The sequence below is a fragment of the Rhinichthys klamathensis genome, unplaced genomic scaffold (genome assembly GCF_029890125.1).
Source record: "Rhinichthys klamathensis goyatoka isolate OS25496 unplaced genomic scaffold, OSU_Roscu_1.1 h1tg000191l_1, whole genome shotgun sequence".
NCBI lineage: Eukaryota > Metazoa > Chordata > Actinopteri > Cypriniformes > Leuciscidae > Rhinichthys > Rhinichthys klamathensis.
This window is the reverse complement of record NW_026606717.1, coordinates 6,473,236-6,617,414: the sequence shown is the minus strand read 5'-3', so window position 1 is coordinate 6,617,414 and position 144,179 is coordinate 6,473,236. Positions and strand designations below refer to the sequence as shown.

The following is a 144,179-nucleotide window of genomic DNA, read 5'->3' as shown; positions in this document are numbered from 1 at the left end:
ATAGTTGAAAACCACAATATTTTCCCCTGTGATTTTACTGTTGAATTCTTTTGGGAATTTAATCTCTGTCCTGGTTTGTGTTTCAGAGATACCGTGATTTTCTCAGTCCTCACCTCTCATCTATAAATCTGTTTTGTGTCCTTTCTCTCCAATGGGTCAAAGACTATGGTTGCCCAACGCTGACCATCCGCCAGTATAAAGAGTGCCAACATACCTCTCCTAGAGGCAAAATACCACACTTTCTCAACATTTGGAAACTCTCAGTGAGCACAAGCCAACAGTAACATGAGCTGGGGTTTTGGCCTGTAAATGTTGGTAAGTTGAGTAAGCTGATGGTTGTGCAAGATATAATGCTGATTCAGGGCATGATTCTGAATGCATAAAAGCCTTTCACTCCAATCCTCACTTTCTAACATCAATTTTCTCATACAGACAATACATGCAGTTGACCAACACAATTCACTGAGGATTGTGACTTTTGACCCTTGATAGTTGTGCAGAGGTTTGCGGTCCAGGAGCTCCTGCGATAATATTAGTAATACATTTGACTCTGTTTCAAAAATGTCTGAGGTCAAAGTCATAATGTCTTCAATATGAGATTCTGGCACTAACCAAGTGTTGAGTGGTGCTGTGCTTATTGACTTTTTTAAATAGCGTTTTCAGTGAACTTACAACTATATTTGCAAGATTAATCATTACAGACACAACCCTTTAACTAAATGCAATTCTGTTGGATATAAAGAGGATAAACAATGGGCCGGGGTAATATTTTTAAGAGTATTAACTGCTCAGTTTTGTTGTTCCAAACTCATTTAATTTTCTTTCTTAGCACAAGGGAGGACATTTAGCAGAATGTCAAAGCAGTTTTTTTTTAATACCATGAATCAAATCTCCAAGTCAATCTCCAAAAAGGACAAAAAGCACCCTATCCACAATATTCCAAGTTTTCAAAAGCCATATGAAAGATTTGTACGAAAAAAAGGTTTATCCCATAAAGTGAAAATTGTCGAAATGGTGTCTTTATTTATTCGTCCTATATGCCATTCCAAATCCTTTTAATTTTCCCAAAATAGCTCTGAATTCTCATTTACACATGTGCATATTCCAACTTGGTAAACTTGCGGTTACATCATTATGACCTCCTTAATGTCACGGTTAAGAAAGCAAGGTGGTTCTTGTGATCCATCATGTATCACTCTCACTCTCTCACTCTCTCTCTCTCTTTCTCTCTCTCTCTCTCTCTGAGAGGGTTCTGGGATCAGCATTGAGATTTCATGAGCCATTCATCATAATGAAAACACTTAAAACACATGCGAGGCCCTCTCCCATAATCATTCAACATTCTTTTGGCAGCCCCCCAGCTCCAGCCCAGTAACATCTGGCTCAATGAGGGGTGCACAGGGCTAACAGTGAGACCGAGACCCATCTTCACCCAGTGCATGTCAGATAGAGTCAACATAAGACCGTTTCTGTGGACAATTTTAATAGTTTCTTTCTTTCAAACTCTCACTAGTTTTTTTTTGTCCACTAACAATGTCCAACAATGGATAGACATGCATGACAGGACATTATTTGGGGGGGCAATCATCTTAAGATGTAATTTCATAGCTAGACGTTTATGTATCCTAAATACACAAAATGAAATAATATTCTCACAGATTTTGGATAATTTGATTAAATTGCTTTTGATTGGAAACGACGACGACACACAATAAAAAAAATATTTTGTTCACAAGTGATATTTACCTTGCTTTCTCCTCGTTTTCTTACATCATATTTCACATCATATTTCATTTCAAGCTGTTTACTGAATAACCTTTATACGAGGATCAAATTCTGGGTCAAGGTGGAAATGACATCAAAAACAGTTGTAATTTGTTTAAAACAATTATTTAAGATAATTTCACTCTTCGTTTAGAATTGCATTATTGTAGTTTTACAATTATTAATTCATGTTTATTATAGATAAAATATAAGATCAAATTTAATAACATTTTAAGACTGAACAATCTAAAGGCATTTTAAAGCAGAAAAAAATATAATGAAGGCATAATCCACATTTCCCAATGCAGTTTATTTTTAACTTTATGTAACAAAAACAAAAGATTTTAATAAATATCAACCCATGTGACATACAAGTGACAATCTCTATTGAAAAATGCCTGAAAAGTGTTTTCAGTAATTTTTTCAAAAATAGCTACAAAGTACAACACCGCCTCTGAATGATTAGAAGTGACTGTAAATGGTTGCTGGCTGGAGTCCTGGATGCAATTGCTTTATCTATAATCAGGTCTGTCTATCTGACCAAAACCATAAACAGACTCGACTGGGAAAATTTGTCTTGGTTTCACTGTTACAAAGCTGTGCTGGTCATCTGAGAACTCTCACATGACAAATGCTGGTGAAGGTTAGAAATTTACCAGATGTTTTTGGTCACGTATTTGTGTAAGGTATGTTTTTGTCATTAGATGCTTTGAATAGCTTGTTGAAAACGTATTTGTTTGTTCAGCATATGCACAGTTAGAGAAGGGGTACAGAAATGTAGACCAAGTGAATATGATTAATGATATTGTAGGTTATAGGAAAAAGTGTTATCCTCTATTTGAACCCAGACCCACAGCTATGTGTGCAGTAGCATCCCCGCTAGGTATTAGCTTAGCAACTGAATTTCATCGGAGAACTTTGCATCTAAAGTTATTAGGAGCTTGATTTTGGCGATTAAGCCTTGCAAGCATTGTGTATTCCTAACCATTTGCACATATACTTTATGTGGCAACATAGACTCAAAAAATGTACATAAACATTTACTGAGGTTTCCGGCTGAAATGAACACTAGTGGGAGTAAAACACTAACAGATTTTTCCTTTTCACACAAATTATGATAACAGGGGCAGATTAGCAATTAATAAAGACTTATTCCCCCCCGATGGCGCTGAACGGGGAACCTATCTGACCAGGGCCCTTAGAATCATCCTGATCTTCCCAACATTACACCACCCCTGCAAACCCCAGCTTGAGAGCAGTAAAGTTCCAACCAAATATAGGGTTTCGGGAAATGCTGAATCGTTCAACTATGTTGGTATCAATGAAACTGAGACTGGGGTAGCTGCAGGTCAGAGTAATGGGCATGCCGAAAGGTAGGGGCGTGCTGAAAGGTGAAATGCTACAACAAAAACTAACCCCTAACCCTACCCCAAACGCTAACAGACAGCTTTCGCGACCAATTGAAAAAGCCCTTACCTTTCGTCATGCCCATTACTCCAACCTGCAGATACCCACAGTTGACAAAACTTGTGACCATAGTTGGTTAACGATACTTTTGGGAAATGGACCCCTGCATGATTTGTAAACAAAGACACTTCCATGTTTGCATCACATAACCAGCTCCACTAATACTTTAGAATAATGGTCCATCATTAATAGTAGCTAATATAAAAAAAAATATAAAAAAAAAATTGACAGTACACTTTTTGGGTAGCTCACCTGCTACAGCGTTGTTGTTGCGATGCAGAGCGCTCAGGTGGGAGTCCTGGGAAAACACGAGTCACGACACAAAAAAAAGAGCTTAGAATCAGGCTAAAAGTGTATGGTTGCTTCCAGCAAATGTGTTTTTACCTCACATTTGCTTTTGTTAACACTATCGATTAGGTGTAAGCCATGGTGGAGTTTAGTGTTGATGGGACGTTTTATTCAAACGTGATAGAGCATTACGCTTTTTGTAAACATTTCATTTCTGAACTGCCAAGAAAGGCCTAAGTACAACAACCAACGTCATAAAATGTTGCCACGATTTACATTCATCGCTTTTAGCGCCACTCTCTTTTCCCTTTGAAAGTGCTGTGAATCGTGTAAGAAGCAACTCTGGAAATGTTTTTGAGGAATTTGTCCAATAAGCCTGGGTTGTTGCAGTGAATTTCTTTTTTTATTATTTTGTTCAAAATGTTACTAAATTTCTACTCTTGAATTTGATCATTCAAAATATGAATTGGTTTTGCTATACAGCAAATTCCACTTAAACCCTTCACAGATAAGATGTCATTTGATGCCTTTTTACCATGGTGAAACAAACCACATCCTAAAATCTGATCTCCATATAAACCAGCACTCTTAAAACTGACCTCAGGCCAGATGCTGAGGGTACCAAGTAGCCATGCAAGCTGGAGAAGATACATAATTCTTCTTAATAGTTGGTTGAACTCAAGCTTTTGGCTCTCACCATTGCAGACCGAACCATTCATTAGCACTCATTTGACATGTTTAACACCCAGAATCCACATCAGATAATAAACAAGATTGATTGAGCTCAAGTGGAGACAGTTTCAGCATTATGTCTGGTTTAGAACCTATACTCATTCTGAAGGATCGAGTTATTCATGCGTCAAGATGGTGTGTGAGTTTGTATGCACTCTCTTTCCATATGCTATAGTATGAGACAAAATTATAAATGCGATTTTAAGACAGTTTTAAATCAAAACTGACCATACTTTCCTACATGTTCTTGGTTTTATTATGAATGATTTGTTAGTGCATATTATTATTAGGAAAAAAATGTTCAATCATCTCTGAAATTACTGTCCTTTTTAGCTGTCATCATAACTAGGATAAAGGTTCAATGTATAGCTACATAGTTAGTATATAGACCCATTAGCCCTAGCTGGTAACTACACAATGGACACAAAGCATTCTTAGCATTCTTGTAACACCTGCTTTTCACAATCCACAATCACAATCAAATACCATAGTTCTTTTTTTCTCATTTAATGGTTTGAGAATGACTTCATTCGAATCAATGGAAGTAAATAGGAAGTTGTGGCAATTACTACTGACTTCAAGCCATATCCAACCATATCCAGTCATTTAAGGATATCATTACCATGATTAATGATGATTTTAGATATACAGTAAACTATGCAAAAGTTTGATTGGTCTTTGTTTTGCTGAGATGAATGCATGGCTTCAAGAATGACAACTGAATAAAACTGAAATATGACATGATACTTGGGGGGATCTTTAACATCTGAAGATATTTAACTCATTCCCCTCCCCTCCGCCCTTGTACAGCTGGTCTTGATGTAGCCAAAACCAGGAGATTGGGAGTAACATGTTCCAGGATCAACTCAAGCTCTGGGAATTATGGAATTACCTCCTCAAACCCCCAGCTAAAAACTAAAAAATTCCTACCCAATGACTCCCCAAGAGTGTCAACACCTCAAAAATGTGAATTTCCACGACAGTGCTTCCTAATTTCAAGGTCTACTTTCTTTTTTCCCTGTTGCCCTCTATTGCTTACACATTTGCTGGCTGTTATACCATTGTTTCTGAAGTATTATGCAAGTTCCTCCACATATTTCTGTGACTTGCAGCCTTGTGAGATGATTTTCACATTATATATTTATTAAAGAAACTTTTAGTTGAGGAAAATGCAGTCCAAAAAAGAAAAGAAAAATATCGCAAGCCATATTATTCTCAAATTTGTTTGCTATGATTCAAAACATCATAAAATGTGCAAAGCATGCAAGCTGTAAAATTCCATTGAAAGCTCATATTTAATAGGAATTTTATGTTTCCTGTAATACCTATTGGTTTTACCTGGATTTGTTTGTTTTTGTCATTTACGTCTTTTTGCAGAAAGCATGAAAGACTAAAAAGTAGGAAGACCTGAGAAATTTCAGCATGTTTTAAAATGAAACTTGGAAAGTCTTCACATTCCAAAATGATTAGTCTAAGTGAAAATTAAAGAAGAAGAAAAAATACCATGAGAAATTCTCATCTGGTTGTTATTATAGTCACTTTTCTTCTGGGTGTGTGTGCGTAAAACGTGACATCCTGCAAGTGTTAGTGCTGTTTTTCAAAATGATGGTTTATGAACATCTGGTGAACCTCTCACATTCATTTGAAAGACTGTCTCTTCACCTCTGATAAAACACTCTAATAAACTGAGCAAGCTATGGTAAACTGACTGCAAAATGACTGTGAAAGATGTAAACATAATCACAAAACTGGGCTCATAATCGACATCTTTTGCCATGTCTCACACCCCTATTTGTGCATTATCATTCAAGCTGAAGGACGTTACTGTAAATAAAAACACTATGGAAATACCAAACTTTACTATACATCCTACACAGAGACATACTGTACCAAGGAAGTGTAACGGGTATAAAAAACGATACTCTTAAATATATGTATTGTTAAGTAGAATTCACACAAAATTGTTCATTCATTTGACTGATGTAGCTAATTGAAATGTGAGTGCTTTCCCCTTTAATTGGTGTGATGTCATGGGTTTTGTCTCCTCCTCTTCCCTTTTGCCTTGTAACCACAAGGTAAAGGTAGGTTTATTTTGACATTTTGATAATCTTAATTCATCTATGTAGTAATTATTGCTTTTATATCTATATTTTCACCCCAATTCATGTGTATTAGTGTGATTATTTTTTGTCATTTTCCCCTTTTTTGAGTTACGTTTTTATCTTTTGTCTGAATGTTTTTCAATTCACTCAAAGAGGCTGCTAGTTATTTTCTTGTTTAATGTGATTTTACTCAAATTTATGTTTCACGCTCCTGTTTGTCCCTTTTGCCTTGTAATCGCATGAGAGAGTGAACATACAGTAAGAGCAGTTATTCAAAGAGGCTGCTTGTTTGTGTGTTGTATCAGGAGCGAGGAAAAAATATCCAGGTGAACTGCTTCACACGCGTATGAGTATTGTATGTGGTCTCTTAAAGGGATACTCCACTTTTTTTGGAAATAGGCTCATTTTACAACTCCCCCAGAGTTAAACTGATGTTGAGTTTTACCGTTTTTGAATCCATTCAGCCGATCTCCGGTTCTGGCGGTACCACTTTTAGCATAGCTTAGCATACATCATTGAAGTGGACAAGACCATTAGCATTTCTAAAAAAAAAAATGACCAAAGAGTTTCGATATTTTTCCTATTTAAAACTTGACTCTTCTGTAGTTACATCGTGCAAGACCGACGGAAAATGTAAAGTTGCGATTTTCTAGGCTGATATGGCTAGGAACTATACTCTCATTCCTGCGTAATAATCAAGAAACGTTACTGCCGTACCATGAGTGCAGCAGGCGTAATGATATGACGCAGCGCCTGAAAATAGGCCACCTTCCTTCAACACAACGGAACTATTTTCAGGCGCTGCGTCATATCATTACGCCTGCTGCTCTCATGGTATGGCAGTAAAGTTTCTTGATTATTACGCAGGAATGAGAGTATAGTTCCTAGCCATATCAGCCTAGAAAATCGAAAAATATCGAAAGTCTTTGGTCATTTTTTTTAGAAATGCTAATGGTCTTGTCCTCTTCAATGATGTATGCTAAGCTATGCTAAAAGTGGTACCGCCAGAACCGGAGATCGGCTGAATGGGTTAAAAAACGGTAAAACTCAGTTTAACTCTGGGGGAGTTGTAAAATGAGCCTATTTCCAAAAAAAGTGGAGTATCCCTTTAAATGGTACAAGGTGATAAAAGCTGCATTCATAGTAACTATATGAAAGAACTAGAAAAATGCTAATAGTTTTAGAGTTACTGCACAGGATGTCATCTTTCCAAAAGAAAATACAGTTATCTCATATATCCATAATTGATAAAGCTAGTTTAAAAGAAAGAAAAAGCATATACAAAAATATTGATAAAAATAAACAAACATCCTCAGTAAGACTTATTGTGCTTAAAATATAATCTAATTTTCTGAGACAGCATATAGTTGGTCAGATATGGCTGTTATAAGTGATCTCTCCCTTCACAGGAGGCACAGAGATCATATTTGAGCTCAGGATGTGAAAGGAAATCTCAAAGCGCCTTAGGGCCAAAAGTATGTTGTGTTTTTCTTGGCCTCCACTCCATTTTTTTTTCTCCACATAATTTCACAGATTCGAAACACTGAACTGGAGTGATTTGTTGCTTTCTGCTGTACGGTACGAAAATTACACAACATGTCAAAGCAATGAGAGTATGGTAGTTAATTCTGGGGGTTGGGGAACAGAACCTTCCAAGAACATCTTAATAATTTACCTATCAGAAACATGTGATATTTACAATAATGTAAGGCGATTATTACAATAAAAGTTATTGGGAATGTTTTGTGTTTGGATGACTCTTCCATGATCCTTTGAACTATGAACTGGATGGATCTTGTCACAGTTGAACCTTTTTCTGATCTAGTCAACCCTAAAGAATGTCATCATTTTCATATGTATTTAAAGAGGAAAACTTTTTTTCTGCATTTCCCCATGAAGTTAGAAAAGGGACAAAAGCCAAGAAACATAAAGACAAGAGTAAATACTGGTAAATCATAAGTGGTTCACCTTAGTTTTCATTTACTTAGTATTTAAGTCCAAAATACACAGACATAGGTCTGAAAATAAATAAATGCACTGAAAGTTTATGCAACTTGAATTGCTGCTATATTGCATATTTGACCATCATCCAGACCGCTAGAAATATGTAACTGCAACCAGTTACTTCAACTGAAAAGTGTAAAATTGACATTCTGTGAAATGTCAAAGTCATGAACCCCAAACAGACATGAAAAACTAATGAAGGAGTAAGATGTAACCCAGATAGCAAAATTGTTGTGGCCCAGATCCGGCCCACACTTGACACTTTCATCTGGCCCACATACCGCGTGGAATGATGGCACTTGGGCGGTCCGCTCTTGTTTGCCAGATTTGGGCCACAATTAAGCCAAAGCAATGCCGCATGTCAGCCATAAACAAAACAAATGAAGCAGAACTGGCCCACATCTGGCCCAGACACCAAAATTGCTGTGGCCCAGATCCGGCCCACACTTGACACTTTCATCTGGCCCACATACCGCGTGGAATGATGGCACTTGGGCGGTCCGCTCCTGTTTGCCCGATTTGGGCCACAATTAAGCCATAGCAATGCCGCATGTCAGCCGTAAACAAAACAAATGAAGCAGAACTGGCCCACATCTGGCCCACAGTTTAAAGTTCAAAGGGTATGTGGGCCAGATGAAAGTGTCAACTGTGGGCCGGATCTGGGCCACAGCAATTTTGGTGTCTGGGCCAGTTCTGCTTCATTTGTTTTGTTTACGGCTGACATGCGGCATTGCTATGGCTTAATTGTGGCCCAAATCTGGCAAACAGGAGCGGACCGCCCAAGTGCCATCATTCCACGCGGTATGTGGGCCAGATGAAAGTGTCAGCTGTGGGCCGGATCTGGGCCACAGCAATTTTGGTGTCTGGGCCAGATGTGGGCCAGTTCTGCTTCATTTGTTTTGTTTACGGCTGACATGCGGCATTGCTATGGATTAATTGTGGCCCAAATCGGGCAAACAGGAGCGGACCGCCCAAGTGCCATCATTCCACGCGGTATGTGGGCCAGATGAAAGTGTCAGCTGTGGGCCGGATCTGGGCCACAGCAATTTTGGTGTCTGGGCCAGATGTGGGCCAGTTCTGCTTCATATGTTTTGTTTATGGCTGACATGCGGCATTGCTATGGATTAATTGTGGCCCAAATCTGGCAAACAGGAGCGGGCCGCCCAAGTGCCATCATTCCACGCGGTATGTGGGCCAGATGAATGTGTCAAGTGTGGGCCAGATCTGGGCCACAGCAATTTTGGTGTCTGGGCCAGATGTGGGCCAGTTCTGCTTCATATGTTTTGTTTATGGCTGACATGCGGCATTGCTATGTCTTAATTGTGGCCCAAATCTGGCAAACAGGAACGGACCGTTCAAGTGCCATCATTTCACGTGGTATGTGGGCCAGATGAAAATTATGGCACTTAAGGCATCCCCTCCTGTTTGCCAGATTTGGGCCACAATTAAGCCATAGCAATGCCACATGTAACCCAAACACAAACCAAATAAACCACACCTGGCCACAGTTGATTTTTATACAAACACTGGTCTTTCCCAACATTCCTCATGCAGCATGGAATGGTGGCACTTTTGCAATTCACTCCTGTTTGCCAGATCTGGTCCACAAGCAGGCCATTTGTTCAGCCACATGTTTGCCAAGAATTACATAAATAAACCATAACTGTGTGTTTTTGTGTGTGCATGCTGTGCCATATGACTGACACTAAGAGAAATATACACTAAAGAGAAATTTTAAAATGCCCCCTTCTTATGTTAAGAGAAGTTTAAACACATTTCTGAAAACATTTGCATTATTTATTAGTATTGTCAAAGAACAACCAAGTGCAAGTTTCCATTTTCAAAACTACAATTTAAGCAATCTAAAAAAAAATAGTACTAATAAACAAACACAAAATATGTGCATATAAAGCATCTTAGAACTAAACAAAAAACAAAACATGTTTCCAGTTGGTCATCCAAAAAAAAAAAAAAAAAAAAGACAACGCAGAAGTAAACACACTAGAAAACATTGACAAATGGAGCCATCCAAAATTAAAGAATTTGACCTCCTTGACTGGGCCCATCTGCGTCATCATGGCAATCTTGCAAGCCTTTATTGGATACACAAAAAAACAACTGTTGACTCAGTAACAAAATGCTGATTTTACAATAGTGTTTTAACAGCAATAGCACATTAATATTGAATCGGGAAAAAATGGACTGGACCTACCAGTGCATTAAACAGTTTGGTAACTCTAAAGGGCTATTTATACTTCTGCATCGAACTCACGCCGTAGCTGCGTCGTAGGCTGTGTGTAGCGCGCGTACCCTTTGGCGTACCCTGACGTGCACCTCTCCAAAAATGTAACAACGCGTCAACTCTACGTGGACGCAAGCGCTGTGATTTGTCTGCCAGGACCGCTCCTTAGGGTTTCACATGCTCCCTCTACAAGTGTAATTGCGCGTCAACGCGGACAACGACGCAGAAGTATAAATGAAAACCAACGCGTAGTCTATAGCGTAGAGGCTCTGGCGTAGGTCCGACGCAGAAGTATAATGAGGCCTAAAGGCCTTAATTGTTAACATTAATTAATGTATTAACTAGTATTAACTAACATGAACTGCATTATTTGTTAAGCTTTTTTAATGTTACAGTCATTCACTGTTTGTTCATGTTAGTTCACAGTGCATTAACTAATGTTAACAATTACAACTTTTGATTTGAATAATGCATTAGGGAGCATCACAATGAACATTAACTAAGATTAATAAATGCTGTAAAAGAATTGTTCATGCCTCATGTCAACTAAAGTAGTTAAAGGGATAGTTCACCCAAAAATGAAAATTCTGTCAGTAATTACTCGCCCTCATGTTGTTCCAACCCCGTAAGACTTTCGTTCATCTTCGGAACACAAATTAAGATATTTATGATTAAATCTGAGAGCTGGATCACTCCTCCATAGGCTTCTAAGGGATTGAAACTTGCCAGCCCAGAAAACGTATTAAAAACATCGTTAAAACAGTCTAAGCGACTACAGTGGCTCAACCATAAGTTTATCAAGCGACGAGAATACTTTTCGTGCGCAAAAAACAAACAAAAATAATGACTTTATTCCACTATTCATTGTCGGCTGCTTCTAATTCTAATTCATTTTTTAACGCTATTTAAAACACGCAGCGTATTCCTTCAGTTGCATTTCCTTTCCCTGCTCTCCCTCCGTCTCACTCACTCACGCACCATCGCCTCCGTGCACACCGCGCCTGTCTATGAGGCGCCGGACTGGACAAAAGCGAAGCGACACTGCGCGAGAGTGTGAGAGAGACAGAGTGTGACTTTTTAACTTATATAAACTAATATAATTTATTTTACTGGACAGTTTAAAGCTCATTACTATATTTTATTGTTACTTGAAGAACTTAGAGTGCAGTGTTATGTTGCATCATATTTGTGCTGAAAAGTTACCTCAATAAATGTAAGGTCATTCCTATTTTATGTGTGTACATTTTAATCATTAACATTAAAAGCACACTCTTTTTACGACTAAAATAACAGTAAAGGGTAAAAAAAACTGAATTCCCAAACATGAAAACGGAAAAAACGGAATTAGCAAAAATGAAAACTGATAAAACAGAATTTGGGAAAAAATAAAACGGATTTTCTAGGGCCCTAATCAAGTATTCAGACAGACCATGGTATTATACACATATAGCAAAAACACAATGTAACTGACTTACAGGTATCTTGGGACCTCCTCCGTTTCTCCCTTTCTCTTCTCCCCCCACCTCGGTCACTTGACAGATGAAGCCATTTTTTAATAAATGTTTCAATTTCTTGATCGGTGGCCGCAGCTGTCAGTCTATTGTTTCTGACAGTTCCTAAAAATATATAACATTGTAAATGCAAGGATGGATAAGACAACTTTTAAAATCTTAGGACACAATTAGCAGGAAGACAAGCATTAGCCAAGTGCATACTTTGCCAGTGCCACTGTAAAGAACATTTTGGCCACGGACAAGGACACTCTTTGTTTCCGGATGCCCAAAAGTTACAAGTTTAACCTTTTTTTTTAGCAAACCAGGGTGACTAGGAACATGTAATTGTATAGCTATGATTTCTTGTTTCAGAGGAGTTTAAATATGAGGAAACACAAAGGCCAAATTCCCTTAATCATCCATCACAATGAGTAAAACCAAAGAATATAGTTCTGATGTGCAGCAAAAGATTGTTGAGCATCACAAAATAGAAACTGTCTGTAAGAAAATAGCTAAATTATTTGAAAATAATTCAGAAGTTTCAATCAATTAAAGATGTTACAAAAATTCTGCCAGGAAGAGGACGTGTCTATATTGTCTTAAATTAAGGAGGAGGAGGAGGAAAGTTTGATCGGCCAAACAACATGACATCATGACTTTGCGTAAACATACACGCCACTTTCAATTCAAGTGGCGTGCTATCTATACGCATTTTGAGCTACCCGCGTGTATGTCCACGCCGAAATCTTTTGCGTGTATGTCTACGCCATTAAATGTCCGAGTGTTTCCGCGTGTATGTGTACGCCGTTAAATGTCCAAGCGAAACGAAGCAAAATCTATATCTACATCTGTGGAGCGATATTTCTTTTCCTAGGATGGTAGGAGAAGGCTCATAAATGGTATTAACCCCAGTGACGGGTAGGTTTAGGGACGGGGTTGGGGTAGGTCATATATTTATATATACATAATACAGTAATATAACGTTAAGTCAAAGGCGTTGATAAACACGCTGAAAAGCGATTATGCGTGTTGATAGCACGCCAAAAATGGAAATACGAATTGGCGTGTCATACATACGCCATTTCATGAGATCAGTCTGGGCCAAAAGACTCTCCAAGGATTAGTTGAGTCTTGGGGGTCAGAATGAAAGCATCAAGTATATCAAACAACCCCTACATTAAATTGAAACTGCTGCGTCTGTGTAGATGAGAGAAGGAAAGTGCACGCACGTTGTGGTAGGGATGGGTATTGTTAAAGGGATACTCCACTTTTTTTGGAAATAGGCTCATTTTACAACTCCCCCAGAGTTAAACTGTTGAGTTTGACTGTTTTTGAATCCATTCAGCCGATCTCCCGTTCTGGCGGTACCACTTTTAGCATAGCTTAGCATACATCATTGAAGTGGACAAGACCATTAGCATTTCTAAAGAAAAATGACCAAAGTGTTTCGATATTTTTCCTATTTAAAACTTGACTCTTCTGTAGTTACATCGTGCACTAAGACCAACGGAAAATGTACAGTTGCGATTTTCTAGGCTGATATGGCTAGGAACTATACTCTCATTCCTGCGTAATAATCAAGAAACTTCACTGCCGTACCATGAGAGCAGCAGGCGTAATGATATGACGCAGCGCCTGAAAATAGTTCCGTTGTGTTGAAGGAAGGTGGCCTATTTTCAGGCGCTGCGTCATATCATTACGCCTGCTGCTCTCATGGTACGGCAGTAAAGTTTCCTGATTATTACGCAGGAATGAGAGAATAGTTCCTAGCCATATCAGCCTAGAAAATCGCAACTTTACATTTTCCGTCGGTCTTAGTGCACGATGTAACTACAAAAGAGTCAAATTTTAAATAGGAAAAATATCGAAACTCTTTGGTCATTTTTCTTTAGAAATGCTAATGGTCTTGTCCACTTCAATGATGTATGCTAAGCTATGCTAAAAGTGGTACCGCCAGAACCGGAGATCGGCTGAATGGATTCAAAAACGATAAAACAGAGCAGTTTAACTCTGGGGGAGTTGTAAAATGAGCCTATTTCCAAAAAAAGTGGAGTATCCCTTTAAGGTTTTAACGGTATTACCACTCTTACCGATACTGCTTATCGATTCGGTACTTTAACAGTATTTTAATCTGTTCTTTTTGTTATCTATCTATAAATTACAGAAACGTCTGTCTGTCTGTTAACCGCATATCTCTCGAACCGTTAGTCCGATGGATTTCAAACTTGACAGGTGTCTTGATCACACAACCACTAAACAGCGCTGTGAGATCTAGTGAGAAGCGCTTGAATTCAGCGAAGAACACAAATGTTTCAGTGATTTAAACCAGTTTAAAGGCAGATGAAACAGCGCTGACAAACAGGAGAAACACTGTGCGCAACGATACAGTCAGAAGGCTTTTCCGTCTACAAATTCTCATCATTTACCACGGATTTACTGTAACGTTAGCCTACTAAAATTAAAGGGACAGTTCACTTTGAAATAAATTTTTTATATGTTTTAGCTTACCTCAAGGGCATCCGAGATGTAGGTGTCTTTGTTTCCGCAGTAGTTTCAATTTTGATATTTTTAGGTCAAACCGTTCTTGTCTGTTAGTCATATAATGCAGGTCTATGGTCACCACCTCAAAGAGCATGCACAGAGAAGTCCAAATTAAACATGATTTAATGACTCGTAAATGTAAGTACACATTGATGGCCTAAGACAGTTTGTGTGAGAAAACTAACAGTATTTATATCGTTTTTACCTCTTGTAACCACAGCCACGTCCAAGTGAACTCCGGTCTGCGCAAGCGCCGGAAGTGATCTCTCGCGCGTGTACGTCACTCATTGTTTACACAGAGATTTCGGAAGTGTTACCTTTCACTGTGAAGATCTAAACATATTTAGATATACAGGAAATACAGCAATGGAAGACGATTTCGATATATATCAACAGACAACGTTGAATTTTTTCCGCAACCACGTGAGAGATCACTTCCGGCGCTTTCCGGCGCTTGCGCAGACCGAAGCGCCTGTGCCCTCAGATCACTTGAGGTGGCTGTGGTTACAAGAGGTTTACATGGTTAACTATGGTTGTTAACCTCATCATTCAAAGATTTCATAAACTGGGTGACTCTTTTAACAGCCCTTTTCCTTAAATTGCTGCAAATGATATTCCACTTTTCTCTCTCCATGACACAGTAATTACACCTACAATTTCACGAAGTGCAGTCAAGAACAAAGAAAAATATATATAATTTTTTTACATTGATACTTTTTTATTTTGTACCACACGCAATGTATCAGCAGCTTACCTTAATGGTGACAGTGAATTCTAAACTGTAGGCGATTTTATTCCCACCAGCAGTTTTCTGTAGCAAATCACATTGACATATGTTATTAAGGTGAAAAACATCCTGACTCAAAACAGTAAATGAAAAAAAAAAAAACAACAACAACAAAGCAGGCAAACTAATTTTAAAATGACTATACTAAAAATGTGAAATACATAGAGTAATAATACCTGAACCAACTTGCTCAATAATATCTATTAGGCTATTGTTACTTTGTAATCATCTCATAAAAGCTTTTATTGTAAGATAAAGCATGTAATTTGTGCATTATTGCTAGTTAACGAAAAATGCTGTCACAGAGTAATAAAACTAGTGCAGTTACTGCAGTATCACTGTATGCCCAATGTAAACATGCATGAAATATTACACCATAGGCAATTATACATTTTTCATTGTTGTGCCAAAATAAGACAAGTGTTAAATACTTTCACCGTGCAGAACTGACTGAAGGTTGGCAAGATCGAGCAACATGAGCAAATCTAAATGTATTGGCGCGCCCGTTCAATCGATAAGTTACTTTCATTTCGCATTTGACAAATAGATCTAGCTTAGAGGTAAAACAGCCAAAATAATGTTACTTCGAAATTAGAAGTTATTCCATTAACTCACACAACATGGATATAACGAAGCAATCGCTAAGAAAATATAAATGTATCGATATCTTACCTTGATTGTTTGCAGTATTCGTCTTCCCTCCAACTGACAATCCTCTGACCTTTTCGCGCTTTACGGCTACGTTTAAATTTAAAGGGCCGAATCGTCAGTTAGATTTTTTTTTTCAAAGACAACTTCAAATGCAGTAAATATTTTGTTATAAACAAAATAGAGATATTATCTCTATAAAGAAGTAAGCTGAAGCAAAAAAAAAAATCGTATTTCATTAATTATAATGTCAATTATTTTTTATCTTTAAGAAAGATCATTTATAGCCTAAAAATGACAGTTGTATAAATGTAAATTATATTAAGCCAGAAATGTAATAAAATTAAATCTTTATTTATTTATTTAAAATATGTTTATTTCATTTTAAAATATTACAATATTTTTTTATATATTTTCAATATTGAAAATATTAGAATTTTTCCATTTGATTATATTTTAAATACTTGAATATTTTAAAGGGGGTTTCAAATCTTTCCCTTTGTGGGGTCACAGGAACAATGAATCACAACCTTTTTGACCTAGTCAATTCTCCACAACAAATCCAGAACATTTGTTATAAAAATAGCCAAATAATAAGAAATATCTTGATTGACTAATTTGTCATAAATTTAACTCATCTTGAGGCCACATATGAAGTTTGTCCGGGTCTGCTTTAGAAGTTAGGCCTAGATGACACTGCTAGCAAGATGGTTTCACCAAACATGTTCCTGGCTCAACATCTTTATTGATCCTGGAACAGCATTCATATCGACAAATTAGAATTGAAGTTTGAAGTTATGCCAAGTTTAGGCTTTCAACCATGCTTCTGGATCAGTGTTATTATAGTGTCCCTCTGATTGTAGGGTTAGGGTTAGGGTTAGGACTATTTTTATGGACAGGAATGATGTTCCAAGATCAACAAAAATATATTGATACAGGGACATGTACTTGGCAAAATCATTGTGCCCCAAGCTTTGTACAAATAGCAACTAAGTATCTTCTTGTACATCCCAAAACCATAACAAAACTCTTCATAAGTTTGAACTTAAACACTTGAACTTTTCTAGACACTCTACCTACAAAACATATGTGAGCAATAGCATATTATGTCAGATGTAAGTACATGTAGCCTCACATCCAGCCTAAGGCCATGTGTCCATCAAAGCGTTTTTAGCCAGCTGAAAATTCTATGGCAATCTGAAAAGGCCTAGCTGTGAGCGATTGAAAGTGTTTTGGCAGTGCAGCGTTTTTGTTGTTGTTGTTGTTTTTTTGTTGAGACGCTTTGAGAATATCCGTGGCACAGTTTACTTGTAACTGATTTCGCTGATAATTTGTATAATACTAATAATGTTTGTATAGACACGTATGTTCGGAGACCAGAAATATAATTTTTCCATCTACTCTGCTATTTGATGTTGTACAGAAAGAATGCTGTGACAGTTGGTCGGTGTGGTATTTTTCCCGCCCCTCCTCTATTGTGATTGGACGGTCTGGTAGAAAGTGACAGTGATGAGCATTTTAACCAAAGTTAAACATTCTTTAACTCAATAGCCGATCTGTAAAAAATGCTGAGTGTTCAGCGCTTTATAGCCAGATTAAAAAAATAAAAATAAAAAAGCTCAGCACCTCGTTACACTCATGGCGTTTTAAAAATGCGGCCCTCTCATTGAAAACAATTGAAGAAACACACCAGTCGCTTGAAAAAAAACAACGTATTGGTGTACACGAGACACAGCCTAAAAGTGTCTGCTGCATCTATACCAAAAATATTGTTAAATGTTGTTAAAAAAAATTCAAGGCAGTTTCAAAGTCTGTCCTTTTTAAGCTAAATTAGCCATTGTCAGAAGTGTTGCATCTAAGCCAGAAATGGACTTGTCACGTAGGTTTAAATTTTTTGGGGGCATATTTCGAATGTGGCCAAGTTAGACTTACACCCTGATTAGCCAATGCTGACTGTGCTGTATATTTTCTAAATGTGGTCCAAATTGTTATGAATTATATGGGCCATATTTGCCATGTCATATGGGTGGCATTTTCGGCTCACACCCAGATGAGGCAGTGCCACTGTACCATATCTTTGCCAAAACTGGCCCAAATACATTTTAAGATAACTGGGCCTCATTTGCAGCATTATATGTGGGCCACTTTTTGCTCACATCCAGATGAGCCAGTGCCACTGTGCCATATATTTGCCAAAACTGGCCCAGATATGTTTTAAGATAACTGGGCCACAAATGCAACATTATATGTGGGCCACTCTTGGCTCACATTCAGATGAGCCAGTGCTCGATGAGCCATATCTTTACCAAACGTGGCCCAGATGTGCTATAAGATAACTGGGCCACATTTTCAACATTATATGTGGGCCACTTTTGGCTCACATCCAGATGAGCCAGTGGTCACTGAGCCATATATTTGGCAAACCTGGCCCAGATGTGTTATAAGATAACTGGGCCACATTTGCAACATTATATGTGGGCCACTTTTGGCTCATTTTGAGGTGAGCCAGTGCCACTGTGCCATATCTTTGCCAAAACTGGCCCAGATTTGTTTTAGGATAACTGGGCCACATTTTCAGGATTATATGTGGGCCAATTTTGGCTCACATCCAGATGAGCCAGTGGTCACTGAGCCATATCTTTGCCAAACCTGGCCCAGATGTGTTATAAGATAACTGGGCCACATTTGCAACATTATATGTGGGCCACTTTTGGCTCACATCCAGATGAGCCAGTGGTCACTGAGTCATATCTTTGCCAAACCTGGCCCAGATGTGTTATAAGATAACTGGGCCACATTTGCAACATTATATGTGGGCCACTTTTGGCTCATTTTGAGGTGAGCCAGTGCCACTGTGCCATATCTTTGCCAAAACTGGCCCAGATTTGTTTTAGGATAACTGGGCCACATTTTCAGGATTATATGTGGGCCAATTTTGGCTCACATCCAGATGAGCCAGTGGTCACTGAGCCATATCTTTGCCAAACCTGGCCCAGATGTGTTATAAGATAATTGGGCCACATTTGCCACATTATATGTGGGCCACTTTTGGCTTACATCCAGATGAGCCAGTGGTCACTCAACAATATATTTGCCAAACCTGGCCCAGATGTGTTATAAGATAACTGGGCCACATTTGCAACATTATTTGTGGGCCACTTTTGGCTCACATCCAGATGAGCCAGCCCTCAATGAGCCATATCTTTGCCAAACGTGGCTCAGATGTGTTATAAGATAACTGGGCCACATTTGCAACATTATATGTGGGACACTTTTGGCTCACATCCAGATGAGCCAGTGGTCACTGAGTCATATATTTGCCAAACCTGGCCAAGATGTGTTATAAGATAACTGGGCCACATTTGCAACATTATATGTGGGCCGCTTTTGGCTCACTTCGAGGTGAGCCAGTGCCACTGTGCCATATCTTTGCCAAAACTGGCCCAGATTTGTTTTAGGATAACTGGGCCACATTTTCAGGATTATATGTGGGCCACTTTTGGCTCACATCCAGATGAGCCAGTGCCACTGAGCCATATCTTTGCCAAACCTGGCCCAGATGTGTTATAAGATATTTGGGCCACATTTGCCACAATATATGTGGGCCACATTTGGCTTACATCCAGATGAGCCAGTGGTCACTCAGCCATATCTTTGCCAAACCTGGCCCAGATGTGTTATAAGATAATTGGGCCACATTTGCCACATTATATGTGGGCCACTGTTGGCTTACATCCAGATGAGCCAGTGGTCACTCAGCCATATATTTGCCAAACCTGGCCCAGATTTGTTTTAAGATAACTGGGCCACATTTGCAACATTATATGTGGGCCACTTTTGGCTCACATCCAGATGAGCCAGTGCTCGATGAGCCATATCTTTACCAAACGTGGCCCAGATGTGTTATAAGATAACTGGGCCACATTTTCAACATTATATGTGGGCCACTTTTGGCTCACATCCAGATGAGCCAGTGCTCGATGAGCCATATATTTGCCAAACCTGGCCCAGATGTGTTATAAGATAACTGGGCCACATTTGCAACATTATATGTGGGCCACTTTTGGCTCACTTCCAGATTAGCCAGTGGTCACTGAGCCATATATTTGCCAAACCTGGCCCAGATTTGTTTTAAGATAATTGGGCCACATTTGCAACATTATATGTGGGCCACTTTTGGCTCACATCCAGATGAGCCAGTGCTCGATGAGCCATATATTTGCCAAACCTGGCCCAGATGTGTTATAAGATAACTGGGCCACATTTGCAACATTATATGTGGGCCACTTTTGGCTCACATCCAGATGAGCCAGTGGTCACTGAGCCATATATTTGCCAAACCTGGCCCAGATTTGTTTTAAGATAATTGGGCCACATTTGCAACATTATATGTGGGCCACTTTTGGCTCACATCCAGATGAGCCAGTGCTCGATGAGCCATATATTTGCCAAACCTGGCCCAGATGTGTTATAAGATAACTGGGCCACATTTGCAACATTATATGTGGGCCACTTTTGGCTCACTTCCAGATTAGCCAGTGGTCACTGAGCCATATATTTGCCAAACCTGGCTCAGATTTGTTTTAAGATAACTGGGCCACATTTTCAGGATTATTTGTGGGCCACTTTTTGCTCACATCCAGATGAGCCAGTGGTCACTGAGTCATATCTTTGCCAAACCTGGCCCAGATGTGTTATAAGATAATTGGGCCACATTTGCAACATTATATGTGGGCCACTTTTGGCTTACATCCAGATGAGCCAGTGCTCGATGAGCCATATCTTTACCAAACGTGGCCCAGATGTGTTATAAGATAACTGGGCCACATTAGCAACATTATATGTGGGCCACTTTTGGCTCACATCGAGGTGAGCCAGTGGTCACTGAGCCATATATTTGCCAAACCTGGCCTAGATGTGTTATAAGATAACTGGGCCACATTTTCAGGATTATATGTGGGCCACTTTTGGCTCACATCCAGATGAGCCAGTGCAACTGTGCCATATCTTTGCCAAAACTGGCCCAGATATGTTTTAAAATAACTGGGCCACATTTGCAACATTATATGTGGGCCTCTTTTGGCTCACATCTAGATGAGCCAGTGCCACTGTGCCATATCTTTGCCAAACCTGGCCCAGATATGTTTTAAGATAACTGGGCCACATTTGCTGAAACATATGTGGGCCATATTTGGTTTACATCCAGATTAGTCATTGTCAATTGTGCCACGTTTTTGCCATAGGTGGCCCACATTTGGTTTGTCATATTTGGGCCATATTTATTATCTATCAAATGGGCCACTTTAGGCTAAGATTCAGATTACACATGGCCATGAGTGCCGCATCTTTGCCTAAAATGGCCCACATGTGATTTACATTTTTTGGGCCATATTTGCCATTTTACATGTGGGCCACTTCAGGCTCAGACACATTTGGTCCGGGCCATAAGAAGGCCACCAGTGCCGCATCAATGCCTGAAGTGGCCCACATCCGTCTGCTATCTGGGAATGCACTTGACCTTGAGAGTTAAGCTCACAAGAGGGTCAATTCGTTCTGTCTGATTTCAAGATGGCTCACTGCTCTACTGCTTTAGAACCGAAGTATGGATCACTATTTTTTTCATTCCATGAGAGCCCTCAAAACTTAACTAGCTTTCTTCCTCTTATGTTCTTATCCTTTTTGAGTTTTTGCTTGGTGCTTGACACGGTGACTCATCTTTACCTCTTCATTTGTAGGGTTTGTGGTCTCTTGGTTTGTGATACGAGTTATCTTTAAGATTAGTAAGCAGAATCAGGTTGCCAAGTGCAAATCAATTGAACCATCCAGCAAACTAATGCCTGAAGTGCCACAGGGATCTGTGTTGGGCAATCTTTTAATTTTACAATGCAGCAAGCTGACACTGATTAGCTTTTGTAACATTATACTCTACCATTAAAGTTTGGGGTCAGTAAGAATTTTCTTTTGTTTAAAGAAATTTATTTAGCCTGGATGCATTAAATTGATCAAAAGTGACAGTAAAGACATTTGTTACAAAAGCTTGTTTATATATATTAAGTCACAAGTTAATTGATTGTCCAGGCAACACTAATTTTTATGGGTTGACCTATAGCTGCTGAACAATGACCAAACTTAATGTAACTCAACACACAACGCAGCAGGACATTCTAAAGATGCACACCAAGTTTAGTAAAATTCTGCCAATAGGGGGCAACACAACTAAAAACATTTTTTATAACGTCTCGGTTACGGATGTAACCCTAGTTCCCTGAGTAGGGAACGGAGACGTTACATCTCCCTGCCACTTCTGCTGTACCGCTGGAACATCCGAGTTCAGTTTTGGCTCCTCAGCGAGAAACATATCTGCATATTGCGGCGTCCTTCCTTTTATACCCACGCGGTGGGGCGGAGTTACGCCATGCAAATTCCGCAGACCCATGGCATTTCCTTGCCATTGGCTCGTTTTATTTTTTTCGAAGATGAGAGGCTTCTAAGTGAACCCCATTCGTCGTCACGACGTAACTCGTAGTGACTACGAAAGGGAACTGTGCAACCGTAGAATCCATGTTGAAAATTGGTATGCATCTTCTTTGGTGGACATCCTAACATATCCTCTACTATGACTTGGATATTTAAAAAACATGGCCACCAGCTGCCAATCAAATTTCAGTGGCTAATAACATCAAATCTGAATGACCTACAGTTGACCTACAATGACCTAGGCTGTTTGTCAGATCGTCACCAAACTTTGCACACATCAGCTATAGACCATGGTGGCAAAAGTTATCAACAGAATTTTTATCCATTAAACAGTTTGGGAGATCTTTTTTTAATGTGTCTGGTATGACCCATCTTGTGTGACAGTGGAGACCACGGAGAACAAGTAATTCTGAGTTAACGCTTAGTTTCATAAATTTATGATGCTCGGAAGGCTAACTGCAAATTCTAAACTATCAGCCATTTCAACTGAAAGATGGAGGCTAGGATATTAATGTTGTCCACTAGAGGAAGCCACAGGATAAGGAATCTTGTAAGCCTAATTGTTTTCTATCTGTTTCCATCCCTTTTAATGGAATAAATGCATTGATCTAGTTCATTTGAATAACTATGGTTGTCACGATTCCTGTCTTGTGTTTTCCTTGTCTTGTGTGGACTTTAGTTATTTCCTGTTCTGTGCCATGTTTTGTAGTCCTTTGTAGTTTTTCTTGTTTATGAGTCTCTCCAGGTGTTTATAATTAGCCCCGCCCCCTTGTTATCTTGTTTAGCTTGCTTGTCTGTGTATTTAAACCTCTGTGCTTCAGTTGTTGGTTGTCGGTCGTTGTTGCTTGTAGCTGTCTCCATGTTCCTGTCTTGAGTTCCATGTTCCTTTGTTTGCCCTGGATGACCTGTTTACTTCATTAAATTAGCTACATTTGGATTCTCTCTCTGCTTCGTCCTTGCCGCATCATTACAGAACGACCGACCTACAAATGAATCCAGTAGCACAAATGATGCGCCTCCGTCAGGGAGACCGGCCCATTGAGGATTACGTGAGGGACTTTATTGAACTTTCAAACGTAAATCCAATGGATTCGTTGTGCCTCATGATTTTCTTTAGAGGGGGACTATCTGAGCCACTCGGGTCAGCCATGCCACTGCACAATCCTCAATGGACTTTAGAATTTTATATTGATTTGGCCCTGTTACTGTGCGGCTCAACCTTTACTGTGGGTTTAGCGGACAGGGAGCCCTACAACCCCACAGTACCTGCCGAGCCAGAGACTGTTCACATCCCGTCCGCCGATCCAGAGACCGTTCACGTCCCTTCTGCCCAGCCAGAGACTGTTCACGTCACGTCTGCCCAGCCAGAGACTCTTCACGTCACGTCTGCCCAGCCAGAGACTGTTCACATCCCATCCGCCGATCCAGAGACCGTTCACGTCCCTTCTGCCCAGCCAGAGACTGTTCACGTCAGCCACGCCGAGCCTGCGCTTCACGTCAGCCACGTCCAGCCAGGGTAATAATTAGGTACTAACCCTGAACCTACCCCTAACCCATGTACTTACCTTATATTAGCCAGTACTTTCTAGGTAAGCACACTGTAAGTACACATAAGTACTGTACTGTAAAAGGAAGCGTTACCGAAAAATGCTAGTAGGCAACACATATAGAAAAATTATAAAAATTAAAAGGACCTTAACATAAATAAATAAACAATGAATGTTTTAAGCTACAAATTATAGCATTACATTCATTTGAAATTGTCCTGTGACATAATATGGCATACATTTCATCTAAATTTAAATGTTGAATGCACTACACATACTATGATCAATCCCTAGGTGCTGGAAACATTCCTGAGAGATTTATTTCTAGATACTATCATGATAGCATCACACAGTTTTTCTGCTTCACATCCATGATGCAAATCTCCCATTCCACCACACCCCAAAGATTCTCTATTGGATTGAGATCTGGAGACTGTGGAGGCCGTTTGAGATTAGTAAACTCATTGCCATGTTCAAGAAACTAGTTTGAGATGATTTGAGCTTTGTGACATGGCATGTTATCCTGCTGGAAGTAGCCATCAGAAGATGTGTACACTAGTCATAATGGGATGGACATGGTCAGCAACAATACTCAGGAAGGCTGTGGTGTTTAAACAAGGCACACTTTGGGTCCCTTAGTACCAATTGAGCAAAGAAAATATCCCCCTCACCATTGTATCACCATTAGTAGCCTGAAATGTTCATACAAGGTAGGATGGATCCATGCTTTCATGTTGTTTACACCAAATTCTGACCCTATAGCAGCAGAAACCGAGACACATCTGACCAGGCAACTTTTTTTCAGTCTTCTGTCTTCAACTAGCCTTTCTGGCCTAGACTCTCTGCTGAAAACTGACTCTGGTCCTCAAACACTGGCAGAGGGGCCAAGGATTTCTCCTTTCTGGAATGTGATTATCAAAGATGACTATCTAATGTTTTTCTGTTCTGGGTACAGTCGCTTTAAGATGTAGTCATTGGGTTGACAACTAAATTAATGGGACCGCAAGCTTGCCTTGACTATGGTGAGTTGTGTAATTGTTTTACAACTATCTTGTAAATGTGTTGTTTGGTGCACTGTTGAAAGTTTGTTCAATCTAAACTGCATACTTTTTTGTTGCAACAACAGTTTCTCATACACTAGTTGAACAATACTGTTGCTCTATGGCGCTATCAGCGCTTTGTTTGCTTTAAATTCATCCTTCATGTTCCTCTCATATACACATTTTACAATTATAAAGTCAGCATGAAAAGAAAATTCACCCAACAGTATCTATTAACTGAATGCATCTTATTGTAAGGTTTATCCATGCAAATGTTTAATTTATTTATTTTTTGCAATATTGTTTTTATTTGTAATTTTTTTATTCAAAATATCAACACTTCTGGTCAAACAACAGCTTTCTCTCTGGTGATGCATGCCAGACTTCTCCAATGGTTTAGGCTACTTAAACCCAGCACTTTCTTGCACTCTCGCATTCATATTTGCATCCACCCAATCAACAACCGATAATTAGAACTAAGTCCCCGCCCTGTATTCTTTTCCCACAATGTTTCACTTAGAAGTACATTGCAATATGGAATAAGATCTGTTGCTATTTCTGTTTCACCACAATAGTCTATTTCAATCTTTTGCAGCAAGAAAACTCCTGTTTTAATCAATAAATCTGTCAAAACTGCACAATGAATCATTTATTTACATCATGTCTCCACTTTGTTTGTTTTAATGAGAGGATTTGTGCACGTGCTAAATTTACACTTGCTAAATATAAATGTATTCAGTGTTTTGAGAGCTACTGTACAGTATTCACACTGCCGTTAACTTTAACACCTCTGATTGGTCAACAGAAAATCCCTGTGATTGGCTACCAATATGAGGTATATAACAACCAGATCGCTTTAATATACTTTTATGTTTTAACAATGTAAATTATATGTAACAGTAATATATCTCCAATAATCCTGCATGCAATGAATAAAAATATATTAGTTGCATTGACTTGACCAGGCAGCCAAGGTATGGCAATCACCATGCCCTGCCATACCCAATTGACGCCCCTACCCTGAAGCGGGGGAGCATCTTGCGATGCCAATCTCATTCGCCAATGTGCATTGGCTTGTACTGTTACCACTCAAAGGCGAGATCCCAATTCATCAGTCGTTCTGACGTAACGCCGAACGTGACTGACTGATAGGGAACTGTTTTTAAACACAATAATCATTATTTCAATAGTCTTCTATATCATTTCAGATTTTCCGTGTGATAATTCTGGAAACAGGAGGAATAGAACAGAACTAATATATTTGACAGTAATATTTAAAATGCAACCTTATTTCATAATGTCACAACAAAATATGACATCAGAGTGGACTGGCAAGAAAAAGTCAAATCTGTACTGCCAACTGGTTATGCAAGACAGAGTGTGATTGGACATTGAAGAGAAGGGTGCGGCGTCTTCTGCTTCACTGGGGCGTCAACTGATCGCACCCAGAATGCTGTAATGAAACAATCATCCAGGGTTGGATGGGTGGGGGAAAAGGGGGTCTTTCTGTTGATGCGTGATCCTCACTAAACAAACTGAGGAAAATAAAAAATATGTTAAACCTTGCATTACAGCAAAGGGGGCGAGTGGGGTAAGCTGTTCCACTTTTCGACTAATGTCGTCCTTTAGGCACATAGAAATCAGAATCAAAACTAAGTTGCCTAATCATTTTTCAGGATGTCTGCTATCAACTAAAATGTGGGGGGGGGGGGGGGGGGATGCCTATAACATAAGGTCATATAAATGTATTTATCCACCAAAAAAAGTTATTTATTACAACTTGTAATAAAATTAAATGTAACAAAATGTGTTAGTATGTGTAGAAATACACATTAAACAAGATTAATCAGTGCTGAAAAGTGTTGTAACACACTTTATCAGGTTTTAAATTGAATTGTCCTATATAGCCTAATTGTTTGTTAGATTAAAGGTGACAACATTCACCCAGTGACAGTTTACTCTCTACAAGCGAATCTCCTCTACACACATTTTTTGCTTTGAAAACTGATCTAGTTCAGTCTGTGTTCTTGATGTGTGCTGTGTATGTTTTGTTTATTATGGCTGAAGGGTGGGTTTATCTTGTTTTTAGGACAGAGTTTGATAGCTGGCCTCAAAGCTTTCAAAATGGCATGGCATAAAATGACAGAGAATGCTACCTTATCTGTGGTACATTTACTTAAAAAATAATGGAAATTGTTTAAATTATAAAGCTTCTGACTTTTGGTTATTTGTGAGAAAAAAAAATCTTGCAGTAAACATCTATAGAATAGGGCATGATTTTTTTAATCGGTTTACAGAAAACATAAACATTTTGCATGGTATTGCATCTGGTTCTCTGATTTCACATGATTTTACACGGTGCAGCAAATCATCAATATCATTTATCAGCTAGACCAAAATTAAAGCACCAGACCTCTACGCTCCACCCACTCATTCACAATCGCCAGAGTTCTGATCAGCAACACCTGAACTTAAAGGGAACTAAGGAACTTTTTTACCTTAACCGAACAGCTTTGGAGTCATTGTAATGTTTATATTACTGATTTCGTGTTGAATGGTGGTCGTCTCGCACCCCCCTGGTGCCTGTGAGCCGCAAAACCACCCTTGCAACTTTTTGCCGGCGAGTCGGTGTTAGGAAGTATCGTGTGATATCAGGTCTCGCGAGGTAACGAATTGCTTTACAGCAAAAAACAGATCTGATAAAATTCGGATAAAATGAGCATCAAACAGAAATAACCCGGCGCCGTATACATGTGGTGTTCGAGGCGCACATACAATACAGACTGCCGACAGTTAAACAGGGCGCGCGCAGCTCTTAAAGGGGCCATACCTTATTTCCACTCGTTACAGCGTCCATCCTACTGAACAGGTACCGGTGTACAGGGGGAGGGGATCCGGCCGTTAGTGCGAGCCATCTCTGCGTGAGTGCTATTCACGACAGTACAAGTACTCCACAGCGACTCTGTTTCTCGACTCTGGGTCGCTGTTTGACAAAAACGGAATTCCTACTTAGTACTGCTTTAAGCCTTAAAATTGTCGGCCGATTTTCCAAACCTGAGAGACCCCACACACGGCGATAAAAAATCACGAGTCTAACAGTTTTGGTCGTACAGTGTGTGGTGCGCAGCCACACGTCAAAATCAACACATCACACACGAACTGATTTGACTCCCGAGCATTCCCAGGTCAGACGGAAAATCTTGCAAAATCCCTCGAGATCAAACATGATTTCAGAGTAAACAATCATGGCGGACGAAGAGGATGTCAGTATTTGGAGTTGGTCACGCATTTCAGTATGAAATGGACGTCCACCGGACTTTCTGGTGTGCCATGCCGCCGGCTGTTTTGATTTTGTTTCCCGGTGCTTCCTCTGCACCTCGTCACCTCGCTTTCTGATTGGCTACACGCCACAGTCCACAGGCTGCGTGCTCGTTTGTCCCCGGGGGACACCACACACGAGGAGAAATCGGGCCAAAAAAATCCAACATGATGGATATCCCCGATTTGAGATCAGAGCGGTCCCGACGTCCTTCCGAGCAGCAGTCTTAACACACCACACACGGCAGGAATATCTGATCAGATTATTTTATGATAATTGGAGCATCCTTAAGATTGTCGGAAGGGGTAAATCAGGGCTAAAATCGGCCTAATTATCCTGCCGTGTGAACCAGGCTTTACTCATCACAGCCTCACTACTTAAGCAGTCACTTCTCAGTTCACCATTGTCTGCTCTTGTTCCTGCCGAGCTACTCACCAAAATCCTCTTCAGTCATCTTCAGTCTTTAGCCAGCCAGCTTGCACCAGTCCAGCACCTGCACAAAGAAATAAACTGTTATTCTCAGGTAAGTTTTGAGACAGTTCTATTTACAAAAGACTAATGCCGAGTTCAAACTGCACGATTTTCAAAGTAGTAGGGTCACTGTTCTTTTCACACTGCACGACTATCTGGGGTAACATTCAGTTGCTGCTGTGTTCACACTGCACGATGGATCGGCGACAGGTGGTTTCAGACGAGGACCGATTTGGCTATGATTTCGGGCATTTGTCAGCGATCTCCCAAAACCTGTCGGCGAGCAAAAATCGGACCTAAAATCGTTCAGTGTGAACTCGGCATTACCTGCTTGCATTGCTTGTTTCCTGGTAATTCATAGTAACAAACGTCCTGTTTTGGAAGTTACCTGTTTTGTATCCTTCTGTTTGCTGACAAGTATGATATTGAGAACCACAGAGAAGACTTGAGGCAGCATTTGAAGCATTCGCATACATTTTTCTTTTTTTTGCAACTCGCCTGAAACTGAAATAAAGTAGCATTTGTCAGAAACGTTAGCTAATGGGACACATCCGGTTTAATATTAGGTCAATAGTAAATCAGAAAAACTTTAAATTAACTAATTGGGGGGAAAAAACATGCTTTTGCCTACTTTTTTCCAAAACATACATTTCACTGCAGTTTCCATTTGTGTCTTTCACATACACTACAGTTTTGGGCAGATTATCAATTAATAACAACTTGTTCTCAAGATATTCCTTGCTCACCTTATGATCTCAAAACACTTTTACCATACTGCATGATTGGTAAACGAATACATTTTTAAACAACAACCAATTTAAACATTTAAACAATGTATAGCTTTTCTGTCATAGTAAACTTGGTCTTAAACCTCTCCATTAATCAAATGGGACATGAGCCAAACTAAAAAATCCAATTACACTTCAAATAATGTTTTGCCAGGATGGTTTCTGTCATTTTAAGAAGTTATCACACAGACATATGTTCAAGTGTTTGCTTTTCCAATAAGTTTGGTTTTAGTTAGTTATTTGATGCTACAAAAACAGGGTGTAACATCATGATTGACAGCTGTGCTTGCCGTTGAGTCTGCAGGAGTGTCGACGGGACCTTGATATAGTGGCTCCACCTCAGGATCACTACTGCGAAGACAAGGCTCCGAATGACGTAATCGGCAACGACCGTTTCGGAGATATTTTGGTTTCATTTTTCTACAGTGGAAGGAAGCGGAGATACATTGTCCATCTTTTTGTACAGTCTATGGTATTGGGAAGTGGAAATTAAGGTTGTATAAGCTAATCATTTTAGCAGGAATGATAAATACACCAGATTTTTTCTCACATACCCACTGAACATCCTCCCATTCCATTTTAAAGAAACTTGTACAGTTTATCTGTTTAAAGAGGACACACGTCACAGACTTTCCATAAGTTTCTTTAGCATACTCGGACGGTCCCTTATAAACAGCTCCCTCACCGTAACTCAAAACTATGTCAAATACTCCATTATGGTCTTTTTAGCTTGCTCTTCATCCATAAATAGAACCAGATGATGCTGAGGCCTGCAAAAGACTTTCACATTCTACTCGCAGTGAAGTTCTCGTCTGGCCACCACAGGGTTGTTGACAAGCAAATCATAACATTTACCATTGTGTATCTGTAAAAAAAATGAGGGAAATGGAGGTGAATTATGCCGCAAAGAATATAACCCTAAACCTTCCTTTGCTTGTGGTTGCCACCACAGCATTTGTTTTGGTTTGCTGTGATATTTTAGTACATTGAAAACATTGGCAAAGGCCTTTTTTGCCTTGAGAACATGTTGGAGAAATTTCATGTTGGAATTGTTTCCTGGAGGGAAAGACCCACAGAACATTACTGGTCAGAATGATTTGAGAAAATAATCCCAGAAAAGAAGAATCCCTTCTTAAAAGTTTTTGATGAATTTGAGATGTTTAGTATGGCGTATACAATTTTTTGATGCACCAAGTTACAGTAATCAGAAAAAAGGGACATTTTGATTCTATAATCAGTTCTTCAAAACATCAGCTGCAGACTTAAGAACCGTTGGCACGATTATTAGCTCAAAATACCACCGCGATCCATCCAACCACTGATCTTGAAATTCCACCCCTGGATGTACCACGGGGTTCAGCGGACCCTCTCACTTTCTGAAGGTTCGACAGCTCATCTGTCTACACCCCAGCGAGCTGGTGACCGTGAGATGGATGATCGTGTTGAGGGCCCGTGGCTCAGTTCCTTCCTTCAGGGTTTGAGCTAATCAATCAGCGAGCGGATCGGGCAGGACCATATGCACCTTAACTCTCAGCTGATGCCTGCTGCTGACCCTCTTTTACCCTACAGCTGCTTTTGAAAGATACAAATCAACACAGGACACCATTTCATGGGTCTTTCTCTCAGCAGATACTTTTGGATTTTTGTTATCCAACTGAATTAATGTTATATTACTTTGAATTTAAACAATCCACAGCACTTAAAACCTTGATTTTGCTTAAAAAGGTCAACACCACTTATGGTCAAAAAGCACCCCTGGGAACTGACCCACTGACTTTGGTGCTGCTAACACCATGCTCGACGGTTTGAGCTACAGAAATACAGGACATTTGGATGTGGCTGCAAGTGTGGTGTATTTTAGTTGTTTACTTTGTGATTAGTCCATCCATTTGCTCCAGTTTTAAGGGATGGACTCGTTTGACTTGGGCCACTTAGCAAACAGTTAGTAACCACATAGATATCATTATTTTAGTGCACTGACAAAAACAAAGACAAAAAGAGTATGACATTTTGAAAAGCATTGAATCTCTCTTTCTGGCTCTTTATATTGTATACATTTTATATACTTTATTATATAAATATAAAGTATACAAATTATATTACTTTTCTTGTTCAAACCTGTTGCGTTAATTAAAAAAAAATGTGAATACTAAAGCTGCCTATTGTTTTTTATTTATAAAGGTTTTACAGAATTGATTTCCCACTCCTGTCCAGTTTATCTCTTTTTATCAATTCAATAATGTGAACCATAAAATGCTATACATTGTAATTGAACAGATGCAAAAAGTGTTACGAAATAAACTCTTGTGTATTTTGGAGGTTTACTTTTCACTGTATAGTGCAGGGTAGGCAAGTTCGGTCCTAGAGAGCCGCTACCCTGCAGAGTTTAGGGGGTCGCACACCGGACGAGAAGCGCAGCGCCGCGTCGCGCAGCGCCAGGTCTTTAAAATTCGAAAACATTATTCTCTATGAGTGTACACACACCGGCGGCGCCATTCGGCGTCTGTCTGCGGCGCCCAGCTACGGCTCAGGACCTTGTTCAAAACCCTGCCGCGCCACAGAGCGCCATTTGCATAGTTGTATATTAAATTTACATTTATTTGTCTCAAATCGTCGTTAATGTACATGGCTTCACCCCGTGCTGTTTTCACTCGGGTTAGCTAAACGCTAGCTAAATAAATACTATTGTATTATGTGACATAGTTGCCTAGACAACGGATAACGTTACAACAAAATAACAGACTCAACGTGATAGACACTTTTACTTGATTAACGTTCAAACATCAGCTATTATTCAATGAACATAAAAAATAAATAATTAATCAATATAAAACACACATCGTGCAGCTCTTCTACCAGGAGTTGATTCAAAATTGTGCTCGCGCGATTAGAATGTGCGCGTCCGGTGTGCGATACTGGAGTTGTCCTAGACGTGGCGCGACGCGGCGCTGCGCTTCTCGTCCGGTGTGCGACCCACTTTTGTCTCCAACACTGAAAAAAATCTCTCCTGCATATAGCTTTAGTAATCCTGAAGACATTGATTAGCTTGTTCAGGTGTGTTTGATTAGGGTTGGAACTAAATTCTGCAGGACAGCGGCTCTCTAGGACCGCTGGTACAGTGGAACATCTAAAAATTGACCAGTGCATAAAAAAAAGGTTTTCCCTGTAGTGTCTTGCCTTAACTGCTCTTTTATCACTGGCTATGTTTACATGGACACATTTGGTTTCAATCCAAATAAATTCCGATTGATGAATCCCAGCATAGTGTTTACATGAATGCTAAATAAAGTGATCGAGTTGATGTGTGCATTTGTCACAAGCTTAAAATCGGAATACATTTTTGACATGCTCACACTGGATGCATAGAGTTTCCCGCAGTTTGCGCATACTAACCATCTTCCTATTGTTTCTTTTCTTTGTTTTAAAGACTTACTTGAAGTTCCTAATTTAAAAAACGACAAGTATGAAGTTTTGTGCCGGTCTGCTTATAAACGCACCATTCCCACACCCAAAACAAGAGAGTCAGAAATAAGGACTGATGGGACGTTGTCCTGCTCCACTTCAGATGATAAGCTGAAGGAGAATTTTAGAATATCACGACAATCATTTACGATGCTTCATTCAACAACAACAGCTCGTTCCATGCGTCATACGCAATCACTGCATTTCTACGTCATTGCACATGCGCAGAACTTTCCAGTTTGGGTTCTCAATCCGATCAAGTGTTAAGTGTTTTCAATCCAATCAACAGTAGGTTATACCATTGCGCTGTATTTCAAACTATAGTATATTGGGGCCTTAATTCAATTTTTTCCAGATTCAACGCTGATTATACACTGATTATTCTCAGAAACTTGTAATCTAATTGATAAAGTCAGCGGTTTGCATCTCTAACCTTTCTACAGAGTCCTGACAAACCCTTGTAACAACCTCTGTGTTTACGGAGCACCCCACAGATTGATTTGCTTCCAGGGAGTTGATCCAGACCCCAAGCAATGTCACCTTCCAGGCAGTAGGATTCTTGTCTCCATTCCTATCAGATAAAGTCAAGTGCCGAATGAGACTCAACCATGTGAAGGAGCCAAGCTTGACAGCCTCCCCCTGCTCTGACACCATGTAAAAGCTGAACAGGAAATTAGAAAGAATGAAAACCTGGGAAAGGATACAAATATCCATCAGCCTTCATTTTCTTTCTGGGCTGTTTCCCATTCTCAGTGTCACACACTGTTTCTTATTCTTTGAATGTCTCTCTCTCTCTCTCTCTCTCTCTCTCTCTCAGTGGCAAGTGAGAGGAAAACACCTAGATGTACATGAGGAGGTGAAGGAGGGTGGGGGGAATTATCAGGTTCTCATTGTGCCCATGTGGTAACCATTACCCAGTAATCTCCTGTAATTGTATCCGTATTACCAGAAAGTCCTGCTTTCCATTTGCTCTGCCGTCTTGACCGGTGCCGTTACCATGGCGCACAGGGGCCTGTTTCGAAGCAAAGTGATGCAAATTGATGCAATGGGAAGACCATTAAAAGTTTGTCAAAATAGTGTGATGGAGATTTCCTGTTTTAATGAACATGCAACACGCTTTCATGCAAATGCAGTGGATGCACTTTCTTTGAACCCACCAAAACATTTTACGTCACTTTGAGTTACACCACAGTTTGGAATAAGCAACATAGATACGAAGTTTTTTTGGCAGGGTTGGGCAAGAAATATTACTTGCAGTATATCAGTATATATCGATGCAGATCTTTAGTTTAGTAGGGATGGAGGGAGAGATGGCTTTATATTACATGCACTGAAAAAAAAAATCACCCAAAAATGAGAATTATGTCATTAATTACTCACCTTCATGACGTTCCAACCCCTTTCGTTCATCTTCGGAACACAATTGAAGATATTTTTGATGAAATCTAAGTTTTCTGTCCCTCCATTGACAGCTACACAACAAACACTTGAATGGAAACTCATAATTCAAGACTTTCCTCTGGCAACCAAAGCAGGCTCTGTCTTATTTCTATTATTCAAATAGAAATCCAGACCTTCAGATTGCCAGGAAGAGCTATCTGCATTGCAATTGCCCAAGTACCCCCAAATGCGGTCAATTTGATGCAATTGCAGTATAACCCTTTGACCTGAGATTTAATGGAGACAGGTAATTATACCATACCACCCACTTACTCCTACCCTTAAACTGGGCTATAATGGGGTTTCCATTACAATGGCAGCCATTTCTTTCTCCTCTCTCCCCTCAACCGTGCAATGTGAAGTCAGAATACATTACTGGAGCTGCAGTCAAAATAACATTACTGTCCCTGGTAGTACAGGTTATTAAAGAGAAATTTATCTCTCTCAGGTTCAGAATTTCAGGCCCTGAATTATAGTGCTTTACTGGTGAAAGGAATCTTTGTATTTTTCAGATACGTTTTTAATGAATAAAACACGGAAATGATGGTTTAATAAATAATCTATCATCATACATATAGTTAATATCATAGTATCATATAAAGTTATGGCACCAGATTCAAATTCAAAGGCCAGATCAAAGCCAACCCACCTGGAACTGGTATCTAAAGTGGTTCAGTTAGTTAAATGTGTGCTTTTGAAATATTCCATTTTCATTGCATCCCGTGAAAAATAAAATAATTTCGTTTAATTGCTACCTTAAAGTAAACAGTGGTGCCAAAATAACAAATTGCAGATTTAAGCCTATTGCATTTTTCAGTAACACTTTATTTTGATGGTCCCTTTTGAACATGAGTAACTTTGCAATGACATGTCAACTAGCAGTCAGTAGAGTATTAGACTGTCTGGTTAATATCTGCTAACTTTGTTTTTATTTTGATGGTCCTCCAACAGACATTCTACTAACTATAAGTAACTTTGCAACTACATGTCCACTTATTCTAACCCTAACCCTACCAGTCTGCTAATAATCTACTAACACTCTAATGAGAGTTAGCAGACATGTAGGCGCAACGTTATATTTTATAGTCAACAGAATGTGTTAAAGGGACCATCAAAATAAAGTGAAACCCATTTTTTGGACCAATTTGAATTTGGCTGATGAGTAAAATTAAGAAACTCTTATAATCAGGTTGATTATTGGGAATGGTAAGTTAGCAACTCCGTTTGTTTGTCCGAGATAGCAACAGTAACTAAGGGGGGTGGGGCTTACCGATTGGGCGGCACGTGGATGTCCGTGGACTCTCCAGATGACAAAAATTACGTCACATGGACAGTGAGCGGGCCATCTCGGAAAGCGGACGGGTGAAGTATTCTTTGGGCTTTAGAGTACATTCAAACATTTCCATACATTAAGAAAATAATAACTTAACAATTTCCTCATATGCTACTCTCTGTTTAATTAGAGCTATTGGTGGTCAAAGTAGATTGGTGTTGGCATGTAATTATGTTTTACATTTCTCTTTAGGTCTTTATCAGGTAAATAAAGCAATCTTTATTTTTAAAATATGTATATAATGTGTAACGTGAACGTGATTTCACAGTACAACATGTTTCTAGATCAACATATTTGTTGATTCTGGAACAACATTTTAATCAACCAATCATATTTGAGGTACAAGTTTACAGTTTATGTCAAGTTTAGTCTTACAACCAGGGTTAGGTGCTTCTACATCAGTGTTATTCACCTGTCATTTCCCTCTGATTTCAGGGTTCAGTTATGGGTATTTTTGGACAGGAATGTTGTTTCAGGATCAACAAACGGATCCAGGAACATGTCTTACTTGGCAATAGCATGGTGACCGATGTGCAACATAAATAATACTATTTATTCATTCTTTTTTTTAATTAATTTGATTAATTTATCATTTTTTTATTTAATTTTTTATTAAACTCCAGCAGGAATGAGATTTGAGATCTGCTGTAAGATTTAAGTGACTACAACTTTTTAAAGAAAGTTGAATGGAAAGAGCCGCATAAAGACTCTGAAAAGATTTCTGCTTCGTGTTCCATGGGAAAGGGTTTGGAACAAGGTTTGTTTTAAGCTAGTAGAAATGTGTGTTGAGTGAAGGAAGAGTGTCTGTGAGTCACACAGTAAAGTCATAAGTGACCACGGCTGCTTCTGACATTATCATGAGCTCAATGCAAACACAACACCTCAAACAGAGCCCAGTTCAGTTCAGGCTCTCTCACCTTCACACTGACCGTCCATCCGCCTCTGCTCATAATTCCACACATTGGCTGTGATGAATTCCCCTTGGCCTTGTGTCCAGTTTGAACCCTCATTTATTTCTTTTGAGAGACCCCTTAAAAGATGAGGAACATCAGGCTTCACAATACTCACCTGTATTGCCATTTTCACTATAGCTACAGATAAATAAATAAGAGGAATAGGTGGTCCATTAGCCTGTGAATGATAGACCAAAGACCTCCCTTAATTGCTTTCTTCTTGTAGTGTCTCAATTTATTTCTCAAAACAGGAAGAGTGTGCACACGCGTAGCGGTGCTGGGGTTTATGATGGATGGGGCAGGGGAAGATGCACCAGCGCTGGGTAAAGCTCACAGAGGCTTTGATTAACGAGACTGCCGGGGTCCCCGAGGAGCCCCAGGCAGAATAATACTGTTAGAGCGAAACAGCTGCTCTGCTCAGACCTCAGGGGCCCCACCAGCACAGAGACGACCAGAGAGAGAAATTACAGAGTGGAGGATGGATGAGTAAACAGGTAGATGGATGGTGGCAAGATGTTGGTGCTGTGTTAGATGGATGGATGGATGGATGGATGGATGGATGGATGGATGGATGGATGGATGGATGGATGGATGGATGGATGGATGGATAGATAGATAGATGGATAGATAGATCACTACTTCACTACCAACTTTTGTTAGTTAAATGAAAGTTTAAAATTTGTCCTGTCAAATCGATTAATCACGATTAATCATAAAAGTATAATAGATACTTTTAAAGGGTTAGTTCACCCAAAAATGAAAATTATGTCATTAATGACTCACCCTCATGTCGTTCCAAGCCCGTAAGACCTCCGTTCATCTTCGGAACACAGTTAAAGATATTTTAGATTTAGTCCGAGAGCTTTCTGTCCCTCCATTGAAAATGTATGTACGGTATACTGTCCTTGTCCAGAAAGGAAATAAAGATATCATCAAAGTAGTCCATGTGACATCAGTGGGTCAGTTAGAATGTTTTGAAGCATCGAAAATACATTTTGGTCCAAAAATAACAAAAACTACGACTTTATTCAGCATTGTATTCTCTTCCGGTTCTGTTGTCAATCCGCGTTCAGTGACGCTGCTGACGTAAGACACTGCTGACGTGCTATCTGGTGTGTACGTGTATTCGGGTTCAAATAAATATGGGTGGGCAAAAAAATGCAAGTCTTCCTCTGTGTCGAAATCCTCCATCTCCCTCAGACTGTAAACGAAGCTCTGGCGCACCAGATAGCACGTCAGCAGCGTCTTACGTCATCAGCATCACTGAACGCGGATTGACAACAGAACCGGAAGAGAATACAATGCTGAATAAAGTCGTAGTTTTTGTTATTTTTGGACCAAAATGTATTTTCGATGCTTCAAAACATTCTAACTAACCCACTGATGTCACATGGACAACTTTGATGATATCTTTATTTCCTTTCTGGACAAGGACAGTATACCGTACATACATTTCCAATGGAGGGACAGAAAGCTCTCGGACTAAATCTAAAATATCTTAATAAAATATCCAAATAACTGTGTTCCGAAGATGAACGGAGGTCTAACGGGCTTGGAATAACATGAGGGGGGGGGGGGGGGTTATTAATGACATAATTTTCATTTTTGGGTGAACTAACCCTTTGATACGTAAAAGTATATATATATAATATATGTTTATGTGTAATATATATATATATATATATATATATACATATATACTGTATACTGTATATACTGTACCCAGACAGCAACATAGTTCAAGCCTAGATTCAGCCCACATCTGGTACGTGTTGAATCCACGTGTACCAGATGTGGGCCGGATCTGGGCCAACTCATGTTGCTGTCTGGGTATATACAGTATATGTGTACAGTGTGTGTGTGTGTGTGTGTAGAGTCATTAATAATAATAATAATTTGTGTTTTATTGCACCTTTCCAAAGCCTAAGTTTGCTTTACAAAGTTAGGTAAGAAAACAAAAATACAGACAAATAACAAACATCCATAACAAAGTACAAATCGGAAACCAAAAGCTGAAGAGATCAGAGGGAATTGTGACAAAGGCATAATGTTTCAGCATCCTAAGAGAATAAATATTTTAGTTTTGTTAAATATAAAAATATTTTTTCGTGGAATGTTAAGCTTGACAGCACCATTGTGCTAACGTCATAAATAGATGCTGTTCAACCAATTTGAAGTTTGATTCCTTTTTTATCATAGTTTTGATGAAGTTTAGCTCATGAAATCATGCTAGCAGCATATCAGTTACATCATAGCTGCTTCACACCACTTGGCATCAACACTTCATGTACTGGCCCAGAATAATAGTAATACAAAAACCTCTGTACTTCTGTCCAGCCAACCCACAAACACTCATCGCCTTTCTGGGTCTTGTTTATTTCTTTCTCAAGCTTGCCATGACAGTGCAACCCTGCCGTCTGACTGCGTTAGAAGCTGGCACACGGAGCAGAGCAAACAGGGGAACACAGTTTATTTTCACAGCAGTCTGGTTCAAGTGCCCGCGGTTTGTTGCCTGCGTGTTATTTTCCCTCCCTGCGCGAGAGTGTTTATGCAATGGAGGAATTTAGGGAGAACTGTAATCTTGTTATCTCATCGAAACAAGAGGGAGAGACAGAGAAACGTTTTTTTGGCTGGATCAAAGGAAGCTGGTGATTGTAAAGGGAAAAATTGCAACACCACTTTTATGTGTTTATATTCCCCCCCTCCGTCAGAGCAGACGTGCCGCTCTTTCTCCCATAGAGACTTGCTGGCAAATGCGAACACACAATGTCGACAGAATGTTGCATTGCGTTTTATTCAACTGACAAGATCCTCTTCTAATTGCTGATCAGCCATTGCCATGTAATAGCATATTTTCCTTACACCTTGAATACATGTTATTGAAGACATCTTAATCATTGTCAAAAAGTTTTTTCAAAGTAAGTTTTTTAATTATGTTTTTACAACTATCATGAATTTATCGTTTAATATCAAGCTTTTCGGGAGTCGCATAGATCTCTTGACATTTTACAACTAAACCGTGCCTTGTTATAAAAAAGTTTAATGATCAGATTTTTTTTAACACAGTCATGTTGGTTGGACCACATGAGTTTGATTGGCAGTTGAACAATTTTCAAATATTTAGAAGCAGTGAAAAGAGAAAGAAAAAAAAACTGTTATACAACCATGACATTTTTTAATTAAAGCTACAATATGTAAGATTTTTGTAATAAAATATCCAAAAATCACTTGCACAGTGTGATATATTTCCTGCAGTTTTGTACTTACAATATCCCAAAAGTTCCCAAAGATTTTTAATTTCAGAGAAATTCCAATTTTAAATAATGGCTCGTCCCTGGTCATTGTCGCCTGTCAATGACGTAATATCCGCATTATCCCTGGTTTCTGCTCGTACTGCCGTAGTAACCATGGCGACAGACGTGGACAACTGCGTTACGTCTAGCGTGTCTATGCACGCTTACGCTGTTGTTGATTCGTTCAAACATTATGGACCATGGCAAGCAGACTTTGGGACAAAAGGAGAACTAAAACAAGGATCAATATCAGCGTGGCGCTTTCGAGATGCTGAGAGCTCCACGTCGCCGACTAACTTCGACTTGACAGAGACGCCACTCTTGCATGTACTTTAGACAGGTGAGCAAATGTAGCCTACATAAAACTAATCAATGTTATATAGCTCAACATGATGAAATGTTAGAATATGATCAGTATGTTATTCCAATGTTGATCTAGCTTGCTGGTAGTCCATACCTGTCAACAGGCCCGCCGACAGGGGGGGACAAACGGGTCTGTTGTCCCGGGCCCAGGGTAGGGAGGGGGGCCCAGAACTGGGCCCTCATTAAATTATGGAATAATTGTTACAAAAATAAATAAAATAGGCATATTTGTTGAAAAAATATCTAATATTTGAGTTAAATAAAAGCTTTTTATTCGTTTTCTTCCTAATTGTCCTTGAAATAGTGGTCAAGAACCCCCCCGCCCCCCAAACAAAAATGGTTTGGCCACTGATCGAAATATGATGTTGTCATTTGATTTGAAGTTCAGTAGGCTAACGTTACGCTCAAAATGTCAGCACAAGTCCGGTGCTCAGAAAAGAAAAGAGAAGAAGAAAATAGAGGCCTTCGAGATGCCCTAAACAAATATTTTTAAAAAGGTGGTGACGGTGAAGCTGGAACTAACATTAGTAAAGTCAACGTTGAGCAAGGTAAGAAACAGCGCAGCCAACGTTTATGAGTGTTGTCAAAGACCCGGCACTTCGGTACCAAGTCGGTACAAATTTCTTTTTAAACGTCACGCCACGGTACCAGGTTTTCTCAAACCCGGGATGCGCGTGCATGCCTAAAGCGCGTGCAGTTGCGTCCTCTTCATAAAAGCGCTGAGACATGGCGACCGGGGGTGCTGCTGCTGTGGTGGCTATATGCTGTAAATCCACTTGTTGATAAGAAAGGAGGAAAGAGACACATATGGAAATATTTTGGATATTAGCTCATAATAGCAACGCGGCGCGCTCGTTTTTACAGGCGCGCCTAAGTTCATTGTTGCATAGCAACGACAGACGCCACGGGAGAGCAAACGCTTGTGGAAAGGAGAAAGCGGTGCGAACTGCGCTCTCCATGATGACGAGGAAGTATTAGCAAAGAATTCATTGATTTCTAGCCCTTGGATTAGCTTTACTACTATTTATGGGGATGAGAAATAAAAAGCCGGCTGAAATGCATCACTGTCATCATCGGTGAACAGATAATGGGTCAGATCCGAGTCTATTTTTGCTGTGCTGCTCATGCTTAAAAGTGAAAGCACACTTTTGATGGACAAAAAATAAATATGATTTCACACAAAAAGTGCCCAAAATGCACAGATTATGCATGTCTAGTGTGTTTTAACAAGAACTGCAGTAGGCTATGTCAGAAAAGAAAATGAAGACATTTATAGAAAATGTAGGCCTACCCATTTAAACGTGTTTTTATTATTCATTTTGGGTAAAAGTATATGGTGTTTTATAAAAAATAAAAAAAATAAAAAAATCGTGGGGGGGGGTTTAAGGGACAAGATAATCCATCTAAGATTATCTTGTCCCGGGCCCAGGCAAGACTGTCAGCTGGCCTGCCTGTCAACATTTGGTTTTCAAAATCCGGGAGATTTGTGCGGAGACCGTTCGGCGCAAGAGGTAGACACCCCCTCCACCATGTCTATCGGCTCGCTTTCGGGTTAAACTTTCCGCGACTGCGCAACTGGGTTATAGGTGACAAACGGGTTGAAATTGTGTGTGGATTGTGTGGATATAATGCATTTCTGGCAACTTGTCAACATTAGACAAACATATTGGTCCGATTAGTCATAAAGGAGTTTGGGCCATGCAAATTACGGGACTTTCCCGGGAGAAATAACAAACCGGGAGGGGTCCGGGAGATAGGGCTAAAAAACGGGAGAAACCCAGGAAAAACGGGAGTGTTGACAGGTATGTGGTAGTCTCATACAGCCAACAAACATATAGATTATAACTTTCAACACACTCAAAGGCAGTTTAGTGTGATCGTGTAGACCAAGTGAAACAGCGCTGCCTGCGTTACCTCACAAGTTTCATTCGTCTAATAAACTGACCTGTGTGAGTAGTAATTCTCCACTTGCGTGTAGTTTGGTAGAATGAAATGTCCTTATTCCTTTTTATCCGCGGGACTCGCGTGTGGCGCTGATATCTGTCTCTCATTAGCAATCGTGCCCTGCTTCATACCACAGTCATGATAAAAACATCAATGTATTCACTCATCCATAAACATTATTAGATCCATCAGCATAAAGACAAGTTCCATTATTCCGCTTATGCGTCATCAACCTACGCCTTTGTTATTGTAAGAGGTTAGCGACCCCTAGCAGCGAAAAAGCTTTAATGCTTCCAAAATTCGAGTTGATATATTTTATGTAAATAATAAAGATGTATTTAAATACATAATTTTATATATTTAAAATATAAATTAGAAACATTCTCATCATAAAAGCTCTGTATTCAAGTCATGTACTTATGTATTTTTGAATACATTTGTGTTATTTGTGTATTTTTATTTTTATTTTTTATTGTTGACCAACATCATACTCTATTCTGTGGAACACAATGGATGAAGTTTAGCAGAATGTTCTGACCACTCGTGAGGAGCGGCCACTGAAACTCTTCCTTTCATCATAGCTCTCAAATCCATGTTCACATCCGGTTTTTGGTGTTTGATTTTATCAGTGCACCATGCTTGAAGTACCACAAACTGAAACGAATGGCATTTTTTTCCTTTTGTACTTTTTGCTACTACATGCTTTCATACAGTTTGGAACAACATGAGGTTTAGCAAATGATGACCTTTTTGTTTGAACTCCATGTTGCCAGATCTCTCTAGAAAAATAAGCAACCTAGTCTGAGAAAACAAGTCCAAAATTAGCTCTCTATGGTTTTCATGCTTACTTGGCGAGGGACTGTGTTAATTGTCATGTGGTATAGTAACTATATCTCCTTCTCATCTGAACACAAGCAGAAATGCTGAAAGACAATGAGAGAGTGCTTGCCTTCACTCACAGCACTCATTCAAAGAGATAAAGCAGCACTTGCCAGAGGTAATGACAGAAAGACATTATCAATCAAAATATCCAAGCCCTAAAGCATGGCAAAAGCTTCGTTTTCCTCCATTTATATTCTTAATAGTCTTTTTAACTTTAGCTGGATACAAATATAGGTTCCTTCTGACTTTTTGCATATCCATTTTTGCTGATTCCACCTTCATTTTCTGTTGTTTTTATTGCTGTTTTCCTTCTTCTTTGACTTGGAAGTGATGGACAACCTGTGAGTGTTGCCACCTAGTGGATTCGCCGGTTAGTGTAGCCACATCCAGGCACATGTCAGAGGCTGCATCCTTCGAAGTACTCTGACTTCAAAGCATAGACAGTAAAAGAAATGGACAGAGCGATCTCATTGGAACTCAGTTGAGACAGTTGAAGCCCACTTTTAGCGATTTTTGAGAACTTCCGTTCCTGACGCGCAGACTCAAACCGACTCAAACTAAGCTTGATGACGTGAGCAACCTGTCTGACAGACGTTAATCTTCTAGTAGCTGTGCGTGAAAACTGCCAACGTTAATCTTGCAGAGACGGGGAACTTGAGCAAAGAGTTCTTTGGCGTGAGTGAGCAGGAGTAAGTATTCCGTTGCTTTTATGGACTCATTATCTATGGGCTTCTCCCTTGACGGGACGTCCCCCCGATTGCCTGCGAGCTTCTCCTCCTGTCTGTGCGGTAACTTCTGTACAGCGCGACAGAGAGTCGAGTGGTTATGACGCAATCGTTAGCCTATTTTTACTAAATCTGTTTCTACGGGGCCATAGTGTAACATAGAAGGTAATGGAGCCCTTTATACATTGTCGTGTTTCTTTAGAAATAAATAATGGACAAATGGAGTCTTTAAACGCCTCAGATGTAAAGTTATTCGCTGTCAAAGTGACGCAAAAATGAATGGGAGTCAATGGAAATGCTAACGCAAGTGAAGTTCTGCTACAACATGGCGGCAGCCGGCCGGCTTCAACTTCCGGTCGATGGATTACCCCCTTGCTTCAAAGGCCTCGCCTTCGAAGGCTGCGAAGGTCGGACTGAGTGTTGTTAAATGGGACGGTCTAGCCTACAGATGATTGTTCTTGTCGCCTAGCAAGTGTAACAGCTGCCATTGATGCGTGACAGTGACGTTTGTACTAGACTTTTTTGAAAGTTATATTTAACTGTCTGAAAACAAAACAGGGTTCACAAACTGTCTAAATATGTTCACCATGGTCCATTTCTATATATAATAAAGAGTATACACTATAAATGAATGCATCTTAGTAAGATAGCAGTGTTGGGGAAAGTTCATTTTCTACATGAACTAATTCAAAGTTCAGTTCACAAATTTTAAAATGAACTAGTTCAGTTCATAGGTCATACTTCAAAAAATGAACTAGTTCATAGTTCCTTTTTTCCATATGTTGCTGCGAGTTTTTTTTTATTTTTTTTATTGCCACAGCAATAAAAAGAAATGTCAGATTTTTCCCATCCTCACCGACCTTGTCATAAAACTCGTTTAAATGATCATACGACGCCTCCTCGGTCGCTGCTTTGTCGACTACATGCTGCTTCTTGTCTTGATGACGCATGCGGCGGCCGCGGTGCGACACTGGTGGCTGGTGTTGCCAGATTGGGTGGTTTTTTCGCTACATATTAAGGCCTGTTTACGCGTGTTTTAGCCGGGTTTTCGCCTGGAAGGCTCTATAGAAATCTGGCACTCTATTGAACGAAGTTAAACTGACAGAGTGTGCGTTCACAGACACCAGAATGAACGCGTTCACAGTATCGTTCATCAGGCAGTAATTCAGTAAGTTCAGTTCACGTTCGCCCAAAATATCGTTCATTGAACGCGTTCAGGCACAACACTGGATATAAGTCAACATTTGAACCAAAGTTAAACCCAATACTTACATTTCAAAGTGTAATTCCTCAATTTCTCTCAAAAAAAATCCTGTCGTCACTGGCTCGCATTGAATTCTAGGGTAGGCAAGGCCGCGTGAAGGATCCATCTGTTGTGTCCTTTATTTCAAGGGAATAGAAAGATGCATTTGGTGGCTGCATTTGAAGGAAGCCTCGAACAGGGACAGCCTTCGCCGCGTTGCGGTGACAAAATCGGCCTTCGAATGCGCCCTTCGAAGGATGCAGCCTCTGAATTGGCCATTTTGAAGTGCATTCAACTTCGTGGGCAAGGAAATTGTATATTCGGACAGACCCTCAACCCCTCGATTTTGGCCGAGGGAGCGAGTCTACTTAATATGTACCCCTCACAACTCTGTATGATATTGGAGTTATTTTGACATTTATCCGCATAATTCTTATATTGTTATAATTTTCGTTTGAGTAATTTTTTTCATATTTTCTCCAACAGCCCGAGCAAACTGTATATACAGGCCTATAGAATGGTGCGGAAAACAAATTCATAAGGGAAAAATCTATAGTAGCATGATTGTGGATTCTTAGTGATAAAGGGCTTAAGGCATTCCATTTAAACACATTCCAAGGGTTTGAAACCTCGCAGCTTTCAGCGCGTCGCTGTCGTGCTCGAGACCCAATCTTTTCCATTCCTCAGCGTTGCGGCTCTGCATTTGGTTACTATGGCCTCGTTTACACTGTCAGTTAAATGTGACCCAATTCCGATTTTTTATTCGTATGCGATACAGATCGGATGTGTTCTATGACAGTGTAAACAGGAAAAAAACGCATGCATTCGGATATTTCGAGATCGGTTTCAGGCCTCGTTCATATGTGGAAATAAATCAGATGTAAATCGGATATGTGCCAATGCGACTGTCACGTAAACAGGCAGATCGGATTTTCTGAGGCATTAGGCTGCGTATCCGCGGTTTAATGACGAGAGAAACCCCGACGCGCATCTGCGGATGGACGGATGGCCCGACGAAACATTGTGTCGTCGTAGGAGAGGAATGTGGACACACGTTGACACAACATATCAAAGGTTGGCTTGCTCATCCTAAAATTTCGGACCCACTGCTCCTCGTTAAAGCCCGCCACGATCTCATGAAAGTGCGTTTATTGCACGATTTTTTTTCACGTGGCATTTATGCCAAAAATAGTTTTTGCGTCCATGATACGCACTTTATGGCGTTTAATACGCACATTTACAGTGCGTATCATATGCAAGCAAAAACTATGTTTGGCGTATAAATGGCATGAGAAATAAAATTTGTGCTATAGATACTCACTTTTATGAGATCGTGTTGTATGTTCCCACCTGTCCCTGCGCGTTTGTCCATCTGAGCAAGAAGAACCCTTTAAACATGCGCGATGTTTCAGTCAAGTGTAAACACATGACTCGGATATGGGTCACAATTTAAAGAACGTGTAAACGGACGGTAAAAAAAATCGGGTATAGGCAACAAATCAGAATTGGGCATCAAGACCTGCAGTGTAAACGAGGCCTATCATGCCCGTCTCGTGTTTTTAAGAGCAAAAACACTTTCTGTCTGATCATCCCCTTATGCCTGAACAGATTGTGAAATTAAAGCTCTTCTTCTCATGCGAGCGGATGAAGACACCGGCGCTGCGTTTAAAGATCACTTCCGATGACTGACATGACATCACAGAATTTACCGGTATTTTGGAGCCGATGTGGGAATGGTCTCTTACCGTTAAAAAGCCAGAACGCCGTTGCTTGTGTGAACAGCATATTTGTGTATATACCGGTAAAGTCATTCTGGCAATTTTACAGTAATATACCATTGCTGTGTGAAAGGGGCTACTGACGCATATCCGAGTGAACAAGACGGAGGGAAGTTAGCAAGGGAAGGGCATACAAAATTTGAACTTAAATGCAGCCAATGCTTACATGCGGCCATTTTGTGTAGCAGCACACTCAAAAAAATCGAAGCATGTTTTTCAGATTAAAAGCCCAACTATGAGGCAAAAAGGATTTTTTTTTTTTAAATCACACTTATTAAGACAGCAGTGCTGCTTGAACTATTCCTTGAATAAGGTGTTGAGATGTTTTTAGGCCATCATAAATCTTTTTTTTTTTTTTTCAGAATGTGGAGTATGCTAAAGAAACAAATACTACATATTAAGATTTGGAGCTTTGAAAAATAATGGGGACAAAAGTAGAAATTTCAGAAAGTAGTTACAGTATAATGATGCTATGATCGTTACAAGTTCTTGCAGCCAATGAACGGATGGTTATTGCCTTCATTACATTCCATCAGGTGATATTTAATGCTAATCAGCCGTGACAGTTATTGCATTGTTGATGCTACATTGATGCAACATGCTGCAGTTAAAAACAGGTTTAAATGCTAATTAGGAAGGTTTGGAGGCATGGGAGCACTTGATTTTAACCCGACAAGATTGCAATCCAGGTTGGCTCGAATCATTATTATTTGCCATTTTGCTTAATGAAGAGGGCCTTCATTGACAGAGGAAACATCCACCCTCGTGTAGCTCTGCATAACAATCGCCACAAATGAAAAAGAATCCGGGCGCCAGGAAAAAAAGTTTCCCCGTTGTCTGTATTAATTTAAGTCTCGTTTAACGACTGTCGGAATCACACGTTCCGCCGAGGAAGTAGGTGATGAAATACGCTGCTCTGCCGACAAACAAACAAGGAGAAAGGGGGAGAGAAGAAAGGGATGAAAGAGGAAGGAGGGGAGGAAGAAAGGGAGAAACATGCGGAGGAGACACAAAGACATCAGAATATATATCAGGACAAAAATAGCAAGTCTCTTTGTTTTGTGCGACGGAGAGCAGTGTAGCTAATTAGAGTGGAAATGATAGCTGGTGCGACTGACACAGGTAGGGAGTAGCGGCGTCTCCCGTGTGCCTGACAGTGCATACTGAGAGTGGTGTGTAAGCAGGGGTAATGGCTGTCAGCTCCTGACAGCTGTAAAATGGCCTTTTAGTTTGCCGCGCAAAAGCTGTCACGGAGTCTCGCGTTACAAAGGCGGATGTAGTTAGCTGCGATGGCAAGGCACATCATTATTAACAAACGGTGTAGTGTTTGCCTTACTGGCCCCCACTTGCAAATGGAACATGCTCTCGGTACAGTGACCCCCCCCCCCCACAAAAAAAAAAAACACACCTGAAACTGAGTTGTCAGAGGTAACAAGCCGTGGAGAACCAGGGCAATGGATTCGGGGTGCCAATCATTGTGGGGCACTGCGTTTGTTCAGTGTGAAGATGAAACGAACCATGGTTGTGTTTATCTGGTGATTCCTCACACTGGTCCTGGACTTTTCTGTCTGTTCTTCTGATGTCTTGTGTGCTGTTTTTTTTTATTTTTTTTTATTTTTTTAGGGGGGGGTTGTTTTGTAGTGGATTACTTTATGAGACCTGCAGGCAAAAGGGTTCATGTACACCCTACAAAAACAAAGAGATAGCTGCTAGAAAAAATGCAATGAGAACAAAACTGTACTTCAAACAGCACTTCATATATAGCCTACATGTGGAAAATCTCACAAAAAGAAATGTCATGGTCATATTTTACTTTATTTTAGTTTTAGCCATTTTTAATTTCACTGCAAAAAAAAGTAAAATAATGTTATTAAATAAATAAAAGTATAAATACACAACTCGTTTTAATAAAAAATAAAAAAAGATAATTGTATCCAGACACATTCAACATTTTCATTTTCATTATTATTTAAAAATATTACATATTATTATTATTATTATTATTATTAATAATAATAAAGTAGGAGGAATTTTAAAATCAATGTTTAATGCCATTAAAATAAAGTCGCAAAAAAAAAAAAACCTTAATGATATTTAAAAAGGCTCTTTTTTTTCTCTTGACTTGTGAGATTCGCATATATATATGAATACAGTAGTGGACTGTGAATATAAGCTGTTCTCTCTTTATTTGTCACCAGTTGAAGCTGAAAATAAGAAATCCCACAGGTGTGGTGGATTTGTTTTGTTCTTTATTGTATTGTGTAGAGCTGACTCATATGTTTCCCCAGAGGCCCGTGTGGAGAACTCCTGGTGCCTCGCGCAGAGTCAGATTCACTTCTCTTGTGTAGATGGCTCTTATTACATGATTGGCACTAAAACAAGCCAAATGTCTTGTGCCGACTAGCCAGATAGATTTTTTTGTGTTGTTTTAAACTATTTGCATCACTGAATTTGAAATTGCATCATCCACATGAGCACGTATGAGCGTTAACCATTGCACCACAGCTTCAAACTATTTTTTCTCTCTTTGATATAGATATATAAAAATAGGAAAGCAAACTCTTTTCAGTGTTTAACTTTATCCTAAATGATTCATTGATGCGGTTCACTTTATTAAAATAATTCATTTTAATTTAACACCATTGTATCATGCTTCTCGTTTAACTGACTTGAAACTGTTACTCTTTGGCTTAACTCAATGTTTTAATGTTGAAAGACCCACTTTGTTTACAGTTACACCTGCTATTAAGATGCGTTTTGGTCGATCGGATCACAAGTAGACGAAGGAGACATATAGGCCTACCCGTTTACCCCTGGTGTTTTAATCCGTCTCTTTTGTCCACTTTCAATCACTTCTGTCCTGATTTCTTTGAGGGGAGGGTCTATGGGTGGTTAATGTGATTTTTTTTCAGGTCTTTCGATATAATGGACAAAATGAGCTTGGGCAATTTACATATTGTGATAATGTTCATTGTTGTGGACAGGAACAAGACAAGGAATCGTCTGGCTGGAACTCGGTAGACTCTTTATTGACTTCAGTCTAAGCACAAAGTAAATAGGGGGGATTTTAACGCACATAAAATAAACATAAAACTCGTGTCGTTGGTTTTGTCATGCAGTTCCTCTCTGCGTGCCTGCGCGTGCTCCGAGTCCCAGCGTGTGCAGCTCTCTCTCTCTGCCACTGCGTCCTGCTGGCTTATATCCTGTCCCTCCACCCAATTACTGAAACAAGAGACAGGTGTTATCACTTGAACTTGACCCACTTACGTGCCGCTTGTCCTCCCGCTCTCTCTCCCGTCAAAGACTTCGCTAAACCACACCCCCCTTGCCACATACCCCCACTGCCCGACTCCGGCCGGGCCCCCAAACCCCTGTCCGACGTGTCAGTCTGTAACACAAAGGGGAGAGAAAAGTCAGGTGATTGTAAGAGCGGCCCTCCACATAAAGCAGCCTTCACTTGGGTAAAAGCCTGCTAGCACTGCTCTGACCACTGGACCGGATCTGGTGCGTCCTTTTTAGTGAGGTCAGTCAGTGGGCTGGTGAGGTCAGAATAGTTATGAACAAATCTCCTATAATATCCTGCCAGTCCCAGGAATTGCCTCACCTCCTTTTTGGTCTTAGGTCTTGCACAGGTTGCAACTGCTGCTGTCTTGTCAATTTGGGGACGCACCTGTCCATGACCCAAGTGGAAGCCCAGATACCTGACCCCCACGTGCCCAATCGCACACTTCTTCGGATTGGCTGTGAGACCGGTATACATCCAGGTATGCAGCGGCATATGCGGCATGGGGTCGAAGAATTGTATCCATGAGATGCTGTCCAAGGTGGCCGGTGCCCCAAACAACCCGAAAGGAAGAGTAACAAATTGGTGTAATCCAAACGGCGTCGTAAAGACTGTTTTTTTCTTTAGATAAAGGCGTTAAGGGGGTCTGCCAATATCCCTTTGTTAAATCCAGCGTAGAAAAAAATCAAGCAGTACCTAGCCGATCAAGCAACTTGTCAACCCTCGGCATTTGTATGCGTCGAATTTCGACACAGCAATCACCTTGCGATGGTCCACACAGAACCAGACCGAGCAGTCCTTTTAAGGCACTAAAACTATCGGGCTGGCCCAGTCACTGAGGGATTCCTCTATTACTCCCATATCTAGCATCGCTGCTAATTCTTCCTGAACCATTTTTTTCTTATGTTCAGGTAACCTATATGACCGGGTGCAAACTATCACGCCCGGCCCTGTCTCAATGTGGTGCTGAATGAGGTTCGTTCGACCGGGAAGGGGCGAAAAAACGTCTGAAAAAATTCTTGGAACTGGGCTATGTCAGTGAGCTGCAAGGGCGAGAGATCATTTTTTTAAAAACACTTCTGGCCCGAGATCTTCCTCTCCACTCACTACCGTTGCAAGCATCACTGACACCGCCTCGCTCCATTTTTTTGGGAGGGTGAGGTGGTAGATTTGATGTGCTCCACTCCTATTCGACCGATTGACCTCAAAATTGAGATCCCCCACTCGTCGTGTAACCTCAAAGGCAAGGCAAGGCAAGGCAAGTTTATTTATATTGCACATTTCATACACAATGGTAATTCAAAGTACTTTACATAGAAGAAATTAAAATAATCAAAAGAATAATTAAAACAGTTTAGAATGAAAATAAAATAAAGTACAGTAAAAACAGTCAGACGAACAGTGGCACAGTGCTCATTCAGTAAATGCATAGCTAAACAGATGTGTTTTGAGTCTGGATTTGAATGTGACTACTGTAGGAACACACCTGATCTCCTCTGGAAGCTGGCTCCAGCTGCGCATAATAGCTAAAAGCAGACTCTCCATGCTTAGAGTGAACCCTTGGTATTTCTAACTGATGTGATCCTAATGATCTGAGTGATCTGTTGGGTTTCTATTCAGTGAGCATATCTGCAATATATTGAGGTCCTAGCCCATTGAATGATTTATATACCAGTAATAATACTTTAAAATCAATCCTAAATGTAACTGGGAGCCAGTGTAAAGACCTGAGGACTGGTGTGATATGTTCATATTTTCTGGTCCTGCTCAGAATCCTGGCAGCAGTGTTCTGTATGAGCTGCAACTGTCTTATGGTCTTTTTAGGAAGGCCAGTGAGGAGTCCATTACAATAATCCACCCTGCTGGTGATAAAAGCATGCACAAGTATTTCTAAGTCTTGATTGGAAACAAAGCATCTAATTCTTGCAATATTTTTCAGATGATAATATGCTGATTTAGTTATTGCTTTGACATGACTACTGAAACTAAGGTCTGACTCTAGAGACACACCAAGATTCCTGACTTGATTTTTAGTTGTTAGACCCCTAGTGTCAAGGTATGCATTCATTTTTTTTCCAAACGCAATGACTTCAGTTTTGTCTTTGTTTAACTGAAGAAAGTTTTGGCACATCCAACTGTTCACTTCATCAATGCATTGGCACAGGGAGTCAATGGGGCTGTAATCGTTAGGCGATAGGGCTAAGTAGAGCTGTGTGTTGTCTGCATAGCTGTGGTAAGCAATTTGGTTCTTTCTCATTATTTGGCTCATTGGGAGCATATACCACTCAAAGGGTCCTTGCCACTTGGCGAGTAATTTTGAACTAGATGTTGGGAATAATAACAGCACTTTATCTCCCGGTGCAAATTCACGTAGTTTCGTCCCACTGTTATATAGCCGGCTTTGTCTGTCCTGAGCCTGTAGCAAATTCTCCATGGATAAAGTGTGGAGTTTTGCTCTCAGGTCCATTACATACTGAATTTAGTTTTTACTTTGCGAAGGTCCGTTCTCCCAAATCTCTCTAAGAATGTCCAACTCTCCGCGAAACCCTGTGGAGGCTTGCGGGACCTCGCGTACAGCAAATAACAGGGGTTCTAACCATTTGTCCCAATTTTTGGCGTCTTCGTGAATGAACTTACGAATCATTGTCTTCAAAGTGCGATTAAACCGCTCCACCAAGCCATCTGTTTGTGGGTGATAGATGCTGGTGCGAATCGATTTAATGCCCAATAACTCATACACTTCACGAATTGTACGTGACATAAACGCCGTGCCTTGATCAGTGAGGATCTCCTTCGGGATCCCCACTCAGGAGATTAAACTAAACAATGCATCCGCAACACTTTTTTGCCGAAATGCTGCGGAGGGCAATTGCCTTGGGGTATCGTGTTGCATAATCCACTAGGACTAATGGAAAACTGTGCCCTCATGCTGATCGTTCGGTCCGATGAGGTTCATGCCAATTATTTCGAAGGGGACCTGCATTAGCGGAAGAGAGCGCAATGCCGCTTTTAACGTGGCCAGCGGGTTCACCAACTGACATTCACGTCACTGCAACATGACATCATGACTTTGCGTAAACATACACGCCACTTTCAATTCAAGTGGCGTGCTATCTATACGCATTTTGAGCTATCCGCGTGTATGTCCACGCCGAAATCTTTTGCGTGTATGTCTACGCCATTAAATGTCCGAGTGATTCCGCGTGTATGTGTACGCCGTTAAATGTCCGAGCGAAACGAAGCAAAATCTATATCTACATCTGTGGAGCGATATTTCTTTTCCTAGGATGGTAGGAGAAGACTCATAAATGGTATTAACCCCAGTGACGGGTAGGTTTAGGGACGGGGTTGGGGTAGGTCATATATTTATATATACATAATACAGTAATATAACGTTAAGTCAAAGGCGTTGATAAACACGCTGAAAAGCGATTATGCGTGTTAATAGCACGCCAAAAATGGAAATACGAATTGGCGTGTCATACATACGCCATTTCATGAGATCAGTCTGGTCACTGCTGTTTAGGGTTGGGTACCGAAACTCGGTGCCAATAGGGAACCGGTTCCGACGTAAACGGTAGTAACCAGACCGAATAAGAACGAAAATTTCGGTGCCTGATTTCGGTGCCTAACTTCATTAGGCACACACGCGCACACACACACACACACACACACACAAGGTCTCTCGCTCTCTCTCTCTCGGCCGTGCGTGTGCTACACAGTTTGGAGCACAGTTTCTTCTGTCTCGCATGCGCGCTCTTTCTCACAAGGTTTGGCTGCATTTCACGTGTAAAATTACGTGTCAGAACGCCCTCTGGGTGTGCCGATAGTCTGAATCCCATATAGAATCAAGCCAAAACATTGGCTGATGGCGCGGGCGCCGCATCGACGCACTTACGTCGTCATACTTTGTTGGCGCGCGCGCGCCATCTGCTCCTCAGATTTCTCTGCCGAAAAAGGAAGCTGGTCGGCAGCGCGAGGAGCTTGGCAGCGTCCCGTTCCCTATTGAGAGATATGTTACACCAACCAGAGATGTTCTCTTTCATAGGTTCACTCAACGCTGCGTAGCTTAGAAGCAGTGGATTTGTAGGCTGCTGTATCACGTGCCGTTTGAACTGACGCGCTACAGCGATCTGTCACATTTCAAAGAGCCAAAACGTTATTTATTGTGTGAATCTCGTAAAAATATTGACAGAATCTGACAGCTGTGGATTTGTTCCATAGCAAAAGTAACCTTCTCTGTCTTGTATGTCAGTGTCCTCTTTGTCCGTGATTTTTCTGTGTGAAAAGGGTCATTTGCGTGAGTCTCACGGTCAATGCGTGAGAGTTGGCAGCTCTGCCTGCTAGTAATCTCTATTAATCTCCAGTATTATTACATTGTTTGATACAATATTGTTTCATTTGATATTATGTAAATATGAATTTTTATTTTATATTGGTTTTATTATTACCATATGTTACTTGTATTTATATTGTTTAAAGATTTAAGTTAATATTGTGTCCAGTTTGGCCCTGTAAATTAAAGGGTATTATTTTTTGATAAAGTGTGTGCGGTTTCATTTTCTTAAGTACCGATTTAAGAACCGTTTAAGCACCGGAACCGTTTAAAAAATACCGAGTAGGTACTGGAATCGGATAAAACCCAAACGATACCCAACCCTACTGCTGTTCCTACAGCCCCACTGGGAAAGCGTTCCCTGTACATGGAAGGAAGGGACGCTGCGGAAGCCACCGGCAGTACAACATATGGAATGTCACTGGGGTGGCTCCAGCCTATCCGTCCACGAACTAGTAAGCTCTCCATGCACTTCGGGAAACAAGGGCACTGGGGCGGCAGGCTGAGAACCAGCACGGCCCGCCACGAGATACCAATCATCCAACCGAGACTGAACGAGACACGGTGGAAGGTTCCACTCGAGCCCGACAGCCTCGGCAACCCAATTCAGCATAGCTGACAGTTCTGGATCCGGCTCGGGCAGCGTTACGCTCCCAGAGGCCAGCTCACCCTCCGATACTGCAATCGGCGTCCTGTCCTCTGGGGGAGCCCCTGGTGAAACGGCCGACCTACCCATTACACATGGACCAGCACACTTCACGGGGGACTCCAACGGCTACGGTGGAAGGGAAGAGCTGAGGGGCCCACAGGGATTGGTTACCAGGCGAGACATCCAACACTATCCTCCTATCACCCACCCCACGCGGCACCCAAAGGTGGGGCGTGGTAATGGGGACTCACGCTTCGCAGACGAAGGCGAGTCTCGATCTCAACAATGGGAACATAAACCGTCCACAAAAGCTGCTTCAGCGTGCTGTAAGCCCAAACACGTGATGCGACAATTGTGACCGTCAGAGAGGAACAGGGAACGACCGCATCCAGTGGAATGGGTGGAATGACATCTTGAAAAAGTCGCAAACGCACCTGTGTTGTTCTTTCAGGAAATAGGACCCATCACCAGTGCCGGAGCACACAGGGGAATGACCGCGGCAACACTGAACAGTGAACTGAAACAGGGAAGCACTCACTTTTCCGCCCTCTAACCAGCCATCAACACACACAAACATTTTGAAATTTGTTGCTGTTTAAACAGCAGTTGAGAGCTCAAAGCTCGCGATGACCGCTGCACTCGCTTTGTAGAAACCACCAGCACTGGGAGAGTCTTCCAGAAAAACACAGACACACTCGCTCGCTGTAAACAACAGCACTCTTCGGAGACATCAAACGATCGGCTCCGAAGCGAAAGGCAACTAATGCGTGCATCCACTTCCGTATTTATACCCGCGCCGCGGGGGCGGAGTGTGTGATGCAAATCACGCACGCCAATTCCATTAGCTCGTTCAATAGTACTCAAAGACGATTGGCTCCCTGGCGTGATCCCCATTCAGTCGACGTTGACTACGTCTGACGTTCTCGACTGAAAGGGAACCGGTTGCTCAGGGTGAAGAAACTGTCCGCTTATGGCATGGACCTGATCAAAAGCATTTTTTAATGTTTCATCCTGGGACTGTTCCAGATGGAAGTCATTGCGCTAGATGAGGTTCAGCCTCTCGACAGCGCTCCTCTCCTCTGGTCCAGCAGCCAGTGGTCCTGGTACAGCCTCTTCCCGGCCTCTTTTTCCCCAAGAGACATCCGGTAGGTGTTCGCCTATCCCTGGGCACGCCACCATGTGATCCTCCGCCAGCTGGATGGCCTTGTCTGACGACTCCGGACGGTGGCACTGGACCCATTGCGCGGTCTTCGTTGGTAGCCGCGCAATAAACTGCTCCAGCACCACGCGGTAGATGATGTTGTTCATTTTGGCCATCAGCCATCTGCGGCAGGCGTCCCAGAGCTGTTGGGCCATCACGAAGGGCCGGTCATTCTCCCCCAGGGTCAGTGACCGGAAGCGCTGACGGTGTTGTTTTGGGGAGAGACCGACCTGTTGAAGGATGGCCCGTTTGAGATTGTCGTAGACCAGGAGGTTCTGTACCGGAAGTTGTTGGGCCGCTCGCCGGACAGCAGCGGAATGAGGCACACCAGCCAATCCAGTCACGGCCACTCACATGGAGGGAGGGAGGGAGGGAGGGAGGGAGGGGGATGGGGGGGGGGGGGGGGGGGGGGAGTGTGTGCTTGGATTGAGGACCTGATAACAAGAATTCAAGTTGCTTTAATAAAAACTGTTATGGGAAATCCATGGATGTAACCAGCATGAACTTCTGGTTGCCAACAGATGTGTAAAGCTGACTTAAAAGCTGATTAACTCTTTTGCTGAACGTGATTCAGTCATGGACAGTGGTTCCACTTGATGGAAACATGTATGAACTAAACTTTTTGAATAAAAAATAACACGTTTCCATCATGTGGAACCACTGTCATGTTTGAATAAAGTTCAGCCAAAAAGTTTTTTTTTTTAATTGATGGTGATTTTAATTACTTAATCTCTGACATTTATAGTTCTCTGTTAAAACGATCTTAAGCATCTACTCAATTTCTAATACCAAAAATAATGGGATTCAAATCCATTTTATTATCAATACAAATATGCCCTACTTCAAGAAGTTACTTTGAAATTGGTAGAAATTTAAGGCAAAAAATAATGGTGTCATTCAAATAATCCACTAAGCACTGGTAACCCTCCAGCTATCAGGAACTGCCCAACAAGACCATGGTCAAGTTCAGGTCAAATCAACAAGGGGTCGTGGCACCGCGGTCCGCTCAGCCATGAAAGCCAATTGCTTAACTCTAATTGGCCCTATAAGTGCAGCACAATTAGACACACTTGACATTTGCATTACTTCCAAATTACATTGACTCTGATCAGTACCTCTGATCATTTGACTTAATGTTAAACTGGCAACCTTTTGAAACTCTCCAGCTATGGAAACTTGGCATTCCCAGTGGAACGGCACCATTTAGATGCACAAAGAAAGACTGGACACCTGTCAACAAAAACGCTGATGAGCTTGGCTCTGGGACATTTGAGCAATGATCAGAATTCAAAATGGAAACGATGGAGCTCTGGAACATTCCACATGGAGCTGAACATCTGACAGCGAGAAGAACTGAAGGCAGTAATGTATGGCAAATCCTACAGGTTTTTAAAGGATCTGCTTTGCAGAAAACTTCTATTTATAATGCAAATACTGCAAAAACTCAATGCAAATCTGCAATAAATAAATGATATAACTTTCCCCTCACTTTATGGACATAATATTACATGTGCAAAGATGCCTGCAGTCCTCTGCTGGTGTTTGCATTTCTATGAATAGCAGTGTTTGGCTCTTGGGTGATATTTCACTTATTGAGTTTGATGATGATTAAATTTCACCATACAAAGATTGAAAATTATTTCACTTTGGTTAATGTCCATCTGGGTTGGATTTATAAATAAATGACCAAGAGGGACGTTCTGTATTTACTGATTCTGTGTGTGTGTGTGTGTGGACATGGTATACCAATGCATTCTCATCCTTTGGCGTGGGGATAAAAAGTCCCCACAAAGATGGCAATATCTGAAATCCTTGTTCTTGTGGAGACACTTTTTGGTCCCAATGAGGAAAACAGCTTATGAACCAAGTGATGGTTTTTGAAAATGCAAAAATGCTGGTTAGGTTCAGGGTTAACGGCAGATAAACTGTGTGTGTGCGTGCGTGCGTGCGTGCGTGTGTGTGGCACTTGAATCGCACAGTTAACACTTCCACTTTGACAGCCCTAGATTTTTCTTCTTATATTTCTTTTACAACATTGCTTTTCAGTTAATGCAAAGTCACATGAGATTTTAATCTTCACAAAGTTGTAGACATTAGTAACTGAAGCAATGTTCCCCTGTGACTGTAATGGAAGCACATAGCACACATGCATGATCATCACACTCAGGTTAAACGTCAATTCACCCAGCACACCTAAAATAAAAAGAAGTCATTGATGCACAAGACCTAATTGGGTTCATAAAGCAAATGCTTGCAAATTCCTTTTTTTCCCAGGAAGCGTTTAGGGATGTTATATGACACACTCCTTCAGTCTGTCAGCACACTTAGTCGGAGCAGTCCTCTGACAAAAGATAGTGGTTACTGAAGCAATTCTTAATCAAGAGAGATTCAATTCAGCTGAAGTTACTTCTTCTCCATGCACAAGAATGGAAATAACGTGTTAGATCAGCAGAAATCTTTTTTGCCAACTTCTTACACATATTTGTTTATGGGGTTGTTTAAAGCTATAGTATTATAAGAATCATAGTAAACCTGAAATGTATTAAATGTTTAAAGAAATTTCTTAACTAGCAAATTTGGAACAAATTGTATTGTGAAAAGTGTTTTACAAATCTGAATTGAGATGAAAATTTTCTCTTGAAAACATTACTCAAACATTACTAGAAAAACAATGCTGTCAAATAGATGATGAAAGATAATAGATAGATTAGATAATATTTTTAAAATGTGTTGCTTCAGTACAGTAACATATTTGAGCAGCATAAATGAACCATGTTTTTATGATTTAATGTTTTGTTTTGTCTGGTTTTGTTATGTTTTGTCTTGTCTTGTCTCATTTTGTTTGTTGCTGGGAAAGTGTGTGTTAAATAAATTGTATAAACTTAAATCGTTTTATTAAAGGTGCTCCATGTAACTTTTCTACTAAAATGAATCCTTTTTTTATTGCCTGTGTGTGAAGGGGTTGTAATCACACATTAAAATGATCCACTTGTCGAGTTTTGCTATTACCTCTGAAGGCCAGTATTCCTATTTCTATGTGAAGTCTCCGGGTCGGATTTACCGCGAAATCCAACGGATGTGACGTGCATGCGCGCTCCCGAGCCTCTCTCCTTATATACAGTCTATTGTAGACGGTCAGGGAGTTACGTCCGGTTAAAGGTGCACGTTTTTCGGCTTATATCTCAGTCAATCTTTGATCAATATTCCCAAGACTCTAATCGTTCGTAGTGCTGGACGGGGCCTTTCGAACGAGCCCACCCCCGAGATCCAACTCGCCCGGCTCCCCGAGTTATAGCCGTTCAAAATCGGGGGTCCCAGCGAACGGCGATCTGGTAGGGGGCATCCCCGAGGCCCGCCACTCAAGCGTTCGGGCAAGGGTTCCCCTGGGACCACCTCCCCCGAATTTGAGCTCTCTGGGTCTTTGCGTTCCAGAGATACGAGCGATTTTCTTCTGAGATCGTGACGTCACCGGCGTCCGCAATTTTGCAGCGCGCCTGATGGTTTTCTGCTAATATCTCCGCGAAAACACCACCAAAAACTATGGCTTATATGGTTCTTTTCAGCTCGACTAGATGGTCCCAACGAGCTCGGTGCTCGCCGAATCCGTCTAGTATTCGCCGAGATATTTGCGTAATAGACGGTATTGTCTATGAGTTCGAGCACGAGCGCTCTTGTAAAATTTGGTTGCAATCTGAAACATCACCACTAGAGGCCGCTAAAAGTTACATAGAGCACCTTTAATGGTAACAAAAGCATGCATTTTGCGGAAGAACATTAATTTGGTTGTTCTTCAGCTTTGCGTGATTGTGCGGATGGAATATGGTTATCCTACTGCTTATAAAACGTTCACTATTAGGCATAAGAGAAATAAGCAGTTTAGATGGAAAGGATCTCAATCTGACTCGCTGAAGACATTACTGTCGCTTTACCCATTAATAGACGCGTTACTTCCTTGAAAATAAATTCCAGCACAGCACTACAACAACCATAATGAAATGACCCTTCAGAATAGATAATGCCTTACAATGAACTTTGTCTGAGAGCTATATGGCAACTTATCTGTTCAATAAAATATCTTACCGACCTGCTGAGTAATAAAAACGCCATCCCCGAAAAGCCAAGCCAATGTTGATTCTTGTTTTATTACGAGCTCTGTCACGTTCTCTTTTTGCCAGCAGACTCTCTTCTGTTCTGCCTTTATTTTTTTTTTACTTGATTTCCCAGAGGTTCGAGATTTAGCTGCTCCATGTTAACATTTCTCGTTCTTTGTGACAATTAACATATGCCACACCAGCCTGATCTCACGGCAATTCGTACGAATTTTACGAGGTGGCTAATTCGTACAAATTCATATGACCTCACTCGTACAAATTCGTACGATTTTTGCTAATTCGTACATATTTTACAAGTTACCAAATTCGTATGAATTCGTACGAATGACCTACCCCTGACCCCGCCCCTAAACCTACCCATCACGTGGGTTTAGACAAATCGTACGAATTCGTACGAGTGGGGTCGTACGCATTCGTACGAATTAGCCACCTTTTAATCACTCGTACGAATTCGTACGAATTGGTCGTGAGATAGCGTTGGCCACACCATATACGTGTTAAAGTAGGTGGAGCAACTTTTCTCTATTTACGGATATGATGAGACATGCATGGACAAGTGACCATCACAATTTCAATGAAAAGCATACCGATAGGTCTAAAATATAATCACTTATAATGGTCTTACCATAGTGAATCAGGGTAAGACAAAAACATGTTTTGGAAGAAGGAATGACGGTGTATTGACTTATTATTTCAATTTAGTTAAGTTTGAACTTAAAAAAGTTACGTAGTGCACCTTTAAATAAATGACAATTGTTTTGAGCTAATTATTTGAAGTAACATTTTAGGGGCTTCTATATACTCTTTTTTTATTTATTTTTTTATAGTGCTTTTTTTAAATATTCTACAAGCTATCATGAAGTATCCAACAGAGCAAACTTCCTTAGCTAAAGGAAGTACATGTGTACGTTGGCCTTTGGTCTATGTCATGCAGTCAGCTCCATGGACAATCCAGACGGGTTAATGGGCTTGTCAGTGGCGGTGGGTGTCTGTCAACACTTGCTCGAGTCTTGTCAGTAGCACCAGGGCACATGTGGCACAGATCCTCCCCTGTATCATTCTGTTTTACTGGGATCTCTCTTGGCTTGAGCTGGGCCAGGGTGGGGAGTGTGACAGGTGCTAACAACGGGTGGACACTGTTAAATACGAGACTGACAGGTGAGCACAATGCAACGATGCCGAGAAATTCAGTAAAGCATGGCATCTGCTCCAGCAACTGGGAGGACAGTATGAGGTTTCAATTATCCAGATAGAGTCGTTCATAACTAGCTTAGATTAAACTGCAGCTGAGGGAAAGGCTAATTGGGGGACGGATACTGAAGAATTGTGATGTGAAGCTGAGTATACACTACAATGTTTTTTTTTTAAATCATTTATCATTGTTGATAGTAAAACTGTATAATATGACCTTGATCTTGGGTAAATGATCTTTACAATAGCAAATGAGGCTTATTCGATCCAAAAAATTTTTTTTATTTTGATTTATTTATTTATGTATTCTTTTGCCATTTGTTATGAATATTCAAAAGAGAAAATAATCAAATGAGATGAGTAAAATATTTACAAAAAAGTAAAAAAGAATAGGTATTAGAACATTATTATTATTATTATAAACCAATTTTCATTTAATTCCCAGAAAGAAAAAGAAAAACAACAGTATCTTTTAACATGATATAAAATTTCTCATATCTCATGATATATGATTAGGGCCATACTACATTTATTTATTTGCTACAACCAACCCCTAGTATTAGCAACACTTCTAAAAGGATTGAAATGTGTTAAATGGTGCATGGAGAGGTTTTCTTAAAATACGTTTATTAAAAAAACAGATTACCATAAGTTAATATAAGGTAATTAATACCTTCTGAATATTAATTTTCAGTCTTGCCTTCCAGATACGACTGCACATAAAACACACATAAAATACAAGAATTTTGTAGATATAAAAACCGTATGCGCAGCACTGTAGTGTTGCGAAAACCCATGGGCCCAATTTATGCAATTTCACCTGGAAATGAAATGTGTTTTTAACAGCTTTAGAGAAGTGCTTTGTCGTACCAAGGTGAGAAAGGTTTGTTAAAAGGATGTGATGTGTATTTTCACCTTTTTTCACTCCTTGGGTTGGAACGCATGTGTGTTAAAGTCTTATTTAATGAAAAAAGTTTTAGGTAGGTGGGCTACGAGGCGAAAGGCTGATAATAATGCCTAATCTCATTATGTTTCATGATTACACAATAAAACAGAATGAATCGCAGCTAGTGTAAAAAGCTGTACATGTGTTCCTCAAACAACTATTTACAATACCAGTCAAAAGTTTGGAATAATTAGGATGTTTTAATGTTTATGAAAGGAATTCTCGTATCTCTATACCAAGGCCATTAATTTGTTTAAAATACAGTAAAAATGTAATTTATTAAGTCTTCAGTGTCACATGAATGGTAGTGCATCACGCAGCAAAAACATTGATAATAATAAAAATGTTTATTCTTAATTATTAGAATGATTTCTGAAGTAATGTGTGATGCTATGAATAAATTAATTACAGTTTTAAATATATACTAAAATAAAAATATATTGAATATACTAAAATAAAAAGAGGGGTTGTTTTTTTTTTGTAAGGATGTTTTCCTGTATTTTTTATTAAATGAAGTCTTGGTGAGCATAAGAACTTCTTTGAAAACCACTTTCAAAAAATCTTAATTATTTCAAACATTTGACTGGTAGTATGCACAACTATACACACTTTGGACAGAAACAAAATGTTGTCATGTTGTCATGACCCCCCTTGTGTAGAAAATCCCAAATAGTCTGCAATTTAACATATACTGTAGATGTTTAATGACAAGTATTTTGGCTCCAATCAGTAGGGAAACCTCCTAATAGATGTGATCTTTATCTTGGTTTCCATGTCAGGTCCTCAGACTTTCACTTCTTATCTTAAGGTCATTTTATTGCTATTATAATGAGGCTTGTAATGAGAGCCCATTTCAATAAGTCCATTTTCACCCCCCTTCTAAACAACCCAAATTACCCAATTGGAACATGCTGTAGGGTGTAGTGTGCACTACGTTTGCTCTTGTGCCTTTGTGTGTGTTTACTTGTTGCTTCGAGGTGGACTTTGTTGAATCATAACCTGTTTTCATCACTCAACACACCCTGCCCCACAGCATGTGTAGTCAGCTTATCTTGGCGAACCATTAAACAATCCCAATCTAAATATCTAATATCGCTGTCACACAGCATTTAGCGAGCACAAGGCATGCTTTGACAATGTCTGGAGCAACAATAAAAAAAAGAGCCTACCGGTACTTAAAGCATTATCATCTGTCTTGAACCCATAGCCGTGACCTTGTTCCTGCTTGTCCTTCAGTATGTGCGAACATGTGGTAGTGACCTGCCGGCCAACCGCTGATAATTATTTCCACTGAACGTCTTGCTTTGGGCACAAAGTCTCGCTCCGTGAGCCCAATTGGGAGCAATTTGGTAACCCATACCCCTGAACATTAGTAATGAGAGCTGATCGAGTGGAGACCGGGCCTGCATTAACCTTCGGGACGCCTGGTTGTGTTGAGGGGGAAGAGCTGGCTTGCCTCCAGCACTGGTTCCTGGGGGCTGGAAGTAGGGCAGCCCACCCAGGACTGGACTCTTGATTGAAGGGTTACTGAGAGAGAATGGGCGGCAGCTGCACAGGAGGCTATTTTTAAAAAGCAGACATCTTTGTTTCTGGCAGGAACTGTCATGAAACTGTGAATAACACTGTTCATTTGGGTCATTCTATGCCTTTTTCTGTTTGCTTGAAGTATGTTTTTATGCGATTTTTAAACAGTCTGTCAGGTCTATAATGTGTTTCATTGTTAAATTGTGCAATTATTAAACTCTTAAAAATAAAGGTTCTTTATTGGCATCTGTGTTTCCGCATCTGTATAGAAGAACCATTAACCATGGGTCCTTTCAGTTGTGAAAAACGTTCTTTACTGGGAAAAAAGGGTCTTTTGTATATTAAAATGTTCTTCACACTAAGAAAAAAGTGGTTCTTTTAAGAATTGTTCACTGAGGGGTTCTTTGGGGAACCAGAAATGGTTCTTCTATGGCATTACTGCGAAAAACCCTTTTGGAATCTTTATTTTTTTAAGAGTGAAACAAGGTTGCCAATTTTTCAGCTAAATTTTCCTTTACAAGTCTTTTAAACTATGAAATGCTTAGAAAGAGAGTTAAATGTGGACATTGTGGACATGAGGTACATTCTTGTGCCATTTTAAACATTCTGTCAGGTCTGCAATGTGTTTGTTAGATTAGATTGTGTATCCCGATCGATAAATCAATCTATTAGGGTAACAGGGTTGACTTTTCCAGTTTAGTTTGGCATTAGAAGCCTTGTGCTCAAAGTCTCAAATTCGACAAGAAGCTTATAGACATCTTTTAAATATAATGTCAGGTCTGTAATGTGTTTATTAAGTTGTACTATATCAGGCTAAATTCATTAATTAAGGTAACTCACGTTTATGTCTTGTTCTGTTCTGTTTCCAAAGATTTCATTGTTGCCTGTTTTGCCTGTGCTCTCGTTCTTTCAATAATTGTCATCGTTTCTAATTAGTTCTCACCTGTTTCCTGTTCCGTTAATGATCTCCCCCTGTGTTTTTAAACCTTCAGGGCCCGGTTCCCCAATAACGCTCACTCTTAGCGCGCTAAGAAGACTCGAAAGATATATCTTACCAAAGTTGTTTATGTTCCCAAGTGTGTTCCCTGAAGTGTCCCTTAGGAAGCTTCTTAACACGCTGCCTCTTACGTTCGACGTTACAAAGGCGCTGTCCCAAGTGAAGGTGCTGAATTAGTTGGCTCAGGAATCGATTTTCCACTTCACGCGAAGGTGCATTACGGCGTTAAGAAAGACAACACGTTCTATGCAAATGAAACATTCCTCAAATTATTCCAGTAACATTTATTTTAACATAGTTTTAGTTTAAGTAAAATATAGACTATTTAAATGGTCAAATTGTCAGTAATATGTTCACACGATATGTTGTGACGGGTAGACGGACCGGGTATCCCACGCTAATCATCCACCCTCCTTATCCCGTTGTGCCACTTGTGCCGCTTCTTGACATGGGTTTAACGACTTCAAAAAATTATGTAATACACTTTTATATCAATGGTAAGAATTGATTGGCAAGCAGCTGCAGTTACTTCTGTTTAATGCGGTATTGATTGCCATTAGTTAAAGGCTTAAGGGCTTAAAGCAAAATTACACCGCGAAGGTCCAGCAACTCCATAATGAGTTGTCTTGGGAGGCGAATTTTTTTTTAATATAGCCACGTCAGGCAAACTGTCAAAAGGGCTTAAGTTTTGCAGAATAAAAAAATTGACATGGACTAAACGGCTCTGCGGCAGGCGCCGTCTTTGATTCAATACAAGGACACGTTGGATCGCTGCCATAGTTGGTTGCTTACTGGACACCACCATGCTTACCCATTTATAGATCTTAGCCATTTAGAGCCAAATTGTTTGCCAGATTTGAATTATCAAAAGTGATTGCCAATTTAAACGCTTTAATAACATTACGAAGTAGCCTAGACTAATTACCACCATATTAGTTCTGATACCAAATAAAGTCAACTTCATAAATAGGCCTGCATCCATTGCGAACATATTTTATTATTAGTCTTAAAATGTCCATAACAAAAAATCATTGTTGAGCTACAACATTGTCAACATACCATAGTTTGACTTGTACTGCGCTGCGCTGATTTCTAAAGACTGCTGCACAGTGGCGGCAACAACGCTAAGAGAGAGCTTACGAATGGTCCAGACCAACCTTACGAAAGTGTGACTTACAGAAGATATACTTAGCGTACGAACGTGTCGGGAATCGTGCCATAAAGTTAAGAGAGAGGTTAAGGAATAGGTTAAGAACTACTTAGCGATAAGAACGTTTTGGGGAACCGGGCCCTGTTCATTCTGTTCATTGTCTCATGTTAAAGTTATAATAGTTGTGTATGTTCATATCTTGGTGTTTATTAGAGATTATTCCTGATCGTTCATTCTGCATCTCGTCTGTTGGATTGATTACAAAGCTCACCGTTACAGTAACAGAGTTGACAGTTTACAGTTAAATTTGGCTTTACAAGTCTTGTGCTCAAATTCTTGAAACCATTAAATGCTTCTTAGAAATATAATTTAGGGTGGACATTGTGTACATTAGGTACATTCTTGTGCTTTCTTAAACATTCTGTTAGGTCTGTAATTTGTTTATTAGATTGTGCAATCATAGTCGATAAAGTAATCTATTAGAGTAACAGGGTTGACTGTTTTACAATTTAGTTTGTCACAAAAAAGTCACAAATTCTATAAATTGCTTCTTTGAAAGAGAATTCAATGTGTTTTTTCTACTGCAATTTTCAATTACTTGTTGTTTTTTACTGAACAAAATCATGGTAATAGAGTTGAAAGAGATTGTATCTTATAAAATGCTGATGAATAGTCAAAAATATGATGGTAACAGGGTTAATGGATGACATCAATGCACTAAAATGTAAAAACGACACGCTTTTTTTCTACATACATTTTGTTTTCATCAAATTGTACATATTTGCTAATACAGCAAGGTCATTGTTTTACACATATTTCATTGGGGGACACAGATGTAAAATAACCCATGTATCACACAATGGTAGAAATCTGCTATATTGCTTATAATGCATTTCCATGATGTAAAATAACAGGTAACACTTTACAATAAGGTGCAATTCATTAACATTAGTTAATGTGTTGGGCATCATGAACTAACACTTAACAACATAAGTGCTCAATAAACTTGGTTAATGTGTATTCATAAATATAAATTATATTGTTCTTTGAGAATTCATGTTCATTGCACACTAACTACTGTTAATTTATATAACTATATGGGTATAACTTTACACTAGGCCGATACGTAGAAATTAATGTTACTGTAGATTAACAAATGCTGTAATAGTATTGTTAACAAATGTAAACTATAGTGAGGTGATACCAACAAACTCATTATAGTCATTATAGAGTAAAAGAGAAGCCCAATAAAAAAATTCCAGTTCATTACACTGACTTCCAAACTACTTGAACAGACGTTTTAGCAAGCTTCCACTTACGACAGCTTGCAATTAGTAGTTGCTCCTGATTGCATCAGGTTCTGAACATCTCAAAACTGACACCAGCTAATGATCATCCTAAATAAGGCAGCTATTTAAAAGACAGGAGCTCATGAGTTCATCCTGCCTCACTGTCAATCAATCATTCAATGTTACATGACACCTCTCACTCTCATTAAGTCGGTTGTAGGCCACTTCCATCCAGACTTCAGGGGAATCAAATAAGAACTGAATAAAATGAGGGGATTTGATTTATTTATTGAGCATACTTGACTAGATGAGGTTGGTCCCAACTAACTAATAAGGTGTTTGTTGACTTGTTGCTCTCACCATTTAATTGCTTACTTTCATTAAACAACAACAAACAACTCAAGTAGGAGTTGGCAGAAGAAACATTCTCATTTCACGCTCATGAAGTTGAATATTAGTCACCGAGTGCCAATTGAACCTCTATGTAACATCACACGTATTACTTACCATTTGTTTATTAAGACAGAGGGTGAAGAAAAGTTTCAGATGAATCTGACAGACACATCAGAAAGACTTGCGCACCCCACTGATTGGGTGACAGAATGGCAAACAAAGCAGCTTTTTGTTCCCGTTTGTATCCGCAGTAATTACCGCCACAGCAACAACCTCGCCTTTCATCTCTTCAGTCACATCACACAGGGAGCTGCAGTCAGAAGCGGCAGACGCCACTGTGCCACATCTGCCGCGTGCCGAATCAGTGCGCTGTCCCGCTGGCAACATGGAGGCATGCCTGAGTTAAGTGTGAGGACATGGAAAACAACAGCAACACTGGTCAGACGTCTAGCTAATAGATAGTTGCTTCAGTCAAAGTTGACTCCATATTGCCAAAATGGGCCTGTGTGAGCGTGAGTGTGCGTTCAATATGACGTAGGCCTGCTATCGCGTGTATCATAATTTATTATGATAAATGTATTGAAAATATTCAAATCAGGAATGTCAAAATCAGAATGTGTAGTTCGTGCGTGAAAAAAAATGTCCGTCAAAACATGTTGAACGATGTTCACTTAGTATTTCACTCAGTTCCGATTCGATTTCAGTGAGTGGAGAACAAATTTACACTCATGCGCGCACTCATTACACTCATTTCACACATACACTCATGTATTGTGTACATTATGGACTCTGACAGACAACATGTTAAACCTGTTCAATTTATTCATTTGGCAGACGCTTTTATCCAAAGCAGAAGCAGTTAAACTAACAATAGGACAACAATATGCAAGTGCTATCACCCTTCCCAGTTTAATCTAACACAGTATGTGTACTTTAAAATATATATATATAAAGATAATAGATATAGAATAGAAGATAAATATTCTAATATTCTAAGTTCTAATATTACAACCGACAGCTAGTTTTTGACAGACATGATAACATGCGTAAGGGCTGAATTATGTTTGATTTTTGGGTAATCATAACACGCAGGGGACGTGCTTTTTGTGTTCGTTATACTTATTTTACGGAATTAAGTTATTTCGTGGATTAAATAAATGACATGTTACTCAGAGACTGACATGTTTGGCTTGTCAAAAATGTTACACTCGGCTGTCGCAAATTCGTTAACTTTTGAAAATCAAGTTCATTTTTTACCACTAAAGGAGTGGTTTTGATGTACAAAGCTGTTTTTACTGTCTCTTTTAACCAAAATATTTTATTTTAACCAATGAAAATGCAGATCCTGTTGTAAATAATAGTGAAAAAAAACACTCTTTAAAACTTTTTTTATCATTACCCCTTAGCAGATTTTATCTCATATCTGAAGTGTTTTGTCCAAAGGAATACTGTTAATAGACATATTTAATGTCGATCAGGTAACATCTCGACATCCAGTTATACAGTTATACAAATAAAGAAATAAAATACTAAAAATAGACACTAATGAGACAGAATATAGAATATTCTCAATAAGAATATAGAGTTATAAAAAGAGATATCATAGCTCTGGTAATTTCTTTTTGGCTGAATTTATTGAGAAATGTTTGAGTTCATATTAAGATATCTGACCTTTGATTGCAGAATTTGGTAGTAGCTATTACCTTCAGTCAAAGTTGAATGCATATTTAATTTGACGGAAAATAGGGCCTGTGAGAGTGCGTTCAATATGTCGTAGGCCTGCTGTCAATTGAGATTTTAAATAGATCTTTTTTGTTGTATCAGTATAGCATCTACTCTAACTCTGCTCAAAGTTTATTGTGCTGTGGCACATGGGATGTATCAATAACTTTTAAATGGCAACACAACTTTAACATAACATATTGCATGAGAAATTGCAGTATGTAAATACACCCTTGGTATTGTCATGATGTGGGTTTTGTGTCTTGTCTTTTCATGTACAGTGGTTCCCTGACCTGTCTTTTAGTTCTCCCAGGTGTTTCTCGTTATTCCCGACACCCCCTTGTTATCTTGTTAGCTCGTTTGTCCTTGATTATTTAAGCCCTGTGTTCCTGCCCTCTCTTTGTGAGTTGTTGAATGTACGATAGATGTTAACGTTGGTGATTTCTGTATCCTTGAATCCTGTTTCTGAGTCTTTGAATCCTGTTCCTGTCTAAGTTTGTTAATAAAGCCACACTGCGTCTGGATCCAGCCTCATCGCTATTTCTAACGCACTACGTTACAGGTATATAGTCTATTAGGTTTTTAATTATCAGACTACTAAATTACAATACTCAGTTCAGCAGACTGACAATAGACTGATGCAACGTGGATCATGAAACGTCACGTTTGAAAATACATTAAAAACCAATAACACAACAGAATATAAATAGTCATGATTTTTTACTGCCTGTTGTTTAATCAAATGCATTTGAAGTTTACCTATATATTTTCACTACAAAGCACGATGTATTTTAGCCATCTAACAAGTAAAAAAGGATGTCTAATCTGCAATTTCACAGTTGAAAAACACACAGCACTTTTTCAATGAATTAAAAGTCATTGTGACTATTTTCTTTCATCATATTTACAGTCAGCTCAGGAATATTCACATAAATACTTATTAAACATGACTGCAACTATGAAAACAAATATACATTCTTTTGTAATAACATTAGCGTCAATCTAACTCCCACGGTGGGGAAAAACATAACAGACATAAAAAATAAATAAGATAAAAGAAAGCTGAGAGATCTGTCATCCATAAACATGTGTGTATGAAAATAAAGTAAATGTCTAAAAATCTGTTTCCTTGACTATTGTGAATACGTTTTGTGTTGGAAATCTCATTCTTATTAGTAATCAAATAAAAAATCTTGTTTTTACTGACATTTATTGAATATATTATTTTATTATTATTATTTTAATTAAATGTAAAAATAGTGTTCACAATTTTCAAAGATTGACAAATGGTTTTGGCTCATTCTTTTAAATATGCGTGACCAGTCTTCAATCAGCATAGTTCTGTTTGTATCAAACAGAACTATGCTGCCCTCTTTTGGTCCTAAAAGATCATACCTTTGGGTCAAAAGTCACACAAAAAAACAAGGTAGTCTGAGCTACTCCAAGTTATTCCAAAAAGGGGGGTATGCAGCTTAAGAGTGCCTTAAAGAACCTATTATGTAGTTTAATAGTAACTGTGAAACGTCACAATACCATCTGCTCTACAGAAAAGTGGAGCGATTCATTGGCAGCATCCAAAGTGTGCGTCCAGACACCCTAATCTGACAGACCATCACCTCCCAATCGCTTTTGTTTGCATCATTTGCATTCACCATAGACGAAAAGGGCCTCCTATGTTACAAAACTAATCCTCAGCCCTTTGTTGCTAGTAGAGATGATCTTTTGACCTCCATAATGCAGTGATACTGGAAGCCGTCAGCCCTGCGGTCCGGGGCGAGCATCATCCTCACCTGTGTCCAGATGTCCCTAGCAGCTGCTCGGCATTATGGATCTTTCTGATGCCACCACGAGTGTGCTAGTCACCTAGGAGCACGGACAGAATGGATGCTTGCTAATCCTGCTCCGTTGTTTGCTAGTGATAGCGTTTAGCGAAATCCAAGTGTCTAGTGATGAAAGAAAACAAAAGAGGCATTAGCTGCCTATAGATACGAACTGAATTTCAAATGGTCCACAAAATTGTTTTATTTACATGCCATGGAGCACAAGAGCATTGCTTCATGTGAAGCATGCCTAGTAAATGTATTATGCAAACATGAATTAAAAATGCAATTAATGAGAAAAATTACTTGTATTCACCTCTTCTATGAAGAACATGCTTTTGATTCAACATTTTTGGAGGTCTTGAAAAAATGTCTAAATGGTGTAATTTTCTGGAGATTCAGGTAAAAAAAAAAGATAATAAAAATGATTATTAATATTTGTGAACACTTTTGGTAACACTTTATTTCGATAGCCCACTTTGGACAGTCAACTAACCAAGGCTGCGTTCACACCGCAGGGGCTTAATGCTCAATTCCAATTTTTGGGAAAAATTAGATTTTTTTGCAAGGCCGTTCACATTTCCAATTAAATGCGACCTTTTGTGATCTCCTGTGTGAACGTGAAATGACCCAGAAGTGACCCGCATGCGCAGAAGAGTACTCAACGGTCAATTCCCGCCTACTTCAACGCAGAATTATGACGTTTGTCGCATATCAATGACGTGCGGGTCGTAAACATGTGACCTGGCCGATCAGATTAAAGTCGCATTTCAAAAGATCGGATACATATCGAATTTGGACCACTTACCCACATGTCAACTAACTCTCATTAATGTAACTACATGTCAACTAACTCTCATTAATGTAACTACATGTCAACTCACTCTCATTTATGTAACTACATGTCAACTAACTCTCGTTAATGCAATACATGTCAACTAACTCATTAATGCAACTACATGTCAACTAACTCTCATTAATGTAACTACATGTCAACTAACTCTCATTAATGTAACTACATGTCAACTAACTTTCATTAATGTAACTACATGTAAACTAACTCTCATTAATGCAACTACATGTCAACTAACTCTCATTAATGCAACTACATGTCAACTCACTCTCATTAATGTAACTACATGTCAACTAACTTTCATTAATGCAACTACATGTCAACTAACTCTCATTAATGCAACTACATGTCAACTAACTCTCATTAATGTAACTACATGTCAACTCACTCTCATTAATGTAACTACATGTCAACTAACTCTCGTTAATGCAATACATGTCAACTAACTCTCATTAATGCAACTACATGTCAACTAACTCTCATTAATGTAACTACATGTCAACTCACTCTCATTAATGTAACTACATGTCAACTAACTCTCGTTAATGCAACTACATGTCAACTAACTCTCATTAATGTAACTACATGTAAACTAACTCTCATTAATGTAACTACATGTCAACTAACTTTCATTAATGCAACTACATGTCAACTAACTCTCATTAATGCAACTACATGTCAACTAACTCTCATTAATGTAACTACATGTCAACTCACTCTCATTAATGTAACTACATGTCAACTAACTCTCGTTAATGCAATACATGTCAACTAACTCATTAATGCAACTACATGTCAACTAACTCTCATTAATGTAACTACATGTCAACTAACTCTCATTAATGCAACTACATGTCAACTAACTCTCATTAATGTAAATAAATGTCCAATAACTCTCATTAATGCAACTACGTCAAATAACTCTCATTAATGCATCTACATGTCAACTAACTCTCATTAATGTAACTACATGTAAACTAACTCTCATTAATGTAACTACATGTCAACTAACTCTCATTAATGTAACTACATGTCAACTAACTCTCATTAATGTAACTACCTCAACTAACTCTCATTAATGTAACTACATGTCAACTAACTCTCATTAATGCAACTACCTCAACTAACTCATTAATGTAACTACATGTCAACTAACTCTCATTAATGCATCTACATGTCAACTAACTCTCATTAATGTAACTACATGTAAACTAACTCTCATTAATGTAACTACATGTCAACTAACTCTCATTAATGCAACTACATGTCAACTAACTCTCATTAATGTAACTACCTCAACTAACTCTTTTATTAATGCATCTACATGTCAACTAACTCTCATTAATGTAACTACGTCAACTAACTCTCATTAATGCAACTTCGTCAACTAACTCTCATTAATGTAATTACGTCAACTAACTCTCATTAATGTAACTACGTCAACTAACTCTCATTAATGTAACTACATGTCAACTAACTCTCATTAATGCAACTACCTCAACTAACTCATTAATGTAACTACATGTCAACTAACTCTCATTAATGTAACTACATGTCAACTAACTCTCATTAATGCATCTACATGTCAACTAACTCTCATTAATGTAACTACATGTCAACTAACTCTCATTAATGTAACTACATGTCATCTAACTCTCATTAATGTAACTACATGTCAACTAACTCTCATTAATGTAACTACATGTCAACTAACTCTCATTAATGTAACTACATGTCAACTAACTCTCATTAATGTAACTACATGTCAACTAACTCTCATTAATGTAACTACATGTCAACTAACTCTCATTAATGCAACTACATGTCAACTAACTCTCATTAATGTAAATACATGTCAACTAACTCTCATTAATGCAACTACGTCAAATAACTCTCATTAATGCAACTACATGTCAAATAACTCTCATTAATGCATCTACATGTCAACTAACTCTCATTAATGTAACTACATGTCAACTAACTCTCATTAATGCAACTACATGTCAACTAACTCTCATTAATGTAAATACATGTCAACTAACTCTCATTAATGCAACTACGTCAAATAACTCTCATTAATGCAACTACATGTCAAATAACTCTCATTAATGCAACTACATGTCAACTAACTCTCATTAATGCAACTACGTGTCAACTAACTCTCATTAATGCAACTACATGTCAACTAACTCTCATTAATGTAAATACATGTCAACCAACTCTCATTAATGCAACTACGTCAAATAACTCTCATTAATGCAACTACATGTCAAATAACTCTCATTAATGCATCTACATGTCAACTAACTCTCATTAATGTAACTACATGTAAACTAACTCTCATTAATGTAACTACATGTCTACTGACTCTCATTAATGCATCTACATGTCAACTGACTCTCATTAATGTAAATACATGTCAACTAACTCTCATTAATGCAACTACGTCAAATAACTCTCATTAATGCAACTACATGTCAAATAACTCTCATTAATGCATCTACATGTCAACTAACTCTCATTAATGTAACTACCTCAACTAACTCTTTTATTAATGCATCTACATGTCAACTAACTCTCATTAATGCAACTACCTCAACTAACTCTCATTAATGTAACTACATGTCTACTGACTCTCATTAATGCATCTACATGTCAACTAACTCTTATTAATGCAACTACATGTCAACTAACTCTCATTAATGTAACTACCTCAACTAACTCTTTTATTAATGCATCTACATGTCAACTAACTCTCATTAATGCAACTACCTCAACTAACTCTCATTAATGTAACTACATGTCAACTAACTCTCATTAATGCAACTACATGTCAACTAACTCTCATTAATGTAACTACATGTCAACTAACTCTCATTGATGTAACTACATGTCAACTAACTCTCATTAATGTAACTACATGTCAACTAACTCTCATTAATGCAACTACATGTCAACTAACTCTCATTAATGTAACTACATGTCAACTAACTCTCATTAATGTAACTACATGTCAACTAAATCTCATTAATGCAACTACATGTCAAATAACTCTCATTAATGCATCTACATGTCAACTAACTCTCATTAATGTAACTACATGTAAACTAACTCTCATTAATGTAACTACATGTCTACTGACTCTCATTAATGCATCTACATGTCAACTAACTCTCATTAATGCAACTACATGTCAACTAACTCTCATTAATGTAACTACATGTCAACTAACTCTTTTATTAATGCATCTACATGTCAACTAACTCTCATTAATGCAACTACCTCAACTAACTCTCATTAATGTAACTACATGTCTACTGACTCTCATTAATGCATCTACATGTCAACTAACTCTTATTAATGCAACTACATGTCAACTAACTCTCATTAATGTAACTAGCTCAACTAACTCTTTTATTAATGCATCTACATGTCAACTAACTCTCATTAATGCAACTACCTCAACTAACTCTCATTAATGTAACTACATGTCAACTAACTCTCATTAATGCAACTACATGTCAACTAACTCTCATTAATGTAACTACATGTCAACTAACTCTCATTGATGTAACTACATGTCAACTAACTCTCATTAATGTAACTACATGTCAACTAACTCTCATTAATGCAACTACATGTCAACTCACTCTCATTAATGTAACTACATGTCAACTAACTCTCATTAATGCAACTACATGTCAAATAACTCTCATTAATGCATCTACATGTCAACTAACTCTCATTAATGTAACTACATGTAAACTAACTCTCATTAATGTAACTACATGTCAACTAACTCTCATTAATGTAACTACCTCAACTAACTCTTTTATTAATGCATCTACATGTCAACTAACTCTCATTAATGCAACTACCTCAACTAACTCTCATTAATGTAACTACATGTCAACTAACTCTCATTAATGCAACTACATGTCAACTAACTCTCATTAATGTAACTACATGTCAACTAACTCTCATTAATGCAACTACATGTCAAATAACTCTCATTAATGCATCTACATGTCAACTAACTCTCATTAATGTAACTACATGTAAACTAACTCTCATTAATGGAACTACATGTCTACTGACTCTCATTAATGCATCTACATGTCAACTAACTCTCATTAATGCAACTACATGTCAACTAACTCTCATTAATGTAACTACCTCAACTAACTCTTTTATTAATGCATCTACATGTCAACTAACTCTCATTAATGTAACTACGTCAACTAACTCTCATTAATGCAACTACGTCAACTAACTCTCATTAATGTAATTACGTCAACTAATTCTCATTAATGTAACTACGTCAACTAACTCTCATTAATGTAACTACATGTCAACTAACTCTCATTAATGCAACTACCTCAACTAACTCTCATTAATGTAACTACATGTCAACTAACTCTCATTAATGTAACTACATGTCAACTAACTCTCATTAATGTAACTACATGTCAATTAACTCTCATTAATGTAACTACATGTCAATTAACTCTCATTAATGTAACTACATGTCAACTAACTCTCATTAATGTAACTACCTCAACTAACTCTCATTAATGTAACTAAATGTCAACTACCTCAACTAACTCTCATTAATGTAACTACATACCAACTAACTTGCATTAGATAATTAGTAGAGTGTTAGGTTAGGTGTTACGGTTAGTAGAATAAGTTGACTTACTTATAGTCAGTAGAATGTCTGTTGAGGGAGCATCGATATAAAGTCTTAGCAGATATTAGACAGTCTTGTAGTTGCAAAGTTACTTATTGTAAGTAATTTTCTAAAGTGGACTACCAAAATACTTATTTGCGGTTGTTGAGAAAAATGCCATATGTTTTATCCTATAGAGCCATATCTAGGTACATCAATATCATAGAGATTCAGACTGGGATCTTTTGACTTGAGCCAGTTAGCAACAATCTAGCAACCACCAAGCAATTTTCTAGTGAACACCCATAAATCTCTAAAGAATCAAGTTAGGGTTTCTTTAAATCCAAAAACCACTATAACAATGTTATATATTTTGTTGACTTGTGTACTTATATTATCCCAAATGTTTCCAACAATGTTAAAATCCAGAGAAATCAGCAATTTTAACCAGTGTAACGGCCTGTGTCATTGTGTTGCCTGTTTATGACGTCATATCCGCCTTACCCTCGATTTATGATTTTACTTCTGCAGAAACCATGGAAACACCAAAGATGCTTTAATATATTATGTGTTTTATTAGACAGGTTAGCAACTGTTTGGATACATTTATCAACCGTAAATGAATAATTTAGCAGCACAAGTCATCCAGCTTTTATCAATATGATATTCTGATATCGATCTAGCTTACTACAGTGTGCAACAAGTGCATCATTCTAGCCACCGAGCAAACGAGTAACACCAAGTAACATTATAACATAACTTTCAACACACTCAAATCAAATGTATTTTTAGTATGATTGTTTAGACCATGTAAAACAGCACTGCGTTACCCCACAATTTTAATTAATCAAATAAAGTGACCTGTATTCGTAGTAATTCAGCACTTGCAACTGTTTCCTTAGAATGAGATAAAATAATGTAAATTTCAGTGGTCAAACGTAACTGTAACAAAGTTCAAGATTAAACATTAAACATAACTTTAATCGTAAAATAAACATAAAGAACAAAACTAAAGGAGCGGTAGCGGCCGCGGTAGCGGCTAATATCAGCGTAAAATGTCCTAGGCTCTCAGCCCCGCCCTGCTTCATACCACAGTAACATTAATACAATTTTAATACATTAGTTTGTCTATGAACATGATTTTTTGCTTGAGTCCAGTCAGATTGCTTTCCATTGGCTCTGGTGAAGATGACAACTCCCATGATTCCACGCTCATTCACGGCATCATCAAGCTACGCCTTTGTTATTGTTTTGAACAGTGACCTCTAGCGGCGAAATTTACATATACTGTATGTGCCTTTAAAAAAAGTGTGAAAATCTAGTTCTAATATTACTACGACTTGAAATCTATATGAAGGAAGTGTGGCCAGATGGAATAGAGGAAGTGAAACGGGTAAGAAACAGTAAAGGGGTATAACTGTGCCCCACCTCACTTTCTTACACTGCTTATAACCTCATTTTGTGCCAACATCATCCTTTACGCCATCTGAGGTTTTGGGGGTACATACTTTGTTTTAGCAAAGAAAGTTGCTTAATACCCATACCATAAATAGGCCATTTCCGTTCGTCCAAAATGGTCACAGTTTATATGGTTTCCATCTGCCTGGTTTTAAAGGAAAATGTTCGAAATGCCGTTGCTAAATGGTAAACCACTTTACAAACCACAATCCAAAACCATTGAAACAAACCTTGATTTGTACTATACATGAGAGTGTATGGCAAAATACTGATGTCTTAAGGCAACAAAACGGCCTATTGCTCACCACGGTGAGCAATACTTAGGAGAAAAACTTATTTCAATTGGAAAAAAATGTATCACTCTCCATCAAAAGCTTAATAAAAGCAGACAATACATCTTTTGAAGTAATATAATTGCTTTAAGTGCTGAACAGAGCCAAATTTGCAATGGGATCATTATGAAAATTATTCATTTATTTATCATTAGTGTTTGTTTTTTATTATTATTATTATTTTATTGCATTTTCAGTATAATCAGCATTGAGAGTACAGGTGTGTGATATATCATCAGTGGTTTATTACTGCAGTTACTTAGTTAAACCGGTTATTATCATTAACTAAAACTAAAACCATTAATAAGCACATTTGCATTACTTGGAACAAACTAACGATTAACTTAAATAAAATAAAAAACTAATTAAAAAAAAACTTAAACCAAGGCAACATTCCCATATTCGTGGGGTTTTTTTTAAGTTAGAAATTTATGAAAAGAAATCAAATTGACATTTAAAAAAAAAAAAAAAAAAAAAAAACAATAAAGATGACTAAAATGAAAGTGAAAATAGAAAATACTCAAATAAAATCTAATAGCTAGTATATCTATGACTGTCACGGTTGGCTTATAGGAAGACGAAGACAAAGAGATCAAGATCAATATACATATACATCTAGTTTAATGAAAGTTCTCCAAGCAGGCATGATAAACACAACCATACCTAACGGAGATCGGACAAAAAGACAGAGTGAACAGGAGGAACTAAATAGCAAACAAAGATGATGGTAATTAATAGGACACAGGTGATTCAGATGAACTAATGATGGTAACCAGGGAGACGGACTAGTGGCGGGAAACTGAACAAAAGGAACATGTGACAAATGACAACTAACTGAAAAGTCCATGAACACAGTGGTGACAATGACACTGCGATAACATACTTTTTATTGAGAGAGAGAAAAACAGCCAGGATATTCTTCAAATTCCACCTTCTGTGTAGCACGGGGGAAAGTGATTTGGAATGACATCTTAATTTTTGGGAACTATTAAAAAATTATTAATTATTTAAAAAGTACAGATGATTTCTGCCCATGGTTACATTCCTGTATGACATTTCATGCTCCTTATACTAATAAATGAAACACTCTAAGATTTCCATTGATCTCAAAAGTAATTAACAAGAAGAGATTCAGAAGATTCTCATCATTAAAGCTTAATTTTAGTGGTTACTCATGCAGAGATGCCAATCACCTGTTTTTTTTTTTTACATGCTAAGTGTTAATAAACTCCCTAAAGAGGGGCATCTTGATTTAGTTTCTGAAGGTGAGATGACAAAAGCCGGATGGGGGATGAAAAGAGGGGGAATGAGGGAAGGGTGGAGCTATTGCTTGATACACAGGCCTGTTGAGACAGGATGAGGTGGGTGTAATTGTTGGTGACACCTGGCTCACAAATTATCACCATAGAAAGATAATCTCCGAAGACTGCGGCAGATGTCAATGGTAATGCGGCACCACATTACAGGCAGCTTTTCTCTTTTCCCCATTGCCTACTGAAACCTTGTTCCGCAGACTAATAAAGCGCTCTGATCGCAAAATGACAAAGTATTTACCTCGTAAGAATTAAGTGCTGGATTAATTTCACCACTGGAGAATTAGCCCCGATTAATTTCCTTACCAAACTCTTAACCCGGAGGCCCGGGCGTTAACGGAGGTTCAGGTCCATATACATTCAATGGAAAGTGTGCCACTTTTGAGCCATTGATAAAAGTGTAAAACATGACAAACGTATATGACAGATCCCAAAGCACTTGCTGTTCAGAGAACCCCCTTCTAAAGCCCAGTGGGCATCAGCTATGCCAGTCACGAGTGGCACTAAACACAATGGCAGGTTAGGAAGCGAGTGCCCTCAGCAAAGGAAAAAGATGGAGAGGGAGGGAAATGGAACCAATTAAGTTTCTAGATCACCATGTTAAGAGCGAAAATTGAGAGTTTCCCACAGAGACCTGCCACGGGGCTGTCCTCTTGTTTTACCCATGCTCCAGGAGTGTGAAATGCAAGCACTTATCAAAATGTAATTATCGTAGGCCGCTAGATTTGTATGATGGCATCTAGAACATACAGTGGATTAGGGGTGTGCGATATGACCAAATTCTTATTTCACAATAAGAAATTTTATTTTAAGATAACCACTCTATCACAATATAGTTATTCTGTGTTGTTTTATCTCAGTTCTGCTATTAAAAATACGAAAATAGAAGCAAATTACAAACAATAGGACAAATACAATATAACAAAAATGTGAATGAAAAATGTTTTTCAGGTACAATAGTTTATTTAACATGTAGTTAGAATTAGTAGGCTACAGAAATTTAATAGCATAGTATTCACTGTATGAATTAAATATACATTTACTCTTATTAAAGTGGAAAAAAAATAACTCAATTATACTGATACACATCTGGTTTACACCGAACTGTTTACTTTCACTTGAGACATAACCGGCTGTGAACATGAACACTCCACATGATGGGTGTTTTGACATAATTGGGCGTGTATGGCGTTATTATCCTGTCAAATGTCGAGAGCGCATTATTGTAGCGCGAAAGTACATTAATATTATGCGCGAGCGTGAATCTCTCTGCTCGCGCGCGGAATATGATGTGCCGAGCGTGAATCCCTCTGCTCGCGCGCGGAATATGATATGCACAGCGCGAATCTCTCTGCTCGCATCTCAGATACACTTCTCTTGTAAGAATTCTCTCTCTGGGCTGAGAGTGAGCTCGCTGCCTCGCTCAGAGAATATGCCTGCACTTAAAACGTGTTCAGTGCAATCGCGAATTGCTCCTCTTCCCCAGCTAACAATTTTAGGTTATAAGAACGTTTTCATAACGTTCCCATTAAGTTATAAAAACGTTATTTCTGAATGTTCTAGGGAATTTCAAAAAGTCCAGTTTTTTAGACGTTGTATTAACGTTATTTCTTGGTTATGAGAAAGTTCAATTCTCCCGTTATGTAAACGTTGTATTAATGTTATTTCCTGGTTATAATAACGTTAGAACGTTCAATTCTCCCTTTATATAAACGTTGTATTAACGTTCTTGTTTGGTTATAAGAACGTTATTCAAACGTTCAATTCTCCCATTATATAAACCTTCTCTTAATGTTTTTCTAAGATAATGAAAAACGTTTCATTCAATAAAAAAACATTAAGAAATGTTTTAATAATTATTAAAACCTTTCTTAATGTTTTTTATATAACAAGGTAGCCTATATAATAGGCCTAGCCTATATGAAGAACCTAAAATTTAAAAAAAAAAAATACCCATGAATCATGTCTATAATATGTGTAATGTAGTCCACTGAAGTCGAGTTGAATTGAACCGAAGTAGGCCTATAGTTTATTCCAGTAAACCGATTTGGGTTGAAGTGACCATATGAAATTAACATGAACATAAACTTGGACTAAACATAGAATCACCAACAATGGTACAGGGAACAAAGCTAGACAAGAGACAATGGGAACACAAGGACAAGGATTATGACCAAAAACAACCAATGACATTCACAAGTTAAAGTTCATTTAATTTATATAGCTCATTTTTACAACAATTTCCAAGTTTATGTTCATGTTAATTTCATATGGTCACTTCAACCCAAATCGGTTTATTGGAATAAACTATAGGCCTACTTGGGTTCAATTCAACTCGACTTCATTGGACTACATTACACATATTATAGACATGATTCATGGGTCTTTTTTTATTTATTTTTGTCTTAATTTTAAAATCTTAAAGTTCTTGTTTTAGGTTCTTCATATAGGCCTATTATATAGGCTACCTTGTTATGAATGAAACGTTTTTCATTATCTTAGAAAAACATTAAGAGAACGTTTATATAATGGGAGAATTGAACGTTTGAATAACTTCTTATAACCAAGCAAGAACGTTAATACAACGTTTATATAAAGGGAGAATTGAACGTTCTAACGTTATTATAACCAGGAAATAACATTAATACAACGTTTACATAACGGGAGAATTGAACGGTCTTATAACCAAGAAATAACGTTAATACAACGTCTAAAAAACTGGACTTTTTGAAATTCCCTAGAACATTCAGAAATAACGTTTTTATAACTTAATGGGAACGGTATGAAAACGTTCTTATAACCTAAAATTGTTTGCTGGGGAAGAGGAGCAATTCGCAATTGCACTGAACACGTTTTAAGTGCAGGCATATTCTCTGAGCGAGGCAGCGAGCTCACTCTCAGCCCAGAGAGAGAATTCTTAGTGTATCTGAGAGCGCGTGCCCAGTTCCCGCGCGCGAGCAGAGAGATTCGCGCTGGGCATATCATATTCCGCGCGCGAGCAGAGGGATTCAATTTCACGCTCGGCACATCATATTCCGCGCGCGAGCAGAGAGATTCACGCTCGCGCATAATATTAGTGTACTTTCGCGCTACAATAATGCGCTCTCGACATTTGATAGGATAATAACGCCATAGGCGTGTATTTGACGATTCAAGCACGTGAAAGAGAACTGAATTTGCGATTGCATGCTGAGAGACGCAGTTTTCTGTGCACACGCTGACTGACACATACGACAATTGTGCTTAATAACACTTTTTAACATCGAGCACGTCGCAAAATTGCGATTGCCTTCAGAGAGAGGCAGCTTTCTGTGCGCTCACTGAATTCCCTTTCAGGATATATTGTTCTTATAACTCGGTAACACTTTATTTTGATAGTCCACTTTAGACATTATACTAACTATAACCCCTTACTACTCGCCCCACGTTTTGGCAATCGAGTGCAAAATGACATACCCATAATAAAATGGTTGTTGCTAACTAGTCCTTTTGGCTACACACAAAACCAAGGTATCATTTAAAAGCTGACACTTGGCAGTTTACTATGAAAGACTTAAAATTGCTCTGAGCAATTACTAATAGAGAGATAAATAAGCTCAAAAACAATGGACGAGAATTTGTTTTTGTATAATAAATATTTATGAAAAAGAAAAATGCTTAAGGCAAAAATATACGGGCCTGGAAACACAAGCAAACTAAAGCCATAGGTCTTAACAATGTATGTTTCAAATTTGAAGTTTATTCAAGCAAAAATGATTTTTTTACAAGCATTTATTTCAGCGCATGTCAGGGCACCTACCCAAAAAGGCCACTTGGAGACTCCAAAGGGACACTTGGTAACCAACTTTTACCATGAGCTATAACAAGTTTTTTTGATCATTTCAATATATTTTCTTATTACAATACGACAAAGCACAACTTATATACTTTCTCTGGTGTATTGTTTACATCCTAAATGTTTATAAAAATGCAGTTATGTGCATTTTTGGAAAAGGCTCCAAAAGGACCCTAAAGTGACATTTGGCAACTTGCTTATAAAAAGTATATATAACAAAGTCTTTTATTTGTTCACTACCATCCATTTAATGGTTAAGAATGACACATTATTTAGCAAATAAAACTTTTTTTATTTATACATCTGTATATAGTTACAAACAACTGTTTCTTAGTTCAGTGCAATCAACAGTGATACACATTTCTCAAAAGCCCCCCCAACTTTTTTTTGAATAAATAAATAAAACAAATGTACTATTTACAAAGTATTGCACAGTTTGGCAGTGCTGTTCTGTTGATGGTTTGTCAATTAGCTGGTAGTTCGTTCACCCGGTACATATACTCTCACAATCCCTATTGCAAATTAGCCATTCTGCACTGGACTAAAAAGTCACAGGAGGTTGTCATTCACACTAGAAGTGTCCAGCACACATAGAGGAGAGTTTTACCACAGGTAAGGACGGTTTGTCAAGCCCACTCGTCCACCCGGTACATATACTCTCACAGTCCCTATTGCAAAAGTGCTATCATTCTTTGGACTAAATATGAAGTCACACTAGGAGGTTGTTCTGTGCATGATAATCCATAAAGCAGTTCCTTTTAGGGAGGTAGCAGAAAGCTACATCACAGTTGTGACACTTCACAGGAGAATTCCAGTGGCACACCTTACATTTGCGTCTACCTGCCCTGCTGTCGTTGGTGATGTGCACGGGACTGTGACACCCACAAAAAGTATGAGAAGGAGGGTCAAAAACCTTGCTTTTGGTGGGATGTCCTGTCAGCTCCTGTCTCTTTCTTCCGTTCTTTCCTCTTGAACTTCTGGATGCAGCTGAAGATGTTGCAGCCACACACGGACGCTTTCATGTTGTCCAGAGGCCTCTGGTACCCTCGCATCATCTGAAGTTTCGTCACTGTTGAATTACACAAAAAGGATTAGAAATACACCTAACATAACTGATTATCTTACACATAAATAAATATTATTGCCTTTTCAAATCTGAAATTCAAACAATCATTCACATACAGCAATCTACCTCTACACCCACTCTATTGTTGCCCTGATTGCACATTTACACTACCAGCTTACAGATTTTATATTCAAAAATAATTCACATACAGCAATTCTCCTCCATACCCACTCTATTGTTGCCCTGATTGCACATTTACACTACCAGCTTACAGACTTTTTTATTCAAAAGATCATTCGCTTACAGCAATTCTCCTCCATACCCACTCTATTGTTGCCCTGATTGCACATTTACACTACCAGCTTACAGATTTTATATTCAAAAATAATTCACATACAGCAATTCTCCTCCATACTATTGTTGCTCTGATTGCACATTTACACTACCAGCTAATAATGCAGACTGTAATCAGACAATAATAATGCCCTCAAATGCTATTTTTTAAATCTCACTAAACATTACTTTACTTGCTTCACGTTATTTGCTTACCACAAAGTGCTGGGCTGTCTCTTTCTTCCGTTCTTTCCTCTTGAACTTCTGGATGCAGCTGAAGATGCTGCAGCCACACACGGACGCTTGTTGTCCAGAGGGGTTTCTGGTACCCTCGCATCATCTGAAGTTTCGTCACTGTTGAATTACACAAAAAGGATTAGAAATACACCTAACACAACTGATTACCTTACACACATATAATTACATTTTCTTCTCTGAAAAGTTTGGTTTTGTAAACTTCGTCTTGCGTTCTAACTTACACACAAAACAATAGCCTATAGCTAACATTACATAGAGTAATATGTTCAATGTTGTATAGGGTTTCTTCTAATTCAGCGCTTGAATCACAACGAATTTTCACTGTTTTTCAATGTACTTATAAGCCGCAATAGTGCAGAAAATCAAAACGAAAAAGCAATATTATACAAACTCACTAAAATGATTAGACACTTACCGATCTGAAACTGATCGAGACCTTCCAAAAACATATCCTCTTCTTCAAAGTCGACGCTGGATAACGTTACAGCACTCTCTTCTGAATATTCCACGCTTTCTTCATCACTGCTTCGCAGAAATTCCTCCAATGCAGCAGCAGGAGAAAATAACTTATTTCCCCGCCGTGAACGCATTGCAGCAGGCTAATATACACAGAGCGAGTGCTACTGTGCTAGCGCGAGCAGGTGACCTCTGTGCGTCATGACTGTCACGTGTGCGTAAATTTCCAGGGAAGCAAATGGTTGCGCTCACAAAGGAACACTGTTATAAACGCGAGATTATGCAAATCAGCACATGTGCGTATTCGTCATGGCATAGGCTTTCACTTTGGATGACAACACAACAGTTTCCATTGCTATTGGTTTATTTTTTACCACATATGCATTATGCATGATCATACGTCACCAAAAGCGTCTGACATCCTTCAATTCTTTCTAAAATTACATGGCCAGTTTTTATCGGACATCTTCTGGACCGATCTCATTAATTTCCAGACACTCTAATAAAAACACTGATATGTTATGTTTCATTGAATAATGCGCTAGATGTGGATAGTTCGTCGAATAAACGGGACAACGCCCTCGTGATTAGCAAATTTCAGGATGTAAACAATAGAAGTTCTATGGATATTTTTAACAGTTTGCATATTTTTGGACAAATTTTTACCATGTACATCATATACTGGACTCTTCCCATGGTAAAAAGATCGATGTCATCATTATTCTGCCAAGCATTACATTTCAACAACACAAAAAAGGTAAGCCCCCCCCCCTCCTCTTCATAGTTGTATCACATTGTTTATGTTGATAAAGAATAACAAAAAACGGTTGCAAAGTTATCTTGATTGTATAATGCTTATAACGAGACGAATTTACAGTGTCGTATCTTTCAAACAATGTATTGGTTAACCTTATTACTTGACAAAATGATATTGTAAACACGCGATAAATGTAAACAATAAAAGTTAGGTAACCGGTGATCCCATGCCGCTCAAGGGGTAACTATAAGTAACTTAGCAGCTACATGTCAACTAACTGTCAGTAGAGTATTAGTAGACTGTCTGCTTAATATCTGCTAACACTTTATTTTGTTGGTCCCCCAACAGATATTCTGCTGACTACACTCTAAAAAACGATTCGTTGGCTGAACAACCATTACTTATAAAAGTTATTAGATTTAACACAAAAAATTAAGTATTCATAACTTTTCAACCTCTACTTAACATATTTAGTGTGTGTAACACAAAAATATAAGTAACTAGGTGAACTTAAATGTATGCATAAATAAAATGAAAAAACATAAGTCATGTCAACTACTATAATAATTGCTTCAAAATTAAGTAAATCGAGCATAACTTTTTAAGTAACTATACGAGCCACGTGATATGCAATTTCCCGTGATGCCTTTCCAGCCAAAAATTGGAGCCATTTTGTGAAGCACATAATGTGAAGACGCTGAAAAGAGGTAAGCTTAACTTTTTTTAACTTAAGGTACACTCAATCGTTTATTGCATTTTTGGTCAAGAAACTAACTTTTAAACTGAATTTCAGAATTGCTACGAATTTTGCATCAACAATTAGAAACGTGTTACGAACACCTTAATGTACAAGTTAATGTATGAAATGAGTGACTTTGCACGAGAGTATATTTGAATTATTAAGCGAGTGTGCTTCCATCGAATAGGCTATCAAGTGTTTATAGTAGTGAGAGTATTTATTGTGTTTTTCGAAATATATGACCATGACGTTGGCACGCATTAATGGTCAGTAGCGCGGGAAGGGGGGTGCTGCGGGGGCTGCAGCCCCCCTCGTCATAGCCACAGCCCCCTTGGTGGGGGCTGTGGACTAACATAATATTGTACTAAAAAACGTGGGGGAAAAAATGAAAATAGACATGCTGTGTTTGAGTGTTCAAGCTACGGAGAAAATGAAATAAAGTTTGAATTTGTCATGCTTAGTTTGTTCCGATCAGAGCATGTGAGCGGAGAGCGCATTTCTGAATCCCTCCGCTCGCTCATTCCGCTCAGGGTCGCGCGCTCAACCCAGAATGGCCTGCTGGTTCGAAAATATGTGGAATAAGGGCTGCCTCCGACTAAAGTTTTCTTCTAGTCGATTAGTAGTTGTTCATTTAAGCCACTGTGGACACATCGCCCCTTTATATTGATTTAATTACTTAAATAGGCTACAGGATGAGCGTTTACGTAGCCTAATATAGCCGCACTCAAGCGCACGCCCGCACTCATAAACCTTGCCACAAAGAAACGGCGAAAGTAATGATTATTAATGTGTCAAAAATAGCAAGGAGACATTTAATTGTTTATTAATAAACAGGTGTTTTCTGTGTCGCTGCAAAGATGAAGTTATGCGGACTCGCCATGAACGCCAGAGAGAAATGCACATTTGATTACATAATCAGAGAGTAGGCCTAGTCTATTTCTTTTCGTTTTGAATAGTTTCGTTTAAAAGAAGACATTTCAAGCTAATAGATATCCTATATTTATAAAATCTGTGAGGCACAAGCTGAGTTTCGGCGCCCTCCAGTTTACGTGCAATGCAAGTGATCGCCGGCGCCTTACATTGTCTGCTATATTTGCTTCTTATTTTAGCTATTAAATACAGGCAATTGTTTGATAAAACATATCAAAATTAAGATACAATTTTTACTAAACGAAAATATTTTTAAAAGAGTCTTTCTACAACAACAACAATAAAAAAACTTAGTGAAGGTAAAAATCATGTCTTACCCACTCCTCGTGACATGTCTCCAGACATTTTGGGTATTTCATGATCTCATGTATCATGTCTTTCTCACGCTGCGCGCTCACTTTCATAATCAACATTGATTAAATAAAAAATAACATTAGCCTATAATATTTAAACATAAATATGAAACTAAATATGTTTTCTTTAATGGCTACAACATATACAGAGAAATGTCATGTCTTGTCGTCAGCCATAACACAATGACGTCACATATTTTCCAACCCAGCCCTCAGCCCCCCTCGCATGAAACAGCTTCCAGCGCGCCTGTTAATGGTGTGTTCACACCGAACGCGAATTTAATCATTTGCGCGAGTAGATTACAAAGTCAATGCACGAATAGACGCACGAAGACACGAATAGACGAATTGGGTGACGCGTTTGCCGCGACCATCTTCCAAGCAAGTTGAAAAATTTGAACTCGAGCAGATTCAAGCGTCTAACTAGACGCGATAGACGCGTATTTGACGCTCTATTCGCGTTCGGTTTGAACACACCATAAGAGGACAATTCGGACGGCGCTTTCCCCCACGGATAAATTCGTAGGCCTACTTTATTAACGAAATGTAGTTATATGCAGTCATTTATTATATGCAGGCTATGAGTTTTCGGATTAAATTTTGTTTACTTTGCATATTTACAAATTCCCATATATTCTATTCTCTAATATCTATAAATGGATCGCGGGAAAGGGGGGCGGCCAGGCCTTGGGCGCGGGTTAGCCTACTGGTAACGTTCCTTAACATACAAATATTAAATTCGAAAACACATTGGCTACAGCTCCGTGTGCACGATTTATCATTAAATAATGGCGATCTTTATTCAAACACAATATTATTCCTAAATGACAGCTACAACCCTGTCTATTAAACCTTCAAAATTATTATCAAAATAAGTAAATACCCTTTAAGCAAAAGTTTGGCTTCAAACAAAGATTGTAGATCTTTATTTACTGTTTGGCTATTCCAGTAGTGACTGACTGTTAAAATGTTTTGAAGAGATTCGTTCAAAACCTCTGGACAAAAGTCTTCATTAATTAACTTGTTTTGTTTAAATTAATAGATATTATTTAATAGACTCATTTTTATATTTATAGGCATTTAATAATGGACCAATTTGTAACATTTAATTATTGTTTTTTTTCTTTTTAGATATATTTTTGATAACCAGAAAAAAATGTGTATATATATATATATATACACACACACACACAACCAGTAAGATTGTTTAATGTTTTTAAAAGAAGTTCCCTTTCGAGGGAACTCCAACTGCGTCGAATGACACTTTTGGGGAACGCCCCTCAGCGTAGCGCCTCTGAAGCATGAATGAAACTGAGCCGATCTCCGATTGGTGCAACGTCATGACGTAGTGTGTGACGACACACAGGCGGAACTATAAAGGCACGCCGGCAAAACAAAATGTCAGCTTTCTGTTCTTCAGCAAGCGCTATTTGTGACTGTCTGTCCTATTTATTGTTGTCTGTTTGAAAACTGAGTGGAAATGGCGAGTGTGAGCTTCAGAAAGTGTGTGCATCCTTGCCCTCGTTATCACGGGCGGGGACACACACCGACTGTGCACGCATTGTTTGGGAATGCAGCACGCGCAGGCAGCTCTCGAGGGGGCTGCTTGCGAGGATTGTGATAAGATGACAATCCGTGTGTTGCGTTCCCGGCTGGCTATCTTCGACGAAGATGGTCAGCCTCGCGAGCCCCGTGGTGCGGCGCGGTGACGCTCTTCATGGGGCTCGCAAATGGATCTGTCCGGGGATCTCGAGGCTGCTGAGGCACCTTCTCGGGATTCATCGGGCAGTTCCGATGTCCTCGAGCCTCGCGCAGAAGCCCGCCCCGCGGCTTCTTCTGCGCGAGTCGAGGATCCGATGCTCGAGCTGTCTGCCTCCGAGGAGGTAGACGTGCTCAGCATCGAGGGCGGGGATTTCGGGGATGACTCGCCGCCCCGTGTCCCCGCATATGAGGAGTTGGTGGAGGTTGTTTCCCGTGCAGTGGCCCATTTAAATATCACATAGCCACAAGATAAGCAGGAAGCGCATACTAAAAGTAAGCTGGATGAGCGCTTCCTGCAGCACAGGGAACAACCTCATCACCGGGGCTTGCCGTTTTTTCCCGATTTGCACAACGAGTTGTGAAAGTCGTGGAAGAAACCGCATTCCTCTCGTGTTTCCAATCCCCCTGTGTTAAATTACAGTTACATCATGGGGGCACGAGAGAAGGGTTATGGGATGATGCCGCGGGTTGAACAGCCATTAGCTAACTATTTATCTCCCGAATCGGCATCATCCCTTAAAGCCCCGGTGCTGCCCACTAAGCCATGTCGAGACACATCTTTGCTGGTGGGCAGGGCTTATATGGCTGCGGGTCGGGCTGGTGCGAGTCTTCACACCATGGCTATGCTCCAAGCGTACCAGGCCGACCTTCTTAAGGACATTGATGAGGGCGAGGGTCCAACTCCGGAGGATATTGCGGAGTTGAGGAAGGTCGCTGATTTGTCTCTCCGAGTCACCAAGGAGACGGCCCGCGCTGTTGGTCGCTCCATGGCGGCGATGGTGGTCTCGGAGAGGCACCTATGGTTAAACCTGACGGGCATCAAGGAGAAAGACAGGGCTTTCCTTCTTGATGCCCCGATTTCACCTTCTGGTCTGTTCGGCGACGCCGTTAATACCGTCGTCGACAGATTTCAGGAGGCGAAAAGGCAATCAGCGGCCTTCAAACAATATCTCCCTCGCCGCTCGGTGTCCAAGAAGTCTGCCCCCAGTGGGCAGCCGCAGCCACAGCCATCCTCCAGCTCCTCTGCCTATAGACAGGCCCAAAAACAGAGCGTTGCGTCTAGAGCCCCCCCTCAAGGAGCCTGGGGGCCTAGACAGCGCGCTCAGGCGAAGCCTCAGCAGAAGCAGGGTGACCTGAGGGCCGTCCTGCAGGCTAAAAAGGCTTCGTCTAAGAGGTCCTAGCTGGTCTAGGATCTCTGCGGGCAGCCCCACCCGTGGTGGAACGACCGAGGTCGTCTCTTTCACGGAGCCCGCAGGAAATCGATGTTGCTCTCCCGCCGTTAAACACGCTTCGGGACACATCGGTATCCAGCGAACGCAGGCTGCACTGTCCGCCCCACAGGCTTGCGGTCAGGCAGCATTCGCGTCCGCCCATCGAGAATCGTTTTCGGTTCAGCCCTGCCGGGAATCCGCTTCAGGGGGCCGAGAACGAATCCCGATTAATACCCGAAGCCAGGCTCGAGAGCCTGGTTCCCTTGGTAAAATATTTCGATGCATGGAAAAATCTGGCGAATATTTCTCCTTGGGCCCTGCGCACCATTCAAAATGGGTACAGGCTGCAGTTCAGTTCCCGCCCACCCAGATTCAACGGGGTGGTCTGGACTGTAGTCGACCCAGTGCAGGGTCGGGTATTGGAACAGGAAGTAAACTCCCTGCTGGCAAAGGAGGCTATAGATCGTATTCCTCCACCGGACAAGGAGTCCGGGTTTTACAGCCGCTACTTCATAGTTCCCAAGAAGGATGGGGGGTTGCGTCCAATAATAGATCTCAGGCACCTGAACCGTTCTCTGAGGAGATTCAGGTTCAAGATGCTCACTATTCCCATTATCGTGAGTCAAATTCAGTCCGAGGATTGGTTTGTCACGATAGATCTAAAGGACGCATACTTCCACATATCCATCCTTCCATCTCACAGGAAGTTCCTGAGGTTCGCTTTCGGGGGCGAAGCGTACCAATATCGGGTTCTTCCGTTCGGCCTAGCTCTCTCCCCTCGCACATTTACCAAATGTATGGATGCAGCTCTGGCACCGCTGAGGCTTCAGGGCATCAGGGTGCTCAATTATATCGACGACTGGCTGATTTTAGCACAGTCACAGGAGCTGGCGGTTCGGCATCGAGATGTCGTCCTCGCCCACATCCAGAGCCTGGGGTTGAGACTCAACACGAAAAAGAGCGTGTTGACACCAGCCCAGAGAACCACGTTCCTGGGAGTGGTGTGGGACTCGGTCACGATGCGGGCACAATTGTCTCCCGCGCGGATCGAGTCCATCCTGACCACAGTATCCGGGATGAGGCTAGGCCAAGCCATCACTGTAAAGCACTTCCAGAGAGTGTTGGGGCTCATGGCGGCAGCGTCCAGTGTCATTCCATTCGGCCTGCTGCACATGAGGGCCCTTCAGTGGTGGTTAAAAACCAAGGGGTTCTCCCCGAGGGGAAACTCGTCCGCATGATCAGGGTTACGCGCAGATGCCTTCGTTCCCTATCTATGTGGAAGAAAGCTTGGTTTCTGTCCCAAGGGCCGGTGTTGGGAGCGTCATGTCGCCGGAGAGCCGTTTCGACAGACGCCTCCCTCACGGGCTGGGGCGCGGTCATGGACGGCCGCTTTACGTCAGGCCTATGGCAGGACCATCATGCCTCCTGGCACATAAACTGCCTGGAGATGTTGGCGGTGTTCCGAGCCCTGAGGGGCTTCCTGCCGGACCTCAAAGGTCATCATGTCCTTGTGAGGTCAGACAACATGTCGGTAGTGGCCTATATAAACCATCAGGGGGGTCTGAGGTCTCGCCCTCTATGCAGACTGGCGCATCAGATCCTCCTGTGGTCCCAGGGGAAACTGTTGTCTCTAAGAGCAACATACATCCCGGGGAGTCAGAATCAGGGAGCAGACATCCTGTCGAGACAGGGGCTGAGGCCCGGGGAATGGAGGCTCCACCCCGAGGTGGTGGAGTCAATATCTCAGAGGTTCGGCCCAGTGGAAGTGGACTTGTTTGCGTCTCGAGAGACGACCCACTGTCCACTGTGGTTTTTCCTCACCCATCCAGCCCCGCTGGGGTTGGATGCCATGGTGCAGACGTGGCCGAGGCTACGTCTGTACGCATTTCCCCCGATCGCTCTGCTCCCGGGAGTTCTAGAGAGAGTCCGTCGCGACGGGATCAGTCTACTGTTGGTAGCCCCGTTGTGGCCGGCCCGAGTATGGTTCTCCGACATAATTTTGCTCCTGGACGGCCCTCCATGGGAGATTCCCATCAGGAGGGACCTGCTGACACAGGCAGAGGGCTCAATATGTGACCAGTTACGGAAACTAGGGACACAAGTCGTTCTGGAGCATTTTGAGTTATTCACAGATTCTGAAAGTGTGGTCTCCAAGCTTTCCAACGATGTGTAACACATGGAAATCTGATAATATTTGGAGAAGTTGTAGCCATTTGAAGTTAGGCACTCAAAAAAACTAAAAGTGGAGAAAACCGCCTCGAAAGATGTGCAGTTCTCACCTCTCTCTGCTGCTGGGAGTGACAATAGGGCTCATTTACATCTCATTTAGATAAGCCATACCCCCTGTAAAGCTCCCCCTGTGCTTTACAGCTTTTTTTTCTTTCCTGAGCTAGCTAATAACAATAGGTAGGTATGGGAAGGTCTAAACAGACTAAACATGAGATAACATGTACGTGTTCTTAGAATTAAAACAAAACGACAAACTTTAATGTTTAATGCAAACTCACCCCCAGGACCGGCGAATGCACTTCTGCCGCTCTAGGCGAAAAACAATTGTGCTGCCCTTCTATTTTCAACGTTTACCAGCAACAACACACAAAGACCAATATGTCATATACATATAACGCAAAACCAGCAACAACACACAAAGACCAATATGCCATATACATATAACGCAAAACCAGCAACAACACACAAAGACCAATAAGCCATAGGCCTACATATAACGCAAATAGTGCGCAACGTGCGTGTGCCCAAAATGTCAACAATATTAAAGTTTATGCAGGAGGTAAATGCCTGCTGGCATTTTTATTTAAGCAGTCATGACAGGAATTTTCCAAATAATCATATTTCCTCCTCAGATTACTGTTGCAAATCTCTTTACACCACTTTCTTATGTGCGTATACACACACAAATGAAATGTCGCAAGCACATTATATCATCAGCAGGTTCAGCATCTTACATAACGACTAAGGAGCAAATAAAGCTTAACTTACGTTTCAGAAACGCCCACGGCAGGCCTTCATCGCAGCAAAGGTCTTAACTGCATCCTCTATTTCGATTCTCTGTGCCAGTTCATGTTCTATGGAGATTGTTGCCAGTCCATTAAGTCTGTTCCCTGTTCACAAAACGTTCCCCATTCAAAGCAATCGGGACGTCACATATGAAACAGTTAGCCACCGCTGTCAGCGAGCCGAGCCGCCGTATTCAAGCACCGAGGGCGCGCGCGCCGCGCCCATACCTCCGGTTCAGTTTCCCGAGCCCACAAAGTGCGGCGAAAACATTTTCGGTGTAACTGCCACGGTTCAGCTCGTCTGCGACAATCTTTGCGGCATCGATCTTCATTGAATTTTGATATCAGACAGAGCCGGCCAGAGTGCTGCATAATAAGTAGCCACGCTGTTGGGGGGCGGGGGCAAAAGCGCCGGCGGCAATTCAGTATGGAAATACACACAGACAATGACACGCCCCTACTGCATGCTAGAATCTCCGAAAAACAAGCCGATTTCAACCTCAAAATGTACGCTTTTAAATATACCAATACTGTTATCTCAAACATGGAGAGGCTTCTTCATGATCTCAACTAACAGATTCTGCAAAAAAGCGGAAATCACCAATTTTGGAAAAAAACGCTTCTTTCTCATTTTGCTCGCAAGTTGTGCTGCCGACTTGTGTCCCTGGTTTCCGTGACGGGTCACATATTTCACCCTCGGCCCGAGTTATGGAAACTGTGGGTCTGGCCCCTGAGGGGGCACAGTACCTAGAGGCCGGCCTATCAGCTGGAGTAGTGGAGACCATACTCAGCTCTAGAGCTCCATCCACGAGGAAATTGTACGGCTTAAAGTGGAACGTCTTCACCGTTTGGTGTAGGGAGCGTGAGGTGGACCCAGTTAACTGCCCAGTGGCTTCAGTGCTGGAGTTCCTCCAAGATCGCTTCTCCACTGGTCTTACCCCGTCCACACTCAAGGTGTACGTGGCTGCCATTGCGGCTTTCCACGCTCCTCTGAGTGATGGGCCTCTGGGGAGACACCAATTGGTCGTACGTTTCCTCCGTGGGGCTTGGAGGATGAGACCTGCGGCTCGTACCAGGGTTCCCACTTGGGACCTGGCAGTGGTTCTCGAAGGGCTGGCCGAGGCCCCCTTCGAGCCGCTGGAGTCGGCTGAGGCCAAGAACCTTTCGTTGAAGGTGGTCTTTTTGTTGGCCATTACTTCTCTGAGGAGGGTAGGAGATCTCCAGGCGCTCTCCATATCTAACGAGTGCCTGGAGTTTGCTCCAGGCAACATTAAGGCCATTCTTCACCCTAGGCCCGGCTATTTGCCTAAGGTGCCGTCCAGTGCGGCACGGCCTACGGTTCTGCAGGCTTTTCATCCTCCACCTCACGTGACGGCAGATGAAGAGAGACTTCACATGCTCTGCCCTGTCAGAGCATTGAGTATTTACATTCAGAGGTCCTCTTCATGGCGGAAGTCGGACCAGTTGCTGGTGTGTTTCGGGTCGCCCAAGAAGGGGCTTCCCGCTTCAAAACAGACCATCAGCAACTGGATTGTCCATGCGATTTCCACGGCCTACCAGGTGCGCGGTATGCCTTCACCTCTGGCCGTGAGGGCTCATTCTACCAGAGGCATGGCGTCCTCTAGAGCCCTTCTCGCGGGGGCCCCCATTCAGGAGGTCTGCGACGCAGCGGGATGGGCTACCCCTCATACCTTTATTAGGTTTTACAGTCTGGACATTCCGTCGACACCCGGCTCTCTTGTGCTCTCGTCCTAAGTGTGCCTGTGAGCAGCTTCACACTAGGGCAGGCAGGGCACGTTGTGGCGTAGTGGGTACTCGTTCCCCCAAAGTGTCATTCGACGCAGTTGGAGTTCCCTAGAAAGGGAACGTCCTCGGGTTACGACTGTAACCCTTGTTCCCTGAGAAGGGAACGAGAACTGTGTCCCTTGGCCACGCCTTCCCCTGCCTGGGAGCGCTTGCTTCATCACGGAAGCTGACATTTTGTTTTGCCGGCGTGCCTTTATAGTTCCGCCTGTGTGTCGTCACACACTACGTCATGACGTTGCACCAATCGGAGATCGGCTCAGTTTCATTCATGCTTCAGAGGCGCTACGCTGAGGGGCGTTCCCCCAAAGTGTCATTCGACGCAGTTCTCGTTCCCTTCTCAGGGAACAAGGGTTACAGTCGTAACCCGAGGACGTTTCTTCTGCCCACCAAGCCTTCATTTATTTGATCCAAAATACAGCAAAAACTGTAATATTGTGATTATTATTATTTTTACTATTTAAAACAACTGTTTTCTATTTGAATATATTTTAAGATGCAATTTAAAAGTTTTGGGTCAATTAGAACTTTTTTTTAAAGAAATAAAATAAATTAATACTTTTATCCAGCAAGTATGCATTAAATTGATAAAAACGTGACAGTATAGACATTTATAATGTTGGAAATGTAAGAGGCTGTAAGAGATTTATTTTATTTTAAAATATAAAGGTACATTTCTTTCTCATTCTGTGTTTCAATGCAATTGATTTTTTGCAACAGTCTGAACAATAACAAGTGATGTTGCAAGTAAATGCAGATTTCCTTTTTTTTAAATGTTTTTTTTTTATACTCATAGGAATGAAGAGGAACTGGATCCTCACATTGAGGATCATCACGAAAGGTGGCTCAGCAGATGATCCTTCACAGACTGGGGTAACGCTGGAAGGCATAGGTGATGAGTCACGAACGCTGTGCTAAGTGAGCTGGTCAATAGGAATTCCGTTTGTGAAACTAATTACATGAAAATGCATGAATTATATCTGTTTATTAAAATAGTTTCTTCCGGAAACAACGGACCATATTATGAGATTCCAAGTCACAGTTCATCTCACTTAGCACGGCGTTCGTGGCTCGACTGGTCGAGACTGTTTTCCAAGATGGCTCCTGCCTGCATACGCGTAATGTACTGTCTAAAGTATCTTCTTATTAAACTGTCTGTACACTTACAAAGTCCTCAATGCTTCGGTTTGCATGTAGGGACCCTCATTATGCTACCGTGTTAGTGTGGGGCTGTTTTGAGCCTTGTTAGTGGTATTAACTAGCGATTTACTTTTGCTTATTCTATGCCCCATAAGTAACTTAGCAACTACAAGTCAACTTGTTCTTCTAACCCGAACCCTAACACCTAACCATAACCTACCAGTCTACTGACAGTCTACTACAGTCTACTAATACTCTAATGACAGTTAGTTGACATGTTGTTGAAAAGTTACTTATAGTTAGTAGAATGTCTAAAGTGACTATCGAAATAAAGTGTAACCTATAACTCTTATAACATCAAGAACGTCCCACTCTTTATATTCTCATTCATGCATTTCATCATTCTGAAGTGCCAATTGTACTTTATATTTACATACCGGGATATACATATAGCGAAATCTCTAACAATAGACATTTTATACCATGATAACGATATATATCGTCATACCACCCAGTCCTAGAGGATAAAGACATTCTAACTTGGGCATTCTGCTTTAGAAAATCACTTGTTTGGATGTATGATTTTTTTTATGATAAATCGGTGCAAAAACCCATGGAGATTAAAAGAGGGGGACCCTAGCATATCTAGGGAGTAGAATATCAAAAAGAGGGGGTGGCCTTTTTTTTACATGAGCCAGAGACCAACCCCCAATATCCAGAACATCCTATCCAGCTACCTAGAAATGACATAGCAACCATACAACACCCTACCCTCATCTTTCTTCAGAAAATCTAAATTATATATATATATATAAATGTAAATAAAAAATACTCATAACAAGATCAATTTACTTAAGATACCACCACAATTTACCACTCCATAAGATATTAAGACTTGTTTTTAGAGAATATATCTTGAATAGAAGTGTATTTTGGCAGATGTTTTTCATTTGTTTTAAGTATAAACATTAAGGCAGTAAAACAAAATCCATTTATAGGCTATTCAAGATACACTCTACACTGAAAACAAGTCTTAATATTTTATGCAATCTTGCTTCGTAAATAGATGTATGTTGTTTCAAGGATTTTTCAGATATTTTTCCTGAAAAACAAGCCCAAAAGGATGAATTTACAACTCTGTTTATAAGGCATTTTTGCAGTGTAAATATAGTCTGCTTATGGTTGCATTTAGAGATATCACCCACTGTTTTTCTTTGTCTTTTTTATATCAAGTTTTGCAATCGAAAGGTTTGAAAGCTCTTACATCTGTCATTCAGCACTAGGTATTTTTTCAGGTCACAGTTCATCAAGTAGAGTTTGGACTGATGAAGCTCCAGTGCTTTTACAAGAAACTCCCCTCCTTTCACTTCCCATAAAGTGCGAAGATATTTCACCACAACCTGTGACAATCGAACATAATCCTAATAGTAATAACCTTTAGTCCACAGCCAGTTTCATTGTTCAAAATAAGCGTGCGCAGAAACCCCTGCTAATGAGGTATTGACCTCGGCCCAGACGCACTACATTGTTTGAGCTGCTTATTTATTTATGACTGTTTGATATATAGCGTGCTACTCATGATTAATTCCTTAACACCGACCTTGATCAATATGCAAGATTAATGGCAGATTTACTTTAATGTTATTTTTATTGGAAACATGGATGCAGTGCATTTTCCCCCTCTCCCCGACACTCGCAACACTTGATTGATGTCTGTGCCGCATCAACTCCAGCTTTCCTTTAATTCCCTGCATAATAATTCTTTTTTTCTTTCCTTTCGTGGGCTCCGTCAGTTGCCGAGAATCTGCCTTTGTGACACATTCCAAATGTCTTGTTAAAAATTAAAGTGATTGTATTCCGCTTTCTAATGCAAATGCCGTCCCACGTGGCCTGCACATGCATATGAGGTCCAGAAGACGAAGAGAGTGCGACGGTATGAATGCAACTTGCAACACAGACACACACCGAAACACTGAAGGGAAATGAAGTCGGCGTTATCAAAAACGTCCCGATAACCTGTCTGCCTTCCTGTCAATCAAAAAAAGCGGCTTATAGCTTATGGACGACGTGCTTGTGTTTTCTTCGCTGGTTTTGTTTCACTGGCTGTGAAGTTGGACCGCATGCTGTTGGTAATCATAAAACTATCTGTGCATGAATTTCTTTATTCTTTTTTTGTTTTTTGTCTGTACATCTAAATGAATAAGATAATATTGATACGTTGAAGCGAACTTGTATGAATTTCTTTGTTCTGTTGATCACAAAAGAAGATATTTTGAAGAATGTCAGTAACCAAACAGTTGGGCCCCATTGACTTCCATAGTAATTATTTTTTCATACAAGTCAATGGGGCTCATCAGCTGTTTGGTTACTGACATTCTTCAAAATACCTTCTTCAAAACTTATACAGGTTTGGAACAACTTGAAGATGAGTGATTAATGACATAATTTTCATTTTTGGGTGAACTATCCCCTTAAACTGGATGTGAGATCCAGATTAACAGCACTATTAATAGTGTGTTTACATATGCCAGTATGAGTCTTATGGGTTTCTAGAGCTGTTCTTGTGCTTGACACTTCAAATCTTCACTTCTCAAAGGTGAAGTACAAGCAAAAGCTTCTTCTGCTCTCTCGTTGCCATTAAATAGTCATTCTAACTGTCTAAGATTGTCAAGTACTGAAACATTTCAAGAACATATGAGAACCATATCAAGTGGCTGGAGGGCATGTGTTTCATTGAAATGATTATGTTGACACTTTGGCCACATGTAGGATTAAAGAGATAGTCCACCCCAAAATGAAAAAATCTGTCATCATTTTATACTCACTCTCATTTTGTTCCAAACCCATATGACTTTCTTTCTTCCTCTGCACACAAACAGTCATTTTAGATTATCAATATAATTTGAAGAATATCGTGCCTGCTCTTTATCAGTAAATGAAACTGAATATGAACTCCATAACACCATAAAAGCATCATACGAGTAGTCCATGCGACGTGCACAATATTTGGAGTCTTCTGAAGTCATACAATCTAGCTTTGTGTGAGAAAAAGACGTCAGCATTTACAGATAACTGGTTTGTGAACAAATTGTTTCTATTGAGTATTTTCATTCAATGATTCAGATGATCCAGATTTTGCAATTTCGCACAAATGAAGCTTGAAGAATGAAGCTTGACGGTCACTGTAAACCCTAATGCTCAAAATAAGTAACTGGTTTGAGTAGGGTAAACCTAAATTAATTAAAATTAGTTCAATCAAATTTTCATTAGCATTTACTTTCTTTTTCTTTTGAGTTCACAAAACACATTTTAAGTAATCTGAATTTTCATTGCTTTGAGTTTTATGAACTTGTTTCTTTTAATTTAGACATTTAAAGGTGCCCTAGAATGTTTTTTTTATCATTTTATAATGTTTCCTGTGTTACCCTTATAATGTTAGTATGTTTTTTAGATAAAAAATAATCATAATTTAGAAATAAATGGCATTTTTCCTAGCCTGCTTTTAGCCTCTGATTTGAACACTCTGTTTGAAGGGGCGTGTCTGCTGTGGGATTCAGTGTAACCGCGGCCACTGCTGTGATTGGCTGACATGCTTGCATGTGAAATAGCTACGCATTACATGTGAAACTCTCTCCCGAATACTTTTACTACTGCTATTATACGTTTTTACTATAACAGCTATCGAGATAAACGAATTGTGAGATGTTTTTAAAGTATTTAGATCTATTCCCATCACGTAAAATGTTGCCGTGATGAGCATTGAGCAGATGACTGTGTTGATCGCGAGAATGAAGATCTAATCATTGCAAAGCAGTTTCTGCACTCTCTCTAAGGCTTTCACCAATGCAAACACGATGATGTAAATACAGTAAGAGCTTCGTTGTGCAGTAACGTGCGTCATTGATTTCATAACGAGTTTGGCAAGTGTCCAGATAAACTCGCGCTGTGTGGAAAGATTGTTCTTTGATCGCTTTCTGTATATAATTTGTTCACAATTTAAATACGATTATTTTCATCCTACTAAAAGAAACGATGTGAAGCTGATATTTTAGTCACTGGCTTGACTTACTGATGCATAAACAGTATTGAACGATTTTGAGAGAAAGATTACCTGTCTGAACTTGAACAATTACACATCAGAAAGTGTTGCTTGGTAGCTCGATCCGAGGCCAGCTCTGTATTGGCCCAAGTTGAGGAAACACTCGGTGAAATGTTTGGAAATTTCCAGAGAAAATAAAATTAACCCATTGTTTCTTCAGAGGCTCAGATGAAGGAACTAAAAATTACTTTTGTGTTCATGTGTACATCCACACTGAGCAACTGCTATGCTTCGGCTGCGCAGTTCCGCCTGGCATTGAGGGCTGGCATTATGCAAATATTTGGAGGCGTACATATTAATGATCCCGACTATTGCGTCACAGTCGGTATTGTGTGGAGAACCGACCGTTTTTCAGGGGTGTTTTTCATAAACGTGAATTAAATGAGAACGCGAAAACAGTCCAGTTTGAGATTCACTCTATGTCATGTCCATGCACTGAACTCTTGTTATTTGACTATACCAAGGTAAATTCAATTTTGAATTATAGGTCACCTTTAAATTGAACTGAAACTAGGCTGAGATTTCTATTTCCCAGCATACTTTGCCGTGACACTCGAAAGGGAGATTTGCAAGATTAATGATAAGTGGGAGATTTAGTTGTATTTAAAGGGGTCATATTATGCCATTTTTGTGCAAGTTAATATGAATCTTTGGGGTCTAAATGAAAACTTTGTAATATACTTTTATTGAAAATTCTCATAAGATTTTACCTGGTCAAAAACAGCTCTGTTTTCAGCACGCCGTTTCAGTGCTTATGTCTTTAAATGATAATGAGCTTCATTCACTCCGCCCCTCTGTTCTTTGGGGCGTTTTGACACAGCACACATGGAGTGTTGCCTTGACAACAGTTGAGGATATATTTTGGAACAAGAATGGCAGCGGGAGTCTCTGAGGACACATCTGTGCAACCATACCAATTTGAACCGGAGTCGGACCCGGAACAAGATGACGGCCCCAAAGAAGTTCGACAATTAAGGCTCGAACAGGACGTTTCTGAATGGTTGGTTAACGTAATGTCACTTTGATCTATCTTTGTATGTACTGGCAGGGTAGAGTAGTGAGATACGAACGCAATGTTTACTGATGTAAACGTACACAGTTTGTAATAACAGAATAACCATAACGTGTTGTTCATTATAAACGTGGGATTATGAATTATATTGCGAACGTTGTACATAGAAAACATGCCGTAATGTACCCTGAGTGTAAGCCTTTGCCGCATTCATCGTGAAGCGTGCAAGCGATTTGCAAAGATTAATATAAAGGTTAATAAAATGTTACACTCACTTCTTCTGGAGGTGCAGAGAGAACATAAATAGTTGGTACCGATTATTTTTTTCAGGAGCAGCTTCTTAGCAAAACCAGCTTATACTGACCCTCGTTTATAAAGCAGTCTGGTGAGAAATGATTAGCGCAAACATGAAAGCATTAACGTTGGGGAATATTCCCTTCGAAAACAAAACTCAGCCACTGCGTCTTTAGCAGTTCGGATTTAGGAACATCAAAATGACTGCTGTGTTCGTTATTACACCCAAGAACAGAACACCACAATCGCTTAGACGCCATTCTGCTCCAGCGTATCAACAATGGCGGACTATGATGATGACAGCTCGCTCAGGGCGGGTCTGTGTTGAAACGCTGCTGTCAATCAACAATCGTGTGACGTCACAAGATCGAACGGCTCAATTTAGGGCAGGGGAAAACATATAAGGAGATTAAATCTGGATTTAATCACACATTTCAGTACAATCAACTTGTAAAAGTGCATGTACCATTATATGACATAATGTTTTGCTATGCTAATTTAGAAGAGTTTCTGTTATGTTGGGTTTTTTGGAGGGTTACCATCATGGTGATGAGCGGAGAATGAGCTTGGTTTAAGAACAGATCAAATGTTCTATATTGCCATACTCATTCACCAATTACTGTGCTATGCTATGCTAATACTATCAAGACGTTGTGTTTCCAATTAGCAAGTTAGAATTTACTGAATTAACTATGTTAAAGCTAGCCAAGATTCCACTGCTAAAAATATTTAAGCTGAGATTGCATGATACTTTTAAGTTCAATGTATGAATTAGCTTACTCAAATATTTCAAGTTAAGAATAATTAAAATGTATGAGTAGTACAAAATAGAAATCAGCCAGCGGTTCTGCCTACTTAAACTTTTTAAACTGATTAACTCAAAAATGTTGAGTTCTGCCAACTTATTCGGTCTAGCCATATCAATGGGGCATGAGCAGATCATATGAAAACGTACAAAAGAGATCATACAAATTTATAAGAATTGGTCACCAATTTGCCACCAACATAGTTACAAAATGTTAATGACAAAACTGTTTTATTTGTCTTATATATGAGAGTTTAATTAGCACTATTTTCTGGCTGGAAGGGCAGAAGGTGATCAATCTCACTCTTTGTCTCTCTCTATAGGTGGTCTCTGAGTTCACAACTCATGAATTAGTCATCTGTAGAACTTTACACAGGGGAGATCGGTCTGCTTTGTCTTCTCTGGCTTTTGACGAAGCCCAAGTCTTTCCCACATACACACAAGACATACATCCCTGCAACATACACACTTCATGGGAAAATATGCAAACCTCCAGAAACACAAAGACAGAAACACGTTCACAATCTAGATTCAAGCCATTCTTACACACACACACACACACACATACACACACACACACATACACACATACACACACACACACACACACACACAACCTGAATTCAGTGGCACTGCCAGAGCTTTTTCATGTTGGGTTTGATAGCCATATTCTGTTAGAAATGACACGTTTGATGCTCTTGAATTTGCATCTCCAGGCTTCATTCTCAACTCAGGGAAAAAAAAGTTAGGAAAAATAGTTTTTTACTATTCCTATTGATGAATGAAAATTTGAGGATGTTGTAGTGATTATAATTTTACATTTTAATGTTAAACATAAGCATATGTTTCATCATCTAAATGTTTATGTTTGCCATAGGAAATGAATTTAGAAAAGTCATTACTGGGTCTTTGCGGATTTTCTCCAGTATACTATTACCTTCGTTCTTAACTAGACAAATACTTTGAAGTAAAATGTAAGCCAAATAATGTTCCTTGAATTTGTCAGCCTCTTTAAAGGAAGAGTTCACCTTCACCACAGAATAATGTAATTGTATTTATCTTTCTTTCTGTGGAACATAAAAGGAGATGTTCTGAAGAATGTTAAAGCTGCTTTCCATACAAATAAAGTGGGTGTTGCTCAAAACACAGCAAAAAAACACCCTCCCTTCTATTATTTACACTGCAAAAAGATGAGTACATTCTTAAATCAAGATGCATTTACTTGAGAGGCAAAATGACAATATTAAGTCTTGTTTTCTGAAAGATTTATCAGAATTATGTCAGTTTTTGCTAAAACAAGTAATCTTGTTATCCCTTTTAATAACGTTTATTTTTCTTACCCCATTGGCAGATCTTTTTTAATGTTTTAAGCATAAACTCACTTAATTTTGATATTTTTTTTAGAAAACAAAAAGAAATTAATAACATTAATTAACAATAATTAACATTAATTTATTCATTTTGCTTCTCAAGTTCTAATTTGTGAACTTTTTTGTCATTTTTGGAGCTCTTCAGTATTCTTCCCATATATTTTATGGAAAAGGGCAGCATGAAATAGGTTAACATTTAACTTGTGATTTAGCCTGTGCTGCTGCTTTTATTTCTGACTTATATGTAGATATATTTAATGAAATTATATCTAGAGATTAAAAGAAGTTTTCAAAAGACCTGCCAATATAATTCACGAGTAACTTGACTATCGACTCGCACTGATTGTATTTCACTTTCATTTACATGTGGCTTACACCACAGATTTGTTTTCAATAATGGAGCAATCCTTTGATTGTTCATTCCAAAATATGAAAGTACATTGACATGTGCAGAGGTTCATGTTTAAATGAATGGAAAGCGTGGCAAGATGCCAGGGATTCTCTCAAACTCCCAAATGTGCACCGATCACACGTCCACAAAAAGAAGCTCCGAGCTTAGAAATGGAAGAAAAAAACATACTGCTCCCTGAGGACAGAGTCCCATACAGTGAGTGCATGTTCATGTGTGTGTGTGAGAGAGAGAGAGAGAGAGAGAGAGAGAGAGAGAGAGAGAGAGAGAGAGAGAGAGAGAGAGAGAGAGAGAGAGAGAGAGAGAGAGAGAGAGAGAGAGAGAGAGAGAGAGAGAGAGAGAGAGAGAGAGAGAGAGAGAAAGCAGAGATAAGGGTGAAAGAGGTCAAGTAACCTTACTCCACAATTTTTTTTTGGTTGAAGAGCGCCATCTAGTCAGTGGCAGTATTTTTTAATAGAAATCATATCAATGGGTTATAGTCAAAAAGCATTCAAGCTAAACAAAACAAATGTATAAGGTCCTACTGTAGGTGAAAAGGCCTTTTTTTTTTCTTTTTTTTTATCAAAATGTAATGTTGCCATGATAATGATGCCCATAAAACAATAAGGCTTTATATTGTGACTTATTTAAATATTTATATATTATTTATTATATTAAACATATTCAATCAAAACTGACACAGAACGTTGGTTGTTTATCTAACTAAATATTTAGTAAAACATTATATCTACAAATTAAACTTTATTCAGCTCTTTTTCAAGATAAAATTCTTTAAAATGGCATTTAAGAAGCAAAATCTGATATTATGGATCTCTATTGTGAAACGAGATATTACATAAGCAAAATATCACTTGGCATAATAAAATCGAATTTAAAAAATCTAAACAATGTTAATGCAATTGGCAAAGGAGTAAAATCATATGAAATCATAAAATGTAAATCTTTATCAATTCTGTTGGTTTTTGTTTTGATTAAGTCTAGTGGTTAAAATTGTAAAATATTGTGGAAAGTCAAAATCATCACTTTTGCGTCGCCTTAAGGCATGTATCTCTTATTATCCGAAATATAATATTTATAATAAATTATAATGGCTTTTGAACAGCAGTTATTCATCATAGTGATCATGCAAAACAATTTGTCTCTTGTCAACAACTCAACTCGTTCCGTGTTTTATTTCATACGAGCGCAAAGAGAACTCAACACTGCAATAAGCTACAAAGCGCACCCGTTTCCTGTCTGAGCTGGGATATTCTCATAACCATCTACATGAAGCCAACATCTGTACAGGCATTTCCTGCCTGACCTTGAGACTGGCTCACACACACACATATGCACACGCACACACACATATGAAGCAAAATCACTGAAGGCCAAAGTGACTAACATACGAGAAATCCAAGATACACACTATGGCTTTGAACCCAGATAATGCTTAATGTTAATCGTTAAATGTTAGAATGGGTTGAACTGGTCTAAAAGTCATTCAATAAAACATGCTTGTAGGATTTAGCATGCATACACATTTTTTTAAATGGAAAGTTTATTCTGCTCTGATTTACACTGAAAAAAAATGGTGCAAGATAGGATTTACTTTGAAATTTGTTTTAATTGTAATTTTTACCAAATTGCTAGTAAATTTCACAAATAATTACAAATAAATGGCAATTAACATTAAATTAAATGCGAAAAGTCGAAGTAGAAAGACTGAAATAGTATTTCCTGGTAAAACGTACATTTTATTTACAACTTCGAAAACAACTATTTAAGGCGCACTATTTTGAAATGCTGAGTGATGAATAGTTCCTTCATCAAAGCCAGCAAGAAATAATTCTCACAGATTTTAAATTGCAAATCATGAAGTATTTGTAGTAATGAAGCTCTGTTTAATTCTGCAATTGTAATTATTTGGCAGAAATAAATCTGCTGATAAAAAAAAAATGTGCCGATGATTTTTTGCAACTCTATTTTGATAAACAATACATACTTCAACACATGATATGCAGAATAATTGGATGATGTCAGATTTAAATGGGACTTTAAATAGGATATAGAGTGATGTGAGAACAAATTAACATTATGTTTTCACCTGCCAAAACTTTAGGGAACTCTTACACACACCCACAGATCTCTCCAACCACACCCGCTTGAGAGTGCTGGTATTCCCACAGGCCGCGCTCATGTTTTCCAGCCTGTAAGAGTTGGCGTAATGGCATTATGAGGTCATGCTGCTGGAACAGGAAGTGAAGATCTTTTTCTCTGCCCTCCCATGAGAGAATAAAGGGACAGGATGTGTTATGCTAAATGTTGGTGTTGATATGTAGAGATTTGTGGGTCTGCTCAATGTTCTCCCAGCCCTGTTGCGGTCACTGGAAGTGTGCTGTGATCATAAAATATGATCAAAACATTCTGAGATCCCAATGACCAAACAGCTGTTGTGTTCCATAATGACTTTTAAATATTAAATTCCTGAAAGTTTTTTTTTTTTAATGTAATGGTTTAATGTTATGTTTAATACTTCAGCCTTCACATGTCACATGATCCTTCAGAAATCAGTCTAATATGCTCATTTGCTGCTCAAGAAACATTTCTTATTTTTATCAATGTTTAAACCTGCTTTACATTGTTGTGGCAGCCATGATACACGTTTTTTTTTTTTTTTTTTTTTTTTCAGGATTCTTTAATGAACAAAATTTTTAAAAGATTTTTGAATTACCCTAAATTCTTCATAAAACATTAAGCTGCCAAAAAATATTTAGGTTTTGATCTGTTTTTCAGTCACAGCCATTATTAAATGGCTTCAGTCGACTTTGAATATCAACATGAGTCCAATGGACCACTTTTATGATACTTATATAATGACTTTGTGTTCTTTTTAAAACTTTAACCCTTTAATGCATGAATGTTCCAATCATTATCACATATTTGGGTGTTTAGCGACCCGGATCTATATCTAACACGGATAGATCAATACCTGTTAGGATAATATAAAACTCTCCTAAACATCTTCAAAATCAATATTTTGACAGCTTCTTCACCAGATCCACCATCAAGTGACAGTGACACTAACATTTGATTGCGTTCAGTACTTGCTGCAGTAAATCACTGAGCCATTTCAAGTTTTGCTGATGATACTTCCTATTCTTTTGTTTTCTGCCTGCTGTAACTATGAGTGAAACGTCACTTCATCATTGTGTATCAGACATTGAGACCTTGTGGAATAAAGGTGAATTGCACTTATTCAGTCATAAAAGATTCTATATCTGTAATATACTTACACTGTTACACACCTTCTTGTTATATTGTTTATAATGAATTGATTGAGGAATACTAAGAAAGTTGATGTCTAACTTTAAAAAATGAATGAGGAGGAGGCTAGTGAATGACGTCCAGGGTCACAAAAGACCCGAGGTATTAAGGGTTAAAGTTTCTGTCCCAATTCATTGTAATTCCATAGAAATAGCATTCTTCAAAATACCCCTTTTTGTGTTCCATAGAAGAACGAAGACAAATTGTGAATTGCATATACACGTGGAGATTCAAATTCCAACTCATGAAATGAAAAGGGACACATTCTGAATTGCATGTTCCATTATAGTCACAAACATGCAAGCACACTCCCATATTCATCTAGACATATGTCCTGTGTCAGTAAACGTGAACGGGGCTCTTTGGGCTGACAGAAGATCAGACCCCGCGTGTGACAGACAGCTCTTACAGTAATGCACATTCGCTGTATAGACAGGTGCACATCTTCACACTGTCCTGGCTCATCTGTCACAGAGGGAAGAAAGAGACTCGGAAAAGAGGCATGGAAGGTGGGAGGAGGGAGCCGCTGTTTCAGGGCTCCCTGAGGGTGGCTACTCACTGACAGACCGGATCCAGCAGGCCCTGATGGCCTTGGCGGTGGTCCCCAGGTGCCCCGGAGGGTCCCTCTTGTGCTGAGGGCTGACAGCTGCTCCTTCCCCTGGGGTGAGAGACAGAGAGAAAGGGAGAGAGAGTCTATGGAAAGAGTGCCGCCTCAATTCATGTCTCCGCTACATACAAGAGCTGACAGGGTTCACTTCTCACGGGGCCAGACTTTTGAGTGCAGGCAAACAAATATACACAGTCAGTCGAAAACGAAAACAGACCCTTGTTCAATTGTATGGTTTTATCGGGCCATAAATCATCAAATCATCAGAAATCATCATTCTAAAATGTGACAGTCAACCATCAGATAAAAGACTACACAGTCATGTATTTAAGCAAAAAGTTCAAATTAAATAAAGAAGATATTATGCATTTGGAATATTAAACACAATATATCACTACCAATACCAACCATCCCGCATACAAGGTCCTTTTTTTTTTACATTTTCACAAAGATCCACGAAAACCACTAAAAACGCTGTATTCTGCTGCCAGACCAGTATTGGCGAGGTCATTTTGTAAAGAAACACTATGCGCCTGTAGACTGAACACATAATACTCATTCGCATGACGTCACCGCTTTCACAAATTCACGTTTTTGTAGTTTGCACGGATATGGGATATGATGACAGTGTCATTTTCAAAAGCTTGCACTTTGAAACCTGTTTTTAAAAGTTTCCATTTTCAAAGCCCCAAAATGCTGTTCAAAGCCTCTAAAACGCATAAAAAGTTTTCAGTTTTTAGTTGAAAACTGTGTTGTGTAACATACTCCAGCAATCTCCTGCATGCGTTCTGGTTTATTTATTAAAGACTTTTGAACGAGTGTTGATTAACACACCAAGCGTGACAAATTTGGTTCTTCTGAAGATTTTCATGGGCTAGCTAGAGGGACGTTTTAAGGGAGCGGCTCCATTTGTATTTGTTTATAATTTCAAGAAATTTCAAGAAACCATATTTTCTCTTTTGCAAGCACTTTTAACTACCCATAATTTGTATTCAAGGTATATATTTGATCAGTTCATGCATTCCAATGGGAATCAAAGGCATGACCTTGATGACATTTTAATTTATTTATCTATGTACAGGGACACTTTAGGACCTCAAGCCTAAATTATCAGGGTCATAACCACCAAATAATTTAGGGCACCATGCATAGGGAGACACATTACCCCAATATTCAGATTAGTTGTTTGTAACTGCAAATTTGTAAAGGTGAATTGCTGATGCAGTCGATTTTACATTTTTAGTTACAGAAGTAATCGGTATTTACAATTTAGAGGACATTTATTTTAGTATTCACTCTGTAATTTAATGCATTTTAATTGATATTTATTGTAAATGCTATATGCTGTTTTTCCATTATTAAAGTCAAGGTAATCTTCTTGATCCAGGTAAAATATTCAGAATATATTCATCCATGAAAACTGAAAACCTCCAAACCAACTGATTATAAATGCTACCTAGATTTAAGGGGAGGAGCACAAGCTGTGTTGGTTTGTGACTGAAAGCATTAATCTACAGTAGAAAAGTCTCTCAGGATTCATCACAGATAGGTGGAGAGAGAGCAAACACCCATCTGCACAGATTTCTCAGCTTTCTCTGAGCATTAGTGGTAATAGTTTTCTCTCAGCTGATTGCTTACAATTAATGTTGATAGGGCAGGACATGGCTCCTCCTGTGAGAAAGCCACGCTCATCATGCCACATAATGAAGGAGGAGTCTGATTGGTCAGGACAGCACATGCAAATATGACATGAAAAATGTATGCTCTGTGGTTTGGGCTGTTGAAACTTCTACGGATAGGCTCCAAGTGAATATTTGCCTCAGTCCCTCAGTCAGTGTGACATTATATATTTGGCTTAGAAGCGGGAGGAAACAAACTCATGAAACCCAAATGCATAATGCAAATTTCAGAGAGAGATTTCTACTAGAAATGTGAAATTACTGACAGGATACTGTTCAGTAATTAAGTTAATTTACTGTGTAAGAGGAACAAGAAAACAGGCAGACGTGAATTCTGGCTCTTAATTACGGGGTTCAGGCATGAGACAGTTTCAAGTTTCAAGTTCCCACAATTAACCAGGTAACAAAATAGTTGGAGAAGGAGTGAAGTGAGCATGCAATCATTTATATATACATTGTCTGGCAGTTTACAGACATACTTGTTGTAGACTTCTGTTTTGAAGAATTTAGATGAAAAACGAATAATTTCATTTTTAAATTGAAATTGTTCAATTATACCCCCAAGGTACTTGCAGCATATGTGAATGGTTTAAATAAAGGATGTTGTCACATATAGATTATAATTGCAACCTTTTATCGGAGTTAATATGTCATTCCGATTCAAGTGCATGTGAGGGACGTAGACTTTAAAAGAGACTGAGAGTTGAGCAAACTATTTCATATTATGTTGCACGGTTAAACAGCACATCACAAAACACACACAACTCTAGTCAATCTACGCCTACTATACCATATTTCAATCCTTTTGCAAAATGTGCAATGAGCTCCTCAATATGTCCTTTTCCCCACCCTGTAGACACAGTATCCCAACATTTATTCAGACCGACAGGTGGACGGGCCAAAAAGGTAGGCCTTGAGGCATTTATCCAACAACTCACTGTTTCTTATTGCCTTAGTCAATCCCTTTACCACATTTCCCAGCTCTACATCGGTCAGGATCAGTAACATTGAGTTTGGTCTGGAGAACTAAAGTTGGGGGGTCTGCTGACATTGCTAAGAAAAAAAGGGTGTGTATGAAGGGGATTTCAGACTCTACTGCCAGCAATTACCCTCTCTCCTGGGTATCTAGAGTTTCATTCTTTTAGTTAGTGATGCTATATGATTAAATATGTTGGCTTTTAGGGACTTTCTCCATCAAGATGTTTAAATGAACTAAAATGTGCCTTGCCCAGTTTGGTTGTTAATCGCAGTAGCGTACCCTTAAAGACCCACTCCGATGAAAATAATGTTTTTCTAGGTGTTAACATGTTCTTGTGGCATTTTTCTGATTTTAGAGGACATATCTTGAGAAAAATAAGCTCAAAGTTGAATTTCTGAGTATTTCTACATTCAAATGGCTGTGAATCAGTAGCAGACGCTAAAATGCCGGCTAAAATAGACTGGAGTTGTGACGTAGTAACTCCACTGGGCGTCTCCACACGCGACGTCTTGGAGTGAAATAATGATCGGTGATCGGTGATAACTTTGATTAACTTCGGATAATAATAATTAACGTGTATATAATACTGTTGCCCCACCGGTATTGGGGGTGTAAGCTAGCGGGAGAGACAGAGCTCTCAGCAACGGGCAGGGGGAGGGGCGTCTCCGTGCCAACGGCTCCGCCCACAACGCAGAGGCGAATTGCTAATGAGCTACTGCCGCTCTGCTGAAGCGAAGTCCCAGAAAACGGCACAGGTTTTGTGATTTTGGCTAAAAATGGCATAATCATAATTTAAAGACCACTGGGAATGTTTAATAATAGCTCAAAATATGATCGGAGTGGGACTTTAAAGAGATAGTTCACCCAAAAATTCTGTCATCAGTTACTCACCCTCAAGTTGTTCCAAACCTGTATGAGTTTCTTGCTGAACACACAAGAAGATATTTTGAAGAATAAAGGTAACCAAACAATTGATGGACCCCATTGCCTGTTTGATTACCAACATTCTTCAGAATATCTTCTTTTGTGTTCAACAGAACAAAGAAAGTCATATTCTGTCATATTTACCCTCATGTCAATCCAAATCGATATAATAACATAAATGTATCCTATATCAATGAAACTTAATCTTTTTGATACTTTTGCTGTAATAAGCAAAAAGATACTTGTTTTCAAACTTTTTAATTTAAAGACACTTGGAGTTTCAATAAATTAAAACAATTAACTGAGATTCATTTTTATACGGTTTCAATAACTGTGCTCTTTGATAAAAAAAATTAAAAGAAATGCACACATCTTAATCTTTAGCATTTTTTAGTTTTATTTTAAAAATAATAACATTTTTAAAACTTATTTCTAAACTTATTCATGAAAACAGTGACAGGGAACAATGAAAATGAAACCAAAACAGACCTTGACAAAAATTTGCCGAAGTCCCCTAGTTGAGAACCATTGATATGACTTGTTTACAAGCTTAGGCAATCTTATCCACAAACATGCTGTGTTAAACTTGGCCCGTTTTCACACTTGGCAGGTTTGGTATATTTTACGCTTTTGGGCTGTCCCAAATGAAAGATGACCGGTCATGGTGATTTCTGTGGTCGTGGCTCCTAAACGGTTGTCCTACGTTGTACAGTGAGAGAAGTTCAAAGTGTGAGAGCAAAGTGTGTTTGCTGCTACGATCTACGCTGACTAGCCAATAAAAATGCAACATGAAATGGTGTATTGATCAATGCAACAAACTAAACATAAACACGTAGCACTAGAAGTTAAAACTACTTACCTCAAGCTCCATTTGCAAGATTAGCATGACCACACCAGCCTCGAGTTTCTCAGGAAGAATAAAACGAGGAATGACGACTACAGTGAAGGATGAGAGAGGACCAGGCCTGGGACATTTATGTTGTGTTTTTCTTATGTTTATATGCGGCAGATGTCCATGAGGGGCAACCGCTTTCGTTTTGTTGTTTGTTTATTTTGATATTAAAGTTTCGTTTAATGTCCGCCAGTTCCCACCATCTTCTTCCCTTTAGGTTCGGACTTAAACATGACAGTGTGAACGCTAAGTAAACCGAGACTAATGTAATTTCTTTTTTTTTTTTGTCCGGACCACAAGAACCAAGAGAACGGAACTACAAGTGTGAACACACCCTTAGTCAGTCTTATCACTTGCAACTCATTCGAGTTGAAATATGTGGACTCGGCGCCAATTCTTTGTCTTTTTTAAACTTGACAGCTCCCAGTTACTATATACCTTATATGGAAAAGATCCACTGGAAAATCTGCTTAACATCTCTTCTTTGTGTTCCACAGAAGAAAGAAATCCATATGGGTTTGTAACAACACAAGAGCGAGTAAATGATGAGAGAAGTTTCTTATTTGGGTGAATTTAAGGTAAATTATTAGTCTTTCGTGCTTTGATTGACATATTTCAATAAACTTTTTTTATTGACTCTCACTCAAGCTGAGAAATGAATTAGGTTGGACATTCCTCCTGAAGCGGTCTCTCGCTGCTGGTTTTCACAGGGTTAATCTATATCTGCTGCTCGCATTCCAGACACACAGCATACTCAAGCTGGGTTGTTTCACCGAGCACATGCTCTCTGCGCTGTGATGACTTTAACTGATCTCAACAGCTCTTAAAGATGACAGCCTGAAAACAATTAACACCTTTTCTCAGACGCAGCTTACTCTACCTCCGGCCAGCGAAGACATAATATTTGTTTATGCCTACGGGTCACGTCAGCCCACTAACAGTTTACTGTTTTAAAAAAGAGATTTCAGCACTCTTTAAGAACAGTGAGAGAACAGCTTTGACAGTCTGGTGTTGTTTTAAGAACTTAAACTCTCCAACTGCCCAGTTTGGATGAGAGTTTTAGTCCAGTGTAGACTACACTCCCTATGTTTTTTGATGTTAATCTAGTAGGGCAAGAAAAAAAAGGCAGACTTTTCATACTGACTATAGCGGGTGATATATTTATGACACTGAGGAATACTTTTGCAATGACCTCACCCTCGCAAGTTTTGCAACAAGTTTAATGTTTCCCGTCAGTGCCTTTGAATTAGCCTGTGTGAAACAAATGTCCAACTGTCAATATTTATGCAGCAAATGAACCGTTTTACAACTAGATCGGATAGGGATTGGGTTTTTAAGGTCCACTGTCTGAGGAGCTTATGTTGGCACCTCTGAAGTTTTGCATGATGAAATTCAGAAGACCGGTGTAAACTGTTCAAAGTATTAGCGATGTGATGATATAATTAATTTTGACAGTTTGACCTCTGAAGTCGAACAGCATAGCAGGCAAAATTTGAGGAACATCCTCTAAAACCAAGCACTGATGGTGGGCAGGCATCTATTGTATGTACGTTTTCTTAATTTTCTTCTTGCACAGTGGGAGTCTATGGCATCTCATAAACATATAAAACAAAAAGATGTGAAAATTTGGCAGCCTGATTGGAGAAGGTAACAATATATTTATTGTGCCAATTTCTGAGTCCTCTAGCACCTCTAAAAGTTCAAATGTTCATGTTTTTGCAAATTACTTTTGAACCATTTGGTCTAGAAGTAAAATTTGCCTAGAAACAAAATATAAAGAATTGTGCTTAATTGCATTGAATGTTGTGTACTTCAAATCTTAGAAGAATATATATTTTTTAAATGTGCTTGCAAATAATATAATGAATGAAATAAAAGGCCAACTAAGTGTACTTAAAGAGTGTACACTTTCATGACTGTTTAATACACTAAAGTACACTTAAAAAGTATACTTTGTAATAATATCAAATGAAAAGTTTTGCTTTAAAGTACATTAATGTTTTATTAGTCTTCTGTCATGCTTAAAAAAGGACACACATTTTGATAACTTGATTATAATTTTAACTTTAGTGTGATTTGATATTAAAGTTAAGATATTTTAAATCTACTAAAGTGCTAAACTTCAATGTTACAACTGTGTAATTAGGCCTAACTCAAAACTCTAAACAAGCGTAGATGTAACTAAATTAATTCAGTCATGGCCATTACCAACAGATGCTTTTGAGCACCAGTTTGTGTGTTCTGAAAAGAACAGAAAAGACCAGTCCAATAGAGTGCACTGCTTTTTTGGAATATTTTAAAGAGTTTTCTCTTGTTCCCTGAGCATATCATGACAGATACATCTAGAGAAATGACAACAAAGGTCCCGATAGTCGAGCAGTTTTCCTAAACAATAGGTTAAGGTACGGTGTAAAAGCATGAGCTAACAAGCTAACTTAAAAGATGTGTTCTCTTACAAGATTCCTCTCTATTCACAAACCGCATGTATAAACAAAGTTTACACCTCCTTAAAAGATTGACAAAAGGAGCAAGTCTGTAAATTCAAAAGAGTTTTCTTATCCCATGGGCACAGGTCCCAGTACACCCCAGATTACCGATGTGACTTAAAAAGTGCTCATTTTTGCGTTACTAGCCAGTTTATTTTGGTAACAGCTCTGGAATGCATTCCCTCTTGTTGGTTGTGCCTGAAATAAAACCCCTTGCTACACTTAATAAAAAAGGAGCCTCCCTCTAGTTCGCCCCAAAAATTAAAATTCTGTCATCATTTACTCACCCTCATGTTGTTCCAAACCTGTATGACTTTCTTTCTTCAGTGAAACGCAAAAGAAGGTATTTTGAAAAATGTCTTACAGTTTGTTTGTTCATACAGTGTAAGGTGTTGTTGTGGATCCCACTGAATTTGATTGTATGGACAAAAACAGTTCTTCATAATGTCTTGTTTTGTGTTCCGCTGAAGAATACGTCATACAGGGTTGGAACAATGTGAAGGCGATGAAAAAATTGTTTGCTGAACTGTAATTTTAAGAGAAAGGAGGACACCGCAGCAAAAAAAAAAAGGTTGTTTTTAAAAGAAGTTAAGTAAAGTTGATGGTCATTTCTTTATTGTATCTTTGTCTGTTTATCAGTCAAACTTGAGAAGTGTTAAGAGAAAATGAGAAGTAAAAGAGAACACCCAGCCTCTAAAACACTGCCAGCTTTTTATGTGACAGGCTAAACTGCGGGCAGCTGTTCAGACAAAGGATCTGAGTATAGGCTAAGGAACATTACAGCAATTGTAATTCAGCACAAACAGTCCATAACAGTGTCGATTGTTTCCAGCTTGTAGGTACTGTAACAAAACTCTGGCATGATGCCACGCATGGGCTGCTACAGTGGTCCAGTGGGCAGTTTGCCCTAGAGCGCCAAAACATAGAGAAATGAACCACAACCGTCTTGATTTCCTGATTTTGTTGTTGCGTTTAGGTATTGGGTAGGATTAGAAATGTAGAATAAGGTCATGCAGAATAAGGCATTAATATGTCATTTATAAGTAGCTACAAATAAACAGCCAATATCCTAATATGCATGCTAATAGGCTAGTTCATGGTGAGAATTGGACCCTAAACTAAAGTGTAACCAATTGTTCTATGATCCAATGACTTACTACTGATGATATAAGTAATAGGAATATAAAATATCTTTATCAGTATTTCATTATGTATATATAATAATTGTTTGTTGCACAAAGCACAAGAATAATGACTGTGAAAATGTGGTTTGGTGTGATATTTGTTAAAGTTTTTTTCACATTTGGACTGATATTAAACCCTAAAATATTTTGAATGTAAAAGAGTTACTCCAAAATATGAAAAGTACACTTTAGCATATTTTTTAAAAGAGTGCCTGTTATGGTACCTGTTATACCTGGTTTAAAATAATATTCCTACGTGTGAAATGTATGGTAACGATTTTGGACACTTAATTGCATGTTCATTGCAGTACTTCAAGTACAGTTTTTTATATTTATATCTCCTTGCTGGAACAGGGTTGAGTTAATAGCAATAGCCTACAAACATGTTTTGGTTTTCCAGAGCCAGTACCATAACAAGTAAGCACAAATAAATAAAATGATTTAAAAATTAAATTAAATGCATGACACAAATGCATGACACTGTTTACAGTTTCCACTTCTATAATTGGGCGGGCCTAAATGAATAGAGGTTGAACACAGTAAACTGTGGTGATATAGACAAATCATGCATTTCTTTATTTTGAGAAACTGCTTGTTTGTTGGAAATGACTTGGGCTGTGGGTTTTGAAAGGGTTACAGACCTGAAGCTGGGACATAATTGGCGATCGAGAACTATTTGTCAGGTTTTATGAACGATAATGGACAGAGCTTGTTTACTCAGCTGAGTTTCCCATGGCAAATGCAGTCCAAATCACTGTGCATGGTCACGGACATGGGGCTGTATTTTCTTTTGCTCTCTACTATAGCTAAACAAAGCTGACCAAAAAAAAAGAAAAAAAAGAACATAAAACAATGCATATTTTCCCATTGTTCTTTGTATTTGTATGCCATATGGAAACAATTGTCTTAAATACCATGAAACTGTGTGTGTGTGTGTGTGTGTGTGCGTGTTCATATTCTATTATAAATGCGATGCAAATGCAAATATCTTTGTCTCGTAGAGTTCAAAACTATGCCATGTTATACTGCTGTGCCCTTCATTGGCAGATTTGTCATTGTTCTTTTCACACTTTTATTCAAAGATGGTTTTCTTTGGTTCATTTCTGACCACAAATGAACTTAAGTTTTTTTTTTGTTCAAGTGGTTTGCATTTTTCACATCCACATCCATATTATTATTCCAAAATGTTTTATTGCTATTTTTTTCTCTGTTAAATCTAAACAAATACAGTTTTATTATGCCATTACTTTACTACTATACATATTAATTAAATGAATTATTGCACTAAATGTGTTGAGCACCTATAAAAGCACCATCAATGTATGCTACTGCAATAGTATCTTTTTTTGTAAGGGGACCAAATACGGATGCCAATTATTTTTGTGTCATGAGTCATATTTTTTATTATGTGTGCCTGGATAACAGGAATTTGAAGTCTAGGACTCATATATTGTGTATTTTGAGGTGTAATAGTGCCCTCTGTTGGGGAATACTGTATAAACCTTCAGTTAGGACACTTCAGACCTCACAACAGAAACCAGAAAATTGCACGAGCTGATAAAGAGTATTCAAATAAAAAAATCCCATCAAGGGAATTTGATTAAATTAATGATCAATTAAATAAAAATGAGCATACTGAGTCAAATAGAATTTGGAAATGTGTTATGGTTGTTTTAATTATGTTAGTTTTAGTCATTCAGCAAGTACATACATGTGTTTTCCCACTTTGAATGAGTCGAATGAAAGCATGAAGCAGCCCTTTAATGGAAGATCATTTTTCACACTGTTTCACAATGCATGTGATTCACAGTTATTGTGCATTTTTAGAATGCTAAAGTATAAAACTAAGACCAAGTGGAAAACCTAAGACTAAAACTAAGTGAAACCATGATATTTACTTTCAATTGAGTTAAAACCCTTACACTACATTGAAATAAATAGTAACCTAAAAATGTAAATATCTAAATGAATTGGTTTTATTTAAGTCTGAAGTATTATTTAATATCAAATTAAATGCATTAATTTATACCTATAGGTGTTAGCAAAACACCTATAGCTATAGCTAACAACCAGACTTGACAAATGCAGGGTTCTCAAGTTTTATCAAAAGCTTGGAGTGAGATCACATGCGGTTAGGGGAGGAGCCTAAATGGAGCCCCGCCCCCGCCTATCCCCGCCCCCAATTTTACCCATTGTTCATAATTAACCAGCAAAAATTTTAATTATAACAATTGGTAAATCTGATAAATGACAGAGCAATTCATCACATCAAATATAGGCCTACTCTTTAATGTTATATTTCAAAATTAGGCTACAAATATATAACAAATTGCTCCAAAATGTTTGGAAAAACAATATTTTTGCATTTTTCCCTGACATCTTTGAAAAATACAAAATGTAATGGCAATGATTAGGCTAATGTATGTTTTGACAGGATATACAATATTACCAAGAGCACTCTGCTTTAGCCTTAATGTAACTAGAAATACTATTAATACAGTATAATATAGAATTTAAAATAAACTGAAGAAATACATCTTCATTCCTTCCCATACCCAATAACATTTCCTTAGCCAAACTGAGCCAAAGCTTTTGGCCTGGTTGCAAAGCAGTTGTAGAGTTTTTGACTGCATCACTAATGTATACGATGGGCTATATTAAATGTTCTAGTCTAAAAATGTTAGCCGAGCTTTCTTCCAACTTACTTTCTCCATCACGACGTGTGTTCGCGCGATGTCGCGGTGGCCGAACTTCCGTGTGTGTTCGCGGACTTCGCGCGTCTATAAGTTGCCTAGTAACGAACGCAATCTGGCCGAGATGCGGACGCGCTGGCGGCAGGAAACTTATCTTTGTGTGCATGCGCCTCGTATACAACGTTATATATAGGCTAAAGCTTGCAGGACAACTTGGTTGGCATTGCCTTTTCAGCGTGAGATATACACGGTGTGGCGTGTGAGCGTGTGAACTGGTTGAATTGCGTGTGTCTCACGGCCAATGCGTGAGACTTGAGAACCCTGCAAATGTGAACTGTGGAGTGACTGCTTACATAGTGAGTCACTCCATCGTCGGGAGTCCAGAATGGTGTTGACTTTATAGATATGTTCCTCATTTGCATCCACTGGAAGAGGAGGGGGTACGTCATCAGCTCCAGACCCTGGGGAAGAAGGAACCAGAGGATTAGTGAAAGGTTTAAGTAGAGATACATGGAATGAAGGTGAAATACAGTAGTGAGGTGGAAGGTTCAAACGGTAGGTGACTTCATTGATTTGCCTCTAGATGGTGAATGGACCGACATAGCGGGGACTCAGCTTGCAACAGGGCAGTCAAAGATGGATGTCCCTGGTGGAGAGCCAGACCCTCTGTCCCTGGTGGTATTGGGGTGTCTTCTTGTGTCAGCCTGGCTCTTTTGTCTCCGAACTGCCCTCTGCAGATGGATGTGAGCTGAGTCCCAGACCCTCTCGCTCTCCTGGAACCATGGTTGACAACTGGAATGTTTTAAGGTTAACCTGACCAGGGAAACAGGGGCGGTTGGTAACCGAGTATGCACTGAATTGAATAATTCAGTGGTGGCTTAACGCAGAGAATTCTGAGTATACTCGGCCCAAGGGATGTAACGGTTCCAGCTGTGTTGGCGATGTATGACCGCAGGTATCTCCCGATCTCCTGGATCTGCCACACCGTCTGGCTGTTGGACTGAAGGTGGTACCCTGAAGAAAGACTTAATGTAACCCAGAGTAACTGGAAGGAGGCACGCCATACTCTGGAGATGAATTGTGGACCTCGTCGGATATGATATCTTCTGGGATTCCAAAGTGGTGAAATACATGCTAGAAGAGGGTTTCAGCAGTTTTTAGGGCTGTTGGTAAACTTTTGAGTGGGATCAGCTTGCAGGCCTTCAAGAAACCATCGACCACTACTAGGACACAGGTGTTGGAATCAGAAGATAGTAAGTCGGTGAGGAAATAGATTCCGATGTGTGACCAGGGTCATCATGGGATTGGTACCCTTCAGGTACTGTCAAGGAACCTAAGAGATGGCACAGACTAAGCATCCTCTGACGTATCAGGAGACATCCTAGGTCATATTGGGCCATCAGTAGCGATTGCATATGAGCGAGAGGGTCTGCAGGCTGCCGGGGTGTCCAGAGCCTGGAGATGTATAAACTGAGTCCATGAGGGATAGTCGAAGGGCAGTTGGTTCATATATCCTTCCCTCAGGACCTCCCGGCGGAGCTGGCTCTGAACATGTGGATTCAGCGATCTGATCATCAAGGTACATTGAATGGGACTAATGATGATGGCTGGATGGAGGATGGGCTCTGGAGGAGCTGAGGTGGGTTCTGGGTTATGAATACGGGACAGTGTGTCAGCTTTAGGGTTCTTGTGACCAGGTCTGTAGGATATGGTGAAGTCAAAACGGATGAAAAAGAGGGCCAAGCAGGCTTGTCGAGTATTCAACCTCTTCAATTTCTTGTCGGGTATGCAAGCTCTATTCAACATTCCAGATTGTGATAATAATAATAATAATAATAATAATTCATTACATTTATATAGCGCTTTTCTAGGCACTCAAAGCGCTTCACATGGAAGGGGGAATCTCCTCAACCACCACCAATGTGCAGCATCCACTTGGATGATGCGACGGCAGCCATATTGCGCCAGAACGCTCACCACACACCAGCTTATTGGTGGAGAGGAGACAGTGGTCTGTGATTACCTCAAATCCCAGAAAGCGCTGAAGATCTTTGACAGATGATGGTTGTGGCCAGTTCTTAACTGCTTATACTTTCCTCAGGTCCATCTTGATACCTCGCTCGTTGATGACATATTCCAAGAAAGTGAATGATGTCACGGTGGAACTCACACTTCTCGAGCTTCAGGTAGAGATGGTACTCACGCAGTTTCTGAAGGACCTGCTTCACGTGATGGCGATGGACGGCTAGATTCCGGGAGTAGATTGGAATGTTGTCGATGTAGATGATGACGAAGCTCATTCATTAAATGCACAGCTAAACAGAGTCTGGATTTGAATGTGACTACTGTAGGAGCACATCTGATCTCCTCTGGAGGCTGGTTCCAGCTGCGGCTGACATAATAGCTAAAAGCAGACTCACCATGCTTTGAGTAAACCCTTGGTATTTCTAGCTGATGTGATCCTAATGATCTGAGTGATCTGTTAGGTTTATATTCAGTGAGCATATCTGCAATGTATTGAGGTCCTAGGCCATTGAGTGATTTAAATACCACTAATAATACTTTAAAATCAATCCTAAATGTAACTGGGAGGCAGTGTAAAGACCTGAGGACTGGTGTGATATGTTCATATTTTCTGGTTCTGCTCAGAATCCTGGCAGCTGCGTTCTGTATGCTGAGTCCCCGCTATGTCTGCGTTCAGTCTGCCTACAGGGATGAGGTGGAGCGGCTGACAGTGTGGTGCAGCGATAATAATCTCCTTCTGAACACCGCAAAGACCAAGGAGCTTATTATAGACTACAGGAAAAAGAAAACAATCATTCAACCACTTATTATCAACGGGGACTGTGTGGAGCGGGTGGCAGACTTCAGCTTCCTGGGAGTCCACATTGAGGAGGGTCTAACCTGGAGCAAGAACACCTCTGAGCTAATAAAAAAGGCCCAGCAGAGACTTTATTTCCTGAGAGTACTCAGGAGGAACAACATTACAGGTTGCTGGTGTCCTTTTATCAAGCCTCCATAGAGAGCTTGCTGACATACTGCATGTGCGTGTGGTACACCAGCTGCACAGTGGCTAACAGGAAAGCGCTCCAGAGGGTCATCAACACCGCACAGAAGATCGCTGGCTGCCCTCTCTCCACACTGGAAGAACTATACAGTTCCCGCTGCTTCAAAAAAATCTGGAACATTTTAAATGATACCTCCCACCCAGGCCACCCCCTGTTCGAACTGTTACCATCAGGCAGACGGTACAGATCCATCAGGGCAAAAACTAATAGACTCAAAAACAGTTTTTACCCATCTGCAATAACTATAAAGTGCTGTAATCTGTAATAACTGTAATCTGCTGCTAAAGTGAATTGAACTGATTGCAGGACTGGTGCAATAAGTGTGACTGTGTATGTGTATATGAATGCTGTTCAGGTTGCTTTTCTTTTAGATACTATTTATTTACTGTTTTTTTTAAATAATTATATTAGGAATGATGCACTGGCTGGTCAGCACTTTAAAATCTTTTCGTTGTACATGTGACAATGACAGTAAAGTTCTATCTATCTATCTATCTATCTATCTATCTATCTATCTATCTATCTATCTATCTATCTATCTATCTATCTATCTATCTATCTATCTATCCATCTATCTATCTATCTATCTATCTATCTATCTATCTATCTATTATCTATCTATCTATCTATATCTGTATGAGCTGCAACTGTCTTATGGTCTTTTTAGGAAGGCCAGTGAGGAGTCCATTACAATAATCCACCCTGCTGGTGATGAAAGCATGCACAAGTTTCTCTAAGTCTTGACTGGAAACAAAGCATCTAATTCTTGCAATATTTTTCCGATGATAGTATGCTGATTTAGTTATTGCTTTGACATGACTACTGATTATTATCTTTATGAGCGCTGTCTCTGTGCTGTGATGCGGTCGGAAACCAGATTGAAAATTGTCAAAGTATCCATTCGAACGTAAGAATTGTTCAGCTGATTGAAGACAACTTTCCAATGATCTTGCCTATGAAAGGAAGATTTGAGATTGGTCTATAGTTATATCTTATCCAGATTGCTCTTTTTCAGGAGGGGCTTGACAACTGCCGTTTTCAGGGAGTTTGGAAAACTCCCAGAGAGAAGTGAGGCATTTACCTCTTCTAGGAGATCTGCTTCTAAATAGTTTAACACACTTTTGAAAAAAGATGTGGGAAGTGTGTCAAGAGTGCAGGTTGATGTTTTAAGGTGCTGTACGGTTTCTTCCAAAATTTTGCCATCAAATTCTTCGAAATCAGACATAGGCTGCATTTACACTGCAGGTCTTGATGCCCAAATCCGATTTTCTGACTATATCCAATTTTTTTGACGACCCGCTTACATCATCTTTTAAAAGTGACCCGTATCCGATTTTTGCATTTACACTATACACTGCTGAAGCTACCAAACGTAGACGTTCTGACCCGGAAAAGGATGTAAAACAGCATGAAATACAATGGATGCAGATGCGAATAAAATTATCCAGTGTTTTGCTTTCCACAATATTTTTAAGTCATTATGCTTTTTATCTTACGGTGGCACTGTAGCCACGAGCGCTTAAAACCGTGCCTCCACATATCTCGTGAAATGTCTTCAAACACGGATTTATTTCTGTAACAACCCTGCATTTTTGCCTGCACTGTCTCTTAGCCCCAAACACTCAAAAGACATGAAACCTCCACATTGCTCCACTGTGTGTATCCTTCGTCCTCCATCGCACCTATAATTAATCATGTGATCTCAGTTGGTGGTGTCCACCTGAGTTGATGTCACTTTTTTAATGACGTACGACTCGCATTTACTGGGAATATCCGATTTGTCTGCTTACATGGCACACGCAAATGCACGTATCCGATTCATATCCGATTTATTACCACATATGAGTGAGGCCTGAATCCGATCTGAGAAAATCGGAATCCATGCGGTTTTTTCCTGCTTACACGTTCATGGGTCATATCCGATCTGCCACATGAGAGGAAAAAATCGGATTTGGGTCACTTGAACCATGCAGTGTAAATGGGGCCTTAGTAACTACTTTCTGAGGTTGTGGTCTGACCCCAGCACAACTCAAGGATGTGCTGATCACCTTTCTGATATTATTGATTTTCTCAGAGAAGAAGGAAGCAAAGTCACTGCATTTGCTGTCTGAGAGCATTTCACTGGGAATGTGACTTGGGGGGTTTGTCATACTCTCTACAGTAGCAAAAGGTGTACGTGTGTTGTTTAAGTTGCTGTTTATAATATTCGAAAAGAAAGTCTGTCTAGCTTTGCCTAGTTCCATATTGAAAACATGAATGCTGTCTTTATACAGTATATGTTATAATGGACTACAAGCTCACTCTTCTTCCTGACTTTCACTGGAGCAATATCATCAATTACACTTTTAACTTTTGAGTTAAAAGAATCAAGGAGAAAATCAACAGTCAGTAGATATGCTTGGTGTTAAAGATATAGCCTTCATAAATAATACAATAGTGTTCTCATTTAAGCATCTCTTTTTGACAGACACAGATCTAGCTTCAATGGCAGGAGAGATCAATATATCAAAGAAAATACAGAAATGATCAGAGAGTACTACATCTTTAATAACAATCGATGAAATGAATGTCTAGATGTCATCCCTTACTGAGTGTGTCCACGATTGTGTGTGGGTCCATGTACATGCTGAGTTAGATCAAAAGTTTTTTTAAACAGTTTTGATTTATTTTGCCATATTGGTGTCTGCATTATCTATGTGAATGTTAAAATCTCCAGCAATGGCAAAACAGTCCAACTCTGAGGTAATTGTTAATAACAGTTCTGTAAAGTCCTCAGCAGAGGTTGAAGAGTATTTTGGAGGCCTGTAAATAATGATAAGTAGAATGTGTGGAGCAGCTTTTAACACAATATCCAGATATTCGAAAGGCAGGTAATTCCCAAATGATATTTACTTACATTGATAGACATCTTTAAATAGAGCAGCTACACCCCCACCTCACATTTGGGAAAGTTACTGTTATCATAGCAGGGACCCGACACATATCACTGAGAGCTGGTATCAGTTGCTTTTGGTTCACCTAGAGGAGGAGGGTGTGGGCCCTGGCGTTGTGGCAGAGGCCGAAGAGCTCTCACAGGAGGATGGGGAGGGCGAGCTGGGCCCACAAGCTTTGGTGGTTGCAGGGCCTGCCGTTTTTTTGGTTGATATCTGGGAGCTTGCAGCAAAAGAATTGGATAGTTTGGTTCCAGCAGACACCAGTTCTTCCATTTTCTCTGAGAAGCACAGAAGTGGAGATGCTGGAGAGAGGGATAACGTGTCTGGTGAGAGGGGCTGTTGCTCTGGTGTTACCGGAGGCTGTCATATGTTGTCCTGGCTTTCCTGGCTGTTTTCCAGGAAGTCGTCCTTGGGTGCTGAATCTTGGAGCAGTTCTAATATGTCACAGTCTGTCTGTGGTGAGCTCTGTGGGCAGGGCTCAGCTGAGATTGTGTCCATGAGCAGAGGTTGTTTTGGCTGTGTGGTGTTATCATTGTCCTTGTGTGATTTGTCAACCGCATGTCCATTCAGGTGCTGAAGTGAAGTCCTGTGGTCATTCATACTCGGTCCAGGTGTGTGTGTGTGCCTTTCAGGTTGAGTGGATTGGCACACACTGCAGAAGGATGATTGATGGAGAAGTAGATATTGTCCTTTAGCACTCTTGAAACAAGTTTGTTTGGGTGGTGGCCATCCTGTTGAAACAGTTGTCTCTGACTCCAGAAAAGATTGATGTTGTCAATAAAGTTCACTCCTTTTATGTTCCAGATTTTTTGCAGCCATGTATTAAGCCCAAGCAACCATGAAAACCCGTTTGTTCCTCTTGCTGAGAGTGGTCCACTGATAAACGTGTGAGCTTTCAGTCTTCTAAGTGTTTCAAAAAGTTCATTGAAATCCTTCTTAAGGAGTTCTGACTGCTCTTTATGAATGAATGAATGAATGAATGAATGAATGAATGAATGAATGAATGAATGAATGAATGAATGAATGAATGAGACATTTATATATATAGCGCTTTACAATCATGTCAGGGTCTCTCCTCAACCACCACCAGTGTGCAGGATGATGCAACGGCAGCCACAGTACAACTGCGCCAGTGCGCTCACCACACAAGCCAGCTTAAGCTTTATGAATATCATTCTTCCCCACATGAATGATAGTCATTCCCCAGTCGATTTGCAGTCTTAAGTTTCATCAGAATGTTCTGAAGTTCCCCTTTTACATCAGAAACTGTTGCTTGTGGAAGGCAGTATGTAGTTGTAGTCCTGCTATTAATGTTTCTGATTATGGAGTCACCCACTATTAGAGTCCTGGGCTCGGCTGTGCTCTGAGCTGAGTGCCACTGCTGCCCGACCTTGAGCGCCAGTTAGCATCAGTGTTAGCTACTGGCTGATTCGATATTTGTTCGATCACATTCATCATGTTTGGGGATTCCTCACCCACATTCATTAATACTTCAAATCTGTTCTCAAGATGTATAGGTGGTGATAGGAAACCAGTGTTTGCAATCCTTGTCGTCACCGTATCTGGGGTAGAGGATGCTACTGCGGCAATAGGATGCATGTGACAATCTGATGTCTCGAGTGCCTTTGGGTCTTGCTCCCTGTTTGTGCCATCGATTGGTATGTTGATCAGTTACGGCTTGTTTCTCTACACTCATTATGGCCTGTCGAGGAACACTAGATTCATGGGACTCACCGGCTGTATGCTGAGGGCGTCCATGACGAAGCTCTGCTGTGTGTTTCGTCTGGTTTGGTAGTCCCGCAAGTAACTTTGTTTCAAGAACTGCAAACCTTTGTAAAAGTCTGTGGCAGTTTTTGCAGCAAGTAGATTCTTGAACCAGAAGAGGCATTTTCTCTCTTATCCTTTCGAATGTAGGCAGTTTTCCTTCCCTGGAATTCAAGCTGATGGCTTTCAGTGGGAGGCTGGTCGGATAAAAGAATTCTGCTTTTTTGTAGTAATCCAAGCTTTGTCATTTGAGCACTGTGCTGATTTGCTGAAGTTAAAATTAGGAGATAAAAGAGATAAAAATATAAAAGCGATGGAGCAAAGCGCGGAGCAGTAAGCAAGAGCATCCGAACAGTAGCTGAGCAAGATTTAGTAACCACAGTCTTGTAAGTTACTAAATCTAACCACAGCCCAGCGGTTTTCCCAGGGTCGAGTGGATATTTGGAACTTGTGAGCAGGGTTTCAAAGTTCAAGTTCAAAGTAAAAAAATAGTGAGTTCTTGATTGGCTGGTGCAGTGTTGCTGATAAGAATTCTGGTGATTGTGAACAAGTGGGTGGAGCAGAGAGGTCTGGTGCTGAGGGTGTGACTGACCCTGTGACAATAGGTCCATAATGACATGATAGCATCACGCAGTTGCTGCAGATTTGTGGACTGCACATCCATGATTGTGAATCTCCTGTTCCACCACATCCCAAAAGTGCTCTATTGGATTGAGATCTGATGACTATGGAGGCCATTTGAGTTTAGTGAACACATTGTCATGTTTGAGCTGATTTGAGCTTTGTGACATGGCACGTTATCCTGCTGGATGTAGCCATCAGAAGATGTTTACACTGTGGTCATAAAGGGATAGACATGGTCAGCAACAGTCAGTTAACCGATGCTCAATTGGTACTAAGGGGCCCAAAGTGTGCCAAGAAAATATCCCACACACCATTAAATGGTAAAATGGTAAATGGACTGCATTTATATAGCACTTTCACAGACCCAATGGCCACCAAAGCGCTTTACAATTTGCCTCACATTCACCCATTCATACACTGACGGCGGTGTCAGCCATGCAAGGCGCCATCCAGCTCGTCAGGAGCAGCTGGGGTTAGGTGTCTTGCTCATGGACACCTCGACACTTGGACAGGTGGAACCGGGGATTGAACCACCAACCTTCTGGTTTGTTGACAACCTACATGAACCACTGAGCCACTGCCGCCCCACAATTACACCACCAGCAGCTTGAACCGTTAATACAAGGCTGGATGGATCCATGTTTTCATGTTCTTTACGCCAACTTCTGACCCTACCATCTGAATGTTGTAGCAGAAATTGAGACTCATCGGACCAGGCAACATTTTTCCAATCTTCTATTGTCCAATTTTGGTGAGCCTGTGCGAATAGCCTCAGTTTCCTGTTCTCATCAGACAGGAGTGGCACCCGGTGTGTTTACTGCTGCTGTAGCCCATCTGCTTCAAGGTTTGACGTGTTGTGTGTTTCAGAGATGCTCTTCTGCAGACCTCGGTTGTAACAAGTGGTTATTAGAGTAACTGTTGCCTTTCTATCAGCTCAAACAAGTCTGGCCATTCTCCTCTGATCTCTGGCATCAGCAAAGCATTTTCACTCACTGAACTGCCGCTCACTGGATATTTTTTCTTTTTCAGACCATTCTCTGTAAACCCCAAAGATGGTTGTGAGTGAAAATCCCAGTAGATCAGCAGTTTCTGAAATACTCAGGCCAGACCATCTGGCAACAACAACCATGCCACGTTCAAAGTGACTTAAATAACCTTTCTTCCCCATCCATTCTGATGCTCTGTTTGAACTTCAGCAGACAGCCTTGACCATGTCCACATACCTAATGAAATTGAGTTGCTGCCATGATTGGCTGATATATATATAATTTGTTTTTAATAATACTGCATGATACAATTTTAGTACAATTATATTAATATAATGTATTCTAATTCTTAATATTATTAATGATTATGTAATAATAATTACAAAAATATAGTTTAAATTTCAATATTATGTAACAATGTAAATAATATCATGACATCTCTATGTTTCTTTTTGGTTTGAGAAATAAGCATATGTGCTGAATGCATGAAGGTCGGCTATGTTTATCCTTAAAGTGATATTTCATCAAAAGATACAATATCTGTCATCATTTACTCTCACTCATGTTGTTCAAAACTGTATGACTTTCTTTATTCTGTGGAACAGAAGATGTTCTTCTGTTGTTGTTTGGTTCCCAACCTTCTTCAAAATATCTTCTTTTTATGATCCACAAAAGAAATACAGGTTTCCTTTTCCTTTCCTTTAATAGAGGTATAATTATATTTGTATCTAAAAGCCAGGCACATGGAATCTTCACACACACACACATAGAGAGAGAGAGAGAGAGAGAGAGAGAGAGAGAGAGAGAGAGAGAGAGAGAGAGAGAGAGAGAGAGAGAGAGAAGAGAGAGAGAGAGAGAGAGAGAGAGAGAGAGAGAGAGAGAGAGAGAGAGAGAGAGAGAGAGAGAGAGAGAGAGAGAGAGAGAGAGAGAACTTTGCAGAGCAAATTTCCACAAAATATTTGACAGCCATCGTGCAGTTTTAATAAGTTTTCAGCTAAGATTAGAGTACTCTCAGCTCCATTTAAAACATTTCAACAATTAAATCCATTTCAAATCAGCACAGACCTAGTCCACAGATTCCAAACCGCTGACAGAGAAATTAACTTGCAATTCTGTGCTAAAACTCAAAGACCTAGAGGTAAACGTTCAAAGAGGCGATTGAGTAAATTGCCAAGAGGTCATCTATATATCTCACACCTCATCACAGCTTTTACATGCCACAGCACTTTCTCAGTCGGTGGGTCCATGTCTAAGTGCCTACCATGGACATTGTTTACCACTTTACCCCTCCCGATGGCCACACCACTACTGAATACTTTATCGGTAGCCACAAAACAGCCTCAGCTGTCAATCTCTGCCACTCCTTTTAGTTAATCTGATCAAATGGTTCCTGAGTGTCCTGACATCCTCATCTAGACTTCAAATCTGCCTGCCCACAATGGTCTCTCAGCTCCCTCGAGTGCTAGACTTTGAGGACATTAAGTGCCGTCTTATGTCTGTTGTCACTCTAGACAATCGATGTTTCTTGCTTGTTTGATTGTCATCAGGTTAATGATTTATTTATACTATGTGTTTATGTGAAAGGTTGCCTTTTTTATCTCCATCTGAGTCCATCTTTAAAATCTCAGCATTTCACTGGAATTCACACATGGAGGCAATATGACGCAGACTCTTGAGAAATGGACCCTGAATTGGAGACGACATCAGGAAACGGGTGGCCTAACCTTCGCAGATGTCCGCTGTCCATCACAAAGACGAGCATGATGGAATCAGGATGCCAAAGTGCTGCAGGATTAACAGACTTTCAAGGATGGCTCCTTTCTGCCATTTTATATTTGGGCTATGAAGGATCACAGTGTTTTCTGAATGCGTTGATGTTGTTTTTGACTGCTGTTGTTAGGCGTCCTCTTGTTGAAGGGTGTACTGGAAATGTCCATTAAGTTTTGACAGAGACATTTGGTAAACTTTGTCCCACTTTCCAGAGTCAGAAGTTGAAAGACAGAGCAACATGTATTAGCTATTACTATCTGCAACTTAAAACTTGTTGTCCAACACAATTCCTGATTTTGGCTAAATTCTTGCAATTCACAAACTCTGTGATAAATATCAAATATATCTATTAATCTATTAAAGCAATTATCATGCAAAAGTGTGGATGGCTGTATGTGGATTTGGCCGTAGACATGAGGCCGCAGGACAATATGTAAATAAGTAAAGAAAAACAAACAGTTCAACACAATTTCATGGCAATTCATAACTACTGTATGTTGGCAAATTGATGGCTAATTCATATGAATTCATACAATTTAATTCGTTTTGTATGTTTAGGGGTGGGGTTAGTGGTGGACCTTGTTTACTTTTTTCCAAATTACATATGCTTTTGTGAATTCTGTTTTAAATTCATACGAAATTAAAATACTTGCATAACTTACTTACACAAAATACTTACATTTTGTACACTTTGGACGATCCCACTGATAATTTATCTCATTCTCTAATAAATGTGTGGATCATTTTGTGTTTGTTCGCACAAAAAAAAATGTATTCTGCCTAATTCACAAGTGCGATCGCACATGAATTGTTTTCTTGACCTTGTTCTAATGTTAATGAATCTGGAATATTCTAAGTGACAACCACGTGGCGTTTTTATTACTCAACAGGTGAGAAAGGCCATAGTAGCTCTCTAACAGATTTCATTGTAAAGCATTATCTATTGTTAAGGGTCATTTCATTATGATTGTTGTAGAGCTGTGCTGGAATTTATTTTCAAGGAAGTAACGTGTCTAAAGCAACAGTAACGTCTTCAGCGAGTCAGATTGAGATCATTTCCATTTAAACTGGCTATAAGCCTAGTAGTGAATGTTTTATGACCAGTAGGAGACACCATATTCATCCGTTCAATCACGCATAGCCAAAGCACAACCAAAACAATGTTCTTCCACAAAATGTTTCTGCCCTAAACCTGTATGGGCGTCAGAGACTGTAAAAGAGACCCTCAAATTGCCAAGATGTTCCCAATCGTGCACCGCTACTCAGGTGCACAGACACACACCCGCCTGACTCTAAGTGGCTCTAAAATAAAAGAATTAGCATTTTTGATCATAAATTTGGAATCCCCAGAATATCCTTGAGTCAAGCACTACAAAATGTATATCTCTGATTTAATTTCCACCTATAAAATTTTTCCACCATTTAAAATTTTCCTAAAAACCTAGCCTACTTTTTCAGACTCGTATAGGTTGTTGGTCAAATTGTTACCAAAATAGGTACACAGTAGCTGGCAAAAAGTTATCAAATGAATTTAAATTTTGATTAAGTTAATTAGGTCAGGCAGCAGCCATTTAGGAGTTGACATTTAGCCTCTGCTGAACGCAATCTTCAAGCTTAATAAAACTTAACACACAAAGACAACATGACATTCTGAGGAGGACGACACAAGGCTTTTGTAAAATTCCACCAATAGGGGTCCCTACAACTAAAAAAACATTATAACTCCTCAAATGTATGATCCATGAAGTTGAAAATTGACATGCATCTTCTTTGCTGGACGTCTTAACATATCCTCTAGTCTATTATGACCAAGGGGGTAATCCACCAGCCGGAAACTGAAGTCTGCCTGGGGGCCGCCATTGTAGACTATCACCTGCTGTTAGCATTCCATTGACTCCCGTTCATTTTGGCGTCACTTTGACAGCGAATAACTTTACATCTGAGGCGTTTAAAGACTCCATTTGTCCATTATTTATTTCTAAAGAAACACAACAATGTATAAAAGGCTCCATTACCTTGCATCTTACGTTATGGCCCCGTAGAAGCAGTTTTTGTAAAAATAGGCTAACGATTGCGTCATAACACGCGACTCTCTGTCGCACAGTAGAGAAATTACCGTATAGAAAGAAGTAGAAGCTCACGCGCAATCGTGGGGGACGTGGAGGCATAAAGTCAAGGGAGAAGCCCATAGAGAGTCATAAAGTTGTTCCTGCTCCTAGCTCATGGACAGCTAATACTCACGATCTCCGGCTCTGCAAGATTCGGAAGGGAATGATTCAGATTCCTCTTGGCACAGCTACTAGAAGGCGTACAACTGTCAGACAGGTTGCTCACGTCACATCTACGTCATCAAGCTCAGTGTGAGCCTCCGCAGTCGCTCAGCCATCAGGAAGTGAGTGCTCCTCACCTTTCTCCGTTGAAGTCTATGGGGTCGCTGTGTCCATTTCTTTTACTGTCTATGATTATGACTTGGATGCTTGAAAAAAACATCAAATTCCTGTGAAAGCCAAAAGGTGGTGCTATAATAACCAACTTTACATTTTAGCTAATAACTCAGCAACCTTGCGACAGAAGCAAAATTCGTATTTTTTCTGAATCCTTGCTTGAAGCCCGAACAATCGTTAATACGATTATTTTGTATTTATTTTTAATGAATTATAATCCTCCATTCTAATTTGTAAAAAAAAAGTTTTTTACTTTTTTGACCTCCTCCTAGGCCGTTTATCTTGTCAGACCTTCACCAAACTTTAGCTCCAGCTCATTCTGACAAAACTTATCAAAGAATTTTGATCTGTTTAGGAGATTAAAAAAATGTATATGTTGGTATGGCACATTATGACTATTATGTCTATACGACTTTTAAACTTCTAAAAACTTTTTACACACTGAGAAGTAATTCTGAGCAAATATGCCTATAGTTTCATGAATTTATGATGCTCAGAAGGCTAACAGCAACTTCCGCAATTTCAACTGAAAGATAAAGGCTGTCATATTAAAGTTGTCCACTAGAGGATGCCACAGAATAAGGAATCTTTTAAGCCTAATGTTTTTTTTTTTAATTAGTTTCCGCCCCTTTGAATTGAAATAGATCTAGATAATTTGTATAATATGGTGTACTGACTGACTAGTTTTATATAATTAGTGTCAGTATAAATATGTGAAATGCTTATAGATCCTTAAATGTTTAACTTTTTTAGACCCCCCCCCACCAAAAAAAAATCAATAAAAATAAAACACATTTCCAAGTTGCCAGACAAGATTAAAAATATGGCTTTTCACTTAAAATAAAGAGACCGTTTTATGGGGTTTTTTTCACTATAATATACTGTATATATGTTTTAATCTATAACTGCCAGGTTAGAAGGCAATACATATAGACAGTAGAAAAACTGATAAAGACTTCAGATAAATCATGTTTGGAGCAGCAAATGAGCTGAAAATCTTCACATTGATTTGAAATTGTCCTGTCCATGCATTTCATCTAAACTTAAATATGAGTCCACACACACATACACCACACATATCTTGATATACATATTTTGCAAACGCTATCTTTCAGTAATATTCAAGATGGAGTTTGCTATAAAAACCACATCACATCACATCATGGGCCATTGGTGCTTGGACCCGATGATTGCCACTTTTATAATATAGCCATGACGGCTATATTATTATTATTAATCTTCTTTTCTTTTAGATGCATTTACACTGTTTAAGTTTGTCAACAGTGTATTGGCAAAAATCGTATGGTTCGGTACTGTAATGGTATTGCGTATATTATTAAATGGTATTATTAAAGCTGCAGTCCGTAGTTTTTCCTCTTTGTCGCCATCTCTGTTCGAAATCTGCAATTGCAGTTATTCGCGGAATTATCAACTCTACGTGGGTTGTGCTTCGGCACGGCACAGCGCGGGTGAATCCAATGTTTTGAGGAGAATGTGCGGCTGTCAGTCACCACGCCGGTGTGGGTACTGTCATTCAGGATCACAGAATCTACTTTTTGGAAGTATGACCAACATAATAATTTTCACCAGAAAATGTCATCTGAACAAGCAAGTAGTATCCACTTTTGTTCTGACCAACTAAGGGAAAAAAGAATAGCAGTAAATCGCGCTGATTAAATCTAACAATCGCTTATCATATCATGTCAAACCGTGCAAATTATACTTTGTTCTCAAATTCTTAATGTTAACAACATCAGCTGACAGCATTGCATGACTACATTTAATGTGTATCAGGGCTACCGTTCAGTACTCCGTAACTATGAATTAAGGGAACAAGTGTGCTACTGTTACATAATTGAACCATTGAAATGTCTTACCTGTCCAGCAGAAAAAAAGCCGTCTGCGTTTGTTTTGAACATCTTCAAAACACGGAGTTCACGCCACCTTTCAAAAGCCCTTCCGATATGGATCCTTGTTTTCGCATGGGCCCGGTTGCAGTCTCTTTTTTTCTGTAGCCATTTGGAAGTCCGAAGTCTTTTGCATTTTACAATGGGTGAATCTCCAGTTGTCACTGGTGATTGTCGTTTGAACCTTTCTGGATCCGCCATCAAATTGATAAGTTTAATTATATCAAGTGCTGTGAGAAAAGCCTATAAATCTCCACCTCTAACATCCTCACTCGCAATATAGCTTCTACTAGCCGAGACTCCTTCTTTGTGTATACAGATGTGACTTAATGATGCAAAGACATGCTCGAATCTCCCACGGATATCCACCAGTACCACTGGAATTAAAAACATTATTACAAGCTTACCGTTTTGAATCGAGCTAAGGCAAGCAGATAGTTTTGAACACTGGCTGGTTATGTACTTGCTGAAAAATTTATTTTGGATAATTTTTAACCCAAAAAAGTTACGGACTGCAGCTTTAATTTAGAAAGACATTTAAAGTATTCTTATGTGGAGAAACCTTGTATTTATTTGACAATAATAAAAGTATTTATAACCATATAGGCTTAGCTTAGTCTAGTTTTCTAATACAAACGCTGATGAGTGACATAAAATTTGACATCTTTCTTTCTTCTGAAATAATATAAATAATATATGCTTTTTTAAAGGTACACTGTAAAATAAATGCTGCCTTAAATTCAAGTACAATCACCTTTGTTTATATAATTTAACTTACATTAAACTGACTTAAAAATTAGTTGAATTTTGTATAACAAAAAAGTTGAAAATTGCTAAACTTATTTTGATGAGTTAAATCAATGTAAAAACATGTTCTCATAACTTATTGATCATATAATTTTACATTGTACAGAGCTCAAAATGCACTGCATATCAAGATTTCTAAATAAATAAATGAAATATATATAGCCTATAATTCAGTTGGGTTCCTTACCACTATAAAGTGTAGCCATGCTAACCTGGTTAGTTCGATTTGAAATCTTTAAAGTCTTAAGAAATAAAGAACATGCCTGATCTGTTTCTGCAAAATGTATAAACTAACCTGGAGAAACCTAGTATAAAAATCTAAAACTGCATTTCATGACCCCTTTCGGTGATTAACAAAACAAGTGCTTTGCGTTACGTTTCTCGAAAAACGACATTTCCCATGATGACCACATTCGACGTCATGCCCGCGTCCTCTCCATCCTGACGCACAATCCGCGTCACCGTAGTAACTGTCCGCTCCGCTGTGCTGCGTCGATTAGCGCTGGAGAGGCGGAAGGGGCTGAGGGATTCTGTTATTATCGGTAACAGATATCCGAGTCCACCTGTGTTTTAGTGCGGACTGGACGACGAGATATTGAGGCGGAGAGCCCCTGCTAAAGCGCCGAGATGTTGAATATGTGGAAAGTCAGGGAGTTGGTGGATAAAGCGTGAGTATGCCCGGGCTTTTGCTTTCTAAAGATCTTGTGTGTCGATGCAGAGGCCCGTTACTTATGAAGGTGCGGATCCCGTGACGTCACACCCTCAGCTGATCACGAGCAGCACACGGTTAATATAACAGTATGATCTCTCTTATTTCACAATTTTAAACCTATTTATGACCCCTTCCCGTTGAAGCGTGTTCTTCTATTAAATCTACACAATCCACACGCTTGTCTTTCCCTCTTCTCTGGGCTGTGTTTCAAACCCTAGTGAGCTCAGCTGCCTACTTAGGCATCATCTTTGGGCTGCATGACATGAGCGTGCAGCATTTTGGAGCACAATAGGCGCTTTTTACCTTCATATAACGCTTTAAAATGTTGACTTGGTAGACAGTCCACTTCTTTATCAGATACATTCTTCTTATCTATACATTTTTCTTGCCAACAGTGGTTATACCGCTAAAACATCTCTTTAGTCTGCAGCAAATGAGCTTGGACGGTCTCTGACGGCATTTGTCCAACTGTCAAATGTTTTTTTTTGTGTGTGTATAATGATGGAGTTTGTGTTGTTTAAATGTTATACATTAAGACGGTTCGCAGGCCCGTTATACATGCTAGCTAATTAGCCTATTAGCTTAGCTAAAGGCACCATGCTAATTTCATGTGGTGGTGAATGGATAACGGTATCGCTCAACCTTAACATCACACAACACACTTTAGTATTTTTGTTGTTGTTGTATTTTTAATAACGAACTTGACGATTCAGCTGTCAACCCTAAAATACAACGCCGAATGACCTTAGTACCTGTGGGCCTTGTTTTGATCCGTCAGTGCTCGATCTTCACCTGAAAATGAATGAGTTTCAATTTAGTCTTTCAGATGATTTACTCTGCAAGTGATGGTCACTATTTATGGGGCAACTTGATGAGAAACATCATAATTAGTCAATATTAGACCAGCTAAACCCAATGAAAAACTGCATGGCTTTTCTCAAGTTTTTAAAAAGTTAGAGCTTGCATGTGCTTTGTTGATGGTCACAAACTAAAACTAGATTGACTGACAGAAATGGTTTGTCTGTATAACATAATAGAAAGTTTCCAACAATTTATGTTATTGCTTGACTAACCAGCAAAAGGATGCTTTACTTAGTCTGCAAAATAGCTACCAATGTGATAATCTCCAAACACTGGTTTACATTTTTCCTAAATGACTTAACAGAAATTACTATTTATCTGCTAGTAACATCATTATATCATTCAAAGACCAAACAACAGCTGTATCTTAAAGCTTCATATTGTTTTTATTAACATGGCCTATTGACAAATTGCTGTGGAGGTCTCAAACAAGTAAAAAAAACAGACAAAAATGGTCTCTGGAAGTTTGTCTAATTTTTTTGTTGTTGTGACATTCCCATGACCTACCCAGAAACAATGATTTGATTGTATTAAGTCCAAAGGTAAAACCGCAATAGTTGGTGAAAACTAACCCATGGGAATTACATTTTAACTCATGTTTGAGAATATATTTCCTAATCCAAAGTATCAAGGAACATTTTAACTGTAGAACTGTTTTCTTTTTTGTCAGTTTGCCCCATTTAGTGGAGCATTGCTGTTTCTAAATTGATCAAAAATCAGCTGATAAAAAAATCTGCGTCCGAAACATTGGTGCATCTCTAATGTAATGCTTTCTGTTAGAACTGCTTAAATAGTGATCCTACTCATAATTTTTCTGACTCCCTGTTCTTCCGAGTGTCTGTTGCACAAACAAGCCCTGCAGTCAAGTTTCTGTAATGTAATGGATGCCAGAGCTGAAGGGATCTTTTAAGCATGCATGAATTCAGCTGAAAGGAGGTGGATATTGATATAGTTGGCCTTTTCATTGTCATTCATTGTGTAATGTTGGGTTTGACGTCTTTGTATGTCCTTGCAGTGGAACTACATTGATAAATAAATTGGTACAGGTGTAGGCAGCTTTTGTTAAATCGTGTGTAATTGTTTGTTGCGAAACATAATGTTGCGGTTTAGCATAGTGATGTTTTTTCATCTTTTTTTATGGCTGGATAAATGGAATGTGCTGACAGCTAATGGACAGTTGACTTTTTTTTTACTCTAAAAGCTTTTGGATGTACTCTAACTCCACTGGACAGGAAATTCATTCTTAAATGTGTTTTTATCAATTACAGTCTGACACAAGTACACATTCAATTCTCAGCATTGCTGCAATTTTTTGTGAAATTTAAAAAAAAAAAGTCTAATATTAATACTAGGGCTGTCAAAAAATTAATCACGATTAATCGCATCCAAAATAAAAGTTTGTGTTTACATAATATATGTGTGTGTACTGTGTATAATTATTTTTAATACATAAGTATTATACCCACACATGCATGTGTATTTAAGTAATATTTGCATATATATACTGTATATAGACTGAATGTAGCCTATATATAATGTATATTTTATATAAATATAAACATTTTATATATAAATAACATATTTTTCTGAAATATATACGTGTGTGCATTTATAAACAAAATAATTATACACAGCACACACACATATTATGTAAACACAAACTTTTATTTTGGATGCGATTAATCTTTTGACAGCCCTAATTAATACTAATAACTTGTATAAAAAAAAGTACATTGTAAAGTCTTTAGGCCCAGAATTTTCATTTTGGTGCATCACTAATGGTTACACTTGAAATAGTTACAAAATAAATGTGTAAGATTTTGTAGATGCTATAAAAATTACAAATGGCCCTTTTTGTAAGAAAGGAGGTTGGAACAAGACAACAAATGTCCTCAGAGATCAGATGTTACCCACCACGGTTGATTTTCAGCCGTACTTGGTTGGTTGGCAGGTGTTACTGTCAAACCTTAAGCTCTTTTACAGTCAGTTTTCGCAAAGGCAAGTTGTATTGACTACTTTGCCAAATTTTTTTGAGTCTCTTAGACTTTCATCTGTCTTTTAACATCCCAGATTTAGGAAAAAGAAGTGTGAAAATTCATAAATCAATCAAAAATGTTGCCATTTGTTGAAGTCAGAATAGCATGATATAAAGTCGCAATTGCGTGTTATAAAGTCAGAATTGCGAGTTTATATCTCGCAATTCTGAGAAAGTTTTTAAATGACTAGATAAAGACTAATAAAATCAGAACAATAACAAATTTTAAACAACAGCACAAATAAATACAATAGAGGAGAGAGATGAAAAACAGCTTTAAGTTTTTCAGATGGTTATACTGTATATTCAGGTAAGAAATACTACAGAAATTAAAGCAATCAAATGTAAAATAACACTGGATAGTTTTCATTGTAAAAATGAAATGCAGATTAATGTTTGCGATTTAGTTAAAAAATGTATTCAGTCAAGAGTAAAGAGTGAATTTCTCTCTTTTGTTTTTTTATTAACATGACAGGAATATTAGACTGTGGTCACTTTAAGAGTTTAGACATGGATCCAATATATTATTACACAACTTATATTTCTCAACTAATTAGGTTCCAAAACTAACTGTGTTTAACTGAATACTCACCAAAACTGGCATTTTGGCAATTTTGTGTGTATTTGAAGTTTGAACTAGGGGTGTAATGTAACGGTTCACAAAATTCACGGTTCGTTTCGATACGATACACTTGTCATGGTTCGGTACGTTTTCGATACAGCAAAAAGAAAGAAATGCCAGAGAAATGTCCTTGATTTATTTTTTTAAATTCTATTTTTATTAAAACTAACATCATAAAGTATGATATTTTTTTTACTTTGAGCTATACTTGACTTTTCTTAGGAGCATATAAAACAAAACAGCTCCTTGGACAAAATGAAATGTAATATTGTAGTAGTTATAAACAAAGGTTTATTTTAGTTCAGATTAACATTTGAGGGCAGCAATTGTATTCATAATGTCAAAATAAAACCGACGTAATGTTACTTGAAAGCATTATAGGCTACTATTCCAGCCAAACTTCCATGGTTACAGTTAGTAGTGTTACTACAGTAAATCCATGGTGAATGTTGTTGATCTGTACACTGAATAGTTCATTCATGGCACAATGTTTCTTCCTGGTTTCCACGTCAGCGCTGTTTGATCCGTTAATAACGGAGAAATGTGAACGCTTCTCTCTAGATCGCAGCGGTGTTATTACTTCAGTGGCGAATTCAAATTTTTTCTTTTCGCTTGCATTACATTTGCCATTTGATGTTGGGCAATGTTGTGGTCACGCCAGCGTCTCTTACATTATGAGCGCACTTGCGACGCGCCTACATTTGAAATAACGAAATTTTGGTCGGCAGGAAAAATGGTCCAACGACCATTTCAATACGGTTCACGGAACGGTTCAATACGAATACATGTATTCGTTACACCCCTAATTTGAACGTTTAAGCGCAGTAAGCCACTCAATTTGGTACTTGCGACTCACAAGCTGCTTGAGAGGCGGCTTGTACGCTTCCCTTATATAGATCAGTGGTGCTCGCTGTGTGAAAACCTGCGGAAATTAGTAAAATGATGCGCAATACAAGCCTTAGGCCAGGGTTCCTTAAACTCGCTCCAACCCTGATCAAACACACCTACCTGTGAGTTTCTAGTGATCCTGAAGACCTTGATTAGCTTGCTCAGGTGTGTTTGATCAGGGTTGAAGCTAAACTCTGTAGGACAGTGGCCCCCCAGGACCGAGTTTGTGTAACCCTGCCCTAGGCTATTTAACCGGAGCGAATGAAATGAGTGAGTGAGAGGAGGTGGGTGTGTGTCACTTCACCGTTGGAGATAAGAGAGTGAGAACGCGCAGGTGACGTTATTGCCAAAACGGACCGTCCATGAAGAAATGAGACTGACCGGCCGCTTACTGATCATGCAGAAAAATGGTAGATTCCGGTCCCTGGTCGGTCAATCAGTGCATCTCTATCGGCAAGTGTATTATGTCTAATGATTTCAAATCTGTTCCGATTTTCAGTCGTGCAGTGTATTCCAGCCTTAAGTTGCATGGTATGAACAACATGTTGTTTAGGGAGTCCCTTTGTGTCCCTCTGTTATGGGACTCCAGAGATTGAATTTTGGCAAAATGGAGATGATCCGTTGTTTGGCTGCTGGGAGATGGTTTGGAGTGATGCATAACCTCAATGACTTGTTTTGGTAATCCACCAACATTTCAACAACCTACAGATGAGAATCATAAATTAGGTTTAAATCCACCCTAAACTAAATTGTCCAGCATATTTCCAACAGAAAGAGTGAAATTCCATGTTCATTTTCCTTTTACATGCCAAGTCATGACACACTGCATGGACTTGATTATGATAACTGCAGTACATTACATGATTAGATATTGCAATATCATTTAAAAATATACGATTATTCCAACTTTGTAGTTCTTGTGTTCACTGCGCTGTCTAAGAAGTTAGAGTTAGCTGAGCCTGACACCTAAACAGGCAATAAGCTTGCGGTTTGCACCTGGCACACACTACAGTGGAAACCATTCTTCTTGTTGAGAAAGGACTTTGTCCAAGCGCTAAAGTTATTTGCTCTGCTTCTGTTTAATTTTAACAAGATTGTTTACAGAAGTAATCTTCAATTTAACATCAGCTTCAGCACTTCCAGGAAAGTTAAAGTTGAGCCAAAGGTGTGAGATTGGTTTCTTACTTGCAATTGCCCAGTATATTTCATCATCACATATGGTTTTGTTTCTTTGTCTAACTTTTAATAATAGAATAGTCGAATAGCAATTTTACTGTACTATTCTACTAAATGTGATTTTGAAATGGCTTGTAGGTAGATCAGATGTCAGGTTATGTGAGAATAACATTGCTTGCAATGTTTTTTGGAGTCAGAATGTGAATGTCCAGGTTGTCTGCTTTAAATGTGTTCTGAATACTAAAATATTCTTCATTGATGTGACTGTCACTGGAAACTTTTAGTACATAATCAATAGCTGGAAAATTCCATGGAATCATAAGTGAGATTGATCAACAAATAGTCTCCCTTTATGTTAACCAGTTTGGTCAAATAAGGTATTGTAAATATTTGAGACCAATCACAATGTATCAACATCTTGATGCTGATCTGCGTGAGATGAACATACAGCTATTTTCGTTAAATAACTTTACAATTTATTAGAATGTCTCAGATGTCAAAGCCTGCGAGTTAAATCACTTCAGTTCACAGTGAAAGCATTTTAGATAATTTAATGCATTACACAAAAGCAATTATATTTTGAATATTCAACTTTTAATTTAAATTTAAATGCATACATAAATAAAAGCTTTATATATGAAGCAAAAATTGCTGAACTTCCCTGTTTTCTTTTTAAGCTTTGTGAACCCATATAAATGGTTAATTATAAGTTCAGTTGAATCACTTGTATTAATATAGTCAGATATTTTCCTTAAGCTGCCTTCTAAAAACATTTATGGAAGCCACAGTGTTTTTTCCTGCATTGTTTCAATTCATGCTATCT

At 39.3% G+C, this 144,179-nt stretch overlaps 1 protein-coding gene across 2 annotated transcripts in view; it reads left to right on the top strand.

Moving 5' to 3' along the window:
* Positions 1 to 137,534: 137,534 nt before the first annotated feature.
* Positions 137,535 to 144,179, top strand: part of clint1b (clathrin interactor 1b) — a 35,723-nt gene continuing 29,078 nt past the window's right edge. The window contains exon 1 of one of the 2 annotated variants that reach the window (XM_056262236.1): positions 137,535 to 137,730. In XM_056262236.1, the coding sequence (XP_056118211.1) occupies positions 137,690 to 137,730 (41 nt within the window). In that variant the 5' untranslated portion in view covers positions 137,535 to 137,689. The remainder of the gene's footprint in view (positions 137,731 to 144,179) is intronic. The other variant, XM_056262237.1, reaches the window with a different exon arrangement.